General features: G+C 43.8%; 2 protein-coding genes across 2 annotated transcripts in view; one reads left to right on the forward strand and one right to left on the reverse strand.

Annotated features, from left to right (window-relative positions):
• Positions 1-13,767, reverse strand: part of LOC109902194 (zinc finger protein 236) — a 104,935-nt gene extending 91,168 nt beyond the window's left edge. The window contains exons 1-5 of the mRNA XM_031786537.1: positions 13,598-13,767; positions 10,098-10,231; positions 7,903-8,067; positions 7,348-7,526; positions 6,975-7,105 (exon numbers count right to left, since the gene is read on the reverse strand). Of these exons, the coding sequence (XP_031642397.1) occupies positions 6,975-7,105; positions 7,348-7,526; positions 7,903-8,067; positions 10,098-10,231; positions 13,598-13,649 (661 nt within the window). The 5' untranslated portion in view covers positions 13,650-13,767. The remainder of the gene's footprint in view (positions 1-6,974; positions 7,106-7,347; positions 7,527-7,902; positions 8,068-10,097; positions 10,232-13,597) is intronic.
• A 34,775-nt stretch (positions 13,768-48,542) lies between these two features.
• Positions 48,543-114,961, forward strand: LOC109901776 (zinc finger protein 516). Its single transcript, XM_031786550.1, has 6 exons — positions 48,543-48,640; positions 91,815-94,162; positions 102,683-104,044; positions 107,178-107,282; positions 108,576-108,643; positions 111,855-114,961. Exons 2-6 carry the CDS (start codon positions 92,368-92,370, stop codon positions 111,912-111,914), a joined length of 3,390 nt encoding a protein of 1,129 aa, XP_031642410.1. The 5' UTR covers positions 48,543-48,640; positions 91,815-92,367; the 3' UTR covers positions 111,915-114,961.
• The last annotated feature ends 28,276 nt before the right edge of the window (positions 114,962-143,237 follow it).

The following is a 143,237-nucleotide window of genomic DNA, read 5'->3' on the forward strand; positions in this document are numbered from 1 at the left end:
TTGTGAAGCCTGACTGCTCAGGGAGATCTGAGTTTAGCTAAGCTGAGAAGCCCACAGGGACTAACCTGCCTTGCTTTAGACAATGAGGATGTGGAATCAGAGCAGAGGAGGATACTTAGCTGACGATACCGGCTTTAGTTTCAGATAGCTGACTGGAGCCCGCAGGCTGAGCTTGAAGCCCCATAGTTCCCCTTCAGCACGTCTGCTTAACGTGCTGTTTGAGATTCAGAGCACAGGCCAACCATCTCCAGCACAGCATTAGTCATCCATCTAGCCCACAAATTAACATTAACATGAGGTGGCATGGAGGGGCTCAGTGAGGAAGAATAGCTGAAGCTCTGAATGAACTGAGAGGAGTCTGGGTTGGGAATCTGCGCTTAATGTGCACTTATCTCAGATATGTCCGAAAGGAAAGCAGTAGGTGTATTGGCAAAGAAGGGCAGCTTCTGAAAATGTTAAGATTATTTCAAATCAAATTTATTTATTTATGAGAGTGTGGCGAAATGCTTGTGGTTCTAGTTGACAGTGCAGTAATATCTGACAAGTAATCTAACAATTCCCCAACAACTACCTAATGCACACAAATCTAAAAGGGAGGAATGGATATGTACACTACCGTTCAAAAGTTTGGGGTCACTTAGAAATGTCCTTGTTTTTGAAAGAAAATAAAAAAATTTGTCCATTAATATAACATCAAATTGATCAGAAATACAGTGTAGACATTGATAATGTTGTAAATTACTATTGTAGCTGGAAACGGCTGATTTATGGAATATTTACACAGGCGTACAGATGCCCATTATCAGCAACCATCACTCCTGTGTTCCAATGACACGTTGTGTTAGCTAATGTGTACCTGATTTGAGCCCAGGTAGCGGCGAGGAGAGGGACGGAAGCTATACTGTTACACTGGCAATACTAAAGTGCCTATAAGAACATCTAATAGTCAAAGGTATATGGAATATAAATGGTATAGAGAGAAATAGTCCTATAAATACTATAACTACAACCTAAAACCTCTTACCTTGGAATATTGAAGTGTCATGTTAAAAGGAACCACCAGCTTTCACATGTTCTCATGTTCTGAGCAAGGAACTTAAACGTTAGCATTTTTACATGGCACATATTGCACTTTTACTTTCTTCTCCAACACTTTATTTATGCATGTTTCATTATTTATTCAAGGCTAAATTGATTTTTATTGATGTATTATATTAAGTTAAAATAAGTGTTAATTCAGTATTGTTGTAATTGTCATTATTACAAATAAAAATTTAAAAATTGGCAGATTAATAATCGGTATCGGCTTTTTTTGGTCCTCCAAGAATTGCTATCGGTATCGGAGTTGAAAAATCATAATCGGTCGACCTCTAGTTGAAACCCAGGGCCTCCAGTTTAATGATGAGTTTGGAGGGTACTATGGTGTTAAATGCTGAGCTGTAGTCAGTAAACAGCATTCTTACATAGGTATTCCTCTCATCCAGATGGGATAGGGCAGTGTGCAGTGTGATGGCGATTGCATCGTCTGTGGACCTGTTGGGGTGGTTTGCAAACTGAAGTGGGTCTAGGGTGGCAGGTAAAGTGGAGGCGATATGATCCTTGACAGGTCTCTCAAAGCACTTCAGGATGACAGAAGTGTGTGCTATGGGATGGTAGTAATTTAGTTCAGTTACCTTGTTGGGTACAGGAACAATGGTGGCCATCTTGAAGCATGTGGGGACAGCAGACTCGGATAGGGAGCATTTGAATATGTCCATAAACACACCAGCCAGCTGGTCTGCAGCCTTGCGAGGGTTTGAATGTCTTACTCACAATGGCCACTGAGAAGGATAGCCCACAGTCCTTGGTAGCGGGCACGTCAGTTGCGCTGTATTATCCTCTAAGCGGGCAAATTTGGTGTTTGTGTGACTGTAAGCGAGATGTCGGTGTCCGTAACGTGGCTGGTTTTCTTTTTGTAGACCGTGTTTTCCTGTAGATGTTTTCCTGTAGTCTATGTGTCTGAGCCGTTGAATTGCGACTCCACTTTGTCCCTATACTGACATTTCGCTTGTTTGATTGCCTTGCAGAAGGAATAACTACACTGTTTATATATTTCAGCCATATTCCCAGTCCTCTTTCCGTGGTTAAGTTTTGCGTGAATGCCGCCATCCATCCATGGTTTCTGGTTAGGGTAGGTTTTAACCTTTCTAGGGTAGGGGGCAGTATTTTGACATCCGGATGAAAAGCGTGCCCAAATTAAACTGCCTGTTACTCAGGCCCAGAAGCTAGGATATGCATATGCATGGTAGTATTGGATAGAAAACACTCAAGTTTCCAAAACTGTTAAAATAATGTATGTGAGTATAACAGAACCGATATGGCACTCGAAAACATGAGGAAAATCCATCCAGGAAGTGGCATTCTTTTGAATTGAGTGTTTTTCATTGAAAGCATATCCACCATATAAATGGATGGGACCTGGATTGCAGTTCCTATGGCTTCCACTAGATGTCAACAGTCTTTAGACATTGTTTCAGGCTTTTATTCTGAAAAATTAGTAAGAATGACAACATTTTCTGAGTGGTCGCTCAAATGAACAAGAGCGTTTGCGCCAGCGACCGGGAGCACTCACCCCATCCTTTTTCTTTTGTATTGAGTACGCTATTGTCCAGTTTTGACGAACTTTACCGGTACTATTTGGATCTATTCGTCTGCCTGTTGTGACCGCCATTGAGCCACTGGATTACTGAACAAAACAAGCCAACAAAACAGAGTTTTTTGGATATAAAGAGGGACTTTATCAAACAAAACAAACATTTATTGTGTAACATGGAGTCTTGTGGGTGCAAATATGAAGATAATCAAAGGTAAGTGATTAATTGTATCGCTATTTCTGACTTTCGTGACTAATCTACTTGGCTGGAAAATGTTTGCATGCTTTTGTAAGCGGGGCGCTATCCTCAGATAATCACATGGTATACTTTCGCCGTAAAGCCTTTTTTAAATCTGACACAGCGGCTGGATTAACAAGAAGTTCATCTTTAAACTGATGTATAACACTTGTATATTTTATGAATGTTTATTATGAGTTTCTGTATTTTGAATTTGGCGCTCTGCAATTTCACCGGATGTTGGCCAGGTGGGACGCTAGCATAGTCACAGTGGGTACAACATCTCCAATGCACTTCCTTATAAATACACTCAGAGTAAGCATATAGATCAATGTTATTCTCAGAACATTTCCCAGTCTGTGTGATCAAAACAATCTTGAAGCGTGGATTCTAATTGGTCAGACCAGCGTTGAATGGTTCTAGTCACGGGTACATCCTGTTTGAGTTTTTGCCTATAAGACGGTAGGAGCAAGATGGAGTCTTGGTCGGATTTGTCGAAGGGAGGGCCTTGTATGCATTGCGGACGTTAGAGTAGCAGTGATCAAGTGTATTGCCCGTGCGAGTGCGGCAATTAATATGCTGATAGAATTTAGGTAGCCTTGTTCCCAAATGTATTTTGTTAAAATCCCCTGCTCCAATAAATGCATGGTCAGAATATATGGATTCCAGTTTACGTCAAGTCCAGTGAAGGTCCTTCAGGGCCGTCGTGGTGTCTGCTTGAGCGGGTATATACACAGCTGTGACGATAACTGACAAGAATTCTCCTAACATGCATGAATCCAAGGCTTTTGCGGTTACAGAAGTCAACAAATGAGAGCGCCTGGGGGGACACTGGGCCTGGGTTAACCTCTACATCACTAGAGGAACAGAGAAGGAGTAGGATGAGGGTACGGCTAAAGGCAGTTTTTTTTTCACCTTTATTTAACCAGGTAGGCTAGTTGAGAACAAGTTCTCATTTGCAACTGCGACCTGGCCAAGATAAAGTATAGCAGTGTGAACAGACAACACAGAGTTACAGATGGAGTAAACAATTAACAAGTCAATAACACAGTAGAAAAAAAGGGGAGTCTATATACATTGTGTGCAAAAGGCATGAGGAGGTAGGCGAATAATTACAATTTTGCAGATTAACACTGGAGTGATAAATGATCAGATGGTCATGTACAGGTAGAGATATTGGTGTGCAAAAGAGCAGAAAAGTAAATAAATAAAAACAGTATGGGGATGAGGTAGGTAAAAATGGGTGGGCTATTTACCGATAGACTATGTACAGCTGCAGCGATCGGTTAGCTGCTCAGATAGCAGATGTTTGAAGTTGGTGAGGGAGATAAAAGTCTCCAACTTCAGCGATTTTTGCAGTTCGTTCCAGTCACAGGCAGCAGAGAACTGGAATGAGGTGTTGGCTTTAGGGATGATCAGTGAGATGCACCTGCTGGAGCGCGTGCTACGGATGGGTGTTGCCATCGTGACCAGTGAACTGAGATAAGGCGGAGCTTTACCTAGCATGGACTTGTAGATGACCCGGAGCCAGTGGGTCTGGCGACGAATATGTAGCGAGGGCCAGCCGACTAGAGCATACAAGTCGCAGTGGTGGGTGGTATAAGGTGCTTTAGTGACAAAACGGATGGCACTGTGATAAACTGCATCCAGTTTGCTGAGTAGAGTGTTGGAAGCAATTTTGTAGATGACATCGCCGAAGTCGAGGATCGGTAGGATAGTCAGTTTTACTAGGGTAAGTTTGGCGGCGTGAGTGAAGGAGGCTTTGTTGCGGAATAGAAAGCCGACTCTTGATTTGATTTTCGATTGGAGATGTTTGATATGAGTCTGGAAGGAGAGTTTACAGTCTAGCCAGACACCTAGGTATTTATAGTTGTCCACGTATTCAAGGTCGGAACCATCCAGGGTGGTGATGCTGGTCAGGCGTGCGGGTGCAGGCAGCGAACGGTTGAAAAGCATTCATTTGGTTTTACTAGCGTTTAAGAGCAGTTGGAGGCCACGGAAGGAGTGCTGTATGGCATTGAAGCTCGTTTGGAGGTTAGATAGCACAGTGTCCAAGGACGGGCCGGAAGTATATAGAATGGTGTCGTCTGCGTAGAGGTGGATCAGGGAATCGCCCGCAGCAAGAGCAACATCATTGATATACACAGAGAAAAGAGTCGGCCCGAGGATTGAACCCTGTGGCACCCCCATAGAGACTGCCAGAGGACCGGACAGCATGCCCTCCGATTTGATACACTGAACTCTGTCTGCAAAGTAATTGGTGAACCAGGCAAGGCAGTCATCCGAAAAACCGAGGCTACTGAGTCTGCCGATAAGAATATGGTGATTGACAGAGTCGAAAGCCTTGGCAAGGTCGATGAAGACGGCTGCACAGTACTGTCTTTTATCGATGGCGGTTATGATATTGTTTAGTACCTTGAGCGTGGCTGAGGTGCACCCGTGACCGGCTCGGAAACCAGATTGCACAGCGGAGAAAGTACGGTGGGATTCGAGATGGTCAGTGACCTGTTTGTTGACTTGGCTTTCGAAGACCTTAGATAGGCAGGGCAGGATGGATATAGGTCGCTATAAGAACTGGTCGTCTAGAGCGTTGGGAACAGAGAATAAAAGGAGCAGATTTCTGGGCGTGGTAGGATAGTAGGATAGATTCAGGGTATCATGTACAGACGTATGGTAGGGTGCGAGTACAGTGTAGGTAAACCTAGGTAAACCTAGGCATTGAGTGACGATGAGAGAAGTTGCATCTCTGGATGCGCCAATTAAGCTAGGTGCACTCTCCGCATGTGTGGGGGATGGGACAACGGAGCTATCTGAGGCATGTTGAGCGGGACTAGAGGCTCCGAAGTAAAATAAAACAATGAGAGCTAAACAACAGTATACAAGGAATATTGACATGAGAGAGGCATAAAGCAATCGCAGGTGTTGATTGGGACAACAACGGGTAAGACAACAATGGGTAAACACCTAAGACAACAACAACGGGTAAATGGTTATGAATGGGCAAAGAGGGTCAGTTAGCTACACACAGGGCCTGAGTTCGAGACTGGGGCCGACAGATAAACGAAACGAAGTACTGTGTTAATGAACAGTCCAGCAGGCATCAGCTGTGTAGCCAAGTGATCATAGGGACCAATGATCAGCAATAGATGGAACAGGGAGCCATTCAGTAGTCGTTACTACGCTAGGCGAACGTAGAAAAGCTAGCGGCCAGGGCTAGCAGATGGGTCTTCACCGACATCCACGACGCAGAGGCCGGTTGAGAGCACATTGGCCGAATTACGTCAGCAGACAAGCAAACCAGTCGTGATGGATCGGCGGGCTGCCGTGTCGACAAAGGGTCCAGGCCGAATGGCAAGAGAGGTTGGGTAGTTGGTGTTCTTCGTTTGCTAGCCAAGAGATGGGCCTAGCTCAAGGCTAACTGGTGCTTGCTCCTGGACAAGGGCGATAGCCAAAATAGCCACTCCGTAGCAGCTAGCTTGCTGCGACGATCCGGTGTAATGGTCCAGAGCTTGCGACCAGAATCCGGAGATGTAGTGGGAAAAAAAGCAGTCCGATATGCTCAGGGCTGATATCGCGCTGTGCAGACTGGCAGGTATTATCCTGGCTAAAGCGGCTGGTGTCTGAGCTAAAGGTAAATGCCATTAGCAGTGGCTAACAATGACTAAATAACTAGTAGCTAATTATCTGGCTAGCTTCTTATGGAGGTTCCAGTTATAAGGTCTAAAAAAAATAGCAGATCCGTACCACATTGGGTGAGGCAGGTTGTATACAAAAAATGAAGAAAAAAAACCCGAATATTTACACGAGACAAAAACAAACAAGTCTTTCCATCTTGGATATCTTGATGAGAGGCAAGGATCATGGTAGAGACCCCCAGTGATACACCATACTGACTGAGGCCATTATTTTATTTCATGCTCTCCATTTAATTCCCTTTCAAAATCAACAAATCCAAATCTTGTATAAAGCAGAACAATCCTCGGTCGTGTTCATTAGGCATGAAACAGAAGAATACCAATTGAAACAGGGAGGGACTCATTTTAATTTGCTAAATGTTTTTTGATGCGTGCCATAATGAACATGACCCAGCTGTCTTTTGCTTACCTGTGTGTATTCGTGTGTGTCGAACAAGCTGGCTGGGCTTTTTAAACGTCTTGCCACAGTGCTGACAGCTGTTGGTGAATCCACTCCGATCGATATTCTTCTTGTAGTTTCTGGAATTCGAACTGAGTGGCCTGACGGAAAAAACAAGTGCAGAGAAACAGAAATCAACCCAATGTGGAAACAGTCTTTGGTCAAGTTGTTCTTTTGAAACACAATTTAACTGGTGGTCCTCCAAATGAAAAATAGCAAACAGAAAGACACAGGGAGATAAGAGCACTCAATACACTTAGTAATGTGTTGCTAAACAAGCACTTTGGACAACAGTATCAATCAACCCGAGACCCTCTGTGCTACTGTCCCCTCGCTCTCTAACCTCATCTTGACGTGGGTCTTGGTGTGCTCCTTGAGCTGGCCCACCATCTTGAACTCCTTGCTACAGGTCTTGCAGGTGTACACCTTGGCCCCAGACAGCTCTTTGCGATGCTCCTCCAGATGCAGCATGAGCTGACTGTGGAGAATGAACTCGTCGCCACACTCTGTACAGATCAGATTCTAGAGGACAAAGGGAAAGAACAGAGGGGGGGAAAGAAATGAGAAGATGAGGTCACAGACAAGAGGAGGATGGAGAAGGACCACAATTCAGAAGACACGCATGAGTCGATCATACAAACGTCTTTGCGGTTTAGAAAGTTGTCACCTATATAAATGATATGTATTATCATTATGAGGATGGTTGTGACCTGATGTGAAAACGTCCACAGATGTTTATTGATTAATTGAATTAATAAGATAATTAATAGAAGGCTAATCCACCAGCTACAAATTACATTTTTAGCTTCGATAAAAAACATATTTCCCAGCAGATTCAAGACAATCACATTTTTTAAATATGTTTCAATGGGTTCAATCATATCACTGATTGACAAACCTCCTCCTTCTCATGCAGCATGATATGGGACTTGAGACTGGCCACGCGGGAGAACTTCTTATGGCACACCGGGCAGGTGGGGTTCGAGGTGGCATGTGTGGACTTGTGGAGCATGAGGTTGAACTCCACGTTAAACGTCTGAGCACACTGGTCGCACCGGTGAAGCTGGAAGGGAGGAAGAGAGAAAAGGCAGTTCATGAGTCAACAAAACTAAGGAGATGATTGTGGACTTCAGGAAACAGCAGAGGGAACACCCCCCTATCCACATCGATGGAACAGTAGTGGAGAGGGTAGTAAGTTAAGTTCCTCGGCGTACACATCACAGACAAACTGAATTGGTCCACCCACACAGACAGCATCGTGAAAAAGGCGCAGCAGCGCCTCTTCAACCTCAGGAAGCTGAAGAAATTCGGCTTGTCACCAAAAGCACTCACAAACTTCTACAGATGCACAATCGAGAGCATCCTGTCGGGCTGTATCACCACCTGGTACGGCAACTGCTCCGCCCACAACCGTAAGGCTCTCTAGAGGGTAGTGAGGTCTGCACAACGCATCACCGGGGGCAAACTACCTGCCCTCCAGGACACCTACACCACCCGATGTCACAGGAAGGCCATAAAGATCATCAAGGACAACAACCACCCGAGCCACTGCCTGTTCACCCCGCTATCATCCAGAAGGCGAGGTCAGTACAGGTGCATCAAAGCTGGGACTGAGAGATTGAAAAACAGCTTCTATCTCAAGGCCATCAGACTGTTAAACAGCCACCACTAACATTGAGTGGCTGCTGCCAACACACTGACTCAACTCCAGCCACTTCAATAATGGGAATTGATGGGAAATGTAAAATATATCACTAGCCACTTTAAACAATGCTACCTAATATAATGTTTACATACCCTACATTATTCATCTCATATGTATATGTATATACTGTACTCTATATCATCTACTGCATCTTTATGTAATACATGTATCACTAGCCACTTTAACTATGCCACTTTGTTTACATACTCATCTCATATGTATATACTGCACTCAATACCATCTACTGTATCTTGCCTATGCCGCTCTGTACCATCACTCACTCATATATCTTTATGTACATATTCTTTATCCTCTTACACTTGTGTCTATAAGGTAGTAGTTTTGGAATTGTTAGCTAGATTACTTGTTGGTTATTACTGCATTGTCGGAACTAGAAGCACAAGCATTTCGCTACACTCGCATTAACATCTGCGAACCATGTGTATGTCAATGATTTGATTTAAGTGAGCGAGTGTGCGCAAGTGAGTGACTGTGTGGGCTGCAGGTAGCCTAGTGGTTAAGAGTGTTGGGCCAGTAACCAAAATCACCAAGCAGAGTGGGTGAAAAATCTTCCGATGTGCCCTTGCAAGGCACTTAACCCTTATTGATCCTGTAAGTCAACCTGGATAGGACAGTCTGCTAAATGACATAAAAGTTAAAAAAAATTGTGAATGAGTAACTGAGTCCTACAATAACAGTCAAGCCAGTACATTTTCTCTTATATTATAATTTTCAGGTAAATGCCAGTTGGTCTGTTTGGCTGAAGGTCTTATTTCCTGGGTATATTTCTAATATATTTATTTCTTCAATAACTCTGTGTCAGTTGCATTTGCTTTTTAGTGCCACTACATTTCCCTCATACACTGGGCTATTTGTCTTAAGAGGATGTTCCCTCAGTCTGTCTGACTGTTTGCTCACTGCCCTGCAAAGAGGCTCTCCCACTCTGACAGCTGAATAATGAATAGTAAACACAAACTTAAATCCACTCATACTGTATCTCTGTGGACAAGCTACAACTGTCATCTGAGGACAACTCATCCGTGTGTCAGGCAGAAACATCAGTAAAAGGACTAGGCCTATATGCTGGTACTTTTTGGGGTTCTTCACCTTAATCAACAATGGATGTAACGTATATCTAATGTTTTCACATCCGGCACACCATTCATACATATACAAAATCAATCATGTGAATGAAGGACATTTCTATCCATATCAAATGAGATCATTAAGGTAGGTCTGTACTAGCCCGGTCCCAGATGGGCTTTTGCTTACTCCATTGTCAAGCTAAACATTGGCATGACAATTCCATAAGGAGTTGGCGAAAGAGACAAGCCTGAGTGCCAATGTAGTGTCAGACAGCCTCGTCTGGCCCTTTGCACTATGCTTGCCTTGTCGTTGGCCTCATGGTCGCGCTGGTGCCTCTGTAGCTGGCTCTCAGTGGTGAAGCTCTGGGAGCAGACAGTGCACTTGTTGTCCTTGGAATCCCCATGGCTGTTGTCCTGCTTGGCTCCAGATATACTCTCTGTTGGCAAAAAGAGAGAGGGAGACAAAGACACTCATATTACCATGGTGTTCATAATTAGGTTACTTAAATGGTACCTGCAATTTCCATAATGTTTTGGTCCACCAGCCTATTTCCCAGCAGATTCCAGACAGTAAAATATTAGGTTAAGGATTTGCAGGGTTCTCTCCAGGATTTTTTTTTAACAGGGTGGTGCTGCTATGTATGGAAACGGGGAGACCCAGAGGGGGGCAGCTTTTGAACAACTGCCATTTCATGTAATCTAGAGAAAATAATGGCCTTATATGATAACAGTTTAAAAATATATTTACATAGTGGTGCAGCCAGTCCACAAGGTGGCACAGCGCCTCTTAGTCTTTGGGGAAAACCCTGGGTTTGTATGCATTTTTCAGTCTGATTGATGTGTGGAAAGGAGATATTTCAAACTAAACTAATCCAAATAACAAACAGGCAAGGAAAGTAATAGCCTAATAATCACATTTATTGTAATTTTCATACCTAAACTAAAAAGAAGGTTAAGACAAGATGGTAGGGGCGACAGGTAGCCTAGTGGTTAGAGTGTTGGACTAGTAACCGAAAGGTTGCAAGATCGAATCTCTGAGCCGACAAGGTAAAAATCTGTCATTCTGCCCCGGAACAAGGCAGTTAACCCACTGTTCCTAGGCCGTCATTGAAAATAAGAATTTGTTCTTAACCGACTTGCCTAGTTAAATAAAGGTCAAATTAAAATAAAAAAACAGAGCATCCACCAATATGTTTTGGTCAGGTAATGGACAGGCCTACATAGGGTAACAGATATGGGCCTGTCCCAAATCACTACCAACCCCTTCCCCTTGGTACTAGCCTAATCTTTCAATGTTTGCAAATCTGAAGGGTCTGGATAGGTAGCCTACGCAGTGCAGTGGTGATGCTACCACCATATTGATACGTCAGACTGACCTTACAGATCTGCAAACATTGAAGGATTAGGGCGAGGGGCACAGGCTAGAGAGCAAATATGGAGTTCAGTTTCAACAGTACGCACAACGCTCAAAATTATTTGTTATTTAAGTCTATGAAATTAGTGGGGCCACATGAAATGTCAGGGGCCGAATTTGAATATCAGGGGGACGAGGAGTTCTTTCTGGATTGGGCCTACTTTTAATGACAACTGTTGCACTCAACTTGGTCATTTTGTATATATATATATAGGCCTGTATATTTTATGGAACTACCACATGTGCCCCAGCTCATTGATATAAAATTAGAGGTACACAAGTTGTTTTTGAAAGAGGTCACTGTAATTATATCTACAGACATTGCGCATGTTGCATGTAATGATCATATGAGCAGGTCATATGTCGTGGTGGTAGTAGGCTACAACATCACGTGACTCCAAGTTTACTGTGACATTATGGTTTTTCTATCAATATTTGCACATAAAAGAGTTTCCACCACAATTGACCAAAAAATATCCCACCTTGTCTAGCGTATTTTTGTTTTATCAACATTGATTTTGAACCATTTCATGTGTCTGAAGGTACAAACTCTGCCTTCCTGGCGTGCCCGGAGAGCAAATCAAGTGCACTATAGGCCTAACGCTGACCAATCGGATGGCTAAGATTACAGTGTCTGCAGTAACATAGCAGGCGTAAAAGTAAGCTACAGAAAAGTCGATACTGTGAGATTTCAAAACTTTTAAAGACATTACTTGAGACTGTCAACAAATACATCACAGAGCTGATGTTTTTGAGTGAGTCCTTGTTTTTACTCCGCACTGTCAACACCTTTTATTCAACACTTTTATAAGACATAAAATGTGGGTTCTTCCTTACTTCTACTACAACCAGCACTAAGTTGTAATGAATGACTAGGAAAGTGTATCGATAGGCTTGCATTATTATTAGCGGCTTGGGTCTTTATTTTTTATATCATGGAATATTTCACTCTGTTCATAGGAGTAACATGAATTTGTGCATGAAGCGGACATAATGCGGTGTGACTCGAGTTTCAGCATCAACTGGAAGACTCACTTTTTGGTCAGTGTCATGGGAGGAAAGGGAGTGTAGGGACATTGAAAGGCAGACCCTCAGTCTTCTGCCCTCTCTTTCTCTCTCTCTCCACTGAGACTGACCAGATGCAGGCACCATCAGCCCAGTAAATAAAAAAAATACAATTATTGAAATGTATGCTCACTCAGCTGTACCTCACAAGTAATACAACTACTGACTATTACTGGTGTGATCCTATAACTTACCTCAAATGTTGAAATATAAATATATATACTTTTTTTTTTTAAATGGTCCAAACAACAATGCATTGACAGGGCAATTCAAGCAATGTGGTGACAATATATTGGGCCTATAGGCTAGTGCACGAACCTCATTACTACAGTACTGTTTTTAAAACGTTAATGTTGCATAGGCATACTTTTAAGTCATGTTCAAAACTAATCTGAGCGATAGATCTCACCTTGCATTTTGACACAGTAATGGTTGGTGACCACTGCACCAAACAAACCCACTGAATATTACTGGTGTGTAATCATCAAACTGTTGAAAGAAAACTAGCGTTTCTATTGGACCGGTCAGCAAATAGGGATGGACCTACCTGAATCTGACCAATAGAAACGCTAGTTTTCTAGGAGTAATGATTACACACCTGATGGCCTAGCTGGTTGGAGATACTTTTTTTTATTTTAGACAATTTGCAGCTGGAGTGCATTGTTTCCCTGTGCTGTTAGCTTGCTAGCAACGCGTTAGCTAGCTATAGGATAGCAACAAACTTAGCCACATGCAGAAAACCAATTCTCTTCTGATCACTCGACTTGGAAGCTAACTAGCTAAACTAATGTTGGTTAGCTAGTTAACGGTTGTATTATAAGTCGCAAATGTGGATATCGTATCGAGCTGCAGCGAACCGAGAGAGACTGGATGGTGAAACACTACTTTCCTGATGGTTTGGCTAGCTGAGTGACATCTAGCTAGCGGTCTTCTCGCACTCACAAATTAAAAACAAAGGCTAGCCTGTTAGCCAACTGCCAAGCACCAACATGCTAACACATGAGTCAGAAAACCACTAACTGACGTTACCTAGCCAAATGCCCTATATTTGACGGGACACTACGAGAGCTGTTGCCTCACCGAAGAGTAAATTAGACTGAATCGGGATAAGTAGAGCCACCGAAATGTTATTAATATCATTCCGCCTCAATCACCACTTTACAGCACAAAGCAATGGACACCCGCAATTCTATATCCGGGGACTATATACACTATATTCAAGTGAGTTTATCTCAGCTACGCAACAGCTTGTCCATTCATTATGAACTTGTGTAAACAGCATGGTCGCTGCCTTTTTTATTCGTGACATTTTGGAACTGATTACCTGTTCCGTCGTTGGTTTTATCCCTCAGTTTGCGAGGCCGGCCCCGCGGCATAGTTCCAGGTTTCAGGGCGGGTGTACTGTGAACGATTTGGGTTTCAAAATGGCGACTGCCTCACGACGAGCACGTCGCGGACACAGAAATCAGCGAACACATGAACACTTCAGTGCGGTAGTAGTGCACGTCGAGCTAGGCTACTTGTTGTGAGGCTCTGATGCATGGAGGAGGGAGACATCTAGCGTATATGTATGTGCATTGTCTCAAGGAGGAGCATGAGTGTCATCAAATTATTTATAAGAATAGGGAATAAAGTCAATTTGATTTTTTTTATGTCCATTGACAGCATACAATTACGACTTTTATAAAGGAGGCACAATTCCTTTTCAAAATCATGCAAGAAAAAGCAATATTGGGCTACTATAGGATGGGGGAAGGCAACATTGAAGCATTAATACATGTATTGAGATGTAAACTCAGCAAAAAAAGAAACGTCTTGAGTTCATTTTCAGCGAACGTACATGTGTAAATATTTGTATGGACATAAGATTCAACAACTGAGACATAAACTGAACAAGTTCCACAGACATGTGACTAACAGAAATGGAATAATAAGTCCCTGAACAAAATCAAAAGAAATAGTCAATATCTGGTGTGGCCACCAGCTGCATTAAGTACTGCAGTGCATCTCCTCCTCATGGAATGCACCAGAGTTGCCAGTTCTTGTTATGAGATGTTACCCCACTCTTCCACCAAGGCACCTGCAAGTTCCCAGACATTTCTGTGGGTGAATGGCCCTAGCCCTCACTCTATGATCCAACAGGTCACAGACGTGCTCAATGGGATTGAGATACAGGCTATTCACTGGCCATGGCAAATCACGCACAGAACAAGCAGTATGGCTGGTGGCATTGTCATGCTGGAGGGTCATGTCAGGATGAGCCTGCAGGAAGGGTACCACATGAGGGATGAGGGTGTCTTCCCTGTAACGCACAGCGTTGAGATTGCCTGTAATGACAACAAGCTCAGTCCGATGATGCTGTGACACACCGCTCCAGATCATGACGGACCCTCCACCTCCTAATCGATCCCGCTCCAGAGTACAGGCCTCGGTGTAACGCTCATTCCTTTGACGATAAACGCAAATCCGACCATCACCCCTTGTGAGACAAAACCGCTACTCGCCAGAGAAGAGCACTTTTTGCCAGTCCTGTCTGGTCCAGTGACGGTGGGTTTGTGCCCATAGGCGACGTTGTTGCCGGTGATGTCTGGTGAGGACCTGCCTTACAACAAGGCCTACAAGCCCTCAGTCCAGCCTCTCTCAGCCTATTGTGGACAGTCTGAGCACTGATGGAGGGATTGTGCGTTCCTGGTGTAATTCGGGCAGTTGTTGTTGCCATCCTGTACCTGTCCCGCAGGTGTGATGTTCGGATGTACCGATCCTGTGCAGGTGTTGTTACACGTGGTCTGCCACTGCGAGGATGATCAGCTGTCCGTCCTGTCTCCCTTAGGCGTCTCACAGTAAGGACATTGCAATTTATTGCCCTGGCTATATCTGCAGTCATCATGCCTCCTTGCAGCATGAGCAGGGACCCTGGGCATCTTTCTTTTGGTGTTTTTCAGAGTCAGTTGGAAGGCCTTTTTAGTGTCCTAAGTTGTCATAACTGTGACCTTAATTGCCTACCATCTGTAAGCTTTTAGTGTCTTACTGGTGCGTGTTCATTAATTGTTTATGGTTCATTGAACAAGCATAGGAAACAGTGTTTAAACCCTTTACAATGAAGATCTGGGAAGTTATTTGGATTTTTACGAATTACCTTTGAAAGACAGGGTCCTGAAAAAGGGACGTTTCTTTTTTTGCTGAGTTTATATAGGGATTGATTGTTTATTTATATATATATATATATATATATATATATATTAGGGATTGATTGTTTATATATTAAGGGTATGTGTGACAAGGAATATGTACCTGTTCATAGTTGTTTATTAGGAACAGAAACTATATTAATTATCGGATGCTGTGAAACAAACAAAAATTCTCTGTCATTGTATGTTGTCATTACGATCGCCGCCTAACCTTGTTGTATTCCCCCTTTCCATCTTCAAAGGGACCAGAATGGAAATAAACTGTTAAACTGTATTGTGTTATCCTTGGTAATTTTCTTAAATTGTATGTGGAGGCGGCACCAGCTGGAGCGCCCTTATGTATGGATTTTTCAAATTGTCAAATAAATTCAATCAATCAATCAACGTGTCAATGTGACCTGGCACAGTAAAATAGGTTTCAAAAGTTACTGGCTAGAGAGGTATACTACGAAAGAAGCTAGATTTCCTCAGGCGTTTATAAAGCTAGCCATCTTCATTTAGCTTCACATTCCCGCTCAGGCTTCATCTGTTCTACGACGGTGAATATTGCTCGTCAGTCTGCGGCTTGCAACTGGCCGCGCATGTCGCACGTGGCTGGTCGAACTCTGTCCTACACAATATAAATATAATTACTACTGTGATGCATAATTGCCATGGTTTACTATTGTGATGCATAGTTGCCATGGTAATTGTCAATATCCAGTCAATGAACGTTATGGACAATGTACTAATACTACAGATTCAAAATTGGCCAACAAATGCTTACAGCGTTCTCATTATGACAGCATGATCTCCCAAGCAACTATGGCATTCCAAACACACAAAAAATGGAAATAATTGTTTTTATTATTCAACCTTCATTTGATCAGGGAGTCATACTGAGATCAAGGTCTATTTTACAGAATTAAATAGATTACAGAAAATACACACATCAAAATATCAATACAAAATGCAAGCAGAAAGAGAAACATGGTCATGAAAAAAAATAACATTAATCAGTAACAAAGGTCCTCAAATTTAAAAACACTTTGAAGATTGTTCCATAGATAAGGTGCAAGAAAACTAAAAGCTGATTTTCCTAACTCAGTAGAGACCAAAGGAATATCCAGAATTAGCCATCCCTGAGACCTTGTGTGGTGTCTCCTACTGTATGTCCAAAGTTTAGTAATGACGTTAGGTACAGTGGGATTTTATAAAATGGCTTTAAAAATTAAAACACAGGAAGGTATCAACCTAAGTGACATCAATGAGGGCCAACCAACTTTTTGTTAGAGAATGCAGTGATGAGTACTCAAATTGTTGCCCGTAATAAAGTGCAGTGCGCTATGATAAACTGCATCTAGCGGCTTTAATGAAGTGGCAGCTGCGTTCATATAGATGATGGCGCCGTAGTCTAGGACTGATAGGAACGTCGACTGAATAATCTACTTTCTACTATTTAGATAGAGGCAGGACCTATTTGTTTAGAAGAAGCCCATTTGTGTTCTCAGCTTCTTAACTAACTTATCAATATGCTTTTTAAAAGACAGCTTTTCATCTATCCAGATGCCCAGATATTTGTAATCACGGACACAAACCGTATGGACACCATCCAAAGTACTTATGCTTAAATCATCAGACTTGTTTTTTTGGTGCTCTAGAGAACAACATATACTTAGTTTTACCTGCACTCAGTACAAGTCCATATTTCAATTTTTACAGAAAAGTCAATATTGTTAATGTGAACAGTAAAAAGTACAGGACTGAGAATCAACCCATGAGGGACACCTTTCGTAATATCCTGGAAAGCTGATTTAATACCATCAGTAGCAATACATTCTGTCCGTCAAAAACCTCTGAATTAGCAGTGAATGATCAACAGTATCAAAAGCCTTTGACAGGTCAATGAAGAAGGCAGCACAATGTTGCCTTTTATCCATACAGTTAAACACATCATGTATAACCAGGAAAGCAGCAGAGGTAGCACATAGATCTGGTCTAAAACCTGTCTGATGTACATTTAGAATACATTTCAAAGATAAGAAAGATCTTAACTGAGAATTAATCAGGGATTCTAATATTTTAGCTAGTCAAGAAAGTTTAGAAATAGGCCAATAATTATTTAGGTCACAAGGGTCACCGCCTTTGTGAAGGGGGAGTACATGGGCCGCCTTCCAAACCTTGAGGATAGCACCAGATATAATCAACAGATTAAAAACATGGGTTAATGATTCAGCAATCGGAGTGCAAAGCATCCCTTTTCCCAATCTTCTCAGTTATGATGTCAGAGACAGACAGGACTAGCTTAGGCAGGGAAAATGAGGAATCTACACTTTGGTACATTTACTGTTATTTAAAATGTAGAAGGATCACCAGCAGAGTGAGAGATAGAGATTAAAAAGTAGCTTAATTTAGCTTTCTTAATCAAGACAATACAGTTGAAGTCGGAATTTTACATACACTTAGGTTGGAGTCATTAAAACTCATTTTTAAACCACCCTTCAAATATCTTGTTAACAAACTATAGTTTTGGCAAGTCGGGTTAGGACATCTACTTTGTGCATGACACAAGTAATTTTTCCAACAATTGTTTACAGACAGATTATTTTACTTATAATTCACTGTATCACAAGTCCGGTGGATCAGAAGTTTACATACACTAAGTTTACTGTGCCTCTGGAAAATTCCAGAAAATTATGTAATGGCTTTAGAAGCTTCGAATAGGCTAATTGACATCATTTGAGTCAATTGGAGGTGTACCTGTGGATGTATTTCAAGGCCTGCCTACAAACTCAGTGCCTCTTAGCTTGATATCATGGGAAAATCAAAAGATATTAGCAAAGACCTCAGAAAACCAATTGGAGACCTCCACAAGTCTTGTTCATCCTTGGGAGCAATTTCCAAATGCCTGAAGGTACCACGTTCATCTGTACAAACAAAAGTACGCAAGTATAAACATCATGGGACCACGCAGCCGTCATACCGTTCAGGAAGGAGACACGTTCTGTCTCCTAGAGGTGATTGTACTTTGGTGTGAAAAGTGCAAATCAATCTCAGAACAACAGCAAAGGTCCCTGTGAAGATGCTGGAGAAAACAGGTACAAAAGTATCTATATCCACAGTAAAACGAGTCCTATATCGACATAACCTGAATGGCCGCTCAGCAAGGAAGAAGCCACTGCTCCAAAACCGCCATAAAAAAGCCAGACTACGGTTTGCAACTGCACATGGGGACAAAGATCGTACTTTTTTGAGAAATGTCCTCTAGTTTGTTTAAACAAAAATAGAACTGTTTGGCCATAATGACCATTGTTTTGTTTGGAGAAAAAAGGGGGAAGCTTGCAAGCCGAAGAACACCATCCCAACCGTGAAGTATGGGGGTTGAAGCATCATGTTTTGGGGGTGCTTTGCTGCATGAGGGACCGGTGCACTTCACAAAATAGATGGTGTCATGAGGAAGGAAAATTATGTGGATATATTGAAGCAACATCTCAAGACATCAGTCAGGAAGTTCAAGCTTGGTCGCAAATGGGTCTTCCAAATGGACAATGACCCCAAGCATACTTCCAAAGTGGTGGCAAAATTGCTTAAGGACAACGAAGTCAAGGTACTGGAGTGGCCATCTCAAAGCCCTGACCTCAATCCTATAGAAAATTTGTGGGCAGAACTGAAAAAGCATGTTTGAGCAAGGAGGCCTACAAAACCTGACTCACTTACACCAGCTCTGCCAGGGGGAATGGGCCAAAATTCACCAAATTTATTGTGGGAAGCTTGTGGAAGGCTACCTGAAATATTTGACCCAAGTTAAACAATGTAAAGGCAATGCTAACAAATACTAATTGAGTGTATGTAAACTTCTGACCCACTGGGAATGTGATGAAAGAAAGAAAAGCTGAAATAAATAATTCTCTCTACTATTATTCTGACATTTCACATTCTATAAATAAAGTGGTGATCCTAACTGACCTAAGACAGGGAATTTTACTTGGATTTAATATCAGGAATTGTGAAAAACTGAGTTTAAATGTCTTTGGCTAAGGTGTATGTAATCTTCCGACTTCAACTGTACGTCTGTTTTTCAATTGTCTGAAAGATTTGCTAGTCCACTAAAGAGTCAGTTGTCTTTGCTTTGGCCCAGGCCTGATTTCTACTCTGAATGAGCTCAGATATTTCAGAAAACCAAAGGTTTGATCTATCTTTGACTCTGATTTGTTTAAATGGGGCGTGTTTATCTGCCAGACAAATAAATATGGAGGATACATTTTCTAGAGCACACTCATGGTCAGGAATACTGGAGACAGTGGCTAAATCAGAGTAGAACATGTCATGTAAAAACCATTAAGCAAAAAACTTTTTTAAATGTCTCATCTTAATTAAACAAAGATTATTATTTTGCTGTTTCCTATCTCTAATACATACTATGGGACAATGATCACTGAGATCATATGCAAATTCAACACTAGATAAATATTTATGGGGGTTATTAGTAAGAATTAAATCAATCAATGAAGAGTTAACAAGGTTTTTCACATATAGTCGTGTAGGTTTTGATATCCATTGAGTCAGATAGCGTCCACCATGGCAGTAGGGGGAGGTAAAAGCTCAGCAACAAATACATGTGTATTCTGGTTTATGGACACATCTACAACCAGGGGCTCAAAGTTCTTGGGAACAGAAATATTTAAAGATTGGGATGCCACAAAAATTGACTTTACATTATTTGTCTCATTTTTGGGGGTTTAACCTTTATTTAACTAGGCAAGTCAGTTAAGAACACATTTTTATTAACAGTGATGGCCTTCCAGAAGGGAAAAGACCTCCTGCGGGGACGGGGGCTGAGATTCAAAATAAAAAGAAATGTAAAAAAAATATAGGACAAAACACACATCACGACAAGAGAGACACCACGACACTACATAAAGGGAGGCCTATGGCAGCAACACATGAAAACACAGCAAGGTAGCAACACAACATGGCAGCAGCACAACATGGTAGCAGCACAAAACATGGTACGAACATTATTGGGCACAGACAACGGCACAAAAGGCAAGAAGGTAGAGACAACAATACATCATGCGAATCAGCCACAACTGTCTGTAAGAGTGTCCATGATTGAGTCTTTGAATGAAGAGATGGAGATAAAACAGTCCAGTTTGAGTGTTTATTGCAGCTCATTCCAGTCGCTAGCTGCAGTCAACTGAAAAGAGGAGCGACCTAGGGATGTGCGTGCTTTGGGAACCTTTAACAGAATGTGACTGGCAGAACGGGTGTTGTAAGTGGAGGATGAGGACTGCAGTATGTATGTCAGATAGGGTGGAATGAGGCGTAAGAGGGTTTTATAAATGAGCATCAACCAGTGGGTCTTGTGACGGGTATACAGAGATTACCAGTTTACAGAGGAGTATAGAGTGCGGTGATGTTTCCTATAGGTAGCATTGGTGCAAATCTGATGGCCGAATGGTAAAGAACATCTAGCCGCTCGAGAGCACCCTTACCTGCCGATCTATAAACGATGTCTCCACAATCTAGTATGGGTAGGATTGTCATCTGAATCAGGGTTAGATTGGCAGCTGTGGTGAAAGAGGAGCGATTACGATAGAGGAAACCAAGTCTAGATTTAACCTTAGCCTGCAGCTTTGATATGTGCTGAGAGAAGGACAGTGCACCATCTAGCCATACTAGATACTTCAGAGGTACTAATCACACCGGTGGGGAGAGGGGCATTCTTCTTACCAAACCACATGACCTTTGTTTTGGAGGTGTTCAGAACAAGGTTAAGGGCAGAGAAAGCTTGTTGGACACTAAGTAGTACTTGTTGTTTAACACAAAATCCGGGGAGAGGCCAGTTGAGTATAAGACTGTATCATCTGCATATAAATGGATGAGAAAGCTTTCTACTGCTTGAGCTATGTTGTTGATGTAAATTGAGATGAGCATCGAGCCTTGGTGTACTGACAGGCAGTGGCTGAGACAGCAGATGTTCTAATTTATACACTGCACTCTTTGAGAGAGGAATTAGCAAACCAGGCCAAATACCCCTCAGAGACACCAATACTCCTTAGCCGGCCCAGAAGAATGGAATTGTCTACCATATCAAAATCTTTGGCCAAGTCAATAAAAAAAGCAGCGCAACATTACTTTGAATAAATACAGCACCAGTCAAAAGTTCAAGGGTTTTTCTTTATTTTTACTATTTTCTATTTGTATAATAATAGTTCAAACTTCAAATCTATGAAATAACACATAAGGAATCATGTAGTAACCAAAAAAGTGTTAAACATATCAAAATATATTTTATATTTGAGATTCTTCAAAGTAGCCACCCTTTGCCTTAATGACAGCTATGCACACTCTTGGCATTCCCTCAACCAGCTTCATGAGGTAGTCACCTGGAATGCATTTCAATTAACAGGTGTTCCTTGTTAAAAGTTCATTTGTGGAATGTCTTTCCTTCTTAATGCGTTTGAGCCAATCAGTTGTGTTGTGACAAGGTAGGAGTGGTATACAGAAGATAGCCCTATTTGGTAAAAGACCAAGTCCATTTTATGGCAAGAACAACTCCAATAACCAAAGAGAAACGACAGTCCATCATTACTTTAAGATATGAAGGTCAGTCAATCTGTAAAATTTAAAGAAATTTGAAAGTTTCTTCAAATACAGTTGCAAAAACCATCAAGTGCTATGATGAAACTGGCTCTCATATGAGGACCACCACAGGAAAGGAAGACCCAGAGTTACCTTCTGCTGTAGAGGATAAGTTCATTAGAGTTACCAGCCTCAGAAATTGCAGCCCAAATAAATGCTTCACAGAGTTCAAGTAACAGACACATCTCAACATCAACTGTTCAAATCAAATCAAATCAATTTATATAGCCCTTCTTACATCAGCTGATATCTCAAAGTGCTGTACAGAAACCCAGCCTAAAACCCCAAGCAGCAAGCAATGCAGGTGTAGAAGCACGGTGGCTAGGAAAAAATCCCTAGAAAGGCCAAAACCTAGGAAGAAACCTAGAGAGGAACCAGGCTATGAGGGGTGGCCAGTCCTCTTCTGGCTGTGCCGGGTGGAGATTATAACAGATTATAACATTTTCATAGCCGATCATTAGGAGCATCTCTACCGCTCCTGCTGTCTCGAGAGAGTTTAAAACAGCAGGTGTGAGACAGGTAGCACGTCCGGTGAACAGGTCAGGGTTCCATAGCCGCAGGCAGAACAGTTGAAACTGGAGTAGCAGCACGGCCAGGTGGACTGGGGACAGCAAGGAGTCATCATGCCAGGTAGTCCTGAGGCAATGTCCTAGGGCTCAGGTCCTTCGAGAGAGAGAAAGAAAGAAAGAAAGAAAGAGAGAATTAGAGAGAACACACTTAAATTCACACAGGACACCGGATAAGACAGGGGAAGTACTCCAGATATAACAAACTGACTCTAGCCCCCCGACACATAAACTACTGCAGCATAAATACTGGAGGCTGAGACAGGAGGGGTCAGGAGACACTGTGGCCCCATCCCCCCGGACAGGGCCAAACAGGAAGGATATAACCCCACACACTTTGCCAAAGCACAGCCCCCACACCACTAGAGGGATATCTTCAACCACCAACTTACCATCCTGAGACAAGGCTGAGTATAGCCCACAAAGATCTCCGCCACGGCACAACCAAAGGGGGGGCACCAACCCAGAGAGGAAGATCACGTCAGTGACTCAACCCACTCAAGTGAGGCACCCCTCCTAGGGACGGCATGAAAGAGCACCAGTAAGCCAGTGACTCAGTCCCTGTAATAGGGTTAGAGGCAGAGAATCCCAGTGGAGAGAGGGGAACCGGACAGGCAGAGACAGCAAGGACTGTTCGTTGCTCCAGAGCCTTTCCGTTCACCTTCACACTCCTGGGCCAGACTACACTCAATCATATGACCCACTGAAGAGATGAGTCTTCAGTAAAGACTTAAAGTTTGAGACCGAGTCTGCATCTCTCACATGGGTAGGCAGACCATTCCATAAAAATGTAGCTCTATAGGAGAAAGCCCTGCCTCCAGCCGTTTGCTTAGAAATTCTAGGGTCAATTAGGAGGCATGCATCTTGTGACCGTAGAGTACGTGTAGGTATGTACGGCAGGACCAAATCAGAAAGATAGGTAGGAGCAAGCCAATGTAATGCTTTGTAGTTTAGCAGTAAAACCGTGAAATCAGCCCTTACCTTAACAGGAAGCCAGTGTAGGGAGGCTAGCATTCTAGCAGCCGTATTTAGCACTAACTGAAGTTTATTTAGTGCTTTATCCGGGTAGCCGGAAAGTAAAGCATTGCAGTAGTCTAACCTAGTAGTAACAAAAGCATGGATACATTTTTCTGCATCATTTTTGGGCAGAAAGTTTCTGATTTTTACATTTTGCAATGTTATGTAGATGGAAAAAAGCTGTCCTTGAAACAGTCTTGATATGTTCGTCAAAAGAGAGATTAGGGTCCAGAGTAACGCCGAGGTCCTTCACAGTTTTATTTGAGACGACTGTACAACCATTAAGATTAATTGTCAGATTCAACAGAAGATCTCTTTGTTTCTTGGGATCTAAAACAAGCATCTCTGTTTTGTCCGAGTTTAAAAGTAGAAAGTTTGTAGCCATCCACTTCCTTATGTCTGAAACACATGCTTTTAGCGGGGCAATTTTGGGGCTTCACCATGTTTCATTGAAATGTACAGCTGTGTGTCATCCGCATAGCAGTGAAAGTTAACATTATATTTTCGAATTACATCCCCAAGAGGTAAAATGTATAGTGAAAACAATAGTGGTCCTAAAACGGAACCTTGAGGAACACCGAGATTTACAGTTGATTTGTCAGAGGACAAACAGAGACAAACTGATATCTTTCCGACTGATAAGATCTAAACCAGGCCAGAACTTGTCCGAGTAGACCAATTTGGGTTTCCAATCTCTCCAAAAGAATGTGGTGATCGATGGTATCAAAAGCAGCACTAAGGTCTAGGAGCACGAGGACAGATACAGATACAGAGCCTCGGTCTGACGCCATTAGAAGTTAATTTACCACCTTCACAAGTGCAGTCTCAGTGCTATGATGGGGTCTAAAACTAAAACTGTTCAGAGGAGACTGTGTGAATCAGGCCTTCATGGTCGATTTTGCTGCAAAGAAACCACTACTAAAGGACACCAATAATAAGAAGAGACTTGCTTGGGCCAAGAAACACAAGCAATGGACATTAGACCGGTGGAAATCTGTCCATTGATCTGAGATTTTTGGTTATGAGATGCAAAGTAGGTGAACGGATTATCTTTTTGCATTTGTGGTTCCCACCATGAAGCATGGAGGAGGAGGTGTGGAGGTGCTTTGCTTCGGACACACTGTCTGTGATGTATTTAGAATTCAAGTCACACTTAACCAGCATGGCTACCACAGCATTTTGCAGCAATACGCCGTCCCATCTGGTTTGCACTTCATAGGACTATCATTTGTTTTTCAACAGGACAATGACCCAGCACACCTCCAGGCTGTGTAAGGGCTATTTGACCAATAAAAGTGATGGAGTGCTGCATCAGATGACCTGGCCTCCACAATGACCCAACCTCAACCCAATTGAGAGGGTTTGGGAAGAGTTGGACCGCAGAGAGAAGGAAAAGCAGCCAACAAGTGCTTAGAAAATGTGGGAACTCCTTCAAAACTGTTGGAAAAGCATGTGCAAAGCTTTCATCAAGGCAAAGGGTGGCCACTTTGAAGAATCTCAAATATAACATGAATTTATTTTGATTTCTTTAACACTTTTTTGGTTACTACATGATTCCATGTGTTATTTAACAGTTTTGATGTCTTCACTGTTATTCTACAATGTAGAAAATTGTAAAATATATTTTAAAAACCTGGAATGAGTAGGTGTGTCCAAACTTTTGACTGATACTGTATATACAGTATTTCATGAACATATTGCAAATATATTTAAATGTATTTTTAATTTACCACATTTCATTTCACAATATAATGTAACTTATTATTTAATTAAACTTTCAGTAGTGGTACAATTCACTGTGAGTCATTAGACTCTCTCTATGTTTCGTGCTGTGCTTGTACTGGAGCACTAAAATACCCTTTGTTTTGATGTGAACCTTTCCCTTTCCCTCACTCTGAGGTCACACAGCACCTCCATATCCATCACAGGGCAAAAACTAAGCACCTCTGGTGGACACGTGTGTATGCTCTCCAGATTGCATAAACCTACACACACACACACACACACACACATACATCTTCAACAGACACACACGCACACACGCACGCACACACACACACACACACACACACACACACACACACACACACACACACACACACACACACACACACACACACACAAACACACACACACAGATACAGTATCTTGGGTTGGTTTCGGTGTGTGTAAAAAGGTAAATATATCTACCAGTAGAGGACAGCAGTGAGTTGTGAATTTTTGCCATAGTTGCTACAGAAGCGATAATCTGAAAATTATCAACAGGCTGCCATTGCTGCTAAAGTAAGATACGGTCCATTGAGATCAGTTGATCTGCCTAGAGAGGCAATCTCAACTTCCTGTATCTTGTAAAAATGATGAGTTGTTGGTCCTCACCTCCTCGTTAGCCTTCTTTTGGCAAGAAAGGACAAGTATATCCTCCACAGAAGACTTTTGAAATTTGCCATAGCCCTTTAGAATCAGCTATTGTTTTCTGGAAAGAGGAAAACATGCAAACATTGAAAAAACGATATGTTACTTATCCTTTTATCTATACTTGCACAACTAGCTACATTTGTTTTTATCACTTTATACATTTACATTGGGATACCACCCTGTACACTTACTATGCCTGATAACGCGCAATTGGATGAGAGTATCATTTCATACAAGTGCATGTTCGTCCACTCCTTGCTGCCTCTCCCCGATTACCTCTGTCCTTTTTCAAACAGGGGCCAGAGAGGAAGGAGGAAAGATGGCAAAGGAGGTGAGCAAATCTAATTGAGAAAAGGCCAATTACAATCCTCTGCTTAGTCACTCCTGCTGAAAGGGAGAATCACCTGAATGTTAAATGTTTGTCCTTGGCAGTGAATGACCCGTGACGAGTATTAATAACAAAGCTTTCATACACTGACAATGACAAGAAGTTGGGAGAATTGATGTTTGTGATTCAATGTGACAAAAATAGTGGCTCTGTGGAATCAAGCCCATTATAGCCGAGCTGGCAGAGAGAGAGCGAGAGGAGCCTCACAGCCATATGAACACAAAGGGTAGGGGGAAGCATGGGGAGAGAGTGAACAGAAAACTGGAAAACGTATTCCACAGCCTTTGAGTGCTTGTTGTTAATTTGATGTTGTGGGTTTGCATGGCAATTCTCTTACATTTATAAATGTGGACATGAAAGTAACTCCCTCCATAACTTGGTTTTATGTGTTTACATGTACTTTACATCCCTGTTATGTATAGTTATTGGAATGCAGTGTGGCTCCCAGTTGATTTCTGGTTGGAGGAAGCCACACTCTCGACTCCGACCGAAGAAGAGATCCATGTTCATTGTGTTAGAACATCTGTTCCTGCCACCTGATCTACACTCTTAGAAGAAAAAAAACTTTCCAAAAGAGTTCTTTGGCTGTCCCCATAGAACCCTTTTTGTTTCCAGGTAAAAAAAAAGAAGAATTGTTTCCTGGTAGAACCCTTTTGGGTTCCATGTAGAACCCTCTATGAAAATGGTTTGTCATGGAACCCAAAAGGGTTCTACCTGGAACCAGAAAGGGTTCTTCAAAGGGGTTTTCCTATGTTGGACAGCAAGAGAACAATTTTATGTTCTAGATAGCACCTTTGTTTCTAAAAGTTTATTCTGCCTGTCTTGGCATCCATAAGTACACACCACCGAGCCTAAATATAGACAATCCAAACTCCAATACAATCACACACCTCAAGCACATGTCCAGTACAAACAGGACAATGAAGAGTGTTCCTTTTCTATTTTCAAGTCTGACTCAATGTCTGCAAAGCCAGACACTCAGTATCATTGATGTCAGTGTAAGCAGAGAAACTTGTTAGTGGGAAGGCTTTGGACTAGGGCAGAGATGAGGTTATCACAATGTTCTCATCACATTTCCTTAGTGTTTTTGCCGTGTCCCTCAGTGTGTCCCTCAGTGTGTCCCTCTCTAACAGAGAGGTGGGCTTCACAATCACCCTGCCATTGGCAGTGACAATCTTCATGATTGATCACTCCCCTCTTCACGGTGGAGAGAGAGAAACAGACTGCTGGATAAGAAGGGAGAGAAAAACAGGGGCGTTGAGGATCCCTCAAGGTCAGTGTGATGTCCAGGCTTTTGTTTTCATCACTCAGATCAGTGGTCCAGGCGAACCACGAGGGAGGGAAGCCAGGCTTCCCCCGAAAATTGACCGATTAATAAAAAATAAAAATAAAAAAAACATAAAATAACGTATCTTTTGTCTCTTTCTATTTCATAATTCGCAAGAGGTTGACTGAGAAACCTGGAGAAAGCATATGAGCAAGCAAAACAGCGTCCCTCTTTCTCAGTATGTGAAGCCCAAGTCCATCTATCTGATGCTGTCTGGTCTGTCTGCATCTCGTTGAGTTGTTGTCCTCCAGTGTCCTCCAGTGGCTAGCTAGCTAACAAACATTTCTTAAATTAGCCATGGATGGAGATAGTGATTTAGACTTGTGGTTTTACTTAATTGTCTGTACTGGCCAATGATTATAACCAAGATTCTGATCCAACCATAAATGAAAACGTTGTGTCCCTGGCCTGAAAGGATGGACGTTCCATATGTAGCTAGATGTAGTAGGCTAATGTTAACTAGCTGGCCTGGCTCATCGTTACCCATGAAAGGAAGTTAGACTAATGAGCAAGCATTTTTGCCAGTGCCAGGTAGTGTAGGACAACAAAAACTAACCGTGTGCACTGTATAACAGAGTCATAGACCGTTTAGGCAACATGGAAGAGAGGAGGATGTCATTTGTACAAGTACGGTGAGTCAACCTCCATGTCTGTGGGTTTGATGTTGCACTTCTTCAGTGATGTTTTCATCTGCTCCCCTGCAGACCAAGGTGTAGCTGGCCATATAGGATCTTCCGTGGCAAGCGCTCCTGAGACATTCCAATGACATTGTTACAACGAGTGGAATAGGGGAACCCAAGAGCAGACTCAGACGAGGAGACTGGGATCAAGTAACCAAGGTATTTATTGAAACACAGGGGGAAGATAGAGTGCAGATCAGGGGAAGCTCAGGTGGGTTGCAGGAAACTAGGTGCTGAGGCTGGAGAGAGAGGGGTTGGGACAGGGTAAGCAGGTCCGGAGGGGAATCCAAAGGAGTAGTAGAGTGGGGAATCCAGGACAGAGTAGCAGGATGACAAGACATGAGACTGGAGACAAGGACCAGAGACAGAGCGGGCAGAATTGTAGTGGAGAGGAGAACAGCATCAGGCAAGGAATACAGGCACAGCAGGATAACAGGATCTGAATAGTAACAAACGGCTAGAAACGTAGACTGAATAAGCAGAGATTACGATCTGGCAGTGTGAAAGCGGCAGGGCTGAGTATTAGTAGAGGTCTTGCTTATGGAACAAGTTGCAGCTGGTGGGGATCTGCTCTGACTCTAGCACACGCAATCATACACACACACACACACACACACACACACACAGAGAGAGAGAGAGAGAGAGAGAGAGAGAGAGAGAGAGAGAGAGAGAGGAAAAGAGCACTGGGGGAGGCAGGTCAAGGAGACACAGGATGAGCAGTAGAGGGCGTTGCAGAAGCCGATGTGACAGACATGCCCAAGCCAGCGCAGTTGGTGTTGGGTGACCATGGCCTCCATACTCTTGCAGTTGGTCTTAGCAAGTATTTCTGTACGGGGCACGCGGTCACACGATTCCCAGGATGCGCTACAGGCATCTTATGTGGAATTGCTCGAGCTGCTTGTTGTGGCGACTGTAAGTGACCACAGCTGCGGTTTGACAGACGGCGACTTTGATGTGGAGTTGGAGATCCCTGTTTAGGAAGACCCTGCGCCTGAATTGCTTGCTTGATCCTGTTTTGAATTTTGAGGTCGATGCTGCAGTCCTCCGAGAGGATGCTGCCCAGGTATTTGAATAACGGGACTATTGCCAGTGATTTGTGTTCAATGGTGAAGACAGGCATTGTGGGTGGAGGGCTGGGTCTTCATTGGAAGACCAGTATGAAAAGACCACCTCTGTCTTGGTGGTGTTGATAGACATTCCCATCATGCTATAGACCCTCACAGCCGCTACAAGGACGTACTGAAGGTCTTCTGGAGTGTGGGCCACAAGAGCACATCATTAGCATACTGCAGCTAAAGAACCCGCTCTGTCAAAACCTTGGTGGTTGTTTGGAGCCTCCTGATGTTGTCCACCACAACACCGCTGTTGTCCTCAAGCTCCTAATGGAGAAGCTGGGTGACACATAGGATGAAGATTTTAAATGATACAGGCGCCAGCACACACCCCTGTCTCCGATGCTTACTCAAGAGGGCATTGACTCCTGCCCTCCGATGGCCACCGAGTCATTATCCCATTATGGAACTGGCAAAGGATGTTAACACATTTTTCTGGACAGCCAAATTTGAGTACACACACACACACACACACACACACACACACACACACACACACAGCCAGATCATATTTATCTTACATTGATTGGACAAAATAGTTTTTGGTATCTTTTAGTTTTGTCACAGTGTTAGACTAAGCGTAGGTGATTTGATGATGTTGAAGTTGAAGTGGTGCTGGAATGGTTGGACGCAGCTCCGGTTTTCTTTGTGACTTGTGGAAACTCTCTGTTGTTCTAAATCAATAGTTGTTTGGCAGTATGAAAATGTTGGAAACATTAACTTGCTTGACCATGCTGTATGTCATGTAGCTGTTTGTTACATGTAAAATGCTTTGTGGATTCCACCGGATAGAGGTTGCTCTCCGGTTTTGTGATGAACCAAAGGTTCGGTTGAATTTATTCTGCCATTGTGTCTTCTTGTTGTCTTGAGGTCTATATATCAAGGTCGCAAGGCATACGAATTAACAAGCTATTGAGTATACAAAGTAATATTGCTTTTTTTCCCCCTGGCTTGGCTTCCCCGGTGGTTGGCTTCCCCGGTGGTTGGCTTCTCAGATGATTTTACCCACACACCGCTACTGTTTAGGCTAACACCAGAAAGAGCAGTAACCGTTATGCCTATATAATGTTGTGATGTCACCTGAATATCCATGAGTTAAGTAAATAATAAGAAAACACAATTAATCTTGTTTGCTGAGGGGGTATTATTCATTTTCGTACGCATTTCAACAAAATGTTGTCTCCAGAGATGGAGAACAACATATTTCCTTTACTAAAAACATGTCATTATCATATCAGCCATTTCCCACACACAGGAATACATCTGTCAGCACATAAAAAAAATCTAATAAATAAGATGATAAAAAAATCGAGTCATTTGAATTGATCCTCTAATTATTATCAAACCTATTCTGTGTTTTGTCCATTAGTAAGACTTGGCATAATTATATGGGTTATACGTGATGTGTGACAGGTGTAGAGATGAGCCGACGACCTCTGGTAATGACCTTGTACTGACTACGTTTCCCATCCTGCCCATACGTCATGTCCCAGGTGTGGTAACCACGGTGATGTGTCCCCTCTGCTGTCAGAGAGGGGCAACTGGATCTATGAACCCAATCATTCTTAGGCATCATGGAAATAACATCTGACAGGGTGGCTCAGTGCTCGCTATGGGCATTCCTCCCCTGTGGCCCCTCGACAGGGGACAAAGGAAGCACAGCCATGTGCTCTCAGCATCTCTCAGTGTCTCTATCTATCTCCCCTGTAAAATAGTACAACTGAAATTCTTTATGAATAAATAAAGTAATTAAATTAAACTCAGGGATTCTTGAGTGCATTACTGTGAGCTGAAAATTCAAAAAAGCGCATCACAATTTCTCACAGGGCATGTACGATTACCAATATTATTGCAATCAATACACAGTTATTTAATTAGAAATTACATTTAATTGATATATGTAGGCTGATAAATGTGGGTATCAGGTCAAATATTAGATAATTGGTCAAATATACAAAAGGAATCAATGTGTTCGCTGTTAGAATCAATGCTGCTTGTTTTATTTGTATTTCCAATTTCCCCTGCCTTGATTTGTATTGTATCTTCATATTTCTACATTGTCTTGTATTTTTGAATTCATATTAGGTTAGGTTATTTCACTTAATATGCAGCAACTCTGTACTTTTGAGTCAATGCATGAGATATCTATTCTACATGACACTTGGGAGCCATTTCCTGTATCTGACCACAGTCATCTTTCTTTCTTTCTTTCTTTCATTCATTCATTCTTTCTTTCTCACACACACACACACAAATGGACACAAACGTCTTGTTTTTCTCATTTCTCATCTCTTATTTGGCTGATATCAAATAGTGTCTGCCAGCTTGCATAGCAGGGTGTATAGAGTCCACTTATCTGTGCTGTTAAAGGTCTGCTTTACCTGCCTTGAAGAAACAACACATCTATAAATAGGTAAATAGGTTTCATACTACATGAAAAGGGCATTGCATTGCTCTCTCTTGAAGAAAGATGTGGATTTATTTGACAAATAGTCTGGTATTACAAACTTTTTTTGGTTTGATGGGGCTCTTCCAACATACTTTCAAATGCTTGCAATGAGCTTCAGACTATAACTGCATGTTGAACATAGCCAGTAGAGGAACACAAGCTAGCTGAAAGGAAATGGCCTCTTTTTCAATGTAGATGAGGGGGAGTTGTTATGGAAGGGACCGTCGCCTTGTGAACAACAGAACAGAGAGGAGAGGTAAGGGAGATGTCACTCCAGTTATACCATCCAGCCTCCCTGTGGGTTTTCAAACAAGAAGGGGTCGGGAGAGAGACCGTGGGGAAGAGAGATAACAACGAACAAACAAACAAACAAACAGACGCAACCGATTAACACCATTTCATCACACGTTTTATAGCAGAAAAACCTGAATTGCTATAATGTGTTCTCTCAAATGTACTTCCATAGGCGACACAGTACATAGCACTGTTGAAGTTTTTTTGTGATCAATAATGCACGGCTGTCCATCTTGGGAGATGAGACACACCAGAAACACACCGGAGGCATCATCCTTGGTTTTCATATCATCGTGAAGGTCACTGAAGCGATGTGCGTGTCTGCAGTACAGCTGCACCAGAGACAGGAAGTAAATAAAAGAGATGCTGGATTCACTCCTCTCTTTTATAGAGCACTTGGATAATAGATTTTAACCCTCCTCTTTCAGATAATGTGTGGTTAAGCCCATCCATGCATTTGAGTAGGCAAAGAATGTGATTGCCCTCTTCTATTTGTCCACCTATTTCTATGTTGTACAAATTACAATGCTGGAAATCTGGAAGCCGGATCACTGGGTTAGCTTTAGGTTGAAGGCTACTATCTTAATTCATTAATGTTTTCCTGATTCACTCACATCTCATCTGGAAGGCAATTATAGCAACCCCATGCAGCCACCCCTCACCCACAACCGTACACACACACACACACACACACACACACACACACACACACACACACACACACACACACACACACACACACACACACACACACACACACACACACACACACACACACACACACACTACTAATGCTAATCCTTTCAGGATGACACATGTAGATAATCGCCCCCCAACCGTATGAAGCCATGGCCACATGACAGACCAGGTCAATTAGACACCATTAAGGGCTGGTCCCAGAACAGCGGTAAGGACTTCCTGATGTCTTGTTTTTCTCTGCATGGTGCTGCAAACCAAATCCATCTTCTCCCTCACCCAAACCTAATTACAGGTATAGATAGTCTGGGCGAGATGAAAAGCTGGAAGATGCTTTGATGGATGGTAAGGCCTCTGCAAAGAGAACAAACAGGGCATTAACATGACAATAGGGATGATGCAATGGCCTCATACAAAAGACACAGGAGAGTAGAGGTGGGGGAGAGAAGAAAGAGAGCGAAAAGCAAAATAGCAGGAGCCGTGAGAGACCAGTAGTGAATAAACTTTGAAGCCTGGGGGGAAACAGACATCTATAATTTCAATAGAACGGTAGTGGAGTGATGGTAGTGTGGAATGAGAGAGAACACCTCCACTCCCTCCTCACATAGTTTCTCCCAGCCCTGTTTTCTATAAGGGATTTGAGCGTGAGCACTGGGTTAATGGGGATGTTGGAAGCAGGCAGTAGGGAGTGAATAAATGATTTATCCTTCAACAAAGTATACCTCATTAATATTGCATGAGAACGTATTTTAAGGTAAATCATGAAAGCATGGGGCTGTTGCATGATAGTTGTATCAGTTTTAAAGGTCACATCTGTGGCAGCAGAAGTAGCGCTCTTCCAATTCAGAAGATTCAGTTCAGTTTGTGCCTTGGAGTGTGAACAGTGTCAATACGCAGTGTGGGTATGGAGTAAATACGTATGGGGATCTTTCTGCCCCTCCTCCTCTTCTTCTCCCTCTCTCTCTTTCTTTTTTTTTTCTCTCTCTCTCTCTCTCTCTCTCTCTCTCTGTCTCTCTCTCTCTCTGTCTCTCTCTCTCTCTCTCTCTCTCTCTCTGTGCTTTCATAAACTAAGTCCTAAACAGCTTCCTGAATGCAATGGAAAAGTACAATTCTGACTGATTTCTGACTGTTGTTTTTGTTTGCGTTGATGGAAGATGAAATAAACGTATCCAAAGACATTTCATTAACTAAAATAAGGAGTCATACAATAAATATGCAGAATTCTTACAATTCAAACACAAAATTGTAAAACATGTTGAACATTGAGGAATATTATCATTATGGTGATAATACGACATATTGCAAATTTATTTTCTCCAATTGGCAATCGCCTTGGTTGTATTCAGAGCCGAAATATGTCATGGTTCAACACACTACGTTTCACTTAGTGCCATAAACCCAGTTGGATAACACATCACATGATTAAAGGCCTCCAGTAACTCCCATTTTACAACAGAAATATTCCTGTGGGATTATTCTCTTGACAAGACACCTTTGTTTTTGGAATTTAATCCACAAAACTCTACGGTCTCAAATGATTTCACAGCTTTGGTATCCATAGTGTTGAAAGTGTAACCCCTAAAAGACACAATTACTTTTATATCTGATCTCAATTTCCCCTTCGATGCATTTTCACAGAAGTTTTTATTATTTGGTTGAAATAAACATTTGGTTCGGAAACCACATTGATTGGTTTTTAGCTGAGATCCAAATGAGTTTGGTTATCATTGATAACATTATCATTGACAACGTTCGGTCGACACACAAACACGTTATCTACTTGTTTGACAAGCTCTCACTGAATTAGGCCAGATCAAGTGCCATCAACATTTAAGATGACTCCAATTAAGAATGAAATTTGCTAAAAGTTTTGGGAAAACTACTGCCTCCAATGAAGAGGTCCGTGTCATCATTCTAAAAGGGATTTACAGATGACAGGCATGCGCAGTTCTTGGAAGACAGGAGGGAGGTTTTAGACAGAGCAGACAAGACCCAGAGGATGGGGCACTCTGCTGTGACCAGTCCCTCCTCATTAGATAAGGACTTATTATAAACCAGAGGATGTGATCATTCCTTTGTTTATTTGTATTTTAACCTTTATTTAACTAGGCAAGTCAGTTAAGAACAAATTCTTATTTACAATGACGGCCTAGGAACAGTGGGTTAACTGCCTTGTTCAGGGGAAGAACGACAGATTTGGACCTTGTCAGCTCGGGGATTTGATCTTGCAACCTTTCGGTTACTAGTCCAACGCTCTAATCACTAGGCTACCCTGCCGCCCCAAAGGACTGTCTCAATGATGATGATGATGATGATGATCGATGTGCACATTGAGTGAGTGAACCGTAAAGGCAAAAAGTGTTTTTGCAATTTCCATTATCCATAGTGTGTCAACTGTGTAGCATCCTATTAATACGCATTTCCTTTAGTTGACGAGTATAAAACTATTCCACTGTCCCATGCTTAGAAATGTCCTCTAAATGTAACTAAAGGTGCATATTGACTCCATAATATATATAACTACACGCCGACACAAATACTTTGGCAGAGGATGTTTACTGTGCTTCTCTCAAGTTTGAGATATGTTGTTCTTCACTTGTTTATTGTATTTCAGGGTGTAGAGAGTGTTTTTCTTTAAGTACTCGAACAAAGATGTGAGGAGAGAACAGAGGAAGAGGGAGGAGGGAGAATCTAAAAACCACCCATCCCCCCCTCTCACAAAAAGCGGTAGCTCCATGATTTCCTCCATTACCTTCTGATGTTGGCGCTGTTCTTTTCCCTTCTTTCTCTCCCTCTTTCTTTTTCTGAAACAATTCCATCTGAGCTTCTTGCACTTCAGGCTACTGCTGCTTCAACAACAACAAGATGAGTTGCCCTAATGTGAAATAGACTCAATCCTATCAAGAATGCAACAGGTTTCCCAAACATATGTGAGAAAAGGTACTTCGGTTATTAATACAGATAACATAACATTGTGGATGTAGTCGCTAAATTCTGAAATGTACTCATATCTCACTCCTAAAGCTGGAAACATTTTCTCATTCACCTGTCGGATGATACTATATATCTCAAAGTCAGCTGGGCTTCTGTTGGCTTCAGCTATTATTGTCTGGAGTGTGTGTGAGTGAGTTCTTTTGTGTGTGCATGTGTCAGTTTGGGGGAGGGGTAGTGTGTCGAGGAGGGAGGAATTGGAGATTGGGGATTCCAGTTCCTCTATTTTTTTCCTCTACTCACTAAACTGAAGCGTTTGTCTAATTACAAGACGGGTTGAGCACTCAGCCCTACACAAACAACAGCTGTCTCTGACACACACACACACACACACACACACACACACACACACATACACACACACACACACACACACACACACACACACATACACACATGCGTGCACACACATGCAAACACAAACACGTGCACACACGCACGCACACACACACACAGTACTTACTTAGATGTAATTAGTGTGATCAAGATGAGTGAAGAGATAAGCAATACATCTACATTGACCCTGTGAATTTCCTAGTATGTGTTATACTGGTCTTGCAATATAATTGTACTTTGACATTTAAATTCTATAGTCACCTAAAAGCAAGGCATTGGATTTGCATTATTTTGTGACATTTAATTTTAAGAATAAGTGTTTAGGTTGCATTATGAGTCTACTGAGGATATCTCAGCAGCAATGGAGAGCCCAGTCAATTGGGCTAATAGAATCCTAATGTCAGACCATGGCATCAAAACCTTTAGAAGCTGCCGAGATGGTAAAATAAGATGATCAAATCAAGTAAAAAATCAAATCAAATGTTATTTGTCACCTGCTTCTTAAACAACAGGTGTAGACTAACAGTGAAATGTTTACTTCCTGGCGGATCGCCCCCAGGTGGTAAGGGTAGGTAACAACACATCCGCCACGCTGATCCTCAACACAGGGGCCCCTCAGGGGTTCGTGCTCAGCCCCCTCCTGTACTCCCTGTTCACTCATGACAGCACAGCCAGGCACGACTCCAACACCATCATTAAATTTGCCGATGACACAACAGTGGTAGGCCTGATCACCGACAACAACGAGACAGCCTATAGGGAGGAAGTCAGAGATCTGGCCGTGTGGTGCCAGGACAACAACCTCTCCCTCAATGGCAGCAAGACAAAGGAGCTGATCGTGGACTACAGGAAACGGAGGGCCGAGTAAACCCCCATTCACATCGACAGGGCTGTAGTGGAGCGGGTCGAGAGCTTCAAGTTCCTCTGTGTCCACATCACTAAGGACATTTATTTATTTATTTATTTATTTACCTTTATTTAACCAGGTAGGCAAGTTGAGAACAAGTTCTCATTTACAATTGCGACCTGGCCAAGATAAAGCAAAGCAGTTCGACAGATAAAACGACACAGAGTTACACATGGAGTAAAAACAAACATACAGTCAATAATGCAGTATAAACAAGTCTATATACAATGTGAGCAAATGAGGTGAGAAGGGAGGTAAAGGCAAAAAAGGCCATGATGGCAAAGTAAATACAATATAGCAAGTAAAATACTGGAATGGTAGTTTTGCAATGGAAGAATGTGCAAAGTAGAAATAAAAAAATAATGGGGTGCAAAGGAGCAAAATAAATAAATAAATAAAAATTAAATACAGTTGGGAAAGAGGTAGTTGTTTGGGCTAAATTATAGGTGGGCTATGTACAGGTGCAGTAATCTGTGAGCTGCTCTGACAGTTGGTGCTTAAAGCTAGTGAGGGAGATAAGTGTTTCCAGTTTCAGAGATTTTTGTAGTTCGTTCCAGTCATTGGCAGCAGAGAACTGGAAGGAGAGGCGGCCAAAGAAAGAATTGGTTTTGGGGGTGACTAGAGAGATATACCTGCTGGAGCGTGTGCTACAGGTGGGAGATGCTATGGTGACCAGCGAGCTGAGATAAGGGGGGACTTTACCTAGCAGGGTCTTGTAGATGACATGGAGCCAGTGGGTTTGGCGACGAGTATGAAGCGAGGGCCAGCCAACGAGAGCGTACAGGTCGCAATGGTGGGTAGTATATGGGGCTTTGGTGATAAAACGGATTGCACTGTGATAGACTGCATCCAATTTGTTGAGTAGGGTATTGGAGGCTATTTTGTAAATGACATCGCCAAAGTCGAGGATTGGTAGGATGGTCAGTTTTACAAGGGTATGTTTGGCAGCATGAGTGAAGGATGCTTTGTTGCGAAATAGGAAGCCAATTCTAGATTTAACTTTGGATTGGAGATGTTTGATATGGGTCTGGAAGGAGAGTTTACAGTCTAACCAGACACCTAAGTATTTGTAGTTGTCCACGTATTCTAAGTCAGAGCCGTCCAGAGTAGTGATGTTGGACAGGCGGGTAGGTGCAGGTAGCGATCGGTTGAAGAGCATGCATTTAGTTTTACTTGTATTTAAGAGCAATTGGAGGCCACGGAAGGAGAGTTGTATGGCATTGAAGCTTGCCTGGAGGGTTGTTAACACAGTGTCCAAAGAAGGGCCGGAAGTATACAGAATGGTGTCGTCTGCGTAGAGGTGGATCAGGGACTCACCAGCAGCAAGAGCGACCTCATTGATGTATACAGAGAAGAGAGTCGGTCCAAGAATTGAACCCTGTGGCACCCCCATAGAGACTGCCAGAGGTCCGGACAGCAGACCCTCCGATTTGACACACTGAACTCTATCAGAGAAGTAGTTGGTGAACCAGGCGAGGCAATCATTTGAGAAACCAAGGCTGTCGAGTCTGCCGATGAGGATATGGTGATTGACAGAGTCGAAAGCCTTGGCCAGATCAATGAATACGGCTGCACAGTAATGTTTCTTATCGATGGCGGTTAAGATATCGTTTAGGACCTTGAGCGTGGCTGAGGTGCACCCATGACCAGCTCTGAAACCGGATTGCATAGCAGAGAAGGTATGGTGAGATTCGAAATGGTCGGTAATCTGTTTGTTGACTTGGCTTTCGAAGACCTTAGAAAGGCACGGTAGGATAGATATAGGTCTGTAGCAGTTTGGGTCGAGAGTGTCCCCCCCTTTGAAGAGGGGGATGACCGCAGCTGCTTTCCAATCTTTGGGAATCTCAGACGACACGAAAGAGAGGTTGAACAGGCTAGTGATAGGGGTGGCAACAATTTCGGCAGATAATTTTAGAAAGAACGGGTCCAGATTGTCTAGCCCGGCTGATTTGTAGGGGTCCAGATTTTGCAGCTCTTTCAGAACATCAGCTGAATGGATTTGGGAGAAGGAGAAATGGGGAAGGCTTGGGCGAGTTGCTGTTGGGGGTGCAGTGCTGTTGTCCGGGGTAGGAGTAGCCAGGTGGAAAGCATGGCCAGCCGTAGAAAAATGCTTATTGAAATTCTCAATTATGGTGGATTTATCAGTGGTGACAGTGTTTCCTATCTTCAGTGCAGTGGGCAGCTGGGAGGAGGCGTTCTTATTCTCCATGGACTTTACAGTGTCCCAGAACTTTTTTGAGTTAGTGTTGCAGGAAGCAAATTTCTGCTTGAAAAAGCTAGCCTTGGCTTTTCTAACTGCCTGTGTATAATGATTTCTAGCTTCCCTGAACAGCTGCATATCACGGGGGCTGTTCGATGCTAATGCAGAACGCCATAGGATGTTTTTGTGTTGGTTAAGGGCAGTCAGGTCTGGGGAGAACCAAGGGCTATATCTGTTCCTGGTTCTAAATTTCTTAAATGGGGCATGTTTATTTAAGATGGTTAGGAAGGCATTTAAAAAAAATATCCAGGCATCCTCTACTGACGGGATGAGATCAATATCCTTCCAGGATACCCCGGCCAGGTCGATTAGAAAGGCCTGCTCGCAGAAGTGTTTCAGGGAGCGTTTTACAGTGATGAGTGGAGGTCGTTTGACCGCTGACCCATTACGGATGCAGGCAATGAGGCAGTGATCGCTGAGATCTTGGTTGAAGACAGCAGAGGTGTATTTAGAGGGGAAGTTGGTTAGGATGATATCTATGAGGGTGCCCGTGTTTAAGGTTTTGGGGAGGTACCTGGTAGGTTCATTGATTATTTGTGTGAGATTGAGGGCATCAAGTTTAGATTGTAGGATGGCTGGGGTGTTAAGCATGTTCCAGTTTAGGTCGCCTAGCAGCACGAACTCTGAAGATAGATGGGGGGCAATCAGTTCACATATGGTGTCCAGAGCACAGCTGGGGGCAGAGGGTGGTCTATAGCAGGCGGCAACGGTGAGAGACTTGTTTTTAGAGAGGTGGATTTTTAAAAGTAGAAGTTCAAATTGTTTGGGTACAGACCTGGATAGTAGGACAGAACTCTGCAGGCTATCTTTGCAGTAGATTGCAACACCGCCCCCTTTGGCAGTTCTATCTTGTCTGAAAATGTTGTAGTTTGGAATTAAAATGTCTGAGTTTTTGGTGGTCTTCCTAAGCCAGGATTCAGACACAGCTAGAACATCCGGGTTGGCAGAGTGTGCTAAAGCAGTGAATAGAACAAACTTAGGGAGGAGGCTTCTAATGTTAACATGCATGAAACCAAGGCTATTACGGTTACAGAAGTCGTCAAAAGAGAGCGCCTGGGGAATAGGAGTGGAGCTAGGCACTGCAGGGCCTGGATTCACCTCTACATCGCCAGAGGAACATAGGAGGAGTAGAATAAGGGTACGGCTAAAAGCTATGAGAATTGGTCGTCTAGAACGTCTGGAACATAGAGTAAAAGGAGGTTTCTGGGGGCGATAAAATAGCATCAAGGTATAATGTACAGACAAATGTATGGTAGGATGTGAATACAGTGGAGGTAAACCTAGGTATTGAGTGATGAAGAGAGAGATATTGTCTCTAGAAACATCGTTGAAACCAGGAGATGTCATTGCATGTGTGGGTGGTGGAACTAATAGGTTGGATAAGGTATAGTGAGCAGGACTAGAGGCTCTACAGTGAAATAAGCCAATAAACACTAACCAGAACAGAAATGGACAAGACATATTGACATATCATGGTCCACACTCACCAACACAGTCGTGAAGTAAAGGCAGAACAATGCCTCTCCCTGCCATCCAAGACCTCAATATACTGTAGGCTGATCAGCTCTGATTAGGTCTACCACCGTAGTGTCGTCAGCAAACTTAATGAATGCTGTTGGAGTCTTGCGTGGCTATGCAATCGTGGGTGAACAAGAAGTACAGGAGGGGACTAAGCATGCACCCCTGAGGGGACACCATCTAAGGCACAGCATCTCAGTGCTAGAAGGTCAGTGCTGGTTCGAATCCAGGCCGTATCACAACCGGCCGTGATTGGGCGGCACACAGTTGGCCCAGTGTCGTCCGGGTTTGGCCGGTGTGGGGCGTCATTGTAAATTAGAATTTGTTCTTAACTTACTTGCCTAGTCAGGAAGTCCAGGATCAAGTTGTAGAGTGAGATGTTCAGTCCCAGTGTCCTTAGCTTAGTGATGAGTTTGGTGTTCAATGCTGAGCTGTAGTCAATGAACAGCATTCTCACATGGCTGTACCTCTTGTTCAAGTGGGAGTGGGCAGTGCGGAGTGCAATAGAGATTTCGTCACCTGTGGATCTGTTCGGCGGAATGCAAATTGGAGTGGGTCCAGGGTGTCTTGGATGATGGTGGTGGTGTGAGCCATGACCAGCCTTTCAAAGAATTTCATGGCTACAGACGTGAGGGATACAGGTCGATAGTCATTTAAACTGATTACCTTGGCATTCTTGGGCACAGGGACTATGGTGGTCTGCTTGAAACATGTAGGCATTAACACAATGGCATGTTTTGAATTAAATGACTGGTGGCTCACTCTTCCTGATGAACTGTTACATGAAGTATTACAATAACAAATAAATAAGGGGCTTCTGTACAGGTGCCATTTTAGAACAATGTCATTGGACAACCTACGCAGCAAAAAGTGCAACCAGCTAGCCAGTGACGTTATAGTACGACAGCAAACGTCTTGTATTGGAGTGTGCCAACGTAAAATGAGCTTGATAATCAGAACATTTCATGAGCTGAGTTGCCACTCACACAGGCACACAGACACAACCATACACACAGTGTTGGTAGAAATGTCTGTTCGACATGATTCAAGGGATAGTTCACCCAATCTACAAGATATTGGCTTCCTTACCCTGTAAGAGGACAAGGTAAGACATTAAACCATGCTTTGGTTTTGTTTACCTGGCCACTATCCTCAAATGCTAACTTTTTAGCATTACAAAACCAATACAAGTCAATATTATGTTAGCATTCTTTGCTCGTCATATCCAAATCATCTTAAAGTTACTATACCCCTAAATGCACAAGTGCATATTATGCATTATTTTGTCACTATGAATAGCATCAAATACACTATATATACAAAAGAATGTGGACACCCCTTCAAATGAGTGGATTCAGCTATTTCAGCTACACCTGTTGTTGGGAAAGGCCCTTTCCTGTTTCCGCATAACAATGTCCCGTGCACAAATTGAGGTCCATACAGAAATAGTTTGGAAGAACTTGACTGTCCTGCACAGAGCACTGACCTCAACCCCATCGAACACCTCTGGGATGAATTGGAACGCCGACTGCGAGCCAAGCCTAATCGCCAAACATCAGTGCCCGACCTCACTAATGCTCTTGTGGCTGAATAGAAGCAAGTCCCTACAGTCATGTTCCAACATCAAGTGGAAAGCCTTCCCAGATGAGTGGAGGCTGTTATAGCAGCAAAAGGGACTCCATATTAATTCCCATGATTTTGAAATGATATGTCAGACGAGCAGGTGTCCACATACCTTTGGTCATGTTGTGTACTTCCTTCAAGGGCAATAAGATATTCAACGAATTGTCAACAAGTAAAAGCCGTCTTAGTGCATTCAAACAGCTACAAATGACCCTGCTAGAGGCAAGCGCAGCCCTGTATTTAAAAGATACTGATGAGGAGGGAAGGTTTTTCCTTCCTTTCTCCTCCATATAATGTGTCCTCAGCCACATACGATGAGGCCATCATCGAAAGAGAAACCATGCATGGCAAGGAATGAGAAAGTACTTCCTGCCTCTGTGCTCCAAAACAGGATATGTATACAATGTATTCAATAAGCTGTAAAGGTAGGGTACGATGACAATGTGCAGTTCACCTCCTCAGCTCAGGAATCATATTACCCTCTTTGTATCTTTGTATAAAACACATACATTCATGTCATAGACTCCTGATGTTTTGTTTTTGTTGTTTGTTCTTGCGGCACCTGGTCTGTGTGCATGCTTCTCTTGCTTTGAATGGTCTCCTTCCTATACGTGTGGCAGCCGGGACTGCATGTGTGAGTGAGATAGGGGGGATACAGTGGTTTTGCAGAAGGGAGTATAGTGTGTGTGTGTCTGCATGTGTGTTTGTGCCTGCGTACGTGCATGTGTGTGTGTGTGCCTGTATGCGTGCGTGCATATCTGCATGAGTGAGTGTGTGCCTGCATGCAAGTTGGCGTGCAGATGTATGTCGAGGAGAGTGGGTTTTAGACAGTGATAATTCTGGTGAAGAGAGGCAGAGGAGGGGTAGGTGGGTGGAGAAAGGAGAGCTGAAGAAGACAATGTCAGCGCTGCAGTGGCATCACTGTGTGCCATATCCATCAGGCTCCCTCCTCCTCCTCCTCCTCCTGCAGTCACTGCTGTTAAAATGCACTGCCAGAGACACACACACACACACACACACACAGCCCCCACAGGAAATGGGTTCACTTCCTGGGTTGGCTGCTGGCTGCGCAGGAGTCCACTTTCTCATCCAAGATAGGATTAGCATGATATTACATGATTACACCACATGATTATATTAGCGGAGGAGGATGCAACCTGGGACTTCCCAATCAATTGCCTTATTCCCTATCTGAGGCAGTACTTGTCAACACAATCACACACCCAATGAACAATGACGGGCATCTATTCATATTACACAACAATGTGGACCTGCATCAATATCCACTTCAATAGTAAAATGCAGACGAGACCAATGTGCAATGCCTAGATGTCAAGTATCGTCACCTTTCTATTAATGGTGCATAACGCATTTTAATGTGTGTGTGACGCCGTATGGTGTTCACTACCAACCCCGGTTGGTTGCCTGTTCTGTTGGCATTGATAACAGGGGTTGTTGTGATGTAATGCTTTGTGTTGCATGTCAAGGCCTGTGGTCGGATGTGTTCCCCGGTCCTGAACGACGTGGCTAAAATAGCATGATCAATGATGGGGGCGGATCCCCTCTCTAAGGCCACAGTGGAACTTGATAAGAGGGAAAATCAAACAGTGCTTTAAAAAGACAGCGAGGTGGAGGAGAGAGACAGAGAGAAAGGGGGGGTGGAGAAAGAGAGGGGGGGCAGAGAGATAGAGAGAGACAGAGAGAGAGACAGAGAGAGAGAGAGAGAGAAAGGGGGGGTGGAGAAAGAGAGAGAGAGAGAGAGAGAGAGAGAGAGAGAGAGAGAGAGAGAGAGAGAGAGAGAAAGGGGGGCGTTAAGGAAACTGATTAAAAAAACAACGAAGGATAAGGGATAGAAAACAGAGGGTAAATAGAGTGTTAGTTATTTGGCTCTTATTCAAAACAAGTAATCTGATATATCACATGAATATTTGATATTGTATAGCCTTATGGTGGGGATTGCGTGTGCTCATGATGTGGTCATTGGCCGTGAGGTAACAAAGCCCTCCCCTTCAATCCCTGTGGTAAGGCAGTAAGGTTATCGGTGCACACCAAACAGCTGACAATTAGCAAGGTGTCAATATTGCACTGGGAGCTAATTGAGCACAAGGGGCTGTGGTGTCAGTCAGTTGTGTAACACACCTTCACTGTTACTACAAACTAACTCAACTGAAGGGCTTTAATAAATATAGTCTCTGTCGCGTTCCTGTATGAGTGGAATATTACATAGCGTATGGCATTGTGGTGAATACAAGTAGAAGCTATTAAAAGCCTGTCCTGAGGTTAGGACCAGCATGTGATTGTGTGTGTGTGTTTGTGTGTGTGTTTTTGTGTGTATGCGTGTGTGAGTGCGTGTGCACTACCCTAGTTACTTGTGTGTGAGTTTGAATGAAGCCTAGAAGGCTAGGGTGACATTGCTTCGAATGACTCGTTGAAGTTTTGTTTACAACCCTGAAAGCAGCGTTATTGCAGTGTGAATAAAGAACCTGCAACAGGACGTTTGACAAATGACAGGGAAGCCTCTTGAATGAGTGGCTTACAGAGGACACCTTGTCTCTTGACCCTCCCTGCCTCTCAGATGGTAGAGATAGAGGGAGCTTGGAGTACGACCCCTCTATTGTGACAAGATGCATCTCAGAGCACTAGTCTAAGTCACTGCAGAAAAACTTAAAGAGGAAGGGAGCTCTATAGCCATGGTGTTATTATATGATATTGTGTGTACTGTACACATGTACAGTGCATACACATTTTTTTAAAGGGTAAGTACCTCTCCCAAAATAATGGTTTATTCACTTGTCTTTGTGTATGTGTGTGTGTGTGCGTGTGTGTGAATATACAGTGCCTTCAGAAAATATTCAGACCCCTTGACTTTTTTCACATTTTGTTACGTTACAGCCTTATTCTAAAATGGATTAAATCGTTTTTCTCCCTCATCAATCTACACACAATAACCCATAATGACGAAGCAAAAACAGGTTTTTAGAATATTTTGCAAATGTATAATTAAAAATATATATATACTGTATATTACATGTACATAAGTATTCAGACCCTTTACTCAGTACTTTGTTGAAGTACCTTTGGCAGCGATTACAGCATTGTGTATATTTGGGTATGATGCTACAAGCTTGGCACACCTGTATTTGGGAAGTTTCTTCCATTCTTCTCTGCAGATTCTCTCCAGGTCTGTCAGGTTGGATGGGGAGCATTGCTGCACAACTATTTTCAGGTCTCTCCAGAGATGTTCGATTGGGTTCAAGTCCGGGCTCTGGCTGGGCTACTCGAGGACATTCAGAGACTTGTCCCGAAGCCACTTCTGTCTTGTCTTGGGCTGTGTGCTTAGGGTTGTTGTCCTGTTGGAAGGTGAACCTTCGCCCCAGTCTGAGGTTATGAGCGCTCTGGAGCAGGTTTTTTTCAAGGTTTTTATGATCTCTCTGTACTTTGCTCCATTCATCTTTGCCTCGAACCTGACTAGTCTCCCAGTCCCAAATGCTGAAAAATATCCCCACAGCATGATGCTACTACCACCATGCTTCACCGTAGGGTTGGTGCCAGGTTTCCTCCAGACGTGACGCTTGGCATTCAGGCCAAAGGCTTCAATTTTGTTTTCCTCAGTCCAGAGAATCTTGTTTCTCATGGTCTGAGAGTCTTTAGGTTCCTTTTGGCAAACTCCAAGAGGGCTGCCTTTTACTGAGGAGTGGCTTCCGTCTGGCCACTCTACCATAAAGGCCTGATTGGTTTAGTGCTGCAGAGAAGGTTGTCCTTCTGGAAGGTTCTCCCATCTCCACAGAGGAACTCTTTAGCTCTGTCAGAGTGACCATAGAGTTCTTGGTCACCTCCCTGACCAAGGCCCGATTGCTCAGTTTGGCCAGGCAGCCAGGTCTAGGAAGAGTCTTGGTGGCTCCAAACTTCTTCCATTTAAGAATGATGGAGGCCACTGTGTTCTTTGGGACCTTCAATGATTCAGAAATGTTTTGGTACTGTTCCCCAGATCTGTGCCTCGACACAATCCTCTCGGCACTCTGCGGACAATTAATTCGACCTCATGGCTTGGTCTTTGCTCTGACATGCACTGTCAACTGTTGGACCTTATATAGATAGGTGTGTGCCTTTCCAAATCATGTCCAATCAATTTAATTTACCACAGGTGGACTCCAATCAAGTTGTAGACATATCTAAAAAAATAGTCAAAACATGTTGTCGCTTTGTCATTATGGGGTATTGTGTGTAGACTGCTGAAGAATTAAAAAAAAAATCTATTTTAGAACAAAGCTGTAACCTAACAAAATGTGGGAAAAGTAAAGGGGTCTGAACATTTTCCAAAGGCACTGTATATGTGCATGCCCATGGAAGCCATTGTGAGCTGGAGGGTGGTGTGTCAGTGCATACCGATTCAAGGGCTTGTGGTTGATAAGATGTGTCAGTGACTTAAATCACTGGTACATCAGAAGTTAGGAAGAAGGCTTCTTCCCTATGCATGCTAAGAAAACACCCCTATCCATGGCTTACTCACTGCAATGCAGATGTGAATCTACCCACAATCTAAATTTAACTCAAAGTGTAACAATTTAAATGTATTATCATATTATCTAGGCCTCTTACTTTAAATGCAACCTACCATAGACTAAAGTCAATTTAGGCTGTTCAAGAAATAACCCTCAATTTATATTTCAAATTGGTGTGCTTATACAGCCTTCCTTATGCTAGTGAGTCTACAAAAACCGGCCAACCTACCACGCAGATATTTTTTTCACTGAAAAAATATATTATTATTTTGACGTCTTAACACCACAAGCTGATTCCACTGTATCAAAAATAATAGATAGGTTACAACACATCCTGTATTAATGCAATTGACAAATTAATACACTTTGCTTTTAGCTATTTTTACAGAATAAAAATGTAATTACACCTTTGTAAAGGTTTTAATATAGCTAATGCATGTTTAATGAAAGATATTTTAATAAAATGCCATGGTGTTGCAGCGAACGGAGGGAGCAGGAAGCTTACTGGGTCTCTGGAAAGGCAAACACCGTATGTACCAATAGGGTTAACTCACTTTGTGGAATTGTAATGTGGCTCAAATAACGAGGGCTTCACTGCCCCGTCCGAGCAGGAAGGTACGTCCCCATGCTTCGACTAACTTCAGTCTCACGATGCAATCTGATGGCCCCACTGCCCCATCCCATTTCTGACACCGACATAGCTAACGAGGGGCGTGGGAAGCGAACCAGGGCCTCTGTGAAAGGCATACAACCAACGCATCTTGCCAATATGTTAACTCGATGGGAATTGAAACGTGGCTCATATAGCGTGGGTCGCTACAGTATATTACTTATAATTACCTTGGCCAATTAGAAGTTAGGCTAGTTCAACTAGGCTATTTGTTTGGGATTTATCTGATTCCTCTGTCTGTAACTGCGTGCATTCCAAACGGCTGTTGTCTACGACGTCCGTAAGCAGGTTTGAGAACCTGTCTGAATTGAATCCAAATGATAACACATTGATACTCAATATTTTGGCGAATATACAAGTGTTAGGCCTACATGTCATGTCGTCGTGTATGTCAACCGAACACTTTATTTAGTATAGTATCAATAACTTTGTGCTGATGGAGACAATAGTAAATAGTTCATTTAATGCGGGAGAGACCATCCACAGCACTGAAAGGTGTTTCTATGAAACGATCGAGGCGCAAACGTCTTGGTTTTGCTCATAATGTAACACAGTCCAGGAAATAGGCTATACTTAGGAGTTAAAGAAGCAATTGGAGGCTTTGCTTATCGTCATTGTTCGAGAGGAATCAAGCTCTTAGTGCATTGTATGCTTGGAGACCGATGACTATCCCTATGTCACAGTGGTTTCGACTCACTCAATCATATGCACTTCAACATACAGCGCATGCTGCTTTCGCCTTTGCTTTCGCCTATTCTTTGGGAGTGCTTGCAGGATATGTTTCGATCACACACTTGCACACAGGTACGTAACTATATTAGATTACATTGATGTTTCGCTTCCGTGTGTTTTGGTGAGGGTTTTGAATGGCAGCCGAGTCGAGGAGTATGAGTAGGAATATGAGCGAATACGAACCTATTAACGCACTCGAGACTATATCAAACAAACCAACAAACATAATACACGTTCCATTAGCAATAGTCTGTATCGGTATCAAAGACGACATTAGTACGTGGTTATATCATATGGTTTTGATAGAGCTGCCCTAATATAGGCTACCTTTGCTTTGTCATATTCTTGGAAATGTGAAGTTCAAAACGTTGCTCTGTTATCATGCAACATCAAAACACAAGGGATTAATCCGTTTGGAGGAACGTTATTTATCGGAAGAGCTTGGTTGACTAGATTCATGACTGTTGTTTTATAACCATAGTCAATTATTAAATGGCTATTTAATCGACTTTGTTGTTTGTTCCTTAAAACAGGCAGAGACAGAGGAAAACATCCATATTAGGAAGTCAAATGTCCTACACATAGGCCTAATGGACATGCCATAGCTGTCATTTAGTTAGAAGAACATGGCACAAATGTCATGCGTTCATAATAGCTGATTTTGAGATCGCTGACTCAAAAGTCCCCAACATCTTAAATAGCCTACCATCAAAATTAGTTGGAGCTCATTAACATGTGGCGGGGGTGGGGAGTCGAAAGATGCGGGATGAGTGGGGGTGTCGGGAAACAGCACAACTTTTGAACCTCATGGTATTCATGTTTTATTGTCCTTCATAAACTTCAATAAACCATTGTGGACGTATGTCCTATGCTCTATATGGGGAAGCCTAAATCTCCTATACATGGAGATGTGTGTGACATTGTGGAAGGGAGAAAAGCAGGAGGGCTGTGCCTTAACAATCGCAAAGTAGTGTCCACGTAGCGCAAGGGAGAATATCACAAGTCTGCGCACAGATTTCCGGCAATTAGGCTAAGCGTAGCCTATTCAAACCTCGTATATAAAAAAACATGTATTTACATATTTTACTTGTTTTATTTACTGTCACAAAGGCTATAGGCACAGTACCCACATCTATTGCCGTATAGGCTAACAATGAAAGACGAAGGCCTAAACAATTTAAGCCAGCTGTGGATTAGTATGCAATGAATAATGTTGATAAAACTTTTCTGTTTCCCTTTTTTCAACCTCGAGCTGCCTGTCCTCGGTTCTAGTTGCAGGGACGTCACGCGGGTGCTCTACATTCTTAGCGCAAGTGACACGAGAGAGAGAGAGCGGGTGACAGACAGGGAGACAGACAGACAAACAGACAGGGAGAGAGAGCGAGAGAGAGCGAGCGAGAGCATGGAACCTGTACAGTCCTACGGCAACAAGAGAGCAGCGCGAGGAAAGTACGCTAGAAACGTGTCATGCAATGGAACTAATAATGCATAGAAAAAAAATATGATAGTGGAACCGGCACTCTCGAAATAGTGCCCCAAGTCGTCTAGGCCTATCTTGAGTAATTCCCTCATACTGCATAACCATATCTCTCCTAAGGGAAAACGGTTGTCCGCTGTCATACCTGGAAGGAAGTAGCTAAATACATATTATTGTTCCTGGTTGCAGGTCGGAATGGTATTATAGCCTCAGACAGACTTCTTTGACTTGCCAAAGATTCAAAGCATTCATTTCCTTGCCCCTGTGAATACAGTGTTACAGTGTTAGTTTTACTTGATGAGGAATGGGAGTGGTCATTAAATTAGGCTACTATTTAGTTTTATTTGCTTGTGCCCTGATTTGAAGAATGTCATAACATCAAAACATGGCTGTTTTGTTTCGAGGACATTGCAACAATGTGTCAGTATAGCAGTGTACTTGTCTGGCTACATTTCGGCAACAATGTAGTGTACAATCAGTGAGTGTTTTGAATGACCCTGCATGCTGAAAAAAGTTATGATGTAGTCCTACAACAAGACAAAACTTGAAAGATGTCAAAATAACCTGACATGTTTGATACAAAGCAGACTTTAGCAGGCTTATAACAGTGCAGCGGTCAGCATTGGGGACAGTTTCCTTAGCCTTGCACACCTGTTTCACAGGATGCAGTTGTTATCTCTGGCGGAGTCAGGTTTCAGATTTATAGGAAAATTGTATTCACCTTTCAAAAGTCCGCTGATGAAAACAGTTTTTTTTTGCGACCCACAATCTCTTCCGTGACATTTGGACACGATTGCAACACATGACGTAGCCTAATTGTATTCTCCCTCAGAACTGAGTAGCCAATGAAATTAGAATGATAATCCACTGGAGAGCCGCTGCCTGATGTAATAGGACTACATATTATCTTCAAATTCATTACAGTGAAAAGGTATCCATCCAACCTTTTTATGAGAGTAAATCACGTCGCATAAAAAAAAATGTCATGACAGGCCTGATGGAAACGTCAAATTTGTCGGTAATCTTTCCAAATGTCAACTAAACAAATAGGCTATGCAAGGTGGGATCTTTTTGTGTTGGTAAAATGTATTATGCGAGAAATGGCTCTGGAAATGCTTTTGTGCGCAAATATTGATGTAATAACCGTTATATCAATTTGGAGTCACCAAATGAGATGTTATTTAGTCCTCCCACTACGACTCGGGAAAGCATGCAGTTTATTAGGCTACAGGTGAAAAAACAGGTTGGTGAAAGTGCAAGGTGGCAAAGCAACATCCAATAACAACATTCACCTTTCCAATAAACACCGAAGGGTCTTATTCTGGTGACATGGTGATCAATGCTTGGCTGCAGTTTGACAAATAATAATTTGACAAATAATAATCTCATCATGTAGGCTATACCTGCGCTGTAGGCCTTGTACGCAGTCTGTTGGTTAGAGCGAATGTGCATGTGCTAATACCGGATTGGGCACATTAGCTAAATGAAGCTTCTTTTTTTGTTTGTGACAAAACCATTAGTAGAGTTGAAAATGCGTCGGAAATTCTTTTCATTTTGTATTTTTATTAGGTACATGGGAATTTAACCCTCTATGGCATGACTTTTTTTGTCGTTGGGGAAAGCGATATGCTACGAGGGTACTGAAACACCAAGGTTTTCTATAATACATATAAGTGGAATAAGGAAAACAAGCAATATATGCATTAGAAAAAGTTTTATTTTGACAAACATCAACCACAAATGGTTCCGACCAATCACAATTAAGAAGCTTTAAAGTCAAAACATCAAACAATCAAATGAACAAACCACTACTAATTACAACTAACACCTCATGTATAAATGCTTCTCACATTTCATATGAGCATATAAACCAACATCCAAATGTCTGTGTGTGTTTGTGTGTGTGGAGGGGTTAGCCTGTGTGTGCGGGTATATGTGTGAATGTGTTTCAGTGTGTCTGAATGTGTGTTTGCTTGGGTGATTGTTTGAATCAGTGTTTCTCTTTTTGACAAAGCATACTTTGATTTCCTATTCTGTGTGGAACCTCAGGAAGCAGTTGCTGGTGGATGTGAAACAGAGGTGGACATCACATTTCCAGGCACTTGGCTTTTGGTGTACATGTGCACCCTGGCACCTTGCATCTCCCATTTCTTTCAGCCATAATCATCCAGTAGGCTGTGGCATCCAGGCACACATCAGGGACTAGAATTGGAGCAGCGGGTCCTTTTCTCCTCCTCTCCTCATACTCACCGGCAATTGTGGAACCTCGACGACCTATATTGCGCTCCCGACTCTTTCCACTTTGGCATAGGCCTTCAGCGATGTATAACTTGAAGGTTTGCAGCTTCATTTGTTCCTTCTTTCTCATGCCAGTGCCTTCACAATCTCTTTCGGTAGAGCCGCCAGGTGGTCACAATGATCATATCCAAGAAGTGGAACACCAGCCGGTGGTACCACTTCTTTGATCCAATTTTGTTCCGGTACAGTGCAATCAGTGAGTCAAGCAGATCCACCCCACCCATATTCTTGTTGTATTCTTTCACCACAGCAGGGCAGGGGACTTTGGTGATCATCTTTTGAAGACAACTTTGCCTCTTGCTCCCACATCTGCTAGCTCAGGGTTGTACAACTCTCCCTGTGCAGATTTCTAAGTTGTGCGGGACGCCATCAGAGCCAGCCAAGACGAGTATCTTGCTTGCTTCAATCTATTTCTTCCCTTGAATGCGACCATCTGCTCATCAACAGCCAGCTAGATAGACGTCGGTTTTGAGGTTAGATGAGTGACCAGTGGTCGGATTTTGTGTAGTGGATCATCATTTTCCTCCTGTCTCTCTTCATTGTTACTGAAGTGCAGGGAATTTTTTGATGGCCTCCCATCTATTCAGTATCATGGTGCCAGCTACTTGGGACACTCGGCAGGCTTTGTTCCAAAACATGAAGGTGCCTGGTAAACCAAACAATGACACGTACACCACAATACTCAGGAACTGCTCCAATTATTTTCTAGTGAGGTTAAGGGGCTTGTTTGCATTACATTGTATCACATATAGATTTGACTGTCCTACAATAACTTCCAGAATGTCTTCAGATACAAACTGCTTGAAGTACTGGAGGGGGGACATGATATCATCAGATCTTGAAAGCAGTTCCTGCCATTCTGAGTAAGCATTGAAGTACGCATTGTGGGGTGTTCTCCATCAGGGTAGGCGTGGAACATCAATCTCTGCTACATCCTCAGACTCAGTCTCATTGTCAACAGACGTATACCCATCTTCATCCACTGACATGCATACACACACACACACACACACACACTTTGCTGACTGACCCCTAACTGACCCCTGACCTCCTAACTGTCTCTCAAACCTGATTCGGGGATCCACTCTTCCTGACTCTCCTCAAGCTCTGTCCTCACTGTCAGAGGGAATGACCCTAACTGCTTGATCCTGTTCCTTCCGCCCATAAAATGTTCTTGTGTCCATTTCCTGTAAGTATCAGTAGATATTAAAGTAAATACATTGACTATTGACTATGGTCATAATTATGCTTTCAAGCACATCTCCACACTTTAGCATGATATTGCCAGAACAAAAGTGGTCTAACTGCACATGGTTGCCCTGTGGCAACGAACCAAAAAACAGAGTTTTAGTATATAAATAAAAACGAAATAAGTCTTTAAAAAATCAAACATACTTCTATACATACTCATGCACATGTAAATATTTTTTTATATAAAATTATTTCAATTTAAACATGTTAAAATGTATTTTATCTTACCAATTGGTGGCTCTGTGTCCCATGCGGCTTTGCATCCTGAAAGGACTGCTCCACCCCCAGACAAAAGGCCACACCAACTTCAGCCCCTTATTTCATTGGACACAGACATGTCAGGTGATATTATATATATATATATATATATATTTTAAATAAAGGGGCGGTGTGAGGTCCAAAAAGGTAGTTTGTTACCTGAGGGCAACACCATGCCATTGAGGGTGAACTGCAAAAGTAATTTTATGTGCACTAGAAAGGCTTTTATGCACAATTTTCAATTTGATGGAAACACATCTCTGATGAGGAAATGTGTGTTTTATTCAGATTTTAGGATGTTAACTGTTGCAATTGGATGGAAACCTAGCTACTAACCATGTTTCCATCCACTGTTGTTATGCGAGTAAAGTCATACCATTTGAAAAAATTAATATTGACAGCTGTGATTTTCTAAATGTTGACAGATCATTTTTCATTTGAAAATGGTGGTGGAAAAGCCTTTATGCAATATTTTGATATGATAACCATCATATTCAATGTAAACTTGAAGTCACGCGATAATATGGTGTCTGGTCCTCCCACTATGACTTGAGAAACCATGCAGTTTATTAGGCTACAGATTAAATAAGTTATTATGCACTTCACAGGGTGTTGAAAGTGCACAGTGCTTTTCTATAAATAATCGAGGGTCTTATTCTGGTGACATGAGGATTGAGGCTTGACTGCCATTTGACAAATACAAATATTCTCGCTCTTATCCATAATCATCTCATCATGTAGGCTAGCCTACCCGCACAACCAATCTGCGAGCTGTCGGCTAAAGCTCACGTGCCAAGACCACAGTAGCCACATTTGCTATTTAACTCAACAGCCTTTGTGACAAACTATCAGTTAGAGTTGAAAATGCAATGGAAACACATTGAACTTTCAATTTGTTTTCGGTACATGAGAACGTAAGTGGCAAAGTACATTTTGCGTGCACTATGTCATCACGGACTGACTTTTTTCCGCAACAAGTCTGTTTGGTCGGAACACGTCAATGGTGTTCTTTATGTGGAATTTCGAATATTCACATTCAAATCTGTCGCCAATTGAATGGAAACCAAGCTTGTGACTCAATGCGATAGATTTGTATGGCTTTGTGAGAATGACACTTGACAGGCACATTTACTAGTCTTTTTGTAAGTTAAACATTTTACAAGAGTAGGGGATGTTATTGTTGTTGTGTCAGTTGAATTAAAGTCTGACATGAATTGAAATATTATGGTCATAATAGTCTAAAACTAAAGTACAGTACCAGTCAGAAGTTTGGACAGACCTACTCATTCAAGGGATTTTCTTCATTTTTACTACTTTCTACATTGTTGAATAATAGTGAGGACATCAAAACTATGAAATAACACGTGATGGTGCTTTGCTTGTGACACTGTGTGATTTATTTAGAATTCAAGGCACACTTAACCAGCATGGCTACCACAGCATTCTACAGCGATACGCCATCCCATCTGGTTTGCGCTTTGAATTTCTTTTAGATTTCACCTTTATTTAACCACGTAAATGAGAACTTGTTCTCAACTAGCCTACAACTGCGACCTGGCCAAGATAAAGCAAAGCAGTGCGACACAAACAACAACACAGAGTTACACATGGAATAAACAAACATACAGTCAATGATACAATAGAAAAATGTCTATATACAGTGTGTGCAAATGAGGTAGGATAAGGGAGGTAAAGGCAATAAATAGGCTATAGTGGCGAAATTAATACCATATAGCAATTAACTCCTGGAGTGATAGATATGCAGAAGATGAGTGCAAGTAGAGATACTGGGGTGCAAAGGAGCAAATTAAATGGGGATGAAGTAGTTGGATGGGCTATTTACAGATGGGCTATGTACAGGTGCAGTTATCTGTGAGCTGGTGCTTAAAGTTAGTAGGGAGATATGAGTCTCCAGCTTCAGTGATTTTTGCAGTTTGTTCCAGTCATTGGCAGCAGAGAACTGGAAGGAAAGGCAGCCAAATGAGGAATTGGCTTTGGGGGTGACCAGTGAAATATAACCTGCTGGGGCCCTGCGGGTGGTTGCTGCTATGGTGACCAGTGAGCTGAGATAAGGCGGGGCTTTACCTAGCAAAGACTTATAGATGACCTGGAGCCAGTGGGTTTGGCGACGAATATGAAGCGAGGGCCAGCTAACGAGAGCATACAGGTCGCAGTGGTGGGTAGTATATGGGGCTTTGGTGACAAAACAGATGGCACTGTGATAGATAGCATCCAATTTGCTGAGTAGAGTGTTGGAGGCTATTTTGTAAATGACATCGCCGAAGTCAAGGATCTGTAGGATAGTCAGTTTTCTGAGGGTATGTTTGGAACATGAGTGAAGGAGGCTTTGTTTCGATATAGGAAGCCGCTTTCTAGATTTAATATTGGATTGGATATGCTTAATGTGAGTCTGGAAGGAGAGTTTAGTCTCACCAGACACCTAGGTATTTGTAGTTGTCCACATATTCTAAGTCAGAACTGTCCATAGTAGTGATGCTGGACGGGCGGGTAAGTGTGGCCAGCGATCGGTTGAAGAGCATAGTATCCATAGTAACACAGTATCCAAAGAGGGGTCAGAAGTATACAGAATGGTATCGTCTGCATAGAGGTGGATCAGAGAATCACCAGCAGGAAGAGCAACATCATTGATGTATACAGAGAAGAGAGTCGGCACGAGAATTGAACCTTGTGGCACCCCCATAGAGACTGCCAGAGGTTTGGACAACAGGCTGATTTGACACACTGAACTCTGAACACTGCCAATAAGAATGTGGTGATTGACAGAGTCGAAAGCCTTGGCCAGGTCGATGAATACAGCCGCACAGTATTGTCTCTTAATGATGGCGTTTATGATATCGTTTAGGACCTTGAGCGTGGCTGTAGTGCACCCATGACCAGCTCGGAAATCAGATGGCATAGCGGAGAAGGTATGGTGGGATTCGAAATGGTCGGTGATCTGTTTGTTAACTTGGCTTTCGAAGACCTTAGAAAGGCAGGGTAGGATGGATATAGGTCTGTAGCAGTTTGGGTCAAGAGTGTCTCCCCCTTTGAAGAGATGGATGACCGTGGCAGCTTTCCAATCTTTGGGGATCTCAGACGATGCGAAAGAGAGGTTGAACAGGCAAGTAATAGGGGTTGCAACAATTTTGGCGGCTAATTTTAGAAAGAGAGTGTCCAGATTGTATAGCCCGGCTGATTTATAGGGGTCCAGAATTTGCAGCTCTTTCAGAACATAAGCAATTTGGATTTGGGTGATGGAGAAATGGGGGAGGCATGGGCAAGTTGCTGTGGGAGGTGCAGGGCTGTTGACTGGGGTGTGGGTATCCAGGTGAAAAGCATGGCCAGCCGTAGAAAAATGCTTATTGAAATTCTCAATTATCGTCGATTTATCGGTGGTGTCAGTGTTTCCTAGCCTCAGTGCAGTGGGCAGCTGGGAGGAGGTGGTCTTATTCTCCATGGACTTCATAGTGTCCCAGAACTTTTTGGAGTTTGTGCTACAGGATGCAAATGTATGTTTGAAAAAGCTAGCCTTTGCTTTCCTAACTGCCTGTGTATATTGGTTCCTAACTTCCCTGAAAAGTTGCATATTGCGGGGGCTATTCGATGCTAATGCAGTACGCCACAGGATGTTTTTGTGCTGGTCAAGGGCAGTCAGGTCTGGAGTGAACCAAGGGCTATATCTGTTCCTGGTTCAAAATGTTTTGAATGGGGCATGCATATTTAAGATGGTGGGGAAAGCACTTTTAAAGAATAACCAGGCATCCTCTACTGACGGAATGAGGTCAATATCCTCCCAGGATACCCGGGCCAGGTCGTTTAGACAGGCCTGCTTGCTGAAGTGTTTTAGGGAGCGTTTGACATTGATGAGGGGTGGTCGTTTGACCGCAGACCCATTACGGACGCAGACAATGAGGCAGTGATTGCTGAGATCCTGGTTGAAAACAGCAGAGGTGTATTTGGATTGCAAGTTTTTTAGAATGATATCTAGGAGGGTTCCCATGTTTATGGATTTGAGGTTGTACCTGGTAGGTTCATTGATCATTTGTGTGAGATTGAGGCTTTTAATGTTAACATGCATGAACCCAAGGCTTTTACGGTTACAGAAGTCAACAAATGAGAGCGCCTGGGGAATGGGAGTGGAGCTAGGCACTGCAGGGCCTGGATTAACCTCTACATCATCAGAGGAACAGAGGAGTAGGATAAGGGTACGGCTAAAGACAATAAGAACTGGTCGTCTAGTACTTTTCGAACAGTGAGTAAAAGGAGCAGGTTTCTGGGCACGGTAGAATAGGTTCAAGGCATAATGTGCAGACAAAGATATGGCAGGATGTGAATACAGTGGAGTTACATCTATACATTGAGTGTCGATGAGAGACATGAGGTCACCCCATGTGTGGGAGGTGGAACTAAAGGGTAAACTAAGGCAGATTGAGCAGGGCTCGAGGCTCTACAGTGAAATAAAGCAATAATCCCTAACCAAAAGACCAATGGACAAGGCATATTGACATTAGGGAGAGGCATGCGTAGCCGAGTGATCATAAGGGTCCAGTGAGTAGTTAGTTACACGGTGATTCAGACAGCTAGCAGGCCGGGGCTAGCAAGCTAGCAGAAGGGCCTGAGTGGGACGTCTTGACCGAAGATGTCTGTTGTAGCCCCCTCGTGCGGTTATGTCGGCAGACCAGTCGTGATGGATCAGCAGGGCTCCGTGTAGCAAAAGGTTCCAGGCCAATTGGCAAAATAGGTATAGTGGCCCAAGAAATTGGCCAATGGGCCACTTCAGCGAACAGTCCGATATGCTCTAGACAGCTATCAGGCTGCGGCTAGCAAGCTAACAGATGGGCATTCAGGGGACGTCGCGATGGAGGAAAAGTTTGAAAAAAAACCTTGGGCAGATTACGTCGGTAGTCCAGTCGTGATGGATCGGCGTGGCTCCGTATCGGCAGTTAAAGGGGTCCAGGCCAAATGGCAAAATGGGTATTGTAGCCCAAGGAGTGGCTGATGGACCTCTTCAACTAGCCGGGAGATGGGACTAGCATAGACTAGCTCCAGGGAAATTGGTGCTTGCCTCAGGACAGAGACGTTAGCCAGGAGTGGGCACTCGGGTAGCAGCTAGCTAGCTGAGATGATCCAGGTGAAAAGTTTCAGAGCTTGCTATAGGAATCCGGAGATAGGGAGAAAAATAAGTCCGATATGCTCTGGTTTGAATCGCACTCTGCGGACTGGCAAGAGTTGTCCGGGCTAAAGGTTAGCCGATGACCGCTAGCAGTGGCTAGCTGACTACTATCTAGTAGCTAGTTAGCTGGCTATCTCATGTTTGGGGTTCCGGTTCTAAAGTAAAGAATATCGCAGATCCATACCAGATTGGGTGTGAGGCGGATTGCAGGAGAGTATGTTGAAGTTGAGATTAAGAGAAATATAACAAAAAAAGATATATGAAGATATATACACAGGACACGACAAGATGAAGACAAAGACGTCTGACTGATTACGCCATCTTGGAAATCCAAATCCATTTAAGGATCAACATTGTAGCAACATACCATGATCCACAGCTGATCCTGTTGGAGCTCCAAAAATGCAGAGCTTCACAAAAGAAAGCCACTGGTGGAAAAGCCTGTTGCAATGTTTTATATTCATGAATTCACACAGTGGCTCATACAGTACATGACCGAACAGAGATTTTATTTGATTGGGAAAGGGGGATACCTAGTCAGTTGCTCAACTGAATGCATACGACCAAAATGTGCCTTCCACATTTAACCCAACCCCTCTGAATCAGAGATATGCAGGGGGCTGTCTTAATAAACATCCACGTTATCGGCACCCAGGGAGCCTTGTTGTTTGGGGACAATTGCCTTGCTCAAGGGCGGAATGGCAGATTTTTCCACCTTGCTGGCTCAGGGATTTGAACCAGCGACCTTTCAGTTACTGGTCCAACGCTTTTAACCACCAGGCGACCTGCCTTTTACCAGCATGTGTTTTTTGACTCCAAATGAATGATGAATAAAATAGATCAATTGAAACATTGGTTTTTCTGTACAACTTTACTTTCCATCTCTTGGCTTATCACACTTAAACTTTACACACTGTACCACGAAATGTCTTTCAAAGACGTTTTGTTATAGTTCCCCCTCCCTTTCTCTATCTGTAGGAGTCAAATTAGCGATTTCATTTTTTTTGACCCGAACGTGTTTTATCGGCCTATGTGAAACAATGAGGACAAGGAAGGCCTTTGTGGTGGCTGCAATGCATTTTGAACTCATGTGAATGGTGCCTCACATTCCACAGCAGCAGGCCCTAGCTGAATGACACCAGTAACTCCCTCTGCTGTTTTCATTGCTGATTACTCTGTTGGGCTTTTTGATCAACACACACACACACACACACACACACACACACACACACACACACACACACACACACACACACACACACACACACACACACACACACACACACACAGGAGTCATACACACACACACACACACACACACACAGGAGTCATACACGTCTTAATATATCTTATATCATGTCATTATGGAAGATCCATAGAACCCCATTTGGAGACGCTGGTTATGCATCATCATTTCCTGTGTATCCAGTCTCTTTGTCCAGATAAAAGACACACAGTTGGTGTGTCTTTTGTTTCCTCCATTTTTGTCTACCATGGCGACTCCTTTATGGGCTAGTCCGATGTGGTAAACACACCACACCTCTACTACAGTCTAGGATATATAAGATGCGTAATGTTGTTGCATAACCTGTATCCAGAGTAGAAAATACTTCCTATCGTCTTTTATCCATACACACAGTGTTGACTCTTTTCTTTGTGGCTCACTTGGTTTGGGTAAAACAGCTACAACAGCTATTTGTTTTTATGAAATGAATTTACTGTAATGGAATCTCTACCTGATGGCTATCGACAGACAATCCCATAATTTGTTTATCGTCAGACTGATAGGAAGTGGTACCGGGCTGTGTTAAGTTTGGGGCCATGGCATTGATTTCAGCTGCACAGTGGGACTCCTCATGTGAAAGGGCAGTCTCTCTCTGCCAGCTCAGAAAGACTGTGGCTCCTGGATTAAATTATAAATGAGCCCCTCCATAGGAAACTCATTGCTTATGTCCTTAGTATAATCAAAAGGAATGTATTTGGCAAAAGACTGACTGCAGTCCCTTTAAGGCACTGCTGTATCTTCTCTCATCATCACTACACACACACACACACACACACGTGTGTTTTCTCCAAATTCTGAGCAAGGGGCAACAGCTGGGTGTGTAATCCCCATATTTGGGTCACACCTGTAACTCCATGGCTGGATCAATAAAATGCCATGCTTCGTAAGCATGGGCTTGATAGTAAGCTATCTAGCAAGATATCTGGCCAAATTAGACCCGAAGAAAATGATTTAGTCACCGGGGGATTAGGGGTTAGAGGAGAGGGGTTGGAATGAGGTTGGGGGGAGGCTGTGGCCAAGGGATTTAACGTGGCACATTTGAGACTGCATGGTTAGGTAGTGAAGAGGCTATGCTGTTGTGATGGGGGCTCAGTTAATATGGTGTATTGGTAACACTTGATAACACACATTCATGAATAAGCATAAAAAAATAAACATTAGAAGCATTATATTTGTAAACATTAGAAGCATTATATAAAAAAAATTGTTACTGTTGTTTTTCAGGGACTGTTGTTGCGAGACTTATTTTGGAATGATGCATCTGAGACTGAGTGAGGAGTTTCAATGGAAGGTTTGATTGGGGGATTCCGAGACGGCCTAGTGTGTGTTAGATTTATCTTCTTACACATATAAATGCTTCCTTTCCAATTAACACATCATGCCTATTATTGGCCATTCATCTCACATGAGAGAGCGAGAGAGAACGATTGAACACCATGTTGATTATGCATCTGTCCCACTCCTGGTGAGTCAACATCTTACCCCCACAGCAGATCACAAATACATTCTTAAAACACTACTTTGATTAATACTTACAGTATTAATTATTTGAATCCCCATCGGTTGTGGAATGCTATAATAAAAAGAACATAAATCTAATAGATTGTTTGCCTGCTCTGTGAACCAATGGTGGCATTGTTGCTCTGATTGCTAAGGGATTAAAGAAGAGAAATACGATTAGGGAGAAGTAGCCCTGAGCCACGTGGATGCAATCGGGGATTGGAAAGAGACTCCGTGTGTGTGTGTGTGTGTGCGCGCACGCTGGGTCTAGCTCATTGTCCAGCCCAGATGTCACTAGCGACTAGCTCACTGGTATTATTGATCCCCTTTTTATAGACCCACTGCTCAATAGAATAATGACATTATAAGCAGACAGTGTGTTGAATAGGACCGACATGATACAGTAAAAATGACTGTTGGTAAACGCTCGCTAATAGAATCATATTTTGTCTTTGATCAGTTACCTTCTTCCATTGCCTTTTTATTCAAATGACAAAGGTCATCAAATGAAATTGATTCAATTATAGGCCTTTCGCTTTTGAACATGCCTTTTCCGTAAACAAAAAAACCTTTTGGTAAAATGTACCAGTCGATCAAATGATAATCATTAAATCAATAATAAGTGGGACTTGAAGGAGGCCATTGCTCCTGTTTTGTCTACATTAGCAGGTAATATGTCCTCAATATATTTGTTTTACCCTTTGTGGTATCTCTCTATGCAGACACAGATAAAAACAGGTTATCTATCATCCCGTCCGGTGGTGACTGTCTTGACTGCATCAAACCAATGTAAAGAAGCTTGCTAAGCTAGCTACCTAGGCTACTTGAAGCTATTCTATTGCGCTTTCCATCCTTGTCCACAACAGCTCCATTCAGATTAAACAACAGCCTACCTGATGGTTGCTCATTGTAGCCTACTCCTTCTCATTTAACTAACTTAATTCTGTAATTTTAACTCCATTTTGCATTGATTAGAGATCTCTCACGTTGGTTGCTACACATGGAGCCACTGACAGTGCCACTTTGATTTGCCAACAATAGCAACAAACGCGTGAAACCTGTGTAGGTTTCGCAAGTAGTCAAACACTAACATCCGTTCGGATATTCGAATAACCGTGCCCATTCCTACCTAACACTACTAGTGCCCTAACACTATTCCCCCAACACTATGCCTTCCACTGGCCATGCCTCTGTGTCTGTCTCTGCTGTGTGACTGAGGCCGTGGCCTTCCTCACGACCTTGTTCATATTTGATGAGCCACGCGAGTCGCTAAGCCCCAGCGAGCTCTAAACACCCACTGTCAGGCCTGAAGAGAGGAGAGGTGGAGGGTGGGAGGGGTGCAAGGGTGCAGGGGTAAAGGGGAAGAGAGGTGGAGGGATTGGGGTGAAGGGGTGGAGAGATGACGACACTTACAAACTTAATCCAAACTCTGTGTTCTAAAGGGAAACAAAGTGGGGTGGGGGTTGGGGCAACGATTCTCAAAGGAGCCTCCTCTGTCCATGGTTTTGGCCTATATCGCACTCAAATCTCGAGAGGTGACCACAGTTTTTAATGACAACGCTGGTTTAAAAATACATACTACTGTTTTTCTGCCACGGAAGTGGTGCTTCGAATTCCTTTGAATCCCAGTCGGATACAGAGCTCTTATACTTGTAAACAAACACGTCATTTAGCTGAGATTTATGTAGAGTGGGACAACTAGCTGGCATGTTATTTTTGCTGGTCCATGAAGTGAACAACAGGAGATGTGATCCTGCTGTGAGTGAGGCTGCTTGATGGTGGTTAGTGAATGTTCTTATTAGATGAGATTAGCACTGCATCGTAGGCTGGACAGGCTCACACAAAGACCACACCCAACAGTCACAGTCATACATACAAACAGCACAGCAGACTCATTGAAGCATATTTAAAGTGGCTATACAGAACTTTTGCCTCTGGGTTGCACTTGAGCCAAAAGGGGTCCTGTAAAATAGACTGAACTATTGTCAAGAAAATACCTAATTGGAATGAAAGGGGCATATATTTCCATACCCGTGAGCCAAAACATATATTGTTTACCCAAAACAAAGGATCTGTTTGGTCATCCCTAATATTTGTGGATGACAAATGTATTTCCTATATTTTATTTAACCTTTATTTAAAGCAACCAAAAAGCAAAAGGCCTCCTGCGGGGACCGGAGCTTGGGATTAACAATAAAAAATAAATACGATATAAATATAGGACAAAACACACATCACAACAAGAGACAACACAACACTACATAAAGAGAGACCTATGACAACAACATAGCAAGGAAGCAACACATGGCAACACAGCATGGTAGCAACACAACACAACAACAACATGATAGCAACACAACATGGTAGCAGCACAAAACATGGTACAAACATTATTGGGCACAGACAACAGCACAAAGGTCAAGAAGGTAGAGACAACAATACATCACACAAAGCAGCCACAAATGTCAGTAAGAGTGTCCATGATTGAGCCTTTGAATGAAGAGATTGAGATAAAACTGTCCAGTTTGTGTTTTGTTGCAGCTCGTTCCAGTCGCTAGCTGCAGCGAACTGAAAAGAGGAGCAACCCAGGGATGTGTGTGCTTTGGGGACCTTTAACAGAATGTGACTGGCAGAACGGGTGTTGTATGTGGAGGATGAGGACTGCAGTAGATATCTCAAATAGGGGAGAGTGAGGCCTAAGAAGGTTTTATAAATAAGCACCAACCAGTGGCTCTTGCGACGGGTATAAAGAAATGACCAGTTTACAGAGGAGTATAGAGTGCAGTGATGTGTCCTATAAGGAGCATTGGTGGCAAATCTGATGGCGAATGGTAAAGAACATCTAGCCGCTCGAGAGCACCCTTACCTGCCGATCTATAAATGATGTCTCCAAAATGTAGCATGGGTAGGATGGTCATCTGAATCAGGGTTAGTTTGGCAGCTGTGGTGAAAGAGGAGCGATTACGATAGAGGAAACCAAGTCTAGATGTAACTTTAGCCTGCAGCTTTGATATGTGCTGAGAGAAGGACAGTGCACTGTCTAGCCATACTCCCAAGTACTTGTATGAGGTGACTACCTGTAATAACACCTGTGGTAAGAGGGGCATTATTCTTACCAAACCACATGACCTTTGCTTTGGGGGTGTTCAGAACAAGGTTAAGGGTAGAGAAAGCTTGTTGGACACAAAAAATGCTTTGTTGTAAAGCATTTAACACAAAATCCGGGGAGGGGCCAGCTGAGTATAAGACTGCATCATCTGCATATACTGTAAATGGATGAGAGAGCTTCCTACTGCCTGAGCTATGTTGTTGATGTAAATTGAGAAGAGGATAGGATCGAGCCTTGGGGTACTCCCTTGGTGACAGACAGTGGCTGAGAGCAGATTTTCTGACTTTATACACTGCACTCTTTGAGGTAATTAGCAAACCAGGCCAAAGACCCTTCAGAGACACCAATACTCCTTAGCAGGCCCACAAGAATGGAATTGTCTACCATATCAAAAGCTTTGGCCAAGTCAATAAAAATAGCAGCACAACATTGCTTAGAATCAAGGGCAATGGTGACATCATTGAGGACCTTTAAGGTTGCAGTGACACATCCATAACCTGAGCGGAAACCAGATTGCATACCCAAGAGAATACAAATAAAGCCAGTCAGTTGATTATTGATAAGTTTTTCCAACGATTTTGATAAACAGGGCAAAATAGAAATACGCCTATAACAGTTAGGATCAGCTTGATCTCCCCATTTAAATAAAGGACAAACCGTGGCTGCCTTCCAAGCAATGGGAACCTCCCCAGAAAGGAGAGACAGGTTAAACCAGTTGGAGATAGGCTTGGCGATGATATGGGGAAGCAACCTTAAAGAAGAAAGGGTCTAAACCATCTGACCCAAATGGGTTTTTGGGGTCAAGTTTAAGGAGCTCCTTTAGCACCTCGGACTCAGTGACTGCCTGCAGGGAGAAACTTTAAAGAATAACTCAAAAACAAAATAGAACAGAAGTTATGTTTCTGCTTTCCACTTAACTTGAATTCTATGATGATGATCTAGTTTCTAGATAAAGACACTGAGTAGATGTGGGCTTTGAGAGTGGAACAGGATGGATGTAGGCCTAGTTATTGTGCTCTTTGAAGCCTGGTGATGTTAGATGTCTGAATGACTTAGGGAAACAAGCTGGAAATGTCTCTGGGCTACAGCTAATCATTCACCACAGAGGAACTGATCGTTAGCCACTGATGTCAACCTAACCTTGCCATGATGGAGGGGGATATTTCTGTTCCTATTTGTATGGGTGTGTATTGGGTTGTGTGTGTGTACATGCATGTGTGTGTGTGTGTGCATTCGTGCTTGTGTGTGTGTGTGTGTGTGTGGGTGAGGGAGGGGCCTCCCCCAGTAGCCAGGCCCAGCTGTTGTTAAACACACTACTTCACTAGAATTGTGTTTTTGTGTGTGAGTGTGTGCCTACGTGCGTACATATGTCCCAGTAGTACAGAACAGTAGTTCTGCTTTTACTTACTGTAATAAAGCGCTTTCATTATAGTACCCCCCCCCCCCAAAAAAAACTGAAATGTTCGTTGTGGTTGTGTTCTCTCTTAGTTAGCATCTCTCTCACAATGCTACTCATGTGGAAAGCCAGACGGAGGGAGGGATAGTCTAGGATGGTTATTTGATTTCTCTGTTTCTGTCAGTAGCTGTGTCTGCATTCTCAGAATGAGGGAGAGAGATGGAGACAGAGAAAGGGAGAAGGAAGGAGTGAGAGAGGGAGAGAGAGAATCCATATTTATGTTTATTTAGGTTGTACTTGAACCTTTTCTACATCGTTACAACACTCTATATAGACATAATATGACATTTGAACATATGTTTCCCATGCCAATAAAGCCCCTTAAATTGAAATTCAGAGATAGAGAGAGAGAGCGAGCTGTGGAAAAGGGAGACAGCGGCAGACTGGTTTTGAGGTCACTGAGGATGGGGGTGAGGATGATGACTGCCAGGGGCTAATGAACTTGCCCCATAGCCACGTGTGGAGCTGAATGTAAAGCTGGACAGAGGTAGCTACCACATTATCAACTGATTATGCTGGCCTCTCTCCACTACATCAGCCAAGGCAATGAAACATCACTGCTTCCTGAGTGGCATTTCTCTCTTCCACCCACCCCTCATCCTCTCTCTTTGCCTCCTCCCATCCTCTCTCTGCTGAAAGGCTCCACTATTGTCCCAAACTAGGCTTTTAAATTTTTTTTTAACTAGGCAAGTCAGTTAAGAACAAATTCTTATTTACAACGATGGCCTACTGGGGAACAGTGGGTTAACTCTCTTGTTCAGGGGCAGAACAACAGATTTTTACCTTGTCAGCTCGGGGATTCAATCCAGCAACCTTACAGTTACTGGACCAATGCTCTAGCCACTAGGCTACCTGCCGCCCCTGCTGCTACTTGCCGCACTCGGCTTAATCTGAGTCTGGGAACCCAGACTTCTGTCTTCTACCTTCTGTCTTCGATGGGCTACTGCTGCCAGCGACCAGTGTTTTCCGCTGGGGTTGCACGTTTCCCAGCTGCTGCCTCTGTACCTCTCGCCCTGTGGCTTGGTGGTGTAGTAGAGGTTCAGAGAGGGGAAACCAACGTCAGAGAGCTCTTAGCAATGACCCCCGACCCCTCCACTCGCCCCTCCTCATTGGTCCATTGGTGTTTTTTTAAAGACCTAGATCTCCTTGCACTCCCCCCGTACACTCCCCTATCCCGCTGACCTCGGTGTCCTATTCCCACATTATATCCAGATGTGTATGTGTGTGTGTGTCCTGCATATGTATGTGTGTGTGTGAGGGAGGGAGGCGCCCCCCAGTAGCCAGGCCCAGACTCAGATTATCTGAAGCTGCTGTTAAACACACTCATTCACTAGACTTCTCTGTTTACCCTACTACTGAGAGAAAGGAAGTCAGATTTCATCATGATGAACTGACTACCATGCCCTCTTACAACTCTTTCAATTTACATGTATTTCCATGTATTTCTATTTAAATAAACACTTTACATTTTCCAGGGTCGAGCAGGAACCTGCCAGTAAGCATTTCGCTGGACGTTGTATACCATGTGTATCCTGTACATACGGCTACTATTTAAAAAAAAAAGCATGCTTCCTTCCCCCCCTTCCTCGAAGCAATCACTTATCCGGCATGACAATAGGTGAATGGAACTCTTGCTGTCACAGTTAATGTCAGAACACTGATAACTTCAAGGATGGTAGAAAGGGTACTTTAAGTATTCAACAAGGGCCCTGGAGATATCTAACCTAGCTTCTCTTAGCGCTACTGGGTTATAACACTTTAGGAATCACAACAAACTCTTTGTCGTGGTCTCGTTTTGTTTCCGTGATTCACTGTAACTCAACTAATTTCAAATCTCATTTTATTTGTCACGTGCTTTGTAAACAGCAGGTGTAGACTAACAGTGAACTGCTTACTTACGACCATTCCCAACAATGCAAAGAACAATAAAAACAATCAAATATATTTTATAAACGAGGTATAAATAGAAGTATAATAACACAAGGAATAAATACACAATGAGTAACGATAACTTGGCTATATACACAGGGTACGAGGTAATTGAGGTAGATATGTACATACATATAAATCAAATCAAATTTTATTTGTCACATACACATGGTTAGCAGATGTTAATGCGAGTGTAGCGAAATGCTTGTGCTTCTAGTTCCGACAATGCAGTAATAACCAACGAGTAATCTAACCTAACAATACCACAACTACTACCACAACTACTAAAGAATACTACTAAAGTGATGGTACAGAACGGCATAGGCAAGATGCAGTAGATGGTATTGAGTACAGTATATAGATATGAGATGAGTAATGTAGGGTATGTAAACAAAGTGGCATAGTTTAAAGTGGCTAGTGATACATGTATTACATAAAGATGCAGTAGATGATATAGAGTACAGTATATACATATACATATGAGATGAGTAATGTAGGGTATGTAAACATTATATTAAGTAGCATTGTTTAAAGTGGCTAGTGATATATTTTACATCAATTCCCATTATTAAAGTGGCTGGAGTTGAGTCAGTGTGTTGGCAGCAGCCACTCAATGTTAGTGGTGGCTGTTTAACAGTCTGATGGCCTTGAGATAGAAGCTGTTTTTCAGTCTCTCGGTCCCTGCTTTGATGCACCTGTACTGACCTCGCCTTCTGGATGATAGCGGGGTGAACAGGCAGTGGCTCGGGTGGTTGTTGTCCTTGAGGATCTTTATGGCCTTCCTGTGACATATAGGTAGTGATAAAGTGACTAGGCATTGGGAAAGATAATAAACAGTAGCAGCAGTGTATGTGATGAGTCTAAAGAGATTAGTGCAAAAAGGGTCACTGCAAATATTCTGGGTAGTTTATTGGTTAACTATTTAAGAAACTATTTATCAGTCTTATAGCTTGGGGGTAGACACTCTTCATGGTCCTGTTGGTTCCAGACTTGGTGCATCGGTACCACTTGCCATGCGGTAGCAGAGAGAACACTATGACTTGGTTGACTGGATTATTTGACCATTTTTAGGGCCTTCCCCTGACACTGCATGGTATAGAGGTCCCGGGTGCCAGGGAGCCCGGCCACAGTGATGTACTGGGCCATAAGCGCTACCCTCTGCAGCACCTTGCGGTCAGATGACAAACAGTTGCCATACCAAGCGGTGATGCAGCCAGTCAAGATGCTCTCAATGGAGCAGCTGTAGAACCTTTTGAGGATCTGAGGGCCTATGCTGAATCTTTTCAGCCTTCTGAGGGGGAACAGTCTGTCGTGCCCTCTTCACGACTGTGTTGATGTGTGTGGACCATGATAGTTCCTTAATAATGTGGACGCCGAAGAAATTTAAGCTCTCGCCCTGTTCCACAAAAGCTCCATCGATGTGGATGGGGGGTGTGCTCGGCCCTCCAATTCCTGTAGTCCACGATCAGCTGCATAGTCTTGCTGACATTGAAAGAGAGGTTGTTGTCCTGGCATCACACTGCCGCGTATCTGACATCCGCCCTGTAGGCTGTCTCCTCGTAGTTGGTGATCAGGCCTACCACCGTTGTGTCTTCTGCGATCTTAATGATAAGAATAGTTTGCAAGCCCTGTCACATCCGATGAGTGTTTGAGTCGGTGTAGTATGACTCGATCTTGGTCCTGTATTGACACTTTGCCTTTTTGATGGTTTGTTGGAGGGCGTAGCGGGATTTCTTCTACGTGTCCGGATTAGTGTTGCGCTCATTGAAAGCGGCAGCTCTAGCCTTTAGCTCAGTGAGGATGTCGCCTGTAATCCATGGCTTCTAGTTGGGATATGCTCTATATCTCCGGTCACTGTGGGGACAACGTCGTCGATGCAGTTATTAATGAAGCCGGTGACTGATGTGGTAAACTCCTTAATGCTATCGGATGAATCCCGGAACATGTTCCAGTCTGTGCTAGCGATACAGTCCTGTAGTTTAGCATCCACTTCATCAGACCACTTCCGTATTGAGCGTGGTACTTCCTTACAGGTTTTTGCTTGTAAGCATGAATCAGGAGGATAGAGTTATGATCATATTTGCTAAAAGGGAGGGTGAGGGAGAGCTTGTGTGTGTCTTTGTGTGTACAGTAAAGGTGATCTAGAGTTTTTCCGCCTCTAATTGCACAGGTCACGTGCTGGGGAAATGAGGTAAAACAGTTTTCCTGCATTAAAGTCACCGGCCACTAGGAGCACCGCCTCTGGGTGAGGATTTTCTTGTTTTCTTACTGCCCTATAAGGCTCGTTGAGTGCGGTCTTAGTGCCAGCATTGGTTTGTGGTGGTAAATAGACAGGTACACAAAATATTACCATGAGGGCCTCCTGAGTGTCGCAGTGGTCTAAGGCACTCTATCGCAGTGCTAACTGTGCCACTGGAGATTCTGGGTTCGAGTCCAGGCTCTGTCGCAGCCAGCCACGACCGGGAGGCCCATGGGCGGCGCACAATTGGCCTAGCGTCGTCCGGGTTAGGGAGGGTTTGGCCGGCAGGGATATCCTTGTCTTATCGCGCACTAGCGACTCCTGTGGCGGGCCAGGCACAGTGCACGCTGACACGGTCGCCAGGTGTACGGTGTTTCACAATGCCCAGGTTGGATGGGCATTGTGTCAAGAAGCAGTGCGGCTTGGTTGGGTTGTGTTTCGGAGGATGCATGGCTCTCGACCTTCGCCTCTCCCGAGTCCGTACAGGAGTTGCAGCGATGAGACAAGACTGTAACTACTACCAATTGGTTAATATATATATATATATATATATATATATATATATATATATTGGATACCATGAAATATATATATATAATATATTTCCATGAGAATTGCAGAAGTTGTTTGGTCTCTAGCATTGCTTCAAGTTTGACCTGTGTCACCATAGGAAAACCTTGCCATGCAAAAAACTACACTTGTTTTTGCTGAGCCCACATATGAATGGTAATCTAATAGACCTCGGAGAGTCAGAGCTCATTGTCAGAATATTATTGATTAGAGGTGACACACACACAGAGACCTTCTCGAATAACACTATCTTGCTCGGAATGATTGTTGTCATGGTATTCCCATAACAAAGTCAACGAGACAGAGGCTCTTTTGATCTTGAGGCTCTTGGCTGGGATAATCCAATCTCTGGCCACAGAACTCTATTTAAAGAGCAAACTAATCTCATTAGATTATACCTGGCCGACTACCACAAAATCACCCAGGTCATGCCCTGTGGCCATGGGTGGAAAATTCTGTTCGCCGACGTAACAGGAGGGAATATACAGGAGGGCTGTGTTCATTTGAGTATGACGCATAAAATGTTTAAAAACATTTAGTAACAGAAAACAAAAATGTCTGTTCCTTATTGGACAAGTCGAGGTAGTCCCCCCCTGGTTCAGTCTGTCTTGTCCTGTTTGGTGCCTAATGAACACGACCCTTGCTATTAAGGCAGAAATGGAGTCAGTTTACAGGGGGCTGCAGGCAGGTGTCATTGGCCCAGATAATGCTTGCGGACAATTGTGAAGTGAACACTTGTGTTGTCTGCAGCCTGTTCCGTTGTGCTGCTATGTTACAGTGGTCCTTTGTCTCTGTGGATCTTTACAGTCAGTGTACCACCACTATCTTATACTGTATGTCTTCAACTGTCTTCAGCTGTGCCAATATGTTTTTCTCTCCTCTCCTCGGTGCTCGTCTATTCTGGTCTAAACCACCTCCTTCTGTGCAGTGCAGACATCACTGACATGAGTTCTATATAGGCTAGTGTATTGCTCTGTGCAGGGCGCTGTAGCACTGAGCTGCTGTGTGTGTTTGTGTTCCACTGTGCTGTTCCATGCTGTTGATTTACACAGAATACATGTCTGCTATTATATGCTGCTCTCTACAGTCATGACGCCCTTCTCTGCGCTTATAGACACATACGTGTACATAAGACAAACACACAGACATACAGATGTCGTATCTTAATTTGACCAGTTTCTCACAGCCGAAAAATAATCCTGCAGCAACAGGCAATGTGAATTATTGTGTGGATTATAAGAAATTGCCATTTTTGTAGGGATTAATACATTTGTTGTTATGGGAAATCAAGTCTGACATTATATAGATTTTATTTTGTATATATATATTTTTGTTGTATTTTACCCCCTTTTTTTCTCCCCAATTCATGATCTCCAATTGCGATCCAATTACAATCTTGTCTCATAGTTGCAACTCCCGAACGGGCTCGGGAGAGGCGAAGGTTGAGTCATACGTCCTCCATACCGCCATACCGCGCTGTAGCGACAAGGAGTTGCCAAGTAAAGCTACCCCGGCCAAACCCTCCCCTAACCCGGATGACGCAGGGCCAATTGTGCACCGCCCTATGGGTCACGGCCGGTTGTGGAAATTGCAAACTTTAGAAACCTTTTTAAACCTTGCATAAACCTACACCCCTCAAACGCAAATATGATCCTCGAAGCCAGTGCCATTGCATTTTTTCACCTGGGACACCAGGTGGATGCAATTCATTTTCAGATACAACAGAAAACCTGAATTCTCCAGACCTCATAGGGTAATAGTTGAATACCCCTCACTACATGTTTGCATTTCCTGCAACAACTGGGGAATCAAATTAAGAGCGTACACCTGTGCCGGTCTTGTCGATGTTTCCATCAGTAATGCATCCTCACACAGCTACAGTATATACGAGAAACCATGCAAGACATCTAGCCTAAATGCTGCAAAAGCACACTCTCACACACACACACACACACAGACAAAGTGTGTTGTGTAAGGAAGGGCAGTAGCTCGGCCTGATGTGAAAAGAACTACATGAGTAGTAATCCTTTGCTTATTTGTTGTGCAACAGGGCTGAGGGTTTAGCATCGCTTGGGCACACATAGAGAGACACGCACAGCCCAGGTCTCTGTCGTCACGGCAACCTGGCGGGCCCGCCTGGCAGGTGAATCCCGTTGGAATCATTGAGCTCCGTCACTGACTGTCTTGAGTTCTCCAGAGACCTGTAGACATGCTGTAATCGCCACTGTTTACAATATGGTTATTTTCAGCTGTGTGTGTTCAGCTTAGCCGTGCATATTAGACCGCGCAAACCCTCTGATGACATCATTGTCTATGCTACTTTACCTTACTCATCGTTTACCTCACATTACTGTACTGTCTAAAACCAGTGCAGAAATCTCATTATCTCACCCCAGGTTAATATGCCCCACCGGGACACTAACTTATAAGTGACTGGTACACTGTTAAAATTGAGTGTTTTGTAACACTAAAACTAGTAGCAAATAAGCTGCCACCATCGTTAAGGAGACAAAACCTTAACTTTCCTCGAGTTTTAAAACACATGGGTGTAAGGGTGTACTGAAACATTCATCCTGAGGTGTTCTGTAACATGGAATAGTGTGTCGTAACACCACTTGATCAAGAGTCGGGCGACACCTTGCAAGAGACTGGGAGTGCTAACCCGGAAAAGGTTGAGTACACTATTATGTCGTTTCGAGTCCTGTCTAATGCAGAGTTTGATCCCTTATCTTTTGGTGCCGTTTCCTCTCTCTTAAGATCCTATACACCGGTATGTGTGTCGAATCCTGTCTAGTGCAACAAAAAGTTCCCTTCTTCTGGAGTTTCCAAATACTGTTAATGGGAGTCCCTCCTCTTGTTGTATATTCCTTGCTCGTATATGGTGTGCTGATAAACGCCTCATTGGTCATTCCCAAAGGTCAAATATACAGTATTATGCTCAAACAAAGGGTAAAAGAAAATGTCGTTTTGTGAAAGTACAAATTAATACGTTTGTCCAGGATAATAATTAATGAGCACAAAATGTATTTTTCAAGAAATGATTTTGAAGCTTCAAATGCTTTATTTTCTTTGCAAATGTATTTGTTCTGTTACCTCATTTTACCTCTGCTGCTATAACTCACATAGCCCTAAATATTTGGATTGTAACATCATTTATAATCTCACAATGGGCTTGGCAACTGTAGCCTGTAATTAGTGTCATTGCCTAACCTAGGAAAAATATTCAATTCCCACTGTTAATTAAAGAATCAATATGTACGCTATAAACTATTGGCATTTCAAAATCATTGAAATGATTGTATGATTGTATGAGATGCACAGTTTGCCAAAATCAGCTTTTTGTGTTTTGATGTTGCCTTTTACATGCACTGAAACACCAACAATGGTTTTCACAAGACTCTTAAAAACATGAATATTTCTCTTTTTCAGAGTACTTCCATTCTGTGTTTTTTTTAGATACATTGTATTATAATACTTACATTGGGTTTACATTCAAACACCGCCCACAGATTTACAGCCATGTGCCTTATCTCAAATCGACCCCTTGCCCCTACGTCAGCGTTTCCCAAACTCGGTCCTGGGGACCCCAAGAGGTACACGTTTAGTTTTTTTGCCCTATCACTACGTAGCTGATTCCTTTAATGAACTAATCATCAAACTTGGATTATTTGAATCCGCTGTGTAGTGCTAGAGCAAAACAACAAAAGGTGCTTCTCTTGGGGTCCGCCACGATCCAAGTTTGGAAAATGCTGACGTATGTCTAAGCAATGTAGTGAACGTTTCACCTAGCTTATCAAAGGGCGAGGTAGATTTAGAACCATATCAATCAAATTCTCTCCGATCGTCACTGTTAATTGTACCTTTAATTCTACAGGGAGTCCCATTGAGACCAAGGTCTTTTTCACAAGGGAGCCCAACATTTGACAATTTCACACATTTTACAAAATAGAAGCGAATAAATAGTGCATAGGGCATAGGACATAGGGTCTAGGGGTCGATTTTGGATTGGGCGACGGTATTTCAGAGGCACTGGTAGTCATTGTAGGAGACGATATGGCTGTAGTGTTCTCTGACGCTGGCAGGTTGTGACTCCCGACTCAAGTCAATCCTGGTCATCAGTAACTAATTAACAGACCAGCCCAGGTTCCTCTCTCTCTCTCAGAGAAAGAACACCTCGAGGTGAAGACCTCGAGGAACTTGAGGCAGACCAACGTACTGTGCTGGTCCTTCTGGGTAAGACACGTCCATTGAGACCACCTGTGTCAGGCATCACTACGTCCTTACTACTACTTGTTTTTAACCTCATGTATCTGAACTTTGACTTTTTAGCATTTCAAATGGAAGGGGACTCTATAAATCAGACCATTTGAATGTATCTGTATTAACAAAGCCCATGCAACATGAGGATACATTTGGCTAGATGCAGTATGAAACTATGTCGAGTCATGATGCTATGCTAACACACAGTGACTGTGGCGTTATACTGTGTTGCCTTTGGGATGCAGAAAGAGACTCCTGTCTTCAACATGCATGTAGCATCCATAAGCTATAAACTGACAGAAAGAGGAAGCCTCTGAAATACTAATCCTATCAGATTCTCCCCCATAGGAGCTTTCTTGGCTAGGAGTGTTTGGAGATTGGAGAGCATGTAGCATTTCCCTGGTGTGGTTTGAGCCTGCGGTTTACCCTCTCTCTGTATCTCTCTTTCAATCATTCACACAATATCTTTTGTTTTCTCTTTATCTTGCTTTCTCATACTCTTTATATCTCTATTTCTCTCTCAACCTTCCTCCCCTCTCCCTCCGCCATGCTCTTTTCAGAGGGAGCTTTCACTACTGCTTTCATTCTTAGTTTATACTTTCCACTTGGTGAGATAACAAGCAAGGCTGATGTTCACCAGCGGGAATCAGTCAGCCCTGTAAAGACATGACCCAGATGTCCATGGTTCTGCTATCAATCACATCAAGCTCATTGTAATGTCTCAGAGGCAGTTTGAAGGAACTATTTTACATGTAGCTTCCTTGTAAACAGACCTGGGTTCAAATGCTATTTTAAATAATGTCAAATACTTTATCTGAGCTTGATTGATCTGGTCTGGCTCACTAAACCAATATAATAGTTCCAAAACACCAAACCTTGCCATTCTGGCACTCCCGACTGGCTAGAGCAAACTCTAATGGTATTCAAAAGATTTCAAGTACTATTTGAACCCATGTCTGCTTGTGAACTCCTTGTAAAGTCCTGTGTGAAACTATGAAATATCAAACACCTAAAGTAGTGGTTTTCCTGTGTGCTGTTTCTGACTTATTGTTGTTGGCTCCGAGGCCTCGAGCAGATGTTTCTTTCTGTTCCCAGTCCAATAGTGAAGTGGACTCCGTGACACAATAACAAAGTGTTTGTGGCGAAGAAATTGGATTTCACCCACTGGTTATTTTATTTAGGTTGCACCTCTTTGTGTTATTGTATTTGATTTGAACAGCTTGAGCCAAGTTAGTGTTTGAGCATCCACAGTCTCCATTGAGCTGAGGAGTTCTCTGTGAAAACACATATCCTTGAGGGAGAGAGAGATATTTTCTCCATATAAAGTTTTCCATTCTCTCCATCCCTATTTGTCGTGCCTCTTCATCTCATCCTCCTATGCACTTCATTTTCTATAATGTACACATGCTATGTTATCATTAGATTTTACTTCAAGTTTGACCACAAGATTATAAAGGATTAGAATGGAATAGACCAAAAAAGAAAAGGCAGAGGAGAAACCCTGGCACAGCTATACATTGATAATGTCCTTCTTTCCATCCTTTTATTTTTGTTCCCGATTTGTTTGTGGCCACGTGTGTGTGTTGCTGTGGGGCTGGCTGGAAGTGTCTCTCGTGGGCCTGCGCTGCAGAGGGGGAATGCACAGGGAGTTCAGTGGCCTAATTGCATTCCAGAGAGGATCATTTAAGTTGCTGTTCCAGGGTTTATTCTGGGCTGCCTACACAGGTGGGCGTAGCGAGAGAAGACCCTGGGACAGACACTGGGATGGAGGTTCCATATGGGAGTCTCATCCCAGCCTACTACGCTCTTCCTCGCCTCAGTCACACCAAGTCCATAAGAAACCTGTTAGAACTGGTTTGGCAAAGAGCTCAACATGAAATGACCAAAAACAAACAAATGCATCATATCACTGTCCAAGTGTGTTTATAGTTCCAACATCTTGTAACGGCTGTTGGTGGAAGAAGATGAGGACCAAAGCGCAGCACGTGTACATGTTATTTATTAAACTGAACACTAAATACAACAAGTAACAGAAGAACAACTGAAACAGCTCCGTCAGGTGCAAACCACACTAAACAGAAAATAACTACCCACACCACACAGATGGGAAAAGGCTACCTAAGTATGGTTCTCAATCAGAGACAACGATAGACAGCTGCCTCTGATTGAGAACCACACCTGGCCAAACAACACAGAAATCCAAAACATAGAAAATGAACATAGAATGCCCACCCTAGTCACACCCTGGCCTAACAAAAATAGAGAATTAAAGCCTCTCTATGGCTAGGGTGTGACACATCTACTATTTTTGTTTTAATTTATCTGTTAAACCAGATGTCTTGTCTTGGGACCTTAGACCGGATTTCTTGTTTTATTAGTAAGACAAATCCTATATTCACGCTAGCTCTAGCGATCTCTCATTTAGGGCTGGGAATTGCCAGGGACCTCACAATATGATATTATCACGATACATAGGTGCTGATATGATATGTATTGCTATTCTCACGATTGCGAATCAATATTGTGATTTTATTGCGATTCGATGTTCCAAACATATTGTTCACTATATCTGCTGCAGAGAGACGAGATCGAATGAGAACCAGTTTTGATCAGTCAGGGAAATAGAAGTGCTGAAAACATGTTGGCTCACTATTTATAAGGAAGATGGAGAACAAGCTATAGGATGGACCAGAGTTTGGCGCAAGTGCAGTCGACTAGCGCTACAAAACAAAAAAATGGCCGCAGTCTCCGTACTAACCATGCGATTAGCAACAAAAAAAGTATAGATACAAATGTTCTCCTCCACTCCTGACTGCATGTGCTGCCATTCAAGTCCATGGTGGCGTAATGAGTGGACTGGTGGCCATTGTGAGTGTATCCATAGGGGCAAAGCAGGAAATAAAAGCAGGAAGTGTACCCATCAATATTTGTTGATTCAACTCAGCTGACATTACAAAAATACATTTGATTGCGTGAGTCATATCAGTTTACGGGCGCGTTCGTAAGTGTTCTTAAACTTGCTCTTCTATCTACTCCGATTTCAGAGCACTCTCATCTGAGTGAGTTGTTCTCTCATTTATGTCTGGAAGTAGCTAGCAAGCTAACCAGTTTGCTTGGGTGCTTGACTGCCATTGTGTGGTCCGAACACTCTGATCAACCCTACTCCCCGGCCAGAGCATCCAGTGTGCTCTCTTAACGCTCCGAGATCTGACAACTCTCTGAATTTACAAACACCCAGAGCGCACTCTGGCACTCCAGAGTGAGAGAGAGTGAGAGTGAGAACGCACCTTACATCATTTGAATGAACATTCTAAATGATTGCATCACAATACCAGGCAGCTATTGTGAGTGTACCCATGGTTTTACCATTAAAATGTCCACAGTTATGGGTTCCAAGTCTGTTCTATTTATTCTAATTCTATGTGTGCTGCTGCTGCATTGTGGATGTTGTTGCCTAGGCAACCGAAGACTTGTTTGCTCCAGCGCCTTGCTTGTTTCAGAAAGGAACAACTAAGTTTTATCACATTGCTAAGAGTCCATGTTACCGCAGAAACTAAATTGCCCCGCAGAAACTAAATTGACTAAATTGCCCCGCAGAAACTAAATTGACTAAATTGCCCCGCCGTCCTTTCTTCAGTCAGCTGTTAGTTGATGCAATAATTTCCATGGTAATGAAGAAGATTCATTCAAAGGATGTAAACTGATGGGGCCATACCAAGTACCAAACAAATCAACTTAAAACAACAGTAGTGGATACTTGTTGTCTGTATGTTGGTCTGTCGAGTCCAAATGTGAGAAGGATGTGAAAAAAAGGGAAGCACACTAAGGCTGGCCGCTTATGAAGGACATCCTTAACTGGCCCTCACATCTGCAGGGTTAACTCCAGAGGGCCTTGTTTGTGTGTCTATCTGTGGTTTCCTCTCCCTCCCTCCCCCCACCGGCCCTGTCTGTTTTTCTCACACTATCATTAACCCCGAGATGCTCTCACAAAAAAATATATTCTCTCTCTCTCTCTCTCTCTCTCTATATATATATATATATATATGTGTGTGTTTGTGTATGTATGTATGTATGTATATATATATATATATATATATATATATATATATATATATATATATATATACTGTATATACAGTTGAAGTCGGAAGTTTACATACACCTGAGCCAAGTACATTTAAACTTCGTTTTTCACAATTCCTGACATTTAATCCTAGTAAAAATTCCCTGTTTTTGGTCAGTTAGGATCACCACTTTATTTTAAGAATGTGAAATATCAGAATAATTGCAGAGAGAACGTTTTATTTCAGCTTTTATTTTTTTCATCACATTTCCAGTGGGTCAGAAGTTTACATACAATTAATTAGTATTTGGTAGCATTGCCTTTAAATTGTTTAACTTCGGTCAAACGTTTCAAGTAGCCTTCCACAGGATTCCCAAATTAAGTTGGGTGAATTTTGGGCCATTCCTCCTGACAGAGCTGGTGTAAGTGAGTTAGTTTGTAGGCCTCCTTGCTCGCACACACTTTTTCAGTTCTGCCCACAAATTTTCTATAGGATTGAGGTCAGGGCTTTGTGATGGTCACTCCAATACCTTGACTTTCTTGTCCTTAAGCCATTTTGCCACAACTTTGGAAGTATGCTTGGGGTCATTGTCCACTTGGAAGACCTATTTGCGACCAAGCTTTAACTTCCTGACTGATGTCTTGAGATGTTGCTTCAATATATCCACATAATATTCCCTTCTCATGATGCCATCTATTTTGTGAAGTGCACCAGTCCCTCCTGCAGCAAAGCACCCCCACAACATGATGCTGCCACCCCCGTGCTTCATGGTTGGGATGGTGTTCTTCGGCTTGCAAGCCTCCCCCTTTTTCCTCCAAACTTAACAATGGTCATTATGGCCAAACAGTTCTATTTTGGCTCGTTGCAAACTGTGTGAAGTCCATTTATTCCTAACAAAGACTGTAATTAATTTGCCAGAATTGTACATAATTATGACGTAACATTGAAGGTTGTACAATGTAACAGCAATATTTAGACTTAGGGATGCCACCCGTTAGACAAAATATGGAACGGTTCCGTATTTCACTGAAAGAAGAAATGTTTTTTTTTTTTAAATGATAGTTTCCGGATTCGACCATATTAATGACTAAAGGCTCATATTTCTGTGTGTTATGTTATAATTAAGTATGATTTGATAGAGCAGTCTGACTGAGCGATGGTAGGCAGCAGCAGACTCGTAAGCATTCATTCAAACAGCACTTTCGTGCGTTTGCCAGCAGCTCCTCGCAATGCTTCAAGCATTGAGCTGTTTATGACTTCAAGCCTATCAACTCCCGAGATTAGGCTGGTGTAACCAATGTGAAATGGCTAGCTAGTTAGCGGGTGCGAGCTAATAGCGTTTCAATCGGTGACGTCACTCGCTCTGAGACTTTGAGTAGTTGTTCCCCTTGCTCTGCAAGGGAAGCGGCTATTGTGGAGCGATGTGTAACGATGCTTCGAGGGTGGCTGTTGTCGATATGTTCCTGGTTCGAGCCCAGGTAGGAGCGAGGAGAGGGACGGAAGCTATACTGTTACACTGGCAATACTAAAGTGCCTATAAGAACATCCAATAGTCAAAGGTATATGAAATACAAATGGTATAGACAGAAATAGTCCTATAATTCCTATAATAACTACAACCTAAAACTTCTTACCTGGGAATTTTGAAGACTCATGTTAAAAGGAACCACCAGTTTTCACATGTTCTCATGTTCTGAGCAAGGAACTTAAACGTCAGCTTTTTTACATGGCACATACTTTTACTTTCCTCTCCAACACTTTGTTTTTGCATTATTTAAAACAAATTGAACATGTTTCATTATTTATTTGAGGCTAAATTGATTTTATTGATGTATTATATTAACTTAAAATAAGTGTTCATTCAGTATTGTTGTAATTGTCATTATTACAAATAAAATAAAAACGGCCGATTAATCGGCATCGGCTTTTTGGTCCTCCAATAATCGGTATCGGTATCGGCGTTGAATAATCATAATCGGTCGACCTCTGTGTGGGTGTGTATGTATGTGTATATATATATATGTATGTTTGCATATGTTGTTTTTTATCTAACAGCTGACAGAAGAAGGGACTGCTGGGTGTTCATGTGATTTAGGTAGTTTATGCGGACTCTTAACGTGATAAAACTTTGCTGATCCTTGTTACAACAAGCAAGGTGTTGTAGCAAACTATTCTTCAGTTGCCTAGGCAATGCCCCCTACAATGCAGCAGCATACATTAAAATATAATTATTTCAACAGACTTGGAACCTCTAACCCTGGAAATTGGAATAGTAAAAAAAAAAAAAAAAAAGTTTCAATTTTATTTTCATCCGTAACCCTCAGTTTACGCGGTTATATGTTAATTGTGCCATCCTTAATCACTACTTTCAATGTAAAGCCACTGCTGTATCTCTAAATCTCTCTGGGTGGTTTAGCTCAGTAGTAGTTAGTTTGGTTAAGTTAAGTGGCCAACTCTGCATCTTTGTGTGGAATGCTATCAAGAGTAGAAGAAGTCATTCAGATTTATACAAACAGGGCGTTCCTGTGGGAGCAGCTAGGGGTTAACGAGTGGTGTGAGAAAAACAGACAGGGGTGGTGGGGGGAGGGAGAGTGAAGCATTCACACAAACGGCCCTCTGGAGTTAACCCTGCAGATGTGAGGGCCAGTTGGGGGACAGCCTCAGTGTGTTTCCCTTTTTCTCACATTTGGATTAGACAGCGCAACATACAGGGAACAAGTATACAGTACACTACACTCTTAGAAATGAAAGGGTTATTCAGCTGTCCCCATAGGAGAACCCTTTTACGTTCCAGGTAAAAAAAAACGTTTTGGTTCCAGGTAGAACCCTTTGGGGTTCCATGTAGAACCTTCTGTGGAAAGGGTTCGACATCAAACCCAAAAGGGTTCTACCTGGAACCAAAACGGGTTCTTCAAAGGGTTCTCCTTTAGGTTCTAGATTGCACCTTTATTTCTAAGAGTGTACTGTTGTTTTAAGTTGTTTTGTTTGGTAATTGGTATGGTTTCTTACTAGAAATGAGTAAGCTGCTGCCAGTAAGCACATAGAATCAATTAGCAAAGTAGACAATGTGAGAACAACTCAAACAGATTATAAGGTGTCCAGAACAATTCAATTCAATTTAAGGGGCTTTATTGGCATGGGAAACATGTTTGCATTGCCAAAACAAGTGAAATAGATCATTAACAAAAGTGACTGCAAACGTTACTCACAAAAGTTCCAAAAGAATAAAGACATTTCAAATGTCATATTATGTCTATATACAGTGTTGCAATGATGTGCTAATAGGTAAAGTACGAAAGGGAAAATAAATAAACATAAATATAGGTTGTATTTACAATGGTGTTTGTTCTTCACTTGTTGCCCTTTTCTTGTGGCAACAGGTCACACATCTTGCTGCTGTGATGGCACACTGTGGTATTTCACCCAATAGATATGGGAGTTTATCAAAATTGGATTTGTTTTCAATTTCTTTGTGGGTCTGTGTAATCTGAGGGAATTATGTGTCTCAATTTGGTGTTTGTCCCATTTTGTGGATTCTTGGTTGTTGAGCGGACCCCAGACCTCACTACCATAAAGGGCAATGTTATAACGGATTCAAGTATTTTTTTTGTTGCCAAATCCTAACTGTTGTGTCTAATTTTATATTCCTTTTGATGGCATAGAATGCCCTTCTTGCCTTGTCTCTCAGATCGTTCACAGCTTTGTGGAAGTTACCTGTGGCACTGATGTTTAGGTTCGAGGTATGTATTGTTTTTTTTGTGTGCCCTAAGGCAACGGTGTCTAGATGGAATTTGTATTCGTGGTCCTGGGAACTGGACCTTTTTTGCAACACCATTATTTTTGTCTTACTGAGATTTGCTGTCAGGGCCCAGGTCTGACAGAATCTGTGCAGAAGATCTAGGTTCTGCTGTAGGCCCTCCTTTGTTGGTGACAGAAGCACCAGATTATCAGCAAACAGTAGACATTTGACTTCAGATTCTAGTGGTGGGAGGCCGGGTGCTGCAGAACAACAGTTTTTTGTTGTTGAAAACCCCTCCCTCCTTTCCTTGACCATGGAGTAAATCCAGCAGCACGGCCCACTCTCCGAAATCTAACATGACATTGTTGACCCAAACACCTGCTCTGGCCCCTGTTCTCTCCTACAGCCCTGCTATATACACCCAAGCAGGGATCCAGTGGGTGCTTTTCATTTGTAAGACCCTTCTCACGTAAATAGAGAGACCCCCACCCTCCTCTTCCACCCACCACCCACCACCCTCCTCCCATCCCACTTATCAAAGGTCTGGAGACAACCAGAGACAGAAAGAGAGAGAGGGAGAGAGACGATCCCTCCATTGTTTTGTCTATGCTGACACATTAATGGTGGGTTTCTGTTGGGGCTGTGGCTGGGGTTGGGTGGGGGGGTATGATTGGTATGGGTATAGGGGACGGAAAATGGGGGGGTGGGGGGTGGGGATAATGGACGCCGTGAGCCCCCCGCTGGTCTCCCTGTCTGTGAGCTTGACCTGCTTTGACAGTCCTAGACCCAGACCTTGGCCCAGGCAGTCCACAGGGTGCTGGGCTATGGGACTCTGCTGCCCTCCACCCAAACGCTACATGGGCCTGTCCCACGCACACACCACAGTGCTCATGCACAAATGCATGCATGCGCACACACACACAGCAGGACTGGGACTGCACTAGAACGCAAAGCCTCATTATTGTCATTGAAGCTAATACATTCAGCAATATGAACAGGGAGCATGACAAGAAGAGTTAAACAACAAAGCAAGCTACAGAGAACCAAATTGATTAGATTTTTATTTGTATGCTACAGGCGACACCAATTGGTCATACGCACATGTACATTAACATGCATTGCATACGTACAAAAGTCATTAGATAACATAACTCCACTGTGTCTAAAAAGTTGTATGCAGAAGTAGTAGCCTATGCTTTTCCAAACTGGGCATGCCATGGGTCGTCTACTGCCCTGTCCTCCTGTCGTTGTTTATCCCTCTCTTCTTCTGGTTCTCTCCATCACACAGCTTACAGCAGGGCTCTTTGTCTGCCTGCCGGGAGTGGGGAGGCAAAGCAGAGTTTGTTCATAATGGATTATTGATTGGTCTGAGAGTCCGCTGGCTTGGGGTTGATGGAGGGAGAGGCGAGGGGACGGGGGCTCTGTCCACACCACTGCTGTCCCGCTCTGAGCACTGAATGTCCACTTTATGAGCCCCTGTCTCTGTACTGTGTGTGTGTGTGTGTGTGATTTTAAAGAGTTCTCTAATGCCCAAAGCACACATGTGACTGACTGCAGCTCTCAGTGTGTACCAGTCACTTTCAAAGCTTACTCTCTCTCTCTCTCTCTCTCTCTCTCTGTATGGAGCAGTGTTCGAAGCTCACAGTGTGCGTGGACCTCGTCGAAATCTGGGTGGATAACTTTTGTAAAGCACCCCTCTGTTTGGCAATTTCATTTCTGTGTGCGTGTTTCTGTGTGCGTGTGCAGGCGTGTGTATGTGCGTGTTTGTGCATTTGTTCAAGCATGTGTGTGGGAATAAGAAGTCCACTTTTCATTTTCTTTTACATTTCACCTTTATTTAACCAGGTCGGCCAGTTGAGAACAAGCTCTCATTTACAACTGTGACCTGGCCAAGATAAAGCAAAGCAGTGTGACAAAAACAACAACACAGAGTTACACATAAACAAGGTAGGCAGTAAATAGGCCCTAGAGGCGAAAATAATTATGATTTAGCATTAATACTGGAGTAATAGATGTGCAGATGATGATGTGCAAGTAGAGATGCTGGGGTGCAGAATAGCAAGAGGGTAAGTAATAATATGGGGATGAGGTAGTTGGGTGTGCTATTTACAGATTCGCTTTGTACAGTTACAGTGATCGGTAAGCTGCTCAGACAGCTGATGCCTAAAGTTAGAGAGGGAGATATAAGACCCCAGGTTCAGAGATTTTTGCAATTTGTTCCAGTCATTGGCAGCAGAGAACTGGAAGGAAAGGTGGTCAAAGCAAGTGTTGGCTTTGGGGATGACCAGTGCAATACACCTGCTGGTGTTGCTATGGTGACAAGTGAGCTGAGATAAGGCGGGGCTTTACCTAGCAAAGACTTATAGATGACCTGGAGCCAATGAGTTTGGCGACGGATATGTATTGAGGGCCAGCCAACGAGAGCATACCATGCTGTGCTCTGTGTAACCAATGAGGCTACAACATGCCCCACACTGAAATGGCCCTGAGCCATTTGCTTTAATAAAGCGTATAGTGAGTGAGAAGGAGAGAGAGAAAGTGTGTTTTTAAAGGCCAAATCACCCCCCCCCCTCCCTCCTCTGTGTTTGGAGATGTGTGCTGCATCTCCGTCTCTCTTTGCGCTGTTTGTTGTGATTGAGAGCCCTCCCTATGGCTGACAGTGTCGTCCATCACAGCGATGAGAGTAAAGCTCTGGCCCTCCGCTCTCCTCACCCTCTTGCCCCTCCTTCCTTGTCTCTCTCCCTGCCTGAGACACAGATGAATGTGCTGCAAGACCAGCTCCAGATGTCCTAAGAACCTCCCTGAGATCTGAGATGGAAATAGGCCCCCTTCTTTGAAGGGCTCTGGACCGATGGGAAAATTAAGAGCGGATTTCCTTGTTTCACACAGCAGCTAGACCTTCAGCTGTCTGAGTTCAACATTTTGTGGGGGGGGGGGGGGGGTGTGTGTGTGTTTTTGTCTTCCTCTCAACTAACACCCCCCTTATCTCAGCTGATAACGGTTATTTGGGTTTTAAACTCATGGTACGTTACATTTATAGAGCTACAGTGTAATAGACTTAGCCTTTCTCAAACCATCTCGTCTGCATCAGGGTTGGGATCAACGCTAGCAAGATGGAGTGGGCTACATGACAGCCAAGGCAGTCATTTCAAGGTTGGGCTTATCATGTATATGAGGATCTTTTTGGATCAGTGGGGTGGGGAGAATGGGGGTGGACATGTTGAAATCATGTCTTTGATTCATCACAGAAGTCATAATAATGAATGGTAACATTGTCCCTCTGGACACACACACACACACACACACACAAAGTATTGTACAGCTAACCTCGTGGAGACACACAATTTAGTCCCATTCAATATCCTATTTTCCCTAACCCCTAAACCTAACCCTAACCCGTACTCTTACCTAACCTTAACCCAAAAACCTAACCTTAATCCTAACCCTAGCTTCTAACCCTGGCCCTAAACCTAATTCTAACACTAATTCTAACCTTAACCGTAAACCCCCTAGAAATAGCATTTGACCTTGTGGGGATAAACAAAATTAGTTGGTCAAATTTTTGTTTGTTTACTATTCTGGTGGGGACTTCTGGTCCCCACCAGAATAGTTAAACACGTCCACAGAGACACACATACACTATTAGCCAATTTGTCCTTTTTTTCTTACTTTGTGTTGAGAGGGGAACACATTGTTTCTCCTTCAGCTAGGCTAATCTCATTACAGTTTAATTTGGGCATGTGATCGTCTGGTGGATGACAGGCTTAATACTCGCTGAATACTTACCCAATCAGCAAACCCCATTTAATAACAAATAAGATCATTATCCTATTTTTTTAAACGATTAAACAGTAAGAAATAAACCAGGAAGTATTTATTAAAGGGGCAATCTGCAGTTCGAACAATAACGAAGTGAACTCCCCGCCACTGATTTGGTTAACAGCTGAGGAATGGGGCTGGAGAAATGTAACCACTCTCAGACTAAATGGGGTAAGAGACCGATGGGAGGGTAGAAAAAGGGGGAGAATGAAGATCTGTTCAGATCAAGGTGTTTACTTGTCAGTCCTTTCCAGCAATGTGAATTCCTTATGGGCGATTCCAAGGTATTTAGGCTTTGACTTTAAAATGGATGCCAAACAAAAACCATTGATTTCAAAGTATAACTCTATGCACAAGGAATAGTTTTAACAGAGTTTTGGTAACAGAGTTATGGTAAAATCTCCCTCAGGTTTTTATGCGACCACGTTTTCCAAAAGCTCTGTTAAATATATGCTCCGAATTATGTTTCAAAGATGTCTGCGGAAGAATGGGGTGTCAGCTATGACATGGTACCTTGAATTTGAAAAAAACCTCTTGGTTATTAACTACAGTAACTGAAGTGAATTTACACCCGGTAATGGAATTACATGATCTATACTACACAGAAATGCATAATTATGGATCTGAATCTCATTCTCCTCATGTTTCACAAGTTTGGATATCACAATGCTGCACAGCAGAGTACAGTGCAGTACAAAACAGCAGGTCAGGGTGGAGTAGAATAGAGTAGGGCCGAGTAATGTAGGGTAGAGTACAGTGCAGTAGAGCACAGTGGAGTTCAGTACATGACAGTAAAGTAGAGTATAGTACAGTACAATAAAAATAATCTCTACTGTGCTGTGAATCATATGTTTATGATAGGTTCCGATTTGTCCCAGTGTAACGGTTTTCTTCCTCTTCTGACGAGGAGTATGAAGGATCGGACCAATGCGCAGCGTGGTAAGTGTTCATGTTATTTTATTGGAACAGAAACACTAAACAAAATAACAAAGTGAATGAAAGAAACAAAACAGTCCTGTAAGGCGCAGCAACACAAAACAGAAAACAACTACCCACAACCCATAGTGGGAAAACGGGCTGCCTAAGTATGGTTCTCAATCAGAGACAACGATTGACAGCTGCCTCTGATTGGGAACCATACCAGGCCAAAACCAGAAATACAAAACATAGAACAAAAACATAGAATGCCCACCCCAACTCACGCCCTGACCAAACTAAAATGGAGACATAAAAAAGGAACTAAGGTCAGGACGTGACACCCAGTCCAGTCTGTCTGTGGACGTTAACATCAACGCCAGTGTGGACTGACCAAATTTCAACTACTTTTCAACGTCCATGGACGTCCAGTGCTTAGTGGGTGAAAATGCTGGTTACAGTAAATGGAAAGAGAGGGTGCTTATGGGTAGGTGTCAGTAAGAGCTGGGAGAGGTGACCTGGAGAGGGAGAGAGATCGAGGGAGGGGTTGTCTAGACTCAGACTGGATTATATGTCAGCAAAATAACTATAGCTATTTGGATCTACCTTTACTTGTTACTTCTGTGAGCTTTCATTATCCTCCTTCCTCGCGAGGGAGAGATATTTGAAAATATCTTAAAGATATGTGGGTTTTTGGTTACGGAATTACAAGGCACAAGGCCATATTGCTTAAACCTACAGAAGGTCAACAAAAACGAAATATAAGTGTTGATATTAGTTGGCAGGGTCTGTACATAAACATTATTGTGTTTGATGTATTTTTGATACCTCTTAAGACCTTTTCTGATAGATGTTTTCTCAGACCCCTTCTCGACCGGTTTATCAAAAAACCATAGCCTTTACTTATGCCTCGTTTAAAAAAAGGAAAATGGTTGAAAAAAATGTATCTATGCCTTACTTTCCCCCAACGAAAGACTCCTAGCTTTCATTTGACATGCTCCTATGAACTTCACATGTTGGTGCTCATGGGTCCTTTTCCATGGGAAATGCCCTTGTGTAATTTGCTTAAGGCTTGTTTTAGTGTGATTCATTTGAAGTGTCTTTTCGTTTTTGATTTTTTTTTTGCGATTACTACTATCTGTGTTTTGAGGCTCAATGCTCTGCCAGTAAAATCATTCTTAGACTTGACTTTGATCAAATCAAATCACGGTGTATTGGTCGCGAACACGGATTTGTAGATGTTATCGCAGGTGCAGCGAAATTCGTATGTTTCTAGCTCCAACAGTGCACTAATATCTAGCAATACAATAGCAATCCACACATAATCCGACAAGTAGAAAAAGAATAACAAGAAGTAGAGAAATATCCGAACGAGCTATGTCAGAGACCGGAATTGATTTGATTTGATTTGAATACAAAAGCAGTAGGAGCACCTGCTCTTTTCATGACACAGGCTGACCAGGTGAATTCAGGTGAAAGCTATGATCCCTTATTTATTTCACCTTTTATAAACCACCGCAATCAGTGTAGATGAAGATTAAATAAGGATTGTTAAGCCTCGAGACAATCGGGACATGGATTGTGTACGTGTGCCATTCAGAGGGTGAATGGGCAAGACAACATATTTAAATGCCTTTGAACAGGGTCTGGTAGAAGGTGCCAGGCGCACCGGTTTGAGTGTGCAAAGAACTGCAACGCTGCTGGGTTTTTCACGCTCAACAGTTTCCCGTGTGCATCAAGAATGGTCCACCACCCAAAGGACATCCAGCCAACTTGACACAACTGTGGGAAGCATTGGAGTCGACATGGGCCGGCATCCCTGTGGAACGCTTTCGACACCTTGTAGAGTTCATGCTCCAACGAATTTAGGGTGTTCTGAGGGCAAAAGGGGGTGCAACTCAATGTTAGAAATGTGTTCCTAATGTATTGTACACTCAGTGTATATAAATGGTGTGCATAGACAGTGTGGACAGTATATGAATGGAGAAGTTGTGTACAGCACTAGTTATATTGTATAATCCATACACTAGAATACAGTATATACATATAAAGTTAGTAAAAACCGTATGTAAACGTTATTGAAGTGACCAGTGTTCAGTGACTTTATGTACATAGGGCAGCAGTCTCTGCAGGGTAGAGTGCTTTGATGCACCTGTACTGTCTCACTTATTTAACAGTGACTGTTTAGCATTTAGGTTGTGGCTGGCAGTCAGACCTTGAATCTTTCAGTAATTCTCAATGGAACATATTGTCTTCAGCACCTTTGAGAACAGCAACGCTAGCGCTTAGTTTTTTTTTTTGTGTGTGGGGGGGGGGGGGGGGGGGGGGATGCGGAATAGAGGCCCGAAACCAAAGTGTTCCAACTGGTTTTTAACTTTAAGCGGCTTAGATTGTAACATGTGGACCAGTGAAATCTTAACGTCTGAGATATTCACTCTCTCTGATACAATACAATGGGCTTCTGTCATAGGCATTAGGCAGTGTCATGCTCCCAACAATGTAGGCACAATACCTATTGCGTTTATGCCTGACTTGCTGTTGACATATTGCTCAATCCGTATGATGTCCATGTTTAGCAAATGATAACTGCTTTGTGATAACTTACATAGGCACGGTTAAACTGACATTTAGTGCTGTACTCTCCCCATGTAAAAGCAACACCATTTACTCACTGGGATGGCAGTGTGTGTGTGTGTGTGTGTGTGTGTGTGTGTGTGTGTGTGTGTGTGTGTGTGTGTGTGTGTGTGTGTGTGTGTGTGTGTGTGTGTGTGTGTGTGTGTGTGTGTGTGTGTGTGTGTGTGTGTGTGTGTGTGTGAATCTGCACACGTGTGTGTTTTGATAGCCCCTCATTTCCCACCTCATCCTCTTGTGATCATGGTCAATTATCCACTTATAACGATAGTCAGTCACTCAGCCTGGTGAGCTGTGAGTTATGTAATAACCTGTAATCGTGCTGTCAATCAACCTTCCTCATAACTCCAACTCACTCCTCTATTATTCTTCCTTTCTATATATTTATCATCCCTTTTAGTCTCTTCTGGTATCTTGTCAAATTGAAATTAATCTGAATACAGTAAGGGGCTTTTCGAGGTAAAAAGTTCACATTAGTTGGTGCCTTTGTCCTTTGTCGGTATGTGTCCTGCACTTCAATTGGGCTTTTGTTGAGCCCACATTCAGAATTGTGGAACTTGCAACAGTGAGATTGAGACATGAGAGAGAGTGTAAAGCAACTCATAAATGATCTCTCTCTCTCTCTCTCTCTCTCTCTCTCTACTCTGGAAGAGTAAAGAGAGCCACTTCCTGTTGTGTGCTTAAGATCCCTGCCATGTGATAGTGTCAGTTGAAGCGGGCGTGGGGAATATGTTGGCTAGGCTCAGGCTACTGGTGCTGATCTTGCTGATGTGAATGAACGTTGCTCTGCGGTGCGATTGTGTTCAAAGTGTCGACTCAGCTGGAGTGGCGTCAGTGGCAGCGCCATGCACAATCACACACAGTGGCCCTCTCTGTCTGACATTTCAACAGACTTACATATGATATCACCCCATACACACGCTGACGTGCTTACTTACATAGAAACGTATACACGTGCTGCATGCTCTGACACATACCTGGAGATATGAATATGCAAATGTGTAACGGATCACTGTAGGTGAAGTGGCATGCTTTGGCTATGCTAACGCTGTCTCTTTGTTCTGTCTCTCACTCTCTCACTCTCTCTTTCTCTTTCTTTCTCTCACTCTCTTTCTCTTTCTTTCTTTCTCTCTCTCTCTCTCTCTCTCTCCATTTCTGTATTGCCAAAATAAGCATGTTGAACAAGATATAAAAGACATTTAGAAACATTTTTCATAATTAGTGAGTACTCGATCTCTCTCTCTCTCTCTCTCTCTCTCTCTCTCTCTCTCAGGGTGAGGACCTGCACAGGCTGTACAGAGAGCTCACAGAGAGTGATGCAACCTGGGAGCTGCTGATGTGATGAAAAATAAAGCCAAAGAAAAGCCAGCCAGTGAACTGAACAGGAGTGGGGACATGGAGTAACAGTGTCTGACTATACACAGCCACAGATAGAGCTCAATGTGTTGCCATATACCATGGCGGATTCTGTCTGACACAGTGTAAGGTACCCGGAGATGTGCGATTCCAGATAGCGCTGTGTAAGCCATTTCACAAAGGGCCCTATAGCAGGTGCATCGACAGTGTTGGATTCACTGACTGTCACTGCATGGATGAAGACCGATAGATGGCATTGGATTCACTAAGCAAAGTGTCAGATGAACACGGCCTAAATAGCACTGGATGCACCCTTACAGTTGGCAGTGGATGAGCACGGACAGATAGCATTGGGATCGGCTGATACAGACGGAGAACGCTAGAGCTAGATGAGCTACTGCAGATAGCAGTGTAGATCCACTGTTAGCGAGCTAGCGCAGGCAGGGAGTTGGAGTGGGAGGCATAGCACCATGAACCCCAGAGAGAGCGGAGGAGGAGTGGAGGACATGGAGACCCAGGCGGGAGGGTTGGCGTTGGGGGAAGAGGGTGGCAAGGCCAGCCATGGAGGAGATGGAGAAGAGGGGGAAGAAGACAAGGCCTCAGCCTACGACTGCAACGTGTGTGGCCGCAGCTTCCCCTTCCAGAGCTCTCTGTCGCAGCACATGCGGCGCCACACAGGCGCACGCCCCTACAAGTGTCCCTACTGCGACCACCGCGCCTCCCAGAAGGGCAACCTCAAGGTCCACATCCGCAGCCACAAACTGCGCACACTCACTAGCCACCACCCCGAGGAGGAGGAGGGGCCAGAGGAGGAAGAGGAGGGTGAAGTGGGTGTGTCCGAGGGCCTGGACGGTGGAACCAGTCCGACGAAGAGCAGCTCGGCCTGTAATAGGGTCGTCAACGGAGACGCTAACACAGAAGAGGGCATAGGGAAGACGGCGGTGAGGAGCGTCAAAAGGGAGAAGTCCAGCTCTGAGCAGCGGCCATATTGCTGCCGTCTGTGCGGGTACCAGACCCAACGCGAGGACCAACTCCTCAGTCACATCGAGAAGGTCCACATCACAGCCGACATGGAGGACGAGACTAACCCAGTGAGTCAGGAGGCAGTGGCAATGGAGGGAGAAGCAGGGACTCAGGTCACTGATGGTGCCTTCCCCTGTGAGACGTGTGGCCAGGTGTTCACACAGGCCTGGTTCCTTAAGTCCCACATGAAGAAACACGCAGGCCTCCTTGAGCACTGTTGTCGGGTGTGTGGCCGTCGCTTCAGGGAAGCCTGGTTCCTCAAGAGCCACATGAAGACCCACAATGGTTCCAAGGCCTCCGGCCGGGGGAAACCCAAGGCAGACTCTCAAGAGGCCGCGGCCACCATCAACGACGTGACCCAAGACCCAGAGACCAATGTGACCTCCACAAGCCTTTACCAGGTTTGCTCCAAGTGTGGCAACCTGTTTCATGACCGAGAGAGCCTGAGGGCCCACGAGAAGGTCCACAACCAGGCTAAGCAGCCGACACAGGGCCAGAGACCTAGTGACGACGGGGACTCTCCCAGTGCCAAAAGGCGCCTCTTGGACTACCTCAGCCTCCGCCCAGCTACCGAAGAAAAGCCCCAGGAAGAGAAGAGGCGCTTGGGCCAGAGAATCCCCGAGTTGGACCCAGTTTGTAGCTACCAGGCCTGGCAGCTGGCTACTCGGGGCAGGGTTCTGGAGCCTGTGGAGTCATACAGCATAAAGGCTACGGTAGGTGGAGAAGGGGACGAGGCCCTGGCTGGAGGGACCGTGGTGTACGAGAAGGAGAGCAGCCGCTACATCCTGGAGGGTCAGCAGAGGGAGAGACGCTCAGGGAGACGCAGCAGTGCCAGCGGGGGAGGGGGTAGTAGCCACCACACCTCCCCGGGGGAGCGCACCCCCGAGAGCCTGAGCGACTCGGAGTACCGTCCCTCCTCCCGCCAGGGCCGACGTCCCTCGTCCTTCCAGCAGAGCCAGGCCAAGTCCACCGAGTGCTTTGAGTGCGGAAAGGTGTTCCGCAGCCACCACCAGATGATTGTGCACCAGCGGGTCCACCAGAGGCGAGACGGGGGCAGGGGTTCCGGGTCCGGAGGGGACAACAGGGCAGGGCAAGGAGTGGACCGCTGGGGATCCACCAGTGACCCCGAATCAGGCTCCCCCAGCAGGCCCAGCACCCCAGGGTACGGGAACTCACCACCAGCCTCCACCCTGGGAGAGGACGCCCCTGAGATGAGCACCGCCAATGCAGTCCAACTGGCAGGTTAGTGAACATACCTCGACTGTTAATATAAGCCTTCTGTCGGGTGACCTTAGTTGGACTAGTGAGGGGGGAATTGGGCAATATTTGAGAGGAAATAGAATGTAAACTAAACCTTTTCTCTGACAACAGGAAGATATTTAGCTCTGTCCTCAACACGCAGATGTTGTATGCAGATTTAGAATGACAACAGTCAAGAGATAAGCTTCAATGTAAGGACTATGTTAAGCATGCTGTAGGAGCTCATTCCTTTTCAAGCTCTTTCAAGGCCCCTGATCTTGACACTCTCACTAGCAAACATCTGTTGGTGAGATCCCTATCATTGTGATTCCATCTCATCAACTCAGTCCCATATAGAGTGGAGACATGAGCCACCCTGTGGCGATAGTCGGAACTGCTCAGGATCTGTTTTTGAGTGTGCTTTACAAAAACAACATGATAGACTGTATCATGTCGGGTCATTATATTCTCATTTGTGTTCAAGCCACTGTTGAAAACAACAAGACTGTTGACAAAAGCAGACCATGATGAAAAGTCAATGGGTGGTTTGATGAAAGCTTGTGCTTTGAAAGTGGCATTACAATGGAGTTGAAATTTTTGGAATGCCTGTCATTTCTTCACCGTCATAAACACGGTCAAGAAAATATTGAGCTATAAACACTGTGGGGGAAAAAATCATGATAAACACATACATCTGGGCTGATTTAAGATTCAAGATAGCTTGGTATGTATGTTTTGTTCTTCCGCAGGGTACAGACAGGTATTTGAGTGGGTGTCAGTGTTGGCACTAACTTGTTGAAAATATGTCTCTGCTTATCATGTTTTCATACACAGTTAAGAATCAGAGCTTAGTCTTTCACTCTCTTCCCTGGCGGTTTAGAATGTCAGAAATAGAAGTAGCTTTTCTTCGGACTCGAGCAGTCTGCTATTTCAGCTTTTCCTGTCTCAGGAAACCCCCCCCCCCCCCCTTATCTGTGTGAATATGTTTTTGCTCTCCTTTTTTAATTATTTACAGTGAAAAATCTGTATTCTTTTCTCCCCCTCAGCTGTCAACATGAGAATGTTTGAAAATTGAGCAGAGAGAAATAGAGAAATAGCATGAGAACACCCAACCATAGAAGTTCAGTCGACTAAAGAAAGAAAAGAGCACTTGTTGCTCTTTTCATGTCTGTTGTGAACTTCCTGTTTTGTCATTCATGTACTAAATCCTCAGACAGAAACATATTTATTCAGTTAGTATGCAGAGAAGGGATCTTACTTACGATATCCCTTAGGCTACTGCATATAACATCCTATGTATGAGAACATTAAGAATATTAGCTCGTGCAGTCAGAGCCATGAGTGAGTAGCCTGGCTCCAGAACTGTTAGTGCCGTATAGACAACTCAACATGTTTGTCATCACAATGACCATAGGAGTCCGCACAAACAGTTCTGGGACCAGGCTAATGAGAGATTGAGGAGAGTTTAAGATCACAGCAATGGATTTCTTAAGATACGCTTTGAAGAGGTCGAGTTTCACATGTTTTCGCAATATGGGGCAGGGACGCTGCTGTCCTAGTGGGAGGGTCAAGAGACCAGAGGTAGCAGAATGGAGCGCTCGGGTTGCGGGTGTAGGGTTTGAGTACAGCCTGAAGGGAGGGAGGGGCAGTTCCTCTTGCTGCTCTGTAGGCAAGTACCATGGTCTTGTCGTGGATCCAAGCTTCGACTGGAAACCAGTGGAGTGTGCAGAGGAGCGGAGTGACATGGGAAAACTTGGGAAGGTTAAACACTAGGTGGGCTGTAGCATTATGGATAAGTTGCAGGGGTTTGATGGCACAAGTGGGGAGCCCAGCCAAGAGCGTAGTGCAGACAGGAGATGACAAGTGCCTGGATTAGGACCTGCGCTGCTTCCTGTGTGGGGTAGGGTCGCTCTCTACAGATGTTGTAGCGTATGAACCTGCAGGAGCAAGTCACTACTTTGACGTCTGCAGAGAACGACAGGGTGTTGTCCAGGTCTCGTCAAGGTTCTTTGCACTCTCGTAGGGGGACACCGTGGAGGTCTTGGAGCGGGAAGGCCTTCCCCGGGAGGAAGAGCAGCTGCGTCTTGTCTATGTTGAGCTTGAGGTGGGGGGCCAACTTCTAAGTTAAGATATCTGCCAGGCACGCAGAGATGTGTTTCGCCACCTGGGCATCAGAAGGGGGGAATGAGAAAAGTAATTGAGTGTCATCCGCATAGCAATGATAGGAAAAATCATGTGAGGTTATTTCGGAGCCGAGTGACTTGGTGTATTGAGAGAAGAGGAGAGGGCCTAGAACCGATCCCTGGGGGACACCAGTAGTGAGAGTACGTGGCGCAGATACAGATCCTCTCCACGTCACCTGGTAGGAGCGGCTTGCCAGGTAAGATGCAATCCAAGAGTGTGCAGAGCCTGAGACGCCCAGCCCTAAGAGGGCGGAGAGGAGGATCTGATGGTTCACAGTGTCGAAGGCAGCGGATAGATCTAGGAGGATGAGAACAGAGGAGAGAGTCAGCTTTGGCAATGCTGAGAGCCTCTGTGACACAGAGAAGAGCGGTCTCGGTTGAGTGAACCGTCGTGAAGTTGGTGACTGGTTGGTGTCAAGAAGTTTGTTCAGAGATAGATAGTGAGAGAGTTGGTTAGAGACAGCATACTCAAGCGTTTTGGAAAGAAAAGAAAGAAGGATACTGGTCTGTAGTTTTTGACGTCAGAGGAGGGGAGTGACTTCGGACCGTTTTGAAGTCATAGGGGACACAGCCAGTGGTCAGGGATGAGTTGGTGAGGGTAGTTACGAATGGGAGAAGGCCTCCAGAGATGGTCTAGAGAAGGGAGGAGGGGATGTGGTCGAGCGGGCAGGTTGTTGGGCAGCCGGGCCTCACTAGCCGCAGGATTTCATCTGGAGAGAGAAGGGAGGAAGCGGTCAAGGTGTAGGGTAGTTCTGTGGGACCACTGGACTCAATAGGCTGAGCAAATGAGAAGCGGATGTCGTCAGTCTTCTTTTCAAAGTGGTTGTCAAAGTCGTCTGCAGAGAGGGAGGAGGGAGGCGGAGAGGGTGGAGGATTAAGTAGGGAGGAGAAGGTGGAAAAAGCCATCTCAGATCCCCTGTCAGACAGTCAGGTAACAGGGCCTAGTAGGGCGTCCTCTGCCCTACCTATACCCTCTATGTTCCACTGGCTGGTTACCTAATCCCCGCTGACGCCATCCAGTCACCCTGATCCCTCTCCTGCTCCCCACGTCTCAGGGATTTGTTATTTATAGAGACACTCCTAATGGACAAACATACTCTCAGAGGACACACCTAGCATGCACCAGCAGCATACCTCCCTGCATACCACTGCTGGCTTGCCTCTGAAGCTAAACAGGGTTGCTCCTGGGTGGGAGACCAGATGCTGCTGGAAGTGGTGTTGGAGGGCCAGTAGGAGGCACTCTTTCCTGTGGTCTAAAACAAAAGATCCCAATGCCCCAGTAGCAGTGATTGGGAACATTGCCCTGTGTAGGGTGCCGTCTTTCAGAAGGGAGGTTAAACGGGTGCCCTGACTCTCTGTGGTCACTAAAGATTCCATGGCACTTTATTATAAGAGTAGGGGTGTTAACACTGGGGTCCTGGCTAAATTCCCAATCTGGCCTTCATACCATCATGGCCACCTAATCCTCCCCAGTTTCCAATATTGGCTCATTCATCCCATTCCTCTCCTCTAACTATTCCCCAGGTCGTTGCTGTAAATGAGAATGTATTGTGAGTCAACATACCTGGTAAAATTAAGTGTAAAATACAAATAAATGCATGTGCACACTCAGTTATACACACGCACACACACACACACACACACACACACACGAACAGCCACTCACTCCGAGACTTCACTCGAGTGTGCTGACAGACAGGTGATCTGGTTGGCAGGTGGGCAGACTAAGGCCTAGATTCAATCAGATCAAGCGTTGAACGGCAATATCCAGCCAAACTGCATAGCCAATGTTTTGGCGGTGTCGGAGGTGGAACTGCGTTGGAGCTGTCAAATGTGATCATTGTCACGAAGCCACACCAGTCCCACTCGCCTTAGAAGTTCAGAGTGAGAAAGTCCAGGCTATATCAAAAATAATCATACTCCAAATGAAAATCATTAAACAAAATAATAAGGATTTATATCAGCCTAATCAGGGTGTAGATTACATCTCACATTCCAGTTAACAAGGCTGCAAGATTTCTCTTAATGCGACTCCGTGCAGCCAATGGCAATGTCCGCTTTGGGTATACCGAGAGCCTCTTGTGGATTTGACAGCTCTTACGCCGTTCCACCTCCGACACGTCAAGACATCAGCTGTGCGGATATTGGTTAAAGCGGATGTGATTGAATCGGTCCCCAAGTCATTCAAGTCAGGGGTTCATTCAAGGTTTGCACTGTTGACAATGTTGTTTAGCAAGCAAGATCTGGTTCTGGGTTCCAGGATTCCCTGCATGGCTGCACTACACGTGGAGGAGAGGGGCATCGCTGCAGTGTCAGTCTCGATTGCCTTGACTCCCACAGAGTGCCGAGTGAGGGAGGGAGCGAAGGAGGGAGGGAGCGAAGGAGGGAGGGAGCGAAGGAGGGAGGGAGCGAGGGAGGGAGGGAGAGAGGGAGGGGGCAAGCGAAGGAGGGAGGGAGCGAGGGAGGGAGAGAGGGAGGGGGCAAGCGAAGGAGGGAGGGAGCGAGGGAGGTGTGCAGTTAATGGCAGACATCCCACCCAGTGTTTGTTTATGTCAGATGGATGTTATTTCCCCCCGTGGTTTCCCCTTGGCAGCGAGGCAGGTTATGGCACTGACAGCTCTATGGGAACCAGGGCTTTCCCCTCCTCAAACATAGACATGCACGCATGCACCACCTACGAGCACAGACTTTTCTGATAGTACATTCTTACTCAATAAAGTAGCTACGTATGACTAAGAGATGTGGTTGTCTCACCTAGCTATCTTAAGATGAATGCATTAACTAGAAGTAGCTCTGGATAAGAGCTAAATGACTAAAATGTCAAATGTAAAACACACTCTCACACACACAAACACACACACACACACACACACACACACACACACACACACACACACACACACACACACACACACACACACACACACACACACACACACACACAGAGAGATTAGCCTCCAGCCCAACCCTGGCTGGGTGCTAGCCACTGCAGTATGTGGATAATAGGGAAGCCAAAATGAAAAGCAGATGGCAGTGGCATGTTCTAATTGAGGAGTGGAAACACAGTGGTGTGTGTGTGTGTGTGTGTGCGGCCATTTGTTTCAGTGGGTAAGGGAGGTCTTGTACATCACAAGGCACTGAGTGTGTGGACATGTCCTTCTTAATTAAAGGGGCAATCTGGAGTTGCTACATCCCATTTTTGTAATGATAAATGAAGGGTATGTACCCATTTGATTCTTGAAGACTATATCTTAGAAATACCTCATGAGCTTAGTTCAACTCCAGTACCCCAGCGTAACCCAACATATAAGCTTGTTTGACCCTGATGTTTGTAGTAAACATCCTTTGCTCTGTCTGTGAATTAGAGAGTGGTTACATATCGCCAGTCTCGGGGGCGAGGAGCATGCTTTGTTATTGTTTCAACTGCTGATTGCCGCCTTAAGGGGCCTCAAGAAGTGTTACTGGACATTGGTGTGTGTTTTGTGTTTCTTCCGGTGTGAGGGAGAGAGAGTGAGAGGTGTGTGAATAGTGCTCTGGAGTAGTGTGGGTGTGTAAGTGTTTTTGTATTCATGTTTATGTGTGATAGATTGCGTGGGGTTCTGTTTATGTGTGTGTGCAGGGGGAACTCAGTATATATGCCACCATGTGGCACTGCACTCTACAAACAGTAGAAATATACACTGAACAAAAATATAAACGCAACATGCAACAATTTCAAAGATTTGACTGAGTTACAGTTCAGATAAGGAAGTCAGTCAATTGAAATCAATTCATTAGGCCCTAATCTATGTATTTTACATGACTGAGAATACAGATATGCATCTGTTGATCACAAATACCTTAAATACAGGAGGGGCGTGGATCAGAAAACCAGTCGGTATCTGGTGGGACCACCATTTGGCTCATGCAGAGCGACCTCTCCAGCGTGCCAGGGCCATCGAAGGTGAGCATTTGCCCACTGAAGTTGGTTACGACGCCGAACTGCAGTCAGGTCAAGACCCTGGTAAGGATGACGAGCCGGGTGTCCGGGTGACCTGGTCTCAAGACGATTCCGCAGGTGAAGAAGCCAGATGCGGAGGTCCTGGCCTGGTGTGGTTACACGTGGTCTGCGCTTGTGAGGCCGGTTGGATGTATTGCCAAATTCTTTAAAACAACTTTGGAGGCGGCTTTTGGTAGAACAATTAACATTACATTTTCTGCCAACAGCTCTGGTGGACATTCCTGCAGTCAACATGCTAATTGCATGCGCCCTTAAAACGTGTGGCAATGTGTTGTGTGAGAAAACTACACATTTTAGAGTGGGATTTTGCCTACAGCACAAGGTGCACCTGTGTAATGATCATGTTGTTTAATCAGCTTCTTGTTATGCCACACCTGTTAGGTGGATGGATTATCTTGGCAAAGGAGAAATGCTCACTAACAGGGATCTAAACACATTTGTTTTAAAGAGAGTTGAGCATTTTGTGACTCTTTTACTTCAGTTCATGAAACATGGGACCAACACTTTACATGTTGCGTTTGTATTTTTGTTCAGTGTAGTAATGCAGCCAATGAAATACATTAATCAGGGTATCAAAAGGCATGAAGACTATTTTCCCTTCAGCTATTCTTGTCGTGATATCAGAAACCATGATCATACTCATCATTAGGCCTACGAATACTTCTCGCATCAGAGTGAATTTCTACACGTTGTTCATTTCCCGATACATACTCTCATATGTCGGAATAATCTGGAATGACACGATTTTGTGACATGTACAGATGCACTGAATCAGATGCGAATGCCATACATTTTAGCCTGTGGGAGAATCTCAGTTGCATTTCCTTGACCCTTGTCCTTTCTCCTGGCCTCCTCCTCCAAACCCGTTGTATAAGAAAATCAGAATTCCCACCCTTCTGACCTGCTCCTATTGGTTTTGAGAAGGAGGTCGAGCAGAGGGGACATGAGGTATCCATTCAGATTCTCTCCATATATTCTTATGGTTTGGTATTTAGGCCAACACTGTCACCAAGTGGTCATGAGGAAGCACAACACCCCCTTTTTCATGGAACATGACTCAATTAAACCTGTCAGCTACTATTTCAAGGCAGATCAATGTTTTGTCGAATGTTTCATAGACGTTAGTAAGACAGAATGTTCATATAATGCTTGAAGAATGCAGTGGTGTACATTAACTAAGTAAAAAAATACAGAAAGTTCAGAAAAGAAACACCAAGTAGAGATATGTTTAACCACTTATTAAAGAATGGATAATGCCAGTCTTGCCGATATCGGCTCGGCTCCTTCAGGGTATAGCTCACTGCCCAAGCAAAGCGTCAAAATATAAAATTACCTACAAGCAGTGAGCGCGGTAAGCTATACCAATCCCCCAGCAGGAAAACAGAACCTAACAGGTGGAGGCAAAAGAAGCAAACGCATACTATCAGCGGCAGCAAGTGGTAGCAGGATGTGTGAGCAGAACCGGTCAGCTTAAATACAATCACGCCGCCAAATAAGGCAGGCGTGATTGTTACTAGCGTCTAATTGGTGCAATCTCAGCTCATGCGTCTGCTGAGGCAGGGACTCAGGTTCTGTGTCTGAACTGGCTTCTCTTTATGTGTTTTTTTGGGGTACCCGCACTTTACCTTCCCACTTAGTTTTTTGACAACTTTGACTTTTACTCCACTACATTCCTAAAGAAAATATGTGCTTTCTACTCATACCATACATTTTCCCCGACATCCAAAAGTGCTCGTTACATTTGGAATGCTCAGGCAGGAGAGCGATATGGTCCAATTCACGCACCTTCATCCCTACTACCTCTGATCTGGCGGACTCACTAATGTATTTAGTATTTTATTAGGATCCCCGTTAGCTGCTGCCAAGGCAGCCTCTACTCTTCCTGGGGTCCATACAGGAATAAAACAACAGATGGCAACAAAAACATTGTCCACATCATTAATAAAACAATGCATCACACAAGACGTTGTGCGCTATGAAAATGTACACTGCTCCACAATCACACATTTACAATGTACTGTAGTGTGTGTCTCTTTGTGTCACGAGGTGTTGTTTTATCTGTTTTAAAAGAAATCAGATTTGAATGCTACCTTGAGCTACCTGACGTGAAAGAGGTTCCATGTAGTCGTGGCTCTATTTGCTACTGTTTGTAATAATGTCTGAGAGTGTGGCCCTGTCTGTCCATAAATAAATACATCTGGTTTGCTTAATATAATATAAAGAATTTGATGCAATTACTTTTTACTCAAGTATGAACATTTTGTACTTTTTCCACCAGATACTTTTAGACTTTTACTCAAGTAGTATCAAACCATCTCTGTTCTGTTTTTACTTCCACAGATGAGAAGCCTTACGCCTGCAGCCTGTGTGACTTTGTCAGCACAGAGTCCTCTGCCTTCCTGTCCCATCTACGTCTCCAGCACACCTGTGACGGCCGCCCCATTCCAATTCCCAACCCCAGCTCCAACTCTGAGAGAGGCACCCCCAGTAGCTTCCCCAAGCTGAAGAGGGCCCTCCTCGATGGGCTGGCTCAATCCTCTGCCCCCCACCCTTACCTCTCTGCCCGGCCGTCAAGAGACAAATGCACCGCCGAGAGCAGTTCACCCTCTGACCCTCACCATGTTGCTCCTCTGGACCTGTGTGTGAGAGCCGAGGGCCACAGGGGCCCGGCCTCTTCAGTCCTTCAGCAGAAGGGCCTGCCCAGTCATAAGTGCTCCTACTGCTCCCACTCCACCCACTACCTGGAGGTGCTGTGGATGCACCAGACTGTCGCCCATCGTATCAACAGCAGTGCCCTGGCCCCCAAATGGGCCCTCCTGAAGAATGGCTTCAAGGGCCCCCGAGAGGGTTCGTCCTCCAGGAGACGCACGGGCCCTCCTCCTGCTCTGGATGGGAGGGAGTGTCCCCCGTTGCCCCCTGTGGTGCGCACCCCCCGCACACGTCCCCCATCGTTGAATGGGGGCCAGAAGAAAGACGGCAGGGACAGGGCAGCCAGTCAACCCAGCACCTCTTCCTCCTCCACACAAGGATCCTCCTCCTCTGCCTCAGGCTCCCAGAGTGTGCGGCCTCCCAGGGCAGGCAGCAGACAGAGAGGCGAGGCTGTGCCGGATCAGGGCCACCGCTCTCGCTCCAACTCCAGGCCCAGGGTGGAGATCTACCCACGGGGAGGCTCCTCGACCGGCTCCCTGGAGAAGAGCACTGCGGCCGGGGCTCCCCAGCGACCCTCAGCCCCTAGCCCTAGTGTTGGAGGAACCACCAGGCTGGTGGATAGGTACATGTTGCCTCAGGAAGGCCTTGGATTTATGCTGTCCAGCAAACATGGCCTGGCAGAGTACAGCAGAGCCAGGAGCTCGCCTCAGCCCCAGCCCAAGTCCAGCAGCTCCCAATCCCACACCCAGTCTCACCCCCAGTCCCAGGGCAGACCCAGGGCAGAGCGCCCAGCCCACAACACCACCACGGCAGGCCAGGGCTACGGAGCCTCCCACTCCCAGACACTAGGGAGCGCCGTCCAGGTATCCTCCGCCTCTTCCTCCTACTCCTCCTCAGCCCAGCATGCGGAGGTGAAACAGGAGGAGGCACGGAGGGTGGAGACACCAGAGCTGCCCATGGACATCTTGAGCTTCCTGAAGAACTGCAACTCCAATGACCTGGCGACACTCTACCACCGCTGGGGCGCCGCCAACCCCCTACTGGACCCCACAGGTAAGAGCCAGGGCAGAGCTGTCAAACAACCTTAGGTCCTTTAAATAGATAGGAAAGTATGTTTAGCCAACTTGGCACATGACCTGGACACAAAATAACATCAAGTAAACAGAGGGAACGTCCACTCATTGTTTGCCACTCTCACAAGAGATCTTTAATGACGGTAAAGTCACCCTCTGGCACAAGACTCACCCTTCTCACAAACAGCGAGGGGAAAAAATGTCGTTTTTTTTTCTACATTTAGGCCTACTCTAATACTCAGATCCTCAGACATGTTTTTCATCTATGTTATGTGGGCAGCCTGTCAGTGCCGTGATGAGAAGGGGAGACATTGAGGAGGGTAGTAGGGATGATGATAAACATGCCTTAGGATCATGTGTTTAGAGGAAAGGCCAAATGTGAGGAGATGTTGAGCAGACCTTTTTTGGCTCGCTGATTGACAGCTCATGTCACATGTGGCAGGGAGATTCACTGGACTGGATCTGCCAGCAGGAATGGCCCCTGAGGTGGTCAACACAAACACACATGCTCAGTTGTGTACACACACACACACACACATGTATGCAGGCATGCACACACACCGCGCACGCACGCACACAAACACACTCGCACGCCTACACACACACCATCTGGCCGAAGCTGATTGATAGACAGGCCGACTGGCCAGTCTGACAGGAGCATAAATAATGAAAGGGAGATGCATTAAAGTAGCTGTGTGTGTGCGTGTGTGTGCTGACCGTGTCAGAATACATGTGTGTGTGTGTGTGTGTGTGTAGGAGCACACAAGGTACTGTATATTGTAAAAAGGCTGTATCTGGGGCAGTGTGTGTTCTGTATGTAGGGAGCAATGGCGGCTGGTGGAGCTATAGGAGGACGGGCTCATAGTAACCGCGACAATGGAATACATGGAATGGTATGAAACACATCAAACATATGGGAACCACACATTTGAATCCGTTCCATGGATTCCATTCCAGCCGTTACAATGATCCCGTCCTCCTATAACGCCTCCTACCAGCCTCCACTGGTAGGGAGTGATGTTATAACAGTGAAAGATGTGGCAGGACCTTCGTGGGTCTCTGTTCTGCAAGGCATATCTCCGCTCTCCCGGTGACCTGTCGCCAACTGTTTGGTTCAGGACTCCGGCTGATGATACTCTCACAGACGGGGGGGTAGAGACATAATAATTAACCCAGCAGCAGCTGCTTTAGAAATGGTGATTACCAAAACATCCTGAATCTCCCCCGTATTCTGCTGCTGCTTTCCTAAGGTCAAGTGGGCCTCTGCTTAAGACACCCAGCTGCCAGGCTTCTATTCCTCCCCATGTTCCAGAGAGAGAAAACAGCCTGGGAGGCAGACGTATGACATCGCTGTCACCCGTCCAGGCAGATACCGTCACGCTCCGCCTTAGCCCTTTGAGTCAGATGCTATAAAGTGACCTTTTTTTGAGAAAGCCAGGATGTGTGTTGTTTGTGTGTGTGTGGCAGGGGGGTGGTGTGTGTGTGTGTGTGTGTGTGTTTAGTCCAGCTCACTTGTCTTTCATTGGTGCCTCAGAGGGAGAGAGAGAGAGGCTTGTGGGTCTGGCTGGATGTTTTCTGGGGCCAGGCAGGGTTAGATCTGCCAGAGACACTCTCAGTCACCTCCCCTCCCCTGTCACCCATACCACCAGCGGGTACCACGAGCCCAGGTACATGCCAAGGCAGGGCTGGGAACTCACCCCCTCACTCACTGCACACACCCCAAGGGCTTTTTGGCTGGCAGGGGAAGAGGTCATAGGAGGGGTTGGTAGTGGCGGTGGTGGGGAGGACAGGGGATATGTGACGATGGATGGACCAAGTTGGTCTCTCTCGTCTTCCTGCTGCCTCCTTGCATCCTGCATCACCGGATGACACGCCAAAGATCTTTTATATTCCCCTTCTGCACATGTACACACACGTACAAATAAACAGAACACACTCGCTCTCTCTCTCTCTCTCTCTCAAACACACACACACACACACCTGACATGTGACACGCGGGCCGGGCAGCGGAGCGGGCACATCACAGCCGGGGCGTTTTAATTGGCTGTAATTTATGCGGCGGCCGTGTAGCTGTGTGTGTCTGCCTGTCAGAGCCTGAGATGATGCTGTGTGACAGCTGCAGTCCAACCCCTGGAGCTAGCCTCCCATAATGACACATTAGACATACTAATGATGCTTCCTTCTCTATACTCTACTCTCCTCTACTAGAGTCGAGACTAGCTCTCACCAGCCAGAGACGAGAGACTCGTCTGACCATGTCTGTCGGTGTCTACTCCTTTATGGCCCTGTGTTCCATTCATATACTTCCAATCAATCAATTACATGTGATTATAAATCCCTTTTTACATCAGCAGATGTCACAAAGTGTTTATATAGAAACCCAGCCTAAAGCCCCGAAGAGCAAGCAATGTAGATGTAGAAGCATGGTTGCTAAGAAAAACTCCTTTGAAAGGCAGGAACCTAGGAAGAAACCTAAGAGAGGAATCAGGCTCTGAGGGGGTGCCAGCCGTCTTCTGGCTGTGCTGGTGGAGATTATAAGAGTACATAGTTTACGTCATTTTATGTATTGTTCGTCGTATTAAATGACTCCCAAATGAAATCGCTCAAGGGGAGAGTTCTGCCACCACCTGTCCTCTCTGGAAGGTCATGCCATCTCTGCCTTGACCTGTGCCGGTGGATATTATAAGAGTACATGGCCATTAAGGCCAGATCGTTCTTCAAGATGTTCAAACGGTCATAGATGACCAGCAGGGTCACATAATAATCACAGTGGTTGCAGAGTGTGCAACAGGTCAGCACCTCAGGGGTAAATGCCAGTTGGCTTTTCATAGCAGAGCATTCAGAGGTCGAGGCACCAGGTGCCGCCCTTCATTTAGTCCTTCCCTTCTACCTCTCCTTCTTTCTTTCCATCCTCCCATCCATCTCTACGTCTTCATTTTGGTCGTCGGGACTTTTGTGTGGATTTTCATTTTTTTTCTTCTCTCAATTCCCCATTCCCCGTACTCGTTCCCTGTTACCTCTTTTTCTCTCTTCCCGTGTCCCTCTCTCTGTGTCGTCACAGAGGACGCTTAAGATGACATTTTAGCCCGTGTTCCTCTCTGTCTGTGTTATAGGGATGCTGAGGTCTCTGGTTCGACAAGGGGAATACGGCTGCCAAGAGTGTGGGAAGAGCTTCAGTCAGCCCAGTCACCTCCGCACACACATGAGATCCCACACAGGTAAATGGAGATTAACACACACGCGCGCACACACACACACACACACACACACACACACACACACACACACACACACACACACACACACACACACACACACACACACACACACACACACACACACACACACACACATGAGATCCCACACAGGTAAATGGAGATTAACACACACGCGCACACACACACACGCATAGACGCACACACGCAAGCACATACATACGCACGTGTGTGAATACACATGCACAAGTGCACATGTATGTGCGCACAAACACATATGCCTGTACACACACACACACACACACACGTGTACACACACACATACACATACAATCACATATCCAATACTGAACATCAGTAACATTCAACTAGATTATTTGTTCATTTGCGCTCCTCGGCCTGTGGGTTCATTCTTTGCCCTTGACCAGAATAGCTGTCTGTAGGTTGTAAACGAATATGATTTGCTGACCTGTGACAAATATTCTACATTATTAATCACGTGTCAGTTAGAGGGAAGGAATTGTGCACGCTAGTGAACCATAGGATTTGTCCATCATGCCCACATATGTCTCCATTATCACTCATCCTTGTTCAGCAGCCAAGCCAGTTGTTGTGCCTCCTTTCTTATCTCTTCCTCTCGTCTGCTCCTCCTCTCCTTTGTCCTCTTTCTCCTCTCCTCTCCTCTCTGGTCATGTCCATCAGTGGGGGCCAGCTGTAATAGTGGTAGACAGTGAGATAAGTAACTTCTTTATGGAGAGTGTGAATGATTTGTGGCACAGCCAGTGATGCTAAGTGACAGGAGCCAAACGGTAAGTGATGCAGAGGGAGTCCTCTTCCCCCTCAGCATCCACTGTAAACACACACGAGCGTGTGCAGGCATGCACACACACACACACACTTTACCCCTACACACACACCGTACAAACACACACTCACAGCGCAAACACACACACACACACTTTACCCCCTACACACACACACACACACAGAGAGAGAGTGAGCTGTAATTAATGTTGTCACCGATGGTTTTATTCAGCATGGACGTCATCCTCACGCGAAAGGCCAGTCACCCCAAGGCCTCCCATTAGCATGTCTGTGTCATATTAAATCACTGGCTTCACTCCACCAGGTCTCATCATCATCATCATCATCATCTAACTCCACTCTGCTCTGCTGTTGTTGTGTTGTCTCTCTCTAACTAACTGGTCGTTGCTGTGGTGATGCTGGTGAGCTTCTTTTTTTTAACAAGCCCCCCCCACCCCCCTATCCCTCCCCCACCCTCCTTCTTCCCCACAGTCGTGTTTGATTATAACGGACTCCGAGGTGCTGACGCTCAAACCAACCCCTCGGAAGCTCCCAAACAAGTATGTTGTTCCCATCCATTCACGTTGGGTTGCTGCTTCCCATTGCTTATGCCCGTTAGTTTTCTGTGTATATGTTTGTCTGTGTATATGTTTGTCTGTGTATATGTTTGTCTGTGTATATGTTTGCGTGCATGTGTTTGCGTGCATGTGTTTGTCTGTGTATATGTTTGTCTGTGTATATGTTTGTCTGTGTATATGTTTGTCTGTGTATATGTTTGCGTGCATGTGTTTGTCTGTGTATATGTTTGCGTGCATGTGTTTGTCTGTGTATATGTTTGCGTGCATGTGTTTGTCTGTGTATATGTTTGCGTGCATGTGTTTGTCTGTGTATATGTTTGCGTGCATGTGTTTGTCTGTGTATATGTTTGCGTGCATGTGTTTGTCTGTGTATATGTTTGCGTGCATGTGTTTGTCTGTGTATATGTTTGTGTGCATGTGTTTGTCTGTGTATATGTTTGTGTGCATGTGTTTGTCTGTGTATATGTTTGTGTGCATGTGTTTGTGTTTGTCTGTGTATATGTTTGTGTGCATGTGTTTGTCTGTGTATATGTTTGTGTGCATGTGTTTGTCTGTGTATATGTTTGTGTGCATGTGTTTGTCTGTGTATATGTTTGTGTGCATGTGTTTGTCTGTGTATATGTTTACGTGCATGTGTTTGTCTGTGCATATGTTTGCGTGCATGTGTTTGTCTGTGTATATGTTTGCGTGCATGTGTTTGTCTGTGTATATGTTTGTGTGCATGTGTTTGTCTGTGTATATGTTTGTGTGCATGTGTTTGTCTGTGTATATGTTTGCGTGCATGTGTTTGCATGTGTTTGTCTGTGTATGTTTGCCTGCATGTGTTTGTCTGTGTATGTTTGCCTGCATGTGTTTGTCTGTGTATGTTTGTGTGCATGTGTTTGTCTGTGTATGTTTGCCTGCATGTGTTTGTCTGTGTATATGTTTGTGTGCATGTGTTTGTCTGTGTATGTTTGCCTGCATGTGTTTGTCTGTGTATATGTTTGTGTGCATGTGTTTGTCTGTGTATGTTTGCCTGCATGTGTTTGTCTGTGTATATGTTTGTGTGCATGTGTTTGTCTGTGTATATGTTTGTGTGCATGTGTTTGTGTTTGTCTGTGTATATGTTTGTGTGCATGTGTTTGTCTGTGTATATGTTTGTGTGCATGTGTTTGTCTGTGTATATGTTTGCCTGCATGTGTTTGTCTGTGTATGTTTGCCTGCATGTGTTTGTCTGTGTATATGTTTGTGTGCATGTGTTTGTCTGTGTATATGTTTGCCTGCATGTGTTTGTCTGTGTATGTTTGCCTGCATGTGTTTGTCTGTGTATATGTTTGTGTGCATGTGTTTGTCTGTGTATGTTTGCCTGCATGTGTTTGTCTGTGTATATGTTTGTGTGCATGTGTTTGTCTGTGTATGTTTGCCTGCATGTGTTTGTCTGTGTATATGTTTGTGTGCATGTGTTTGTCTGTGTATGTTTGCCTGCATGTGTTTGTCTGTGTATATGTTTGTGTGCATGTGTTTGTCTGTGTATGTTTGCCTGCATGTGTTTGTCTCTGTATATGTTTGTGTGCATGTGTTTGTCTGTGTATGTTTGCCTGCATGTGTTTGTCTGTGTATATGTTTGTGTGCATGTGTTTGTCTGTGTATGTTTGCCTGCATGTGTTTGTCTGTGTATATGTTTGTGTGCATGTGTTTGTCTGTGTATGTTTGCCTGCATGTGTTTGTCTGTGTATATGTTTGTGTGCATGTGTTTGTCTGTGTATGTTTGTCTGTGTATGTTTGCCTGCATGTGTTTGTCTGTGTATGTTTGCCTGCATGCATGTTTGCTGGTGCTCATGTCCTTATTGTTTTATATTCATTCTGTCTTTTTCACTATGAGTTATGTGTCCTTCTGGAATCATCCGCTTTCAGACTGCCCATATTTCTTGTTGTCACTATGTCACCAAGAGACTAGAACCATAGACGGCAACAATACAGTTCTGGTAGTCTGTCCCTGTGTGAAGGATTGGCCCTGAGAACACACAAAATGTCTCTTTTCTCTCTGCATCAGATGAAAGTTTTCTGAGAGAGAGAGAGAGGGGGGGGGGGGGGGGGGAGAGAGAGAGAGGGTTAGGTGAGGTAAATCTCCTCTGCTTTGACATTCGGAAAGAGCCAGGTCTGCAAGCCGCACCTCCATCTTAATGAATCACCCATCCGCAAATTTATCGCAACGCTATGAATGATGGAAGCAGAAACAGCGTCGGGGTCCAATTAGATGTAGTGTTGGCGGTGCTTTACAGTGACGATAACCTTTAGTGTAATTTAGTGCACCACTCCCATCCAGCCTGCCTCCCCGCCTCTCTTCCTAACAGGACGACGGTGTCCTAGAGGTGCTCGCTTTCCGCTCACGTCTCAACCTGCCCGCCTGATCGCCTGGCTCTGCTTTTAGATTCCGTGTGATTAATTGTGTATTTTTGTGGTTTTATTTCCCCCACCGCAATATAATGATGTATGATAACACACATATTTTCCTGTTTCTTCTTCAGGTAACAGAGAGGGAATGAGAGGTTGAGGGCAGAAGGAGTCATTTGTTTTCCCCCATTTATATTCTTCCATTTATCATAATGATAATTAGGCGCAATTAAATGGCACTGTCATTTGTTTAGTTCAGGTGTGCTGCTGCTTATTTATGTGATGGCGTCAGAGCCGTTGTAGGTCAGTCTAATTAGCAAAGCGAGTGGGCGGGGCCGGCTGATTGAGGGAAAGAGAGAGAGAAATGAAGTAGGACTTCACTGACATCAGGGTTGTGTGGCCCTTTTCCACACACGTCAGGCTTCTCTCACAGGAGACGAGGGCAGGTTCATGTCGGTTAGAAAAGAGGAAAGTGAACATGTTGTTTTTGGGAATCAGGTGCAGCATATTTTCATGGTTAGAAGTCTGTTGCCATGAGGTTTCATGATTTGGGGTTAACTTAGTTTTTGTGCCTGTTTTGTGTTATAACTGTGTGTATGTGTTCATGTCTTCTTCATTGTGCTGTTTAACTACAGTCCCAGTATGGTGTACGTCATTTTATGTATTGTTCCTCGTATTAGATCCCACGCAAATGAAATCGTTCCAGGGGAGATTTCTGCCGCCGCCTGTACTCTCTGAAAAGTTAGGCCATGTCTGCCCTCTGTGTGACCTTTGAACTCTACGTGTGACCTCTGTGTGTGTTGTTGTGTGTGTCCCAAAGGGGAGAGACCGTTCCGGTGCTGCCTCTGCCCGTACCGAGCCTCTCAGAAAGGGAACCTAAAGACCCATGTCCAGAGTGTCCACCACGTGCATTTCGACAACGCCCAGTACCCTGATTACAGACCACCGGGACTGGGCCCCGAGCAGGAGGAGGAGCAGGTTCGGGGTGGTGGTTCTCACCCACCACCCCGACCTAATAACAGACCCACCAACGTGACATCCCCAGGGCCTAAGATAGAGATAGAGACTCCATCCATATTCCCAGCCCCTCCCCAAAGACAGCAGAGAGACCTGAGAGATGTGTCAGAGACACCACCTGACAGAGTGACATCATAATGAAGTCACCCCTATTGCCCTTTTAGATGAAATATTACCAGGACTATTTGAAATGTGTTTAAAAATAAGAAATAAAAGGATTTCTTGGAAAGAGAAGAAAAATCGGACACAACCAAATGCTGTTTTGTTTCCTCTGTGGACCCATGGGCAAGGATGGCATGGTGGCATAGCGACGTTCGTATAGCTTTCCATTTTCCTATTTTTCCCCATTTGATTTAGATTGTGATTAAATGGTTTTGTGCATTCCTCAGGACACTGATCCCTTAATAACACACGGCAGAATGGAGCAGCCAAGTTGGTGATGTATACACTGACTGAACTGAACTCACTTAGCTAACCCTCCGATTGCAGCTAACTTGACAAGCTCAAGACTGTGTGTGTGTGTGTGTGTGTGTTCTATCCTCTCGAGCACCACTATGATGAGTCCAGTATGATTGGCTGTAGTGAGGTGACCACTACACGATCTGACTCCGAGGCTGTTTGGCCGGTCATTAAAGAGAGAGAACAAGAGAGAGAGAGAGAGTGAGAGAGGGAAGGAAGGAGAGAGGGCTAATGACAGTGTGAGAGGAGGTGCCTGCTTTGCTGCTCATTAAAAAGAGTCTGTGCTTTAAATGGGGGGGTATAAACGAGCGTGCGGTTTTAACAGTCGTTCAATTATTGGGAGGAGAAGAAGAGGCCGTTTTCTGATCCCTCTGATCCGAGCGTAGTCCTCCTCCCACACCCACACCTCCAACCTCAAATTAGACCCACTTACTGAAACCTCTTAGCAGGAATAAAGTGGTCGGACTGTTTGGTTCAAGTTGCCCTTACTCTCTTTTCTTACTTAAGAGTACACTCCTAAAAGCTAGTCCTCACAACAGTAGCTTTTTTTTGGGGGGGGGGGGGGGGGGGGGGGGGGTCAGGCGTCTAGAGCTTTCAGGGAGCATTGTTGGAGACAGTGTTTTGTTTCTGATGGTTGCGGAGCCGTCGCAGGGTTGGTGTGTGTGTGTGTGCGGCTTGTGTGTGTGCTGCTTGTGTGTGTGCGTGTGTGTTTTGCCCCTCCTTGATTACCTCTGCGTATTAGACTCCCTTTAGACGCTTTGCATACTACCTCCTTTGCAATAAAAGCTTGTTTTGGTTTTTGTACAGCCAGGTATGAATTGAGGACCAAAGCCATGCTTGTATACTGTATACGATATAAGGAGAGGCTTCACTGTAACCACATGTGTGATGTTTTTCTCAAAGTTGCATTCACCCTCATAAAACGCCTCTTGGATTCATAGCCATGCCTATGACTATTGGATTACCTGTTTGTTAGGACAGACACCAAAAAAACACATTTTGCAACGGAAAACAAAAATGAGCATTTCTGATTGGACAAATCCAGAAGGGCCCTCCCTGTTTCAGTCCACCTTCTTCCGTTGGGTGCCTAATGAACACCACCCAGGTGAGGTGAAGCTCTAATAAGTTAGTAATTCTTGTTTTGGTGGGATGGGATGTCAACATGTTTGTTCAGACAAGCAGACTATTGGTCAGACAGTCTTTTTGAGCAAACGTTGTATACACGCAAGGCCACGTGCACTGTACAAGACACTGCAAATGGCAAAGTGTGAGACAGATAGAAGTGAATAATTATCAGCTGTTTAGAATTTTTTTTTTTATAAAAATTGGGCGGGGATTCAAAGATATGGAATTATTGTCATGGGATATAATACTGTCTACTTTGAGACCTCGGTAGTAGTTTTTACATGAACACAAGATGAAACCATTTCTGTGTCAGTTACTTTATATGGTTGGTTGAATATGCATACAACAGTGTGCTTGCGTATACCTACACATACTGTACGTGTATATTAAAGATGAGAATAGTCAAATACTTGAAACGGATAATATAGCCTATCAAGTAGTGTCCTTAATAATTAGTGCCCTTAAATACTGTTGTACAGAATGACCCTTTAAGATGAACTCCTAAAATACACATTTGTACTCCCAAGTGTGACTTAGCAGATATGAGCAGACCACGCGGGAGTGAGAGAGTGAGCATTTGTGCGTGTGTGTGTGTATGTAAAGTGTGTGTGTCTGTATTATAATCTTACCGAACCCGTTACAGCGTTAGATACCAAATGGCATTTCCGGTGCACTTAGTCTAGGTTACTGCTTTAACCCGTTATAACTGTCTTCTGTCTTGTTCTATTATTATAGACATCCATGATTCATTTAATATCATTTGCTATGTGTATTTAATTTTTTGGGCGTTTGTTTATTTTATTACACTGCTCAGTTCAGTTTTCGAATGGAGAACGATTAGGCGCATAAATATGTTTCATAAAGAGTGTGTTTTTAGTCTCTCTCTCTCTTTGCTAAAAAAAAAGTAGAACTTCTTCAGTAGATAGCCATGGTTACCCTCCCAAAGACCATGGTTACCCTCCCAAAGAACGTGGTGGAAATCATTATTTCTATTTGGTTGGGGTTTTAACAATGTATCCAAGTTGTGTGTGTGTTGGCTTTTTATTTGTAATGAAATACATTGTAATTGTTCCGTAGATGACATTATTTGGAATGTATTTGGTTGACATCTGTATTTATTAGTTACAGTGATCAGAGGAGAAGCAGACAGGAGACGTTTAATTTGATTATTTTCAGATGTGTTTTTATACTTTGTTTTCACTGTCCCCGATGTGAAAGCTCTACCTCGTCTGAGACCTTCTCGGTTCTGTTAAAGTTTTGTACATCGTTGCAGAAAATGTAAAGTCATCATGTCCACATTAAATACACAAATATGGCACCATTCAACCGGTTTCATCAGTCTCCCCTTGTTTGCATGTGATAGAATGAGCAGCATCCTGTTGGGATCTGATGGAATACTGTCGGCTTCTGATGCAGTAGGGGAGGGTGGGATAAGTTGTGCCATTTTTTTTGTTGAATATTCAGGATCACTCCGTCAAAGGAAATAGAGTATTCTTTCTAACAAAGATATCTACCTATATTTCAGGATGTTGTGTATCTCTGGAAATAATCTGAATTCATGCTACCATTACAGTTTTGAAAATATAGCTCGTCCAAAAAAGTGGTATCTTGGCACAATTGACTTAAGTTAAAGGTACCTAGACATTTTTAGACTGAATTAAATATTCCCGCTACCTTTTTAAAACCGTGTCTATGTTAATTTCCCAAATTCAATTCAACATCACTTTTTTGTCTTTTAATCATTTAAATCATATTTTAACACAGGCTTAACACATAACAGACACTTAAAAAAACAAAATACTTTGAACATCGTTCCAGCGACAATTCCTTGCATTACACCTGGGGGAAAAAACACTTCAATTTGCTCAACTTGCCATTGGCTCAACTTACCCAAGGCAAACATTTTGGGGCGGCAGGTAGCCTAGTGGTTAGGCTACCTGCCGAGGCAGTTTACCCACTGTTCCTAGGCCGTCATTGTAAATAAACATTTGTTCTTAACTGACTAAAAACATTTAGACTATATTAGCCCACGCAGCTACAAGGATGCACTTTCATGCTAGATTTAGGACCTCATACTGAAGCTTATAGAGACTCCCAACTGATGTATAGAACAATCTTAAAATGATCCACTTTGGTTTAGATACAAGCATCATGAAACCTCTAACACAATCAATTCATTTCACATGGTGAAAATAGTTTTTTTGGACCTAACTTGTTTACCACTTTTTCCATGTGGTTGCTTCCTTTACCAATTCCATGAACTAATTATCTCTAACCACAATTGTTGGTCAAATCATACATTTGACCAACATTTCTTAGAAACAAGGGCTGTTCAACTTACCCCTTTAGCTCAATTTATCCCACTCTCCCCCTACAGGTCCAGAGAAGTACTGGGTCATGTTCATTAGGCACCAAATGGAAGAAAATGGGGAAGGACTAACTGAACTTGTCCAATAACAAACACTTGTTTGTGTTTACTGTTGCATAAGGTTCTAAAACATTTTTTGTTGTTGTTTAGTGCCTTAATGAACACGACCTTGATCTACACTATTCTACTATCCTTATAATTCAGAGATCTGACTTTCAATTTGTAGTAACATGCCATTTTCATTAGGCATAAACCATTTTCAGATGCAAGTATGGTAGACCAGGAGGGACAAAAATACATTTTTAGGGGTTGACCATAATTTTTTATGAACCACGTGACACTTGAAATGAAATGCTTACTGACACCTATATGATTAAAGGCCCAGTCCAGTCAAAATGCATTTTCCCTGTGTTTTGTAACATATTGCTGATGAAACTAACTAAAAGTGTGAAAAAAAAACGTTGATCAGTCTTATTTCTTGATAGTTCCTGTTTGAAAATTCAATGTACTCAGGACCTTCTAATCAGCAGGTTTGCTTGGGCGGAAGTTTCACCTTGCCAGGGGACATCACCAGGTGGTAAATTGGGGTTTCAAACTTCTCTGCTAGTAACAGCTAGTTTCCCCCTGCCCACTCAGACCACTCCCAGAAATGTTTTTTTGCTAAAAAGCTATTTTTGGCAATTCTAATCAAAAACGAATACAGTAGAGGTACTTAATACACATAAATGATTTGATTAAAAATATGGCTACAATGGGCCTTTAATGTGGAGAAAATTGCTTGAGCTTGTTTCTATTTCTGATGTTCTGCCTAGTTAGGGCCAAAGTCCACTTGAGGCAATGTTCAAAAATGGACTCCCAGTCTCCCACCCACCTATTGCAGAGACACACTGACTGCCTAGGACTTGACAGTACTGCTGCTCACTTTACTAGTCCTTTTCATGTACTAGCCTGTGACTGTGTGCTTTGAGACCTGACTGACAGAAGGACTGACTGGCTGAGTGGTGAGTGACAGGTTTTCCCGGAGAACATGGCACATGACGTTAATGCCAGCGAGGCCTGCAGGCCGGTGGACAGACAGAGAGACAGCAGCTGCCTGTCACTCTCCCCCTCATCAGTCACTGAGAGTGGCCGCCCAACATGACGGCCATGCAGGCAGCACTCACTGAGAAACCTGTTCCCTGACATCTCTGCTTTCTGTCTTACTGACGGGGGAGAGAGAGAGAGAGAGAGAGGAAAGAGGATCAACCTTCAGGCAGCAGACTCCATTTTGATGACTGATATGATGTGTGCCTTCTGAATAGATTTATCCATTTGAACTTGAATAAACTTGTGAAATGCAGTTTTTGCAGTTTAGAGTACTTCAGGGGATCATCAACTAGATTCAGTCGCTGGGAGATTTTCCCTTGAGTGGATAGTCAGGGGGCCGAAACATCATTACAAATCATTTGTAGACTGAAAATTGACCTCAAGAAGCCCAAACATATAATATTTGACCAGAACGTAATAATTTCAAACCTTGCTTACATTGTTTACGATCACGTGTCTATATTATGTGTTAAAAATGTAAGGTCTTTTATGTCCAACCATGAAAAATAAATAAAAACTTGAGGGACCAAATAAAAACCCCTGTGGATAGAAATCATTAGGCCTATATTTTATAAATGTTTGTGATCATACATCTGTTTTCACACCGCAGAGAGACACAAAATATCACGCGTCCCTTTACAATACACAGCTCAGACTTAGTGGTAGTATTACTGTATGTACAGTATGCTTCACAGCCACAGGACATATCTTCAGTGCTCTTTGCTGTTGTTCTACTGCGTAAACATGTCTGTATCTATCGTCTCTTCAGACTTGCTCTCCTACGTGCCTCTTGTCTCTGTACGGCCCTCTGTTGTGTCTGTGTCAGGGGGCATGATCTGAGCCTGCCACCAGAGTGCAGCATTCTGCTCTAATAGTCACTAAACTACCATCTTCGGGAGGACAAGGGCCACATCAAACACCAACCCGGACCAAATGGCACTTGTACCGTGTGGGGGAGGGGGCCTAAATAAACGTAAAAACACACACACACACTCGCGTACACAGAACAGTAGAGCTCTGCTCGGCAAATCCAGGCAAAAGGCCAAACACATTTACAACACTTCAAGTGTCGGTGACACGAGAATGCCCTCTCCACCGAGAAATATGTAAATATTGCACTAATCAAAGGGTTCCGGAATCGCCAAATGCCACAGAAAAGGTTATGACCTGGAGCCTGTGGTAATAGGAGAGTGAAGGCGGGTTGGGGGGAGGTCGAGAAGGAGAGGGTGTCAGAGTGACAGCTTCCACAGGCACTCCTCCTGCCTGAGGAGGACCTTCACATGGTGACCTCTGCCTCCTGTGCCTCACCGCGCCTCCTGCACTCCACCAACGCTGACAGTAATGAATAGAAAGGGGCTGTGTATGAACCACAAGAAGAAAGGAAAAGAAATAGAGAAAGAGAGAGATGCAGAGCCCTCTGTGCACAACGCATAGGAGGACTGTGTGGACTTTGCTTTGAGTGGAGGTCATCTGTCACTCATTTAAAATAACATGTCATGTTTGTTGTTTTATCTTTCATGGATGTTTAAGGGTTCACACAAATACAGAATTGTGAATAGAGATGATAAGTAATTATTTTTTAAAGATATATCAGTCTGTTTAATAGTTTTACCCCAAACCAAACCAAACCATAAGCAACAACTATTTATGGCCCTGCTGTAAAACACTGAAAGGTACTAAATACTGAGACAGAATCAGGAAATACATACATTCCAGTCATGTAATTTATTTTAGGTGGGATTAATTATTTTTTACATTGACGTGATTGGTCTTAAATACCCCTGGAACCTTAAAGCCCAAAAAGGAAGAGAAGCCTGAGTGGAATTATTTAAGGGAATGATATTCTCGTGATGACACGCTGAAGAAAATAACCTTGAGCCAGCGAACAATGAGCAATCAGCTGCCAAAAAAGCGTATGTGCTTTTTAACACTACGTGTCAACATCAACGGTTTTACCGCTCTGGTTCGTTTTATATCACTCCTTGCAAGAATTAAGTTGGATCTTAAGTATGCAAATGAGAACCTATTCTGTGCCCCCCACACTCCCACCACCACCACCCTCTGTATGATTCCCTGGACAGACCATGGCATTTAACATCTCCTTCACTAATTTGTGCTTAATAGCCAAAAAGTGATTAGAATGAACATTAATGACATTTCACATGTCTTCCCCTCCACATTCATGTCCCCCTTTTCTACTGATACTTAACCAGCTAATGCTTGTGGCTGCTTCCTCCTACAGCTTAAATGGAATGGAACACTTTTGGCAGAAATACTTCAGTCGCTTTGACTTTCTCTCTCTCTCTCTCTCTCTCCCTAACAGCCACCCTGCTTCTCTTGAGGAGTAACAACAAGGAAGGAGAAGAGAAAGACTTAAAGCCAGAGATTGTGGATTGTAGTAAAACCCCTTTAAGTTTAGAATCTATTCTACAGGTCACAAACTCTTTACCAATTGACATCCGCATCACTAGAGATTAAGAGGGGGGGGGGGGGGGGGGTCGCTTTCTCTTGTCTCTTCTGTGCACGTCTCTAATTTTAGCTCCCGCTCCCCCCTCTTTAAACAAATGCTGTCCGATACCCTTCATCTCCAAACTCCAACCCTGTGGCATGCCTATAGTCTTCCTCTCAACGCCAAATCACAGAAAGGACAACATGGAGATAATAAAGGAGGAGGAATGCTACCATGTGTTCCCACTCATTCCTAGGACTGCACAGAAAGAAGAAAAACATGGACATTGAGCACTGAACAGCCAGTCCCTTCCTGTGGCTTGGCAGTCCCATGTGTTCTTTGTGTGTAAACCAAACGTGCAGATGAACACATCAGCATTGCTCGGTGACTGAGTGTCAGAGAAGGAGACAGCGAGGACAGCAGCTGAGCTCATCTCCTCTTGTTCCATCTAATCGCTCTAACTGGTCACTCTCCCCTGGGGGAGGGAGAAGAGGAGAGGTGGAGGGGTAATACGGGGGAGACGGGGGGAGAGGTGGTGGTGGGTGCTCATGGGTAATGGCAGTGGCATTGGCGCTGACGGACAGCCCAATCTCCCGCCTGGACAGGCTCAAGAGAGACGTGTCACTCTCCTTAGGCACCCCAGGCCGGCCGAACCGCTACAGTGCTAAATGCATATTGGCAAACTGTCCGTGCCAATGCCATTAGCCAGCAGACTTAAATTCCCCTGTAATTTTCCATGGGCCCCTCGTTATTGGCACCTGTGATGGGTTAAGTATTTGAGTCCAGGTTCAGCTTTAATGGATGACTGCATGGTGGTGGGGAGCAGGGGAGCGGCTCACGATTTCACCCCCAACCACTCTCTGTCTGCACGTCCCAATGAGACAGTCACTGACGCTACCGAGCATCCTTCATTACACCAACAGGAGAGATCTAATGGAGGAAACCATGGGAGAAACAGAGGAGATCCGGAATGGACAAACACCTGTTTCTTCTTGACTTTCTGGAACCAACTGTCTCCTCTCAAAACGAACTACACTGAATAAAAATACCAACGCAAAATGTAAAGTGATCATCCCATGTTTCTTGAGCTAAAATAAAATATGACAGAAATTTTCCATAAGCACAACATGCTTATTTCTCTCAAATGGTGTTCACAAATTTGTTTGCATCTCTGTTAGTGGATATTTTTCATTTGCCAAGATAATCCATCCACCTGACAGGTGTGGCATATCAAGAAGCTGATTAAACAGCCTGATCCTTACACAGGTGTAACGCCACAGATGTCTCAAGTTTTGAGAGAGTGTGCAATTAGCATGCTGACTGCTGGAATATCCATCAGAACTGTTGCCAGAGAATTGAATGTTAATTTCTCTACCATAAGCCACCTCCAACATCATTTTAGAGAACTTGGCAATACGTCCAACCGGCCTCACAACCACAGAGCACGTGTATAGTGTCGTGTGGGTGAGCAGTTTGCTGATGTCAACGTTGTGAACAGAGTGCCCCATTGTGGCAGTGGGGTTATGGAATGGGCAGGCATAAGCTACGGACACTGAACACAATTGCATTTTATCGATGGCAATTTCAATGCAGAGATACTGTGAGATACCCATTGTCGTGCCATTCATCCGCCATTCATCCGCCATGTTTCAGCATGATAATGCGCGGCCCCGGTTTGCAAGGATCTGTACACAATTCCTGGAGGCTGAAAATGCCCCAGTTCATCCATGGCCTGCATACTCACCAGACATTTCACCCATTGAGCAAGTTTGGGATGCTCTGGATCAATGTGTACGACAGCGCACGCCAGTTCCCGACAATATCCAGAAACTTTGTACAGCCTTTGAAGAGGAATGGGACAACATTCCACAGGCCACAATCAACAGCCTGATTAACTCTATGTGCATGATATGTGTCGCGCTGCATGAGGCAAATGGTGGTCACACCAGATACTGACTGGTTTTCTGATCCACGCCACCTACCTTTTGTGAAATCCATGGATTAGGGCTTAATGAATTCATTTCAGTTGACTGATTTCCTTATATTTTTATTAAATTTTTATTTCACCTTTATTTAACCAGGTAGGCTAGTTGAGAACAAGTTCTCATTTGCAACTGCGACCTGGCCAAGATAAAGCATAGCAGTGTGAACAGACAACACAGAGTTACATATGGCGTAAACAATTAACAAGTCAATAACACAGTAGAAAAAAAAAAAAAAGAGAGTCTATATACATTGTGTGCAAAAGGCATGAGGAGGTAGGCGAATAATGAAAATTTTGCAGATTAACACTGGAGTGATAAATGATCAGATGGTCATGTACAGGTAGAGATATTGGTGTGCAAAAGAGCAGAAAAGTAAATAAAGAAAAACAGTATGGGGATGAGGTAGGTAAAAATGGGTGGGCTATTTACCGATAGACTATGTACAGCTGCAGCGATCGGTTAGCTGCTCAGAGAGCAGATGTTTGAAGTTGGTGAGGGAGATAAAAGTCTCCAACCTCAGCGATTTTTGCAATTCGTTCCAGTCACAGGCAGCAGAGAACTGGAACGAAAGGCGGCCAAATGAGGTGTTGGCTTTAGGGATGGTCAGTGAGATACACCTGCTGGAGCGCGTGCTACGGGTGGGTGTTGCCATCGTGACCAGTGAACTGAGATAAGGCGGAGCTTTACCTAGCATGGACTTGTAGATGACCTGGAGCCAGTGGGTCTGGCGACGAATATGTAGCGAGGGCCAGCCGACTAGAGCATACAGGTCGCAGTGGTGGGTGGTATAAGGTGCTTTAGTGACAAAACGGATGGCACTGTGATAAACTGCATCCAGTTTGCTGAGTAGAGTGTTGGAAGCTATTTTGTAGATGACATCGCCGAAGTCGAGGATCGGTAGGATAGTCAGTTTTACTAGGGTAAGTTTGGCGGCGTGAGTGAAGGAGGCTTTGTTGCGGAATAGAAAGCTGACTCTTGATTTGATTTTCGATTGGAGATGTTTGATATGAGTCTGTAAGGAGAGTTTACAGTCTAGCCAGACACCTAGGTATTTATAGTTGTCCACGTATTCAAGGTCGGAACCATCCAGGGTGGTGATGCTGGTCAGGCGTGCGGGTGCAGGCAGCGAACGGTTGAAAAGCATGCATTTGGTTTTACTAGCGTTTAAGAGCAGTTGGAGACCACGGAAGGAGTGTTGTATGGCATTGAAGCTCGTTTGGAGGTTAGATAGCACAGTGTCCAAGGACGGGCCGGAAGTATATAGAATGGTGTCGTCTGCGTAGAGGTGGATCAGGGAATCGCCCGCAGCAAGACGAACATCATTGATATATACAGAGAAAAGAGTCGGCCCGAGAATTGAACCCTGTGGCACCCCCATAGAGACTGCCAGAGGACCGGACAGCATGCCCTCCGATTTGACACACTGAACTCTGTCTGCAAAGTAGTTGGTGAACCAGGCACGGCAGTCATCAGAAAAACCGAGGCTACTGAGTCTGCCGATAAGAATATGGTGATTGACAGAGTCGAAAGCCTTGGCAAGGTCGATGAAGACGGCTGCACAGTACTGTCTTTTATCGATGGCGGTTATGATATCGTTTAGTACCTTGAGCGTGGCTGAGGTGCACCTGTGACCGGCTCGGAAACCAGATTGCACAGCGGAGAAGGTACGGTGGGATTCGAGATGGTCAGTGACCTGTTTGTTAACTTGGCTTTCGAAGACCTTAGATAGGCAGGGTGTCTCCCCCTTTGAAGAGGGGGATGACTGCGGCAGCTTTCCAATCCTTGGGGATCTCAGACAATATGAAAGAGAGGTTGAACAGGCTGGTAATAGGGGTTGCGACAATGGCGGCGGATAGTTTAAGAAATAGAGGGTCCAGATTGTCAAGCCCAGCTGATTTGTACGGGTCCAGGTTTTGCAGCTCTTTCAGAACATCTGCTATCTGGATTTGGGTAAAGGAGAACCTGGAGAGGCTTGGGCGAGTAGCTGCGGGCGGGGGCAGAGCTGTTTGCCGAGGTTGGAGTAGCCAGGCAGAAGGCATGGCCAGCCGTTGAGAAATGCTTGTTGAAGTTTTCGATAATCATGGATTTATCGGTGGTGACCGTGTTACCTAGCCTCAGTGCAGTGGGCAGCTGGGAGGAGGTGCTCTTGTTCTCCATGGACTTCACAGTGTCCCAGAACTTTTTGGAGTTGGAGCTACAGGATGCAAATTTCTGCCTGAAGAAGCTGGCCTTAGCTTTCCTGACTGACTGCGTGTATTGGTTCCTGACTTCCCTGAACTGTAACTCGGTCAAATCTTTGAAATTGTTGCATGTTGCGTTTATATTTTTGTTCAGTGTATTACCAATACCAAGTAGGCAAAACTGGTTGCAAAGCATCAATTTGGTGTCTTTTGTGACGCTATGGCCAAGTTGTATGCTATCATCACATCCTGAGCAAAACTTCATCACTGTCAGATAAACGTGTCTGTTTCTGGTCTCCTTGTGTTGATGTCCTACAGTATCTAGCTTGCTAAGTCAGCCCTTGCCTAAGCCATGGATGGAGATGTGCATTTGGATTTGTGGTTTTGACGTTCTCTGTACAGGCCAATGATTACGACAGCGATTCTGATCTAACCATAAATGCATATGTTGTGCCCCTGGCCTGAGATGATTGAAGTTCAATATGTAGCCTAGATGTAGCCTAGATGTAGTCAAAACAATTGTTTTACTTTCAAGCATGCACAAGCATGCACACACGCACACACACGCTGGCACGTATGCGCAAACACACACACACACACACAGATAGACAAAGACACACATGCACACAGATAGACAAAGACACACACACACACAGAGAGAGAAATCAGTACCATGGACAGCCACATGCTACTTAGCAACATTGATTGGACTAAATTGTTTTTGGTATTTTTAAATTCAGCGTATTAAACTAAACATATACTGTATAGCATTGTTCATTTGATGATGTTTAAATGTTTACAGGTCCAGGTTTTGAAATGATTACCCCTGATGTCTTTGTGCTGACTTGGGGTTACTACGTGGTTCTAAATCACTAGTTGTTTAGTAAAGTGTGGAAAACATTAACTCCTTGACCGTGCGGCAGGTCACATAACTGTTTGTTACTTGGAATGTTTGCTTTGCTCTCCGGTTTTGTGATGAAACAAATGTAATGTGCGGTTGAATTTATCCCGCCACTGTGTGACTGTTGTCTTTTTGTTGTCACGGCCACAGTGGCGTGCGAAAGTATTCCCCCCCTTGGCATTTTTCCTATTTTGTTGCCTTACAACCTGGAATTAAAATGGATTTTTGGGAGGTTTGTATCATTTGATTTACACAACATGCCTACCACTTTGAAGATGCAAAATATGTTTTATTGTGAAACAAACAAGAAATAAGACAAAAAATAGAAAACTTGAGCGCGTGCATAACTATTCACCCCCCAAAGTCAATACTTTGTAGAGCCACCTTTTGCAGAAATTACAGCTGCAAGTCTCTTGGGGTATGTCTCTATAAGCTTGGCACATCTAGCCACTGGGATTTTTTTTCCCATTCTTCAAGGCAAACTGCTCCACCTCCTTCAAGTTGGATGGGTTCAGCAGGTGTACAGCAATCTTTAAGTCAACAGATTCTCAATTGGATTGAGGTCTGGGCTTTGACTAGGCCATTCCGAGACATTTAAATGTTTCCCCTTAAACCACTCGAGTGTTGATTTAGCAGTATGCTAAAGGTCGTTGTCCTGCTGGAAGGTGAACCTCCGTCCCAGTCTTAAATCTCTGGAAGACTAAAACAGGTTTCCCTCAAGAATGTCCCTGTATTTTGCGCCATCCATCATTTCTTCAATTCTGACCAGTTTCCCAGTCCCTGTCGATGAAAGACATCCCTACAGCATGATGCTGCCACCACCATGCTTCACTGTGGGAATGGTGTTCTCTGGGTTTTCCTTGATGGCCAAAAAGCTCAATTTTCGTCTCATCTGACCAGAGTACCTTCTTCCATATGTCTAGAGAGTCTCCCACACGCCTTTTGGCGAACACCAAATGTGTTTGCTTATTTTTTTTCTTTAAGCAATGGCTTTTTTTCTGGCCACTTCCGACGTAAAGCCCAGCTCTGTGGAGTACACGGCTTAAAGTGGTCCTAATGGACAGATACTCCAAGCTGTGGAGGTTTGCAGCTCCTTCAAGATTATCTTTGGTCTCTTTTTTGCCTCTCTGATTAATCTCCTCCTTGCCTGGTCTGTGAGATTTGGTGGGCGGCCCTCTCTTGGCAGGTTTGTTGTTGTGCCATATTCTTTCCATTTTTTAATAATGGATTTAATGGCTATTCAAAGTTTCTGATATTTTTTTTTATAACCCAACCCTGATCTGTACTTCTCCACAACTTTGTCCCTGACCTGTTTGGAGAGCTCCTTGGAGAGCTCCTCTGAGCTGCTTGCTCGGTGGTGCCACTTGCTTAGTGGTGTTGCAGACTCTGGGGCCTTTCAGAACAGGTGTATATATACTGAGATCATATGAGAGATAATGTGACACTTGGATTGCACACAGGTGGACTTTATTTAACTAATTATGTGACTTCTGGAGGTAATTGGTTTGCACCAGATCTTATTCAGGGTCTTCATAGCACAGGGGGGAATACATACGGACGCACCACTTTTCTGTTTCATTTGTATTTTTTGAAACAAGTCATTTTTTTCATTTCACTTCACCAATTTGGACTATTTTGTTTATGTCCATTACATGAAATCCAAATAAAAATACATTTAAATTACAGGTTGTAAATGCAACAAAATAGGAAAAACGCCAAGTGGGATGAATACTTTTGCAAGGCACTGTATATCACGGTGGCGTATGAACGAATGGGTTATAGAGCAACATAAGTTGTAGTATGGCTTTTCTATTGGCTTGGATTCACCGGTGATTTGACAAAATGCAACGTCTTTCCTATGAGTTGTCTTTACCTGCTTAACGGAGACCAATTGGTTATAATCTGGTTAGAAGATGTCTTCATAACCTGAAATCCAGTTCACATCCATGTTGCCTGCTGTGTAGGGACTAGGAATAGAACTGTCCCTGGGTTAGTGATGAGTGAAAGATCAAATACACTCCCACCATTGATTGCCTGGCAATAGAGACAATATGAAATCACTATTTACAGTCTTATCAAAGGCTAAAATACATATCGAGTGGCATATCATCAACTATAAGGCAGGTCTATTGTGAGTTGTGGTTCTATAGAAGTTTGAAACTAAACAGATTTATCTCCCCCCCCCCCCCCCCCCCACTTCCTCTCTCTCTGCCCCGTTCCTATGACATTGCCCACAGTGTGCTGCTTTGCGCCAGGGGAGTAGGCTTTGTCAGGGCTAAGATAAACAAACCACAGAGGTAAATAAATATATAAATAAACAAGAGCAATTTAGGTCTATTGTAATTTGTATAGCATTTGACAACCTTGCTGGAAAGTTTCACCCCAGAAATGCTAAGTACTCCCAGCAGGAGTCAGTCAGGGAGAAGGGGCTCTTTGGTTTTAATGTATTCCTAGGCTGCCGAGAGGCCTCCAAAACGGCAGAGATGTGGAGAAGACATACACACGCATATCTAAAGCTAGGCACTGAAGGAGTGTTGCTAATGGGCCTGTTTTTAATGAGCCAAGGAAGAGGAAGGGAGGAGTGACCTGACGAAGGTGAAACTCTCTCTCTCTCTCTCTCTCTCTCTCTCTCTCTATGCTCACACATACACACACACACACACACAAGCGTGCTAACAGGCATGTATGCACGCTTGCAGACAGACACACACACACTGTATACATAGATCTATCTCTGCACTGAAAATGATACTTTGCTAGTGTGGATATTTGATATGTATTTGGTCGGCAACAGAACTGTGTATGTCATATTCACATGTTTTTGTTCCCAGGACTGTGTCAATGACTGTAAGGTTTCAATGAAGGCCCATCTGTTGAATATCCATTCTGTGAGAAAACAGAAAAGAGAAACATTACAAACTACTACAAAATACATTGTGGTATTGTATTTCAAAATATTCCACCTTCATCATCACCAGCCAACAAGATCTCATAGTTTCCCTTTGAAACTCATTGTATTATGAAAGAACGTCTATTATTAATTCCACCTGGTTACAGGGTTAAAACCTAAACAACTCAAAGGTTTACCGTTTAGGCATTCATTCCAAGTGATTAAGGTTATAGTTTGGGGAAGGCTTAAAACAAAATAATCAAAAACGATACGCTATTACCATCAAGTATCATCTGGCGGCTTGCTAAAATGTGGTGGCGCAGTGTTCTAAGCAGCACGCTCTGGCGCTGAGCGTCACCAGTTCGCCCCCAGTGCTGGGTGATGTTTTTTGTTGTTGTTTTTTTGTGAGAGCCGAGAGAATATATCTTTTCAAACTTCTGAAATCGAAGTCTATTTCTGGTGATCAGGCTGCACTGTTGGCACAGCACTGCAATTCAAGCTACAAGTTGCAGAAGATGCTTCTATTTCTTTCAACTTACCATTCCCATGAGTCCAACACATATCCCAAGATGATGACACCCATTTCACTGGTGTTCAGTCATTTTAGTTCATTTTCCAGGTAAGAGAGAGATGAGCTCAACAAGGTGCAGTTCCTCAGATGACCAAAAGATGGCACACTATGGTAAGCGAGTAGCCTGTAACATACAGTATACTGCTGGTAGGGCTGAGCCATGTGCTACTGTTGCTGTTACTGCTCTATAGAGGGACAGAGGGACTGGAAAAAACCTTCTCTGTTTCCTCTACTGAGAGATTACTGGGGTCTGTTCAGAATGGTGCAACAACACTACAGCACGTAAAGATAGAAATGTATTATGCAGAACCAACCCGATTGCCTGCCATGTAGAATGAGGGAATCATGTCAGCTCTATTCATTCCATTTCTATCTGCAACAATCTGACAGAACTTTCGGATGGACATGTGTTGTGTTGAACAAAACCGATTGTCTGCCATGTAGAATAGGGGGGGGGGGGGTCATGTCAGTTCTATTCGTTCCATTTCTATCTGCAACGTTCTGAATGTTTCCCCTTTTTGAAGACACCGCTGGTTAGGTTTCATAGAGGAAGAGCAAGAGAAGCACTTGATGTGAACAGATGTAATGTGTACATGTAATATCCTTGCCCCTATTGTTGAACAAGCTTGGCCGTTTACACAGTGATGGACTGGAGGATATACTCCCACGGCGTTTAGGGTACTCGTCATCTAGACTCTGGCACATACACTATTCCATTTCATCTAGAGATAATATAGTGTCATGTTAGGGGAGTATAAATGTCCTAATTTTGAGTTTTGACTGCACACATGTCACTATCTTATTCATCATTCATTTCAGTGAATTGTCAGTGTCACTAATTTAGTTAGTCTTATCCACCCCAAACAGAAGAAAATGTCATTCTTTCATTTAAGGTAATATTATACAGTGTTAGTATCTTGTAATTCTGATGTAGTGTTTATATCACATGACATTGTTTTATTATTATTCATGTATCAAAAAGCACATTCTCCTTTTAAGTGGCTTTTTCTTCCATTGTCCAATTTATTTTGTTGTCTAAGCACGGCTTCTGTTGATTGCAGTTGATTATTTTTCCTTTTTAGACAGCCACTGGTACTTGCAGATAGGATGATTGGAATGTCCCCATTAAGTTGGGTTAATTGCATACGGACTTGGGATTTGGGAATTATTACATTATCATTGACAGAAATATAATCTGTGGAATGTGCGCTCCTTTTTGCTGTGTCGGTACGTCCTCTGTAAAGATTTACAACAGTGGTGCTATCTTCTTAACACATCAGTTAGCAATAGAACCAGTGCAAAAACATCTCATTTTTATTATATTCCTATAATTCCATCTGATTTCATAATTTGAATGAACCTTCATTTCTAGAATTAACCGATGTTGGCTATAATTATACAGTACTATCCTTTATAAACCTTTGTAAATGAAGACTATCTTATTTTGTGTTTTTGAATGCTGCCACAGTGTATCTAAGCAATGGGTTTGAGGTGGGTACGCTGATCGTTTCCCACAGCCTGACTACAGCGATTCTGTCCCCAGTACACCTCCATAGCTCAGGTCCCTGCCTTAACTTACTCTACTCAAATACACAGCTCTCCTTTCCAGACTGACACACACACACACAAGCACACAAGCACGCACGCACACACACACAAACATGAGACTGCTGAAAATCAATGTGACAGGTTTCAGTCTTCCCTCAGTATCTCCCAGATTCTCTTCTGACATCTGATCCATTACCTCCCCCCTCTACACACGCACATGCACTGAAACACACAAGCGTACATGCACACTCACACACACATACACGCATGCATGCACACATACACAAACACAAATGCACACGTATAAACACACACACACACACACAGACAGAGACACACACACACCCTCCCCTGGCCGTTCTAAGCCCCTATGAGCCATGTGAAATGTACTCTGTGCAGGAGAAACCAGATACTGCTCGCTATGTCACATCGCGTTTGCCAGAAAGCGTCAGGGCCAGGCCTGTTTGACTGCCAGGCATTCTGACAGTGTCAGTCATCTGCTCAGAGAACCCAGTGTGTACCCACAAGCAGTACAGAGACTGAGAGACAGGGAGCTGAGAGCCCTTCACTAGCTACATGGATAGTGTGTGTGTGTGTGTGTGTGTGTGTGTGTGTGTGTGTGTGTGTGTGTGTGTGTGTGTGTGTGTGTGTGTGTGTGTGTGTGTGTGTGTGTGTGTGTGTGTGTGTGTGTGTGTGTGTGTGTGTGTGTGCCAGTGTTCGTATGTGCATGTGCAGTACTAGTCAAAAATTGGGATTATTTTACAATGTAAAATAAAAGTGAAGACATCAAAACTATGAAATAACACATATGGAATCATGTACTAACCAAAAAATGTTCATCAAAGTAGCCACCCTTTTCCTTGATGACAGTTTTTCACACGCTTGGCATTCTCTCAACCAGCTTCACCTGGAATGCTTTTCCAACAGTCTTGAAGGAGTTCACACATATGCTGAGCACTTGTTGGCTGCTTTTCCTTCACTCTGCGGTCCAACTCATCCCAAACCATCTCAATTGGGTTGAGGTCGGGTGAGTGTGGAGGCCAGGTCATCTGATGCAGCACTCCATCACTCTCCTTCTTGGTCAAATAGCCCGTACACAGCGTGGAGGTGTATTTTGGGTCATTGTCCTGTAGAATAACAAATGATAGTCCCACTAAGTGCAAACCAGATGGGATGGCGTATCGCTGCAGAATTCTGTGGAAGCCATGCTGGTTAAGTGTTCCTTGAATTCTACATAAATCACAGACAGTGTCACCAGCAAAGCACCCCCACACCATCACACCTTCTCCTCCATGCTTCACGGTGGGGACCGCACATGCGGAGATCATCTGTTCACCTACTCTGCATTTCACAAACACACAGCGGTTGGAACCAAAAATCTCAAATTTGGACTCATGTTCTAGCTGTGTCTGAATCCTGGCTTAGGAAGACCACCAAAAATTCTGACATTTTCATCCCTAACTACAACATTTTCAGACAAGATAGAACTGCCAAAGGGAGCGGTGTTGCAATCTACTGCAAAGATAGCCTGCAGAGTTCTGTCCTACTATCCAGGTCTGTACCCAAACAATTTTAACTTCTACTTTTAAAAATCCACCTCTCTAAAAACAAGTCTCTCACCATTGCCACCTCCTATAGACCACCCTCTGCCCCCAGCTGTGCTCTGGACACCATATGTGAACTGATTGCCCCCCATCTATCTTCAGAGCTCGTGCTGCTAGGCAACCTAAACTGGAACATGCTTAACACCCCAGCCATCCTACAATCTAAGCTTGATCCCCTCAATCTCACACAAATTATCAATGAACCTACCAGGTACCTCCCCAAAGGCACCCTCATAGATATCATCCTTAACCAACTTGCCCTCTAAATTTTTATTTTTTTATTTTTTTTATTTTACCTTTATTTAACCAGGTAGGCAAGTTGAGAACAAGTTCTCATTTACAATTGCGACCTGGCCAAGATAAAGCAAAGCAGTTCGACAGATAAAACGACACAGAGTTACACATGGAGTAAAAAAATAAAAAAAAATACACCTCTGCTGTCTTCAACCAAGATCTCAGCGATCACTGGCTCATTGCCTGCATTCGTAATGGGTCAGCGGTCAAACAATCTCCACTCATCACTGTCAAACGCTCCCTGAACCACTTCAGCGAGCAGGCCTTTCTAATCAACCTGGCCGCGGTATCCTGGAAGGATATTGATCTCATCCCATCAGTAGAGGATGCCTGGTTATTCTTTAAAAATGCCTTCCTAACCATCTTAAATAAGCATGCCCCGTTCAAGAAATTTAGAACCAGGAACAGATATAGCCCTTGGTTCTCCCCAGACCTGACTGCCCTTAACCAACACAAAAACATCCTATGGCGTTCTGCATTAGCATCGAACAGCCCCCGCTTCCTGCAACACTAACTCCAAAAAGTTCTGGGACACTGTAAAGTCCATGGAGAATAAGAACACCTCCTCCCAGCTGCCCACTGCACTGAAGATAGGAAACACTGTCACCACTGACAAATCCACTATAAATGAGAATGATTTCAATAAGCATTTATCTACGGCTAGCCATGCTTTCCACCTGGCTACCCCTACCCCGGTCAACAGCACTGCACCCCCCACAGCAACTCACCCAAGCCTTCCCCATTTCTCCTTCTCCCAAATCCAGTCAGCTGATGTTCTGAAAGAGCTGCAAAATCTGGACCCCTACAAATCAGCCGGGCTAGACAATTAGGACCCTTTCTTTCTAAAATTATCTGCCGAAATTGTTGCCACCCCTATTACTAGCCTATTCAACCTCTCTTTCGTGTCGTCTGAGATTCCCATAGATTGGAAATCAGCTGCGGTCATCCCCCTCTTCAAAGGGGGGGACACTCTTGACCCAAACTGCTACAGACCTATATCTATCCTACCCTGCCTTTCTAAGGTCTTCGAAAGCCAAGTCAACAAACAGATTACCGACCATTTCGAATCTCACCATACCCTCTCTGCTATGCAATCTGGTTTCAGAGCTGGTCATGGGTGCACCTCAGCCACGCTCAAGGTCCTAAACGATATCTTAACGGCCATCGATAAGAAACATTACTGTGCAGCCGTATTCATTGATTTGGCCAAGGCTTTCGACTCTGTCAATCACCACATTCTCATCGTCAGACTCGACAGCCTTGGATTCTCAAATTATTGCCTCGCCTGGTTCACCAACTACTTCTCTGATAGAGTTCAGTGTGTCAAATTGGAGGGTCTGTTGTCCGGACCTCTGGCAGTCTCTATGTGGGTGCCACAGGGTTCAATTCTTGGACCAACTCTCTTCTCTGTATACATCAATGATGTCGCTCTTGCTGCTGGTGAGTCTCTGATCCACCTCTACGCAGACGAAACCATTCTGTATACTTCTGGCCCTTCTTTGGACACTGTTAACAACCCTCCAGGCAAGCTTCAATGCCATACAACTCTCCTTCCGTGGTCTTCAATTGCTCTTAAAAACAAGTAAAACTAAATGCATGTTCTTCAACCGATCGCTGCCTGCACCTGCCCGCCTGTTCAACATCACTACTCTGGATGGCTCTGACTTAGAATACGTGGACAACTACAAATACCTAGGTGTCTGGATAGACTGTAAACTCTCCTTCCAGACCCACATCAAACATCTCCAATCCAAAGTTAAATCTAGAATTGGCTTCCTATTTCGCAACAAAGCATCCTTCACTCATGCTGCCAAACATACCCTTGTAAAACTGACCATCCTACCAATCCTCGACTTCAGCGATGTCATTTACAAAATAGCCTCCAATACCCTACTCAACAAATTGGATGCAGTCAATCACAGTGCCATCCGTTTTGTCACCAAAGCCCCATATACTACCCACCATTGCGACCTGTACGCTCTCATTGGCTGGCCCTCGCTTCATACTCGTCGCCAAACCCACTGGTTCCATGTCATCTACAAGACTCTGCTAGATAAAGTACCCTCTTATCTCAGCTCGCTGGTCACCATAGCATCACCCACCTGTAGCATGCGCTCCAGCAGGTATATCTCTCTGGTCACCCCCAAAACCAATTATTTCTTTGGCCACCTCTCCTTCCAGTTCTCTGCTGCCAATGACTGGAACGAACTACAAAAATCTCTGAAACTGGAAACACTTATCTCCCTCACTAGCTTTAAGCACCAGCTGTCAGAGCAGCTCACAGATTACTGCACCTGTACATAGCCCACCTATAATTTAGCCCAAACAACTACCTCTTTCCCTACTGTATTTATTTTATTTATTTATTTATTTTGCTCCTTTATATCCCATTATTTTTATTTCTACTTTGCACATTCTTCCACTGCAAATCTACCATTCCAGTGTTTTACTTGTTATATTGTATATACTTTGCCACCATGGCCTTTTTTTGCCTTTACCTCCCTTATCTCACCTCATTTATATACGATGCTCACATCGTATATAGACTTGTTTCTACTGTATTATTGACTGTATGTTTGTTTTACTCCATGTGTAACTCTGTGTTGTTGTATGTGTCGAACTGCTTTTCTTTATCTTGGCCAGGTCGCAATTGTAAATGAGAACTTGTTCTCAACTTGCCTACCTGGTTAAATAAAGGTGAAATAAAAAAATAAAAAAATTAATGTCTGTGAGTATAACAGAACTCATATAGCAGGCAAAAACCTGGGAAGAAATCCAAACAGGAAGTGGGAAATCTGAGGTTGGTCGATTTTCAACCCAGCCCCTATTGAATACACAGTGGGATATTGGTTATGTTGCACTTTCTAGGGCTTCCAATAGATGTGAACCGTCTTTAGAAACTTGAATGAGGTTTCTACTGTATTGTGGGGCCGGCTGGGAGCTGTTTAAGTGAGTGGTCTGGCAGAGAGCCAGGTCCTGGTCACGCGCATTTCACATGATAGCGACCTGCGTTCCATGGTATTTCTACAGACAATGGAATTCTCCGGTTGGAACATTATTGAAGAGTTATGATAACAACATCCTAAAGATTGATTCTATACTTAGTTTGACAAGTTTCTTCGACCTGTAATATAACTTTTTGAAGTTTTCATCCGACGTTCGGCTGGACCGGCACGAGCGTTTGGATTTGTGTACTAAACGCGCTAACAAAAGTAGCTACTTGGAAATAAATAATGGACATTAGCGAACAAAACAAACATTTATTGTGGAACTAGGATTCCTGGGAGTGCATTCTGATGAAGATCATCAAAGGTAAGGGAATATTTATAATGTTATATCTGATTTCTCTTGACTACAACATGGCGGATTTTTTAAAAACGACTTCTGAGCACCGTCTCAGATTATTGCATGGTTTTGCTTTTTCTGTAAAGTTTTTTTGAAATCTGACACAGCGGTTGCATTAAGGAGAGATATATCTATATTTCCATGTCTAACAATTGCATTTATCGACATTTTTCATGAGTATTTCTGTAAAATTATGTAGCTCTCTGCAATATCACCGGATGTTTTTGGAACTAGTGAACGTAACGCGCCAATGTATACAGAGATTTTTTTTATATGAACTTTATCAAACAAAACGAAATATATTGCGTAACATGAAGTCCTATGAATGTCATCTGATGAAGATCATCAAAGGTTAGTGATTAATGTTATCTCTATTTGTGCTTTTTGTGACTCCTCTCTTTGGCTGGAAAAATGGCTGAATCTTTCTGTGAGTTGGTGATGATCTAACATAATCGTTTGTGGTGCTTAAGCTGTAAAGCCTATTTGAAATCGGACACTGTGGTGGGATTAACAACAAGATTACCTTTAAAATGGTATAAGATACATGTATGTTTGAGGAATTTTAATTGTGAGATTTCTGTTGTTTTGAATTTGGCGCCCTGCACTTTCACTGGCTGTTGTCATATTGATCCCGTTAACGGGATTGCAGCCCTAAGAAGTTGTAAGGCACACCTGTTAATTGAAATGCGTGAAGCTTTTTTCATGAAGCTGGTTGAAAGAATGCCAAGAGTATGCAAAGCTGTCATCAAGGCAAAGAGTGGCTACTTTGAAGAATTTCAAATATATAACATATTTAACTTTGCTTTACACTTTTTTTGGTTACTACATGATTCCATATGTGTTATTTCATAGTTGTGATGTCTTCACTATTATTCTACAATGTAGAAAAATATAAAAAATAAAGAAAAACCCTTGTAACTGTAATTTGCTGTGATAGTCTGTATGTGTGTGCGTGTGTGTGCGTGTGTGTGTGTGTGTTTGTGTGTGCGTGCGTCTGTGTGTGTGTGTGTAAGGGGTGGGGACTTTTACAGATTAAGGCTGATTGAGGTGCTTATCCTGTCAAGTTTGATGGGTAGACGCTCATTTTTATTTAATTGTATGTTTCCTTATTTATTTCTGAACTCAGATGGAGAGCGAGTGCAATATGTTGGCCCAGAGGAGTAGAGAGTATGACACAAACATACACAAACACACACAAACACACACACACACACACACACACACAAACACACACCAAATGTGATGGCAACCTGGTTTGTCAGCCTTTCAGACAGCACTCAGCAAGGAGAGGTCCCATGTGGCCCTGCAGATATCGGAGACAGGGGGACAGGATACCTGGATACCTCCTGGCCTGTATCCTCACCCCATGCAAGCTTCTTACACGCAGAACAGCCAGCCTCTGAAGGGCCTGGCGGACTGAAGGTGATGGACAGAGTATCTCCAGTGTGAACTTGAGAAGAGTGACCCTACGATGTCTCTCTCTCTCTCTCTCTCTCTCTCTCTCTCTCTCTCTCTCTCTCTCTCTCTCTCTCTCTCTCTCTCTCTCTCTCTCTCTCTCTCTCTCTCTCTCTCTCTCTCTCTCTCTCTCTCTCTCTCTGGGAATTATTACATTATCATTGACAGAAATATAATCTGTGGAATGTGCGCTCCTTTTGCTGTGTGGGTACGTCCTCTGTAAAGATTTATAACAGTGGTGCTATCTTCTTAACACATCAGTTAGCAATAGAACCAATGTAAAAACATCTCATGTTTAATCTAATTTCATAATTTGAATTAACCTTTTTTTATATAATTAACCGATGTTGGCTATAATTATACAGTACTTTCCTTTATAAACCTTTGTAAATGAAGACTATCTAATTTTGTGTTTTTGAATGCTGCCACAGTGTATCTAAGCAATGGGTTTGAGGTGGGTACACTGATCGTTTCCCACAGTCTGACTACAGCTATTCTGTCCCCAGTACACCTCCATAGCTCAGGTCCCTGCCTTACCTTAACCGCACACACACAAACATGAGACTGCTGAAAATCAATGTGACAGGTTTCAGTCTTCCCTCAGCATACACATCCTCTCCCAGATGCTCTCTCTCTCTCTCAGGGTGAAGTCTTCCTGCCTGCCTGCCTGCCTGCCTGCCTGTCTGTCTGTCTGTCTGTCTGTCTGTCTGTCTGTCTGTCTAAGCACCAAGAGGGGGGAGTTCTTCTGATTTCTATCTATCTGTTGAAGAAACAGGTCCTAGCTTTTACGAATGATTAATAAACAAATCTATTAACATTGCAGCAGACATTTTACAAAAAGGTTCATTTTAGGAATCACAATCTCCCTTTTGTTAATAATGTCCATTAATCACGGGAGGATGTCACTTAACGCAAGGTTAATGAAACATTGTTAATGCCTCGCTAATCTATTCCGAGTCAGAAAACCCTTATAACTGTAATTCGTGACCCCTAAACTATTTCCTGGAGAATTTTAAGTGGCTGATTGATGGGTGTAGGACAGGGGATGTCCATTATTTTTAAGTGGAAACACAAAGGCAGCATGTGGGGGTCAACCTGGGCAGAACACAGAATGCTTTACCTGTCCAAGGCTGTAATGAACCAATGCAAAGATATATGAGAAACACTTTGGAGAAGAATTTAAGTAGGACATAACAGCTTCGTAATGGATTTACTGTGGCATTCACAACCATTCATTAACAATCAGCGATAATATCCACAGCCACCTTCCATAATGCTCTGCTTTGAGACAGTATATTCCATCATGCTGATAGTCTGTGACTTAAACATGACTTACATGACTGAAGCCAGGATTCAATCCAGATGGCGGAAGAACCGCATTGTAGCACGGTTGCATTGCCTTTAAATGGTGAATAGCCCGAAAAGGAGCAACAGGATCGAATCCCGGCCTAAGGGGAAGGAAGGGATCGGGTTGGCATGTGATATAGTCTGTGTTTTTAGGCCTCAGAGATATGACAACAGTCAAATTAACCTGTGTTTGGGGCATAAGCCCATTACTCCAATAATTGTTCTTCATCTACCGAGCCCATATATATTCACAAAGATTCTCAGAGTATTGCTGATCTAGGATCAGTTTAGCCTTTTAGATCATATTGATTAGGATTATATGGATAGGGGAAACCTGATCCTAGATCAGCACCACTTTGAGATGCTCTGTGAATATGGGCCCTGAACTCAAACCCATACTTCGACTTAGACAGAGTATTGTCACAGTTTGTGTGACATGGTGTTAGCATGTAGTGCTAACTGCTACATTAGGGGGGACGTTTGTTGTAATCTGGCTTGCTGTCTGGTTGCAACTCAGCTGCTCAGCTCCAAGGCGTTTGGAGAAGCGGATGACTGTTTGTTTGATTGTTTGATGACAATGTGAGGCTTGCATCTCTATCCCTTTCGTCTGCGTCTCTGAAGAGCCGTGACATTAGATGTTTGATGTAGGTGTGTCGATCTGATGTACAAATACAAACCCTACCAGAGAGACCAGACAGCTTTTTTTACACAGCGTTTGTTGTTTTTTTCTGTTGTTTTCGAAAATCTGGTCGAGTTTTCCCTTCCGTTCTTTGAAAGTTTGCATTGTTTTTTAATCAGATATTTGCCAAAATTGAATTGTTTAAAAAATAATAATAATTTGGGGTGAATAACTCTTTTGTAATAAATGTGTGTGTGTGTGTGTGATACAGAGGGGACGAGGTAGAACAGATTCTGGTCAATATGAGCTCTAATAAACCAGGAGTTCATTTCCACCCTGCTCTCCCCCTGGCCAGGGGCCACTCCATATACAAGTCAAATCGGCTTTTTGCCTCCCAAAGCTCTGTGATTTATGACCCGCTTCCATTGACCAGACCAGCTAGTTTTCATTTTTGTTAAATCATGCTGGCCCCTAAATGAAACTATCGATTTACAGTCAACTTACTGAGGATTTAATTTGTATTTGGAAAATTAAAGCAGGTAAAGCGTTATAATTTCACACTACAATGGAAATACCAGCATAATCCCCCACCAGCTCGGCATCCGCATACGCTGAAGCATCACACTGCTACACTGCCTCCCCCTCTCTCCTCTCTTGTTCTCTTTGTGTAGCCATTAATGAATTTTGGATTGAGAGACGAGGGATTTATTGGCCTGGGAGTCATAGTTGGACTGTCCCAGAGTTATTGGCCTCTGTCCAGACCTGTGGAGAGCTGTGGCGCATGAGCATTGGACCGTCGCCGCTCACCCTTAGTCCCTCTTTGACCTTGACTTGCACTGCCGCCTCCACCGCCCCCCTCCTCGTCCCCGGGAATCTTCCCTGGAATCCCCACCTCTTCCCTGGGATGAGACGGACAGCGTGGCAGCCTCACCTCCCCTCATCCTGGCCCCGCTGAACACTCTCTTCACCAAGCCCTTCATTAACTCCCCACCCTCAACCCTCCTCTCACTGGCATTGAAAAGGCACTGTCTTTAAACCTGTCCTCATCCAGCGCCCTAGCATTGAGGTTTCAATAGGGGCCCTGGGGGGGGTGGGAGGGTGGATCGTTCTCTCGCCCCCTCGCTGGCGGTTTATATTATATTTAGTCATAATAATCACAGCTATCTGTGGCCCGGCTCCCCCCACTCCTCTCCCTTTTTTTTGTTTGAGTCTCCCACTCGCAGGCTGGTAGGATGGGAGTGCTGTCTCCGTCGCCTCCACACCTCAGCAGGGCTGTGTGGTGTCGCTCACAGGCCCATAAAGGAGAGGGAGGAGCGGAAGGACGTGAAGCTCTAGGGTGTCATTAACTCCTTTCTCCTGCCCAGGAGGAAACAGCGGGTTGACTAGCATGAGCCTGAACCCCCCCCTCCTCAACCCTTTCTCTCCCCTCACACAAAGCCCCCTCGCGACCCTCACCCCCAAGCTCCTCCATAAGGGTTTATTAACATGCCGTTGACTTCCCCAGGGCCTTTAAGCTAAAGCTGCTAATGCTATCCCCTCCACCATCCTCACTCACACAGTTTACGCTTGTACTGTTATCAGCATAGACCTGCAAAATGTTGGACACTTCACGCCACTGTGCACTATTTAAAAGACCTGTCTCGCTTACCCTTTTTGAGAAATGTATCTGTGAGGAAGAAATGTAAAAAATAAACAGCTTTTTTTCTGTTACATCAAAAGCTGCAGCAGCCTCATCCCAAAAATAGAGTGGAGGTCTCCGGTCAGCGTCTTGAGAAGTCGGGGAAAGTTTTCTGAGACGTTTTGTAGTGCAGTGGGGACAAGAGGCAGCTGGCGGCAAGGGAAGGGTGGATGGATTCTGGATGGTCTGGGACAGCTCAGTTCTTGACTGTGTGGAGGTCCCTGAGGGAGGGGCGGAAAAGGTTGGGGGTGGGGGGGACCGTGGAGCACCATGTCTTTCTCCTCCCATAAACATCATGAGGGGTGATGGCTTTAAAAGGCGCTGAATGACATCTGTGAATGGAGGAACGCTAGTGATTAATCACCACGGTGATTCTCATGGAAATCAACCCTGTCGAGAGAGAGAGAGAGAGAGAGAGAGAGAGAGAGAGAGAGAGAGAGAGAGAGAGAGAGAGAGAGAGAGGTGGGGAGAGAGGGGGGGGGGGGGGGGTTCACAACCATGTGAAACCCATCTCTGGCAAATACTGGGGAGCCTGATTGCTCACAAGGGGATTTTTATGTTATTCAAAAAAATAAGTTCTGTGAGCACAATGGTCTCCTCCCCTGCAAATGCATTACAGTGTATTTTCAATCTATAGCTTATAGATTAGAGAGACAATTCTGATCGTTCCGTATATTATTGTCACACTCAGAGCGTGAGCAAATTACGTGGTTTGGCTCAGTTACTAATCGTATGCCATTCATGGAGCCAACACTATAGAATTAGAAAAGCAGAGAAAATGAGTCACAGGCTCATATACTGGTATCATGCTGTGGTCCTTTGTGTCTCAGATGGTTAGCACGTGGGGCCAGCAACGTGAAGGCTGTGGGTTTGATTCCTGCATGGATCACACACTTAAACTAAACAGTTAGCAAGTGCAAATAAATATTTCACTGTACTGTAAGTGCTTTTGGATAAAAGTATCCGCTAAAGCATATGTTTACTAAATATATATTCCGTATATATTTAGTATAGGCAGAAATATGGAACATTTGAGACCCTTACTGTCACTCCATGTTCCCATCAGATGAATTAGCTGATGTGTTGCTGCGGTTAGGGGGGATACAGGCTGCAAGTGGGATGGAGGTGTTTGGATGTAGTGTCACTGCCTCAGATTTCCCTGTGGGGTGGTTCTGCCTGCTATGCTTCTGGTTCCGTATTGTCCTCTAACAGGTCATTCAGATAGACTGATCTCAATGACAAATATTGTTTTTCCACAGGCAGAGATGGATCTGTGAGCAGAAATCTTCAAATATATCTCCGGCTGCCGTTCCTGAGCAATGTCGGAATTCATACCGCTACCTCTTCGTGACAATGCCTCCAAAAGTTACGGCTGACACAGTGAAATGAATGAAAGTTAAATAGAATCCGGAGTGTTTGTCAGAGGTTGAGTTTATGCAGTTCCGTGTTACGGCCTTCCTGAACCAATAAGTCTATGCCAGCATTAAAAGCAAACAGAAAAATATGGTTGGAGGAAATTTGCCAAAGTGAGAAATTGATTTTGTCTGGCTCTGGAGAGTACTTCATTCTTGGTCACAGCAGTAGGAGGGCTTAGAGACATGTTTTACTAACGGGAAGAGCAAAAGCACCGAAGCAAAACTATTTTTTAACTGTGCCTAGAAAAATCGACTTCTCCTGTACTTCAACATTTTGTGTGGGTGCGCAGATGACACAATACTTTCCAGACGCACGTCACATACAGGAGCATCTCATGGCCACCTTTCTGATTTAAAGCTACAGCAGAGCATCATGCTACGCATGTCATTATCAAAGTAGTATGGGCCACAGAGAGAGAGATTGGCTGGTACTGTGGTACATTTACCAAAATAATTCGAACCATCATTGAAGTGTCAACAACGCACAGGTCCTTAATCCCTAACTGGACAACTACAAATACCTAGCCGTCTGGTTAGACTGTAACCTCTCCTTCCAGACTCACATCAAACATCTCCAATCCAAAGTTAAATCTAGAAATGGCTTCCTATTTCGCAACAAAGCATCCTTCACTCATGCTGCCAAACATTCCCTTACTGACCATCCTACCAATCCTCGACTTCGGCGATGTCATTTACAAAATAGCCTCCAATACCCTACTCAACAAATTGGATGCAGTCTATCACAGTGCCATCCGTTTTGTCACCAAAGCCCCATATACTACCCACCACTGCGACCTGTACGCTCTCGTTGGCTGGCCCTCACTTCATTCGCGTCGCCAAACCCACTGGCTCCAGGTCATCTACAAGACCCTGCTAGGTAAAGTCCCCCCTTATCTCAGCTCGCTGGTCACTATAGCAGCACCCACATCACTATAGCAGCACCCACCTGTAGCACGCACTCCAGCAGGTATATCTCTCTGGTCATCCCCAAAACCAATTCTTCTTTTGGCCGCCTGTCCTTCCAGTTCTCTGCGGCCAATGACTGGAACAAACTACAAAAATCTCTGAAACTGGAAACGCTTATCTCCCTCACTAGCTTAAAGCACCAGCTGTCAGAGCAGCTCACAGATTACTGCACCTGTACATAGCCCATCTATAATTTAGCCCAAACAACTACCCCTTCCCCTACTGTATTTATTTATTTTGCTCCTTTGCACCCCATCATTTCTATTTCAACTTTGCACATTCTTCCACTGCAAATCTACCATTCCAGTGTTTTACTTGCTATATTGTATTTACTTTGCCACCATGGCCTTTTTTTTTGCCTTTACCTCACTTATTTCACCTCATTTGCTCACATCGTATATAGACTTATTTTTCTACTGTCTTATTGACTGTATGTTTGTTTTACTCCATGTGTAACTCTGTGTCGTTGTATGTGTCGAACTGCTTTGCTTTATCTTGGCCAGGTCGCAATTGTAAATGAGAACTTGTTCTCAACTAGCCTACCTGGTTAAATAAAGGTGTTCTCAACTTGCCTACCTGGTTAAATAAAGGTGTTCTCAACTAGCCTACCTGGTTAAATAAAGGTGTTCTCAACTTGCCTACCTGGTTAAATAAAGGTGTTCTCAACTAGCCTACCTGGTTAAATAAAGGTGTTCTCAACTAGCCTACCTGGTTAAATAAAGGTGTTCTCAACTTGCCTACCTGGTTAAATAAAGGTGTTCTCAACTAGCCTACCTGGTTAAATAAAGGTGTTCTCAACTAGCCTACCTGGTTAAATAAAGGTGTTCTCAACTGGCCTACCTGGTTAAATAAAGGTGTTCTCAACTAGCCTACCTGGTTAAATAAAGGTGTTCTCAACTAG

Source organism: Oncorhynchus kisutch, linkage group LG13 (genome assembly GCF_002021735.2).
Source record: "Oncorhynchus kisutch isolate 150728-3 linkage group LG13, Okis_V2, whole genome shotgun sequence".
Lineage (NCBI taxonomy): Eukaryota > Metazoa > Chordata > Actinopteri > Salmoniformes > Salmonidae > Oncorhynchus > Oncorhynchus kisutch.

Excerpts from the sequence above, each read along its gene's own strand:
- LOC109901776 (XM_031786550.1), top strand. The coding sequence starts at position 92,368 with ATGAACCCCAGAGAGAGCGGAGGAGGAGTGGAGGACATGGAGACCCAG. Across the intron at positions 107,283-108,575 it reads ACACATGAGATCCCACACAG|TCGTGTTTGATTATAACGGA; the intron begins GTAAATGGAGAT and ends TCTTCCCCACAG. Across the intron at positions 108,644-111,854 it reads CCTCGGAAGCTCCCAAACAA|GGGAGAGACCGTTCCGGTGC; the intron begins GTATGTTGTTCC and ends TGTGTCCCAAAG.